This window comes from Amphiura filiformis, chromosome 12 (assembly GCF_039555335.1).
Source record: "Amphiura filiformis chromosome 12, Afil_fr2py, whole genome shotgun sequence".
NCBI classification, from domain to species: Eukaryota; Metazoa; Echinodermata; class Ophiuroidea; order Amphilepidida; family Amphiuridae; genus Amphiura; species Amphiura filiformis.
In genome coordinates, this window is record NC_092639.1 from 50,210,995 (window position 1) to 50,355,173 (window position 144,179).

Sequence of the window (144,179 nt, forward strand, 5' to 3'; positions counted from 1 at the left end):
TACTTTAGAATGGATCTTTAATATATATTTCATGTGAGTATGTTCACTTACTGTCGCTGTACCCACTAATTTAATCATTCTTTACATGACAATATAGAGCCTTTTCTGTATATCCTACAATATGTACCTGAAAGAATTATATCGTCGGAAAAAAAGTTTGGGTATTTTAATGATATATAAGAATTTCATGAGAATACATAAAATTCATACCGTTCTAAGGATTCAAATATCAATCACTGATATATATCTGATCTGAAGTACCAATCACGGGGTCCTCTCGCTATTCCGAAGGTCCGCCATTCCGAAAGTTCGCTTTTCCGAAGGTTCGCTTTTCCGAACGTGTAATTTTACCATTCGTTATTCCGATTGTAAGTAAAGGTTCGCTATTCCGAAAAAAAAACGGTTCTCCATTCCGAAGGTTCTCTATTCCGAAATTCCCAAAACACAAACAGGTTCTCTATTCCGAAAACAGAAAGTTTATAGTTGTATCAGCTCTTAATAGGCGGGAATTGTTAGGCCTTTACCACTACGCCGAAAAGTAGACCCACGTTAAAGGAGTATTTCGTGTTCCTAGCATCCTCTATTTATGTCATTTTTCATTAGATATCTACGAAAAAAACCTATTCCCAAAATTTCAGTTGTTTCCGATTTTGCGTTCGCGAGTTATGCATGATTATGTGTATTACACTGCTCCATAGACAATGCGTTGTAATTTCGTTCTGGTGCACCAGAACGAAATTCAAATTTCACGATATCGTTACGAATTAATCTGCAAGAAATATTTTGCACATAAACATTATGTAACCAGAGGTTTCCAGTGATATAAAAATCTCAACTTTTTTTGAGAAAAGTTGGGGGATGAGGCTGTGGATCACGAAATGCCCCTTTAAGAGTGCTATTAGTTGACCTATCTGGTCCATATTTTGTGTGTTAAAGAAAGGAGACGTGAATTAATAATTCGTGATGCTTCTGGCCAGATGTCAATAAGGCCCGCCGATTATGCGCTGATCAAAGTAAATCCACGGAACGGATCAAAGAAGGAGAATTTTCATAAAATTCTTATTTTACGAACGAAGCTGTCAATTGCCAAAATTTATTCTTAAACCACGTCAACTATTTAAATAGTAATACGAACAAACCGCCCTTCTCCGTGTGTGTATACACACCGCTGAATTAGGTTAGCGCGTGCGATTTGAATCTGCCACGAAATCCAACATGGCGTTTAATACTCTCAACTGGAGACGAGACACACTATAGTAGGCTTCTGAAATATAAATTAGTATTTGTAGGATTTTTTTAGAAGTACAGTATTTATATTAATTTGAGCAGCAGTGCTAAAAGAGTTGCAAAACTCAAAAACAAATTTGGTAAGATGCATGATGACTTATTATCATTTGGTTTTGGCGTCGTCGGTAATTCCTTTGTCGTCTTAACAAGAGGAGGCATATCTGTTGGGGAGTTTTCACCTACGTTGCATAGGTTATCATAACAACATTCTATGTTGTAACCGAACGATTCATAGTAATCCTCTTTGGTGCAGAGGCCGAGATAAGTATCAACAGTTGCACAGCCTCGCGTTATGGTTGCATTAGTGTCAGGGGATGATGGTATAGTTAATGTCTGGAATGAAAGATAAAATACAAATCCGTGTATGGTTACAAAGGAGTATTACTTAAACCTGGCTTCCAAGCTGCACACGTATAATTACATGATTTATGCCCCGATGACGATACGATATTAACAAAATATTGGATCTCCATTCGGATATTTTTAACATGATCACGGCTTCATCATGTGTTGCAACATCAACACGACAACAATTACCGTTTCATGGGAGATTTTAAATTAAGAAAACTTCGCACAGATTCTTAATAAACCATAAACAACCTCAATAAACACTGTGGCCATCAAAGCCACAGCTACAAGTCGTAAATATTCTCAGAAGGCAGAAATGTTAGAGAGATTGCGAAACGGGGTGCGTGGACCGTGCGTTTCAGTTTACGTCGTTCAAAACGGCGTTCTATATTGCTAGTCTCGGTTCCAAGCTGGATTCTGCTCATTCATCACAAAGGAGAACAATGCGGATGGAACAAAGACTAACATATGATCTGGTCAATAGAGGGCGACGCGCTTGAAATTTAACCGGTCATCGGGTCCTATGCCTACTTTACTGCAATACAGCATGCTTTTGATTTTGACTAAAAGACAAGGTTAACATGCTGCTTAAAATAAATCATATTTTAGTGCTTCCCAAATATTATGGTTGCCAAAAACATTTATTTAGGTAGTTTAAGTACACTACTACATTAATATATCATAACTGACTTACAATACAAGTTTCAGACGGGCACGGCAAGGCTATGTCAAAGGCACCTGTACCATCAAAATTATCTCTCCCACACGTGTTACTATCAACTGGCATTCCATCAGGTGTCAACTCTGCCTGACAATAATGACACTTGAAAACACCCGCATCTGCCTCTTCGAAGCTCCGGCTATTGCAGCCATCATCATCATCGCAGCAATAGCTGCAGACTTTAGTGCTTGGAATATTTTGGCAGCCCTGGAAATCACAATTGACACCTGAGCCTGTCGTACATCCTCTGTATATTGCCTCCAAGGTAAACGTATCTAGTGATTGTTTGGTAACATTTGCCTTTGGATTTGATAAATAAAAATCGTTTGTTTGCTTGTTAAAGGAAGTGTCCGGCAATCACATCAGTATGTCTTATATGTTAGAAAAATAATTATCAAGCACGAATCGCGTGGTTTTATTTAAAACAAACTCATATTAACCATAAAAACGAATAAAAACAGCAATCTCTCAACACGCGCCGAAACTTTCTAGAGCAATGACGTCATGGTTATTTGTGCTCATTTGTCGTCAAGCTTCATTGAATTATTAGGACGTCATTGCTCCAGACATTTTCGGCATTATTTAATAGCCTTATTGTGAGGCATCAGAACCAAATGTGTTGGATCTTTGGATCGACCGTCTATGCTGCTTTGATGCCTGTTATTAATGAACCAGCAACTAATTAATGAGTTAAACACTGTTAATGAGAATCAACGCTAAATTTATATTGGTCAATATCAATACGTACTAAGATTAATATGTTATCACAATTAACAATAGTCAATTGATTTCATAAATAATGAGGATCCACCAAGCATCGATGGTCAATGTGGCGGGAGTTTTAAACGTACGGGGCAACTGCCAGGCAATGACGTCACGAGTCAACTCATCTATTGCTGCCCAGAAAACAAAAGTTTGGAGCGATTGCCGAATAGGATGCAACTCAGGTTTAGAACAGTTTGCATTTTTTATCATGTGTTATGTAATCTTTTATATCAAACCATCATCTTTTTCATATTCTACTGTATACAAATGCAACCAGTTCTACTTACATAACAATGGCCATCACATTCAACCATTTCAACTTCCGATGATTGGAAGGGATCCATGCATCCTGATTGGCCTATAATTTGCTGGAAATTTAATCCAGGCTGAGTGAGGTTCTGGTAATGACATTCATGGCATTGGATTGCACTTCCACGACCTGCAGATTGTCAAAAACCCGAACAAATCAAACAAACAGATACAAAATCAAATTTCATATTATTATTTGACTGTTAATTGTACGTTTCAGGAACAGCCATAATATGTTTGAAAATTGTACCAAACAAATGGAAAAAAGCAAACTCTTTACATTACTGTTTTTAATGAGTTGACAATTTGAGGATATTCTCTCATGATGCTTAGGCACCCCGTCAAATGTGGTCTCATGGTGACTCTTTTTATCATACCATTGTGATGCAATTATTGTAATCAAGCATAATGATTAATATTTGCACAATCCTGCTTGGTATTCCTGGTGTGTTCTGCTTGTTTTTTATTCTTGTGTATTTTTGTTAATGTATAATATGTCACCCTGCATTAATTTGGGCATCTTGTCCAGATTTTGTCCTGGGTTTTTGTGTTCCTCCTTGTATTCTTGCATTGTTTATATTTTGTATTTTGCATTTCCTTAATAAAGGTTGATATAACAACATTTTTCATTTAAAGCATTATGCAAATGGCCCGTTAGCGCTATATGATCAAATAAGACGTTGTTCTTTAACATAGAATAATTATTTACACGACCTTCGCTGTGATATTGACGATACATCACAGCAGTATACGCTAAAATGAAATTGTTTCTAAAATGTATTTAGGATAAGAGTCATTTTAATTAAGAAATAAAGGGTAATGCATGATCCTTTACACGAAAATAATGTGTCCGAGGCAGTAAAAGCGTAAATAATGGGTGAGGCGCAGCCGAACCCATAATTTAAACGTTTTTACTGCCGAGGACACATTATTTGCGTGTAAACGATAATGCTGCACCCTTTATTTCTATTCTATTACCACAAAATAGTGTGATTTAAAGAGAAAATATCAAACATTTTGCCCAAATATTTCAAGTTGTTTACCTCAAGGTGGAGCGCATACGCGTAGCCAAAGCGTATGCACATTCCAATAACACAACCTAACATTCCATTCTCCCCTATAAGCAGGTATGCACATACAATAACACACCCTGACATTCCATTCTCCCCTACATAAGCAGGTGTGCTGTGCGCTCTGCTGTGCGCTGTGATGATAGAAGAACATAAAGTTCGTTGCCCTTGACACTTTATCGCTAATTAATGGTCTGTCACGTGACGCGTTTCAACAAATCACAGTGCGCGATTTTGAATAATGGGTCGTGGGGTAATAGAATGCTAATTATTACACAGCCTGATTAGTTTCAATGAAATAGTCTTTTTTTTTAAACCAAAACTTCCTATGTATAAAAGAATATATGAATATTAACTGCACATCATATTTATAGCGATTCGTGATACTCAATCGCGGTACAATCAATTTGGTTTAGAAGTCAGAGTATTCTATATTAATTTCATTTGAATTTAGTGAAAATGAAGACCGACAAAAGCATCGTTTTGTAAGTTATAAGCAACTGTACATAATGTAAACGTATTAGTAAAAATCGAATCGAGTGACAGATGAGATCATCCTTGTTATATCTTGTAGGGTGAGTGATATATTTTTCTTTGTATTGATTGATTGATAGGTGTTCATTTTAGGGACAGTTGTGCTTGCTTTTTTATTTTTGGCGTAAGGATGAATGGACACCTATATAATATAACTATCAACCGTTCCTTTTTATTACATTGACTGTAGAGAGCGAAGTCGTTACCGGCGCTAGACAAAACGCGCAAGGATACTCGCAGGTTATGTAGGGAAGTTTTGTCTGTTTCCGGATTTGATTTGTCTGGATCATCAGAAGAGGAGATAATATGATCATCTTCAAACGAATTTTTCTGTGGAAAAACTATATCCTAATATTATTAACAAATGTTGACTTTCAGATAGCAATTAATCTAGGAGGTTTTCAACAATAATCATTACAGTTTCACCATATGATTACGAACCATTCCAGGCATACTGAATCTGCGATTAAATTCCTTTTGGTTCTCGGATTCATTAACGCAGGTTGGTCCTGCCCGGCAACATTTTATATAAATTAGGTTTAAATGAAAGTCAACGACTGTTTGAATCTCAGTTACAATGCAGCGTGTCGCACTGTTTCTACATGGAGAGCAGTACGTCGTTCTGATATAAACAACAGTGTGTTAATTGTTTAGTTGAATAAAATCAGCAAAAGCAGTCCATCGACAATTTGTCATTATCAATTGAGAGAGTCATGAGAATATTTCTCCAAAATCTTGTATCCTCCACAAAAAAGTTTTTGTCACAGAAGAACTGCACGTGTTTACATTTAGAGAGTGTGAAGAGCGTATACACGGAAGTGGGGTTCTGATTGGCTGAATCAATCGTTTGACAATCATAGCAATAGACCGATAATCTGATTGGCCGATTATGCGTCCAATCGTTGGTCAGCGCAGATATAGGCGCCCTTGAAGTGAACACAAAGCTTCGCGTATGTCGCTCATAAACAGGGCGCTGCCGTTCTTCTCTGAAACCCAGTGTAGTCTTTTTTCAAAATTTAACCCTTAATTCCTCGCTGATGGGCCTGATACCAATATGAGTTAATATCTCCTTCCGCAATAGCTATCACACATGTTACGCTTTTAATAATCTCTCCATTATTATATATTATATTATTACTTGTTCATACTTACCGATAACCGCCGCGATAAGGCACATCATCGAAATCTGCTTTACATCCATTGTTTCAGATTTACAGAAATGTTAAAGACAGCAGCACTATTTCAGACCACTTTGATTCCATACGACGAACGTAATAATAGTCACTTTAATTACTTGTGCCCGAGGGACACTCATTAATATTTACCGGACGGGTGTTCGTGTTCAGTTGCAATGCCCTTTCATTGATTGTTGATTATTGATTGATTCTGTGATTGCTTGCTTGCTTGATTGATTGATTATGTGATTGATTGATTGATTGATTGATTGATTGATTGGTTAACTGAAATAATTGTTTTCAATTGTTTTATCCGTTGAATTCCACACAGTAATTATGTTCTCCAAGCAGAACAAACTTTTTACCCAATTGTCTGAAAACATGTATCATTCCAAACGTATTCCATAAGACGGTATTTATTGCCCAAATCAGTTCACTGTGGTTATGTTTTTCCTACACACTAAAAAATTAACTTGCGTGTAACCCCCGTGGACCTTTCAGCCAGCCATTATTAAAATAATTGAATTTGCATGTTTAGAATTGACCTTGAGGTAATTTATACAAGATTGTTCCTTTCATGTGTTTATTAACGGCTGAATTGATTATAATGGAAAAGTAAATAAAACAATTTGCGATAAAAAAAATGCAATTGTTAAGGTACGAGTTCGTATATAATTATTATTAATTTTGAAAGTTTGTGAATCCGGTGATAGGGTATCAGTACTTTTTTTTTACTTTTCACATCAATCAATCAATCAATCAGTCAATCAATCAATCAATCAATAAAAATAAAAATAAAAAAATAAAGAAAGAAAGAAAGGAATATTTATAAATAAATAAATAAATAAATAAATAAATAAATAAATAAATAAATAAATAATAAATGAATGATTAAATAAATAAATAAATAAATAAATAAATAAATAAATAAATAAATAAATAAATACATAAATAAATAAATAAATAAATAAATTATATAGTAAATAAAATGTAAATAAATCGTAAAATGAGACATTACTAAGTGAAATTGTTTTAAAATGCTAAATATATAAATTAAAACCCGTGGTCATCTAAAAATAACAATATTACTTAAAGTGTCTTAATGAATAGCATATGGTTCTAAGGTCTGTACGTATATAGTTACATACATTTCCTACAGAACATTTAGTTTTGCACAACGATAGTGTTCGTTGCGACAGTGAAAGTGGTCTTTTATGTGCGCCCTACACTGGACAGTCTTATATAAATTTACCCAATCAAGGAAAATGAGGTCAATGTCGACAACATATATAATGTATCGGTTACGGGGGTGGGGTATGAACGTTTGGATAGTATTTTTTAATTAAACTCCTTTTTCATTCACAAGGTTTCTAATTCGATACATTAAGTGCTCTGGTATGAACGTTTCACAAAAATACTATCGAAACGTTCATACTTAAAATAAGTGGTCGTAACCTACATTAACCCGTTTTGACTAGGAAAATGCATTTAATTATTTTACAACTTTGTTTGATTTTATACAGAACTAACAGAGGTATGTTCTTTGTTTATTCATCATTATAGTTGATATGATCAAAGTCAGAAAGTAGTAAATGGAAGTCATTAAATATTATTTTAAAAGAGAAAATCCAAAATAAAAATAAAATAATTAAATATTTAGCAATTCTCTACTTTGGACGCGGGTGGGAAACAGGAAACTAAGAATTAATTGTAAATGGTTTTATATAAAAGCTGAACAATTCGAAAATACAATATTTGGCTATTGTTACGAGCCGTAATGACTCAATGCCAAAGTCACCTTTTCCCAGTTCTCACACGAATCCACAACCACAACGCACTGTTTGATTAAGTTAACAATATCTGAATCTTTAATGAAAAGTAAAATGTGATTGATAATGATTCTATACATGAACAACAAATGCGTATACAGTATACTTCTTGTTGATAGCAAAGTTCTGTCGCACCCAATGTTCTAAACGACTGGTCCTTATCCTTATGCTAGAAGCACTGTTTAGCGAAGTCCACTGTACACTTGAATTATATGTTATATATTTATATATTATATCCTTTTGCGTATAAAATCGTCTCACAAAATTCCCAAAATGGTGCTGCTTTCACCAATCACTCAAATCCTCCGGGAAAACAGACTTTATTTTCTTTCATTGATCAACTTTATTGACATGACAGATGTTTTGTTAATTCCTTGGGGAGGAGGGCACTTTCGTGTACGGAAAATGTTCTTCTTTGCTGTATTAATAGCACACTATAGATATTTAGTAAACAATGATAAAAAGGAAGTATCCAGATACCTAGATGAATTAATAAACAGAGTATATTTAGAATAATATCTGAAGAAATCAATATCCGTTGTCAGAATGCTACAAAAAAAAAAGATTATCAGGAAAAAGGAATAAGTTTATATTAGTCTGATATTAGATAAGAACCTGTTGACCAATTGATGCGGATGACCTGTAACTATAATAAGGAAAATATACTCGGATGAATTAGTAAACAGAACATATAGTAATGTCAGAATAAATCTAGATCCCTTGTCAATACCAAGAAAGATAATCATCTGGAAATAAGAATACAAGTCTGATATTAAGTAAGATAATTCCCTGATATAATCTAATTGATGCGGATGACCAGCGAGGAAGGAACAAGACCTGATAAACAGCTTAATATCCATCCAGTAAACAGAGCTATGCTTATAAGGATTTTATGTGATGATTTTAATAACAAAATAATATGAATAAAAAAATATTTCAACCTAAATATTACACTGTTAAAAAGGTTTTTTTATAAGTTTAAACAACGCAGATTAATGGGTGAATTGAACAGCCAGTTGCTTAAACAACTTGTTTATTAAACAACTTGTTTAAAATAATCTTAAACAATATCGTAAGCAACTGACTGTTCAATTCACCCATTATCTAAGCTTATTAATTTTCGTATTCATTCATGTTCATATTCATATTTTATTTCCATAAAAACAAAACAATACAACAAGACATTAAAAATACAAACACGATATGGAGGAAAAGGCTAGAAGGCCAAAATACGGGATATCTACTTTATAGACATTTGACAATTTCTGCATTCTATATTATACACATGACACCTGGCAGCTATTGCGGATATGACGTCCATGCATTACCCTTTGACCTGATGTTGATTTATCAGATGTTTCCTCCAATAGATCAGAATGTCTCCGATGCTTCGTTTGATCGTCTTTGAACCTGCAATAGCTCGTACCCACGGTACCTCTTCAAACATCCTGTTCCTTCACACCAAACCAAATCAATGCCGATTAGATGCCCTACCTGTACATGATGGAATTTTTGATTTTTGTGAGCTAACTTAAGGAATTGGCCCTAAAGAAACAGTGTCTTAACAGAATACCACATGATACGCGTTTAAGGACTTCGACTGAATTATATGAATGAATCTTCAGTACCGATCGTGATATATATAAACATCTCAAAAAAGTAATTACCCCCCTTTAAATAATGGCCATTATTCAAAAACGGGCTATTGTATTACAAATCTGTAAAATGCGTTGGAAGCAGAATTTATTTTTGCACATTTTGACACCTCATTTATAGCAAGTGTCTATAGACGTCATAGCGTACCTACATTAAGATTAATATAACCCAAGATTTGAAAGTTGCAGTTAATTGTATTGATTTGTATTCAGTATAATGGAAGGAAATCTGTGCAATGATATCTGAGTGTCTTTGCTTTGTTGAAAGTGCAACTTTCAAATCTGGACCTCACTACATTAAATTGACCGGCCGGTGATTTATTGTTTTCCGGGCAATCGTATCAAATGAGGTGTCAAAATGCGCAAAAATTAATTCTGCTTCCACCGCATTTTACAGATTTGTAATACAATAGCCCGTTTTTTTAATAATGGCCAATATTTAAAGGGGGTAATTACTTATTTTGAGATGTTTAGTTATAGTAATCGTATGCAAAGTATGTCCAACTCTGTTGTACCTCAACATTCAGGGAACCTGTTTTATTTTAGCTATTATGTTTATAATCTAACCCTTTGATTATAAAAAAGAGACTAATTGATTAAATCTGGTACTAGGTCGTTAAGGTGATTTAATCTCCCTCAGGAGCGGTTAGATATCGAGTTCTGATTTTGAGTTCTCAAGGGAAAATGAAATTTAATCATTGGATGTATTAAGATGGAGCAGGGCGAGGAATTTGACAAAATTGTTTGCACTTTACGGGTGCATTGCGTTTTCCTTTTATTTTCCAAATAATCAGTATTATTTGTGGGCTTCAACACCATGCACGCTTTCGGATCTGATTAAAATAGATCCGAAACATCGATTAAGATCTAGTACATGTACATCAAATCAATGAGAGATATTTTGCCAAGACCCACCACTGCATCCATGTTCTTCTGATGCTTAAGTGATACTTAGTCCTTCTAGTAATAGACATCACATACAGACTAAATGGTATTGGAAGAAATGATATTGGAACAAATGGCAATAAACTTTCATTTTGTTTCTCGGGATTTATGAAAAGATGGGACCAGATTTGGAATAATTTGAATCTGAATTTAAGTGAAAATGTTAAACCGTTACCAGGTTACCACATAACTATTGAAATAGCATGTGGCCAATTTACACTTATTAGTACCAATGTGTTCCAATATTGACAAAATGAGAAGACAAACAACAAAACAAAATAACGAAATTGCACTCTCATCTGATTCGACTTTATTCTCATGATCTTCAGAATTATTATTTGTCACCAAGCAAAAATACATTGTCGCGATACAAGTAGCACAAAGTGGCCAGGTGTATATAAAATTCAATGTCTCACCAACATCACCAACAAACTGGATGAAAATAGTTTTGAAAAGCTGATTATTTCACATTGGGTTAAATTATATAGGAACAAATCACCCGTTTTCATTTGGTTCCTACATTGCCCAGTACTCTATACATCGAAATGTAAAAGATATGTGCTTTGTTCTTATTCACCACCTAGGGTACAAGCATTGCAATTAATTTTGTTTTATGGTCAAATTGTTGTTTCTTTACGGTTAGCATCACAGCATAAAGACGAATGCTTCCTGTTCCAGTTACACGTTCTCTAGTGGCATATAGTGGCGTATATTATATATATATATTATTTCAATTATTTACACAAAATACAAATAATTCAGCTGCTCATTCAACGAATCAATATTATATCTGCTGATAATGTACTAATTCGCCGTAGAAGTGATGTAATAATCAGATAAACTACCATAGCAATAGGGTAAAACATATTTAAATATATCGCACTTCTTCACTAGTACGTTCATGCTGATCACTCGCACCTGTAAGATTAGAATCTTTGAAAAGAGCGGTATTCAATCTATGATTGCAGACATGCACAGATGATGGGTGCAACTTGCTTGTAGTAGAGCGCGATATATTCAAAAATGGTTTTACCCTATTGCTATGGTATTAATCCGATTAGTACATCACTTCTACAGCGAATAAGCTAAGCACAGGCGGGATATTTGAATCTCTCTAAGCTGCAATCCAGGCAAATTGAAAGATTTTGAAATGTAATCCATCTGGCAACACATTACCTGATCAGGAAATATCGATCCCACAATGCATTGGACTTACTCAATTCAAATTTCTTCAAAAAACTTAAAATAGGCCGTTTATAAAATTATTTGTTATTAATGTTTTTTACAGAAAATAATTAGGAACGCTGAAGCAACGGTGTTATTGTGAAAACAAGAATGATAGTCTTTGTTACACTCTTGTTCCGGCAGTTAACAGTCGCCAAGTATAAGAAGAAAAGTTTAAGATTAATGTTCAAAGGCGTGATTTTGCGCTTAATCTGCAAAGTTTAACGTATGTTAAAAAACTGTCAAACTCGAGCGTATAAAGGTGGTTATTTTTTGTTACGTTAAAAGGCGTTAAACTGTGTAATGTTTAGTGGAATTGTACTTTACCTGTTTAACGATACATCTCGCGCCACGGAATTTTAACCAATTATTGTTTAAAATGACAAAAGCAAATGGCGGCCACGAGTGAATGCTGGTCGTGCTGCTTATGGTCTTCTGAAACTTCGTTCAAATAGGTAGGTTTGAGTCAATCAGGTTGCACCAAACTCGAGATTCGTTTGATAAGTTATGCATAGACATCGTTGAGACATATAAAGGATGGATATTGATGCGTTCATTTGCTAGATTTAACAACGTCATTGGGATTGACATTCTAGCGATACTGTACTGTACTGTTCTACGTGCACGGTACATGTATATCACCAATGTGTGTATCGCGATGTTCAGTTTTGGGCATGACGCACAATAGCTTACAATGTAGACGAGATGCATTGAAGTATCGGTATGCTGGAGACCGTATCGAGTGTGTGAATTTATTAGCGTTGATGTATTGTATTTTAGCATTGTATCGTAATGCATGCGAGAGAAAAGGCTTACTAGATTTTAATTTTTTACTCGGATACATTGCCCGGATACATAGCGGGTTGAACTGATAAAAAAACAAACTTTATGCATGAAATTGTATTTTTGAACGAATCTCACAGTTGACCAAGATCTGATGACTTCAAATCTATCATGAATTATGTTTCAGTATAAAATTTTTTTAAAAAGAAAGAAAGAAAGTCCCAATCATAATTAAATCCAATACAACCATTGATTAAGCAGTTGTATTTCTTAAACAATCCTTAGATAAAATAGACCATATAAATCATTATCTGTTTAGAGTTATTAAGCAAATATTGATTAAAAGACCTTAAACAACCTAGTTGGTTAAGCACTTAAACTTGAAGCTGGTTAAAGTGCTATATGCATTTATTGGTTAAAAGTTTTAACCAACTATTGATTTGAGCCTTAAACAACAAGAAAATTAAGGGCCCTTAACCAATATTTTGACGAGAGGACCACGTAACTAACACGAGTTTAAGATTGATTAAGATTGTTTAAGACTTTTTTAATTGGCGAAATAAGAGTGTAATGAAATTTGAGAAAATTTATTAATTAATTGTTTTGATTAATATATAAACCTCACAGCAACTAATTAAAAACTCACAGCAGATATGCCTAGTATAATGTTATTAAACTAATATCCAAAACAAGACTCATGACCAAAAGAGTGTCATCAAAGAAAAGTATCTGAGGCTGTCGAATTCAACAAACATGCACAAGGACCAGATGAGGAAATGTATTACCAGATTTGCACATTTTCTACACTGGGAAATTACCCAGACTGGTATTTTCCTTCTCCATATTATTCTTTTTGTGTCAATTTGCAAGTGATATGATGAGCAGCGTCGTATGAAAGTTTCGATATGTCTAAATAGACGAATTATGTACAATGTAAAAGCAAACACGCAACGTTTTACAGGAAAGGTTTAAATGTCGGGTTTTATATAAAGGGTATAAGAAGGTTTTGATAACATTCATAAAACAGTTTTGAAACCGTGAAGCAAAATGTTTTCAGAGAATGTTATTTAACTGTTGGACAACATATTTTGCAAAACTGTATGCCCAAAATACTTTGCAAAAACGATTTAAAACGTTTTCAGGTTTTTTATACAAATAGCACGAACGTGTGAAGAAGGTCTCAAACAAATAATGAAGATACTGGTACGATGATGAAAGTGCATAAGTCGGGAAATATCTGCATCGCAATGTTTTGTTTTGATTTTTGGAAGTTGACCTTAAAATTTACGACTTCGTGACGTTATCAGTCGAAATCCACAAAAGATATATCAAAATATATGGTTTTATTTTTTTCTGGGGCTTTTTGAGCATGAATGTAAAATAGCTTCAACAATGGTTCGCTGGTAAATAGTAAAAACAGCCTTGGTCTAAAAAAGGGCGAGATAGTCCTTCGAGAAGGCCCTTTAGCTCGATAAGCCTCGGCGTCAGGTTCGAGAGTTGAATAACATGATGATCTTTCTCTACCGACTATTACAAACATCATATATCCACATATTCGTTATGAATTCATATTGGCGGTATTCATTTTTGATCTACTTTTTCAGGAATCCTGTTTGTTGCTTTTTCCGAAGAAAATTTGAAAAATCGTAAGGTGGGGGATCCCCCGAAGGTGCTCCTGATGGTGGTTCCATGTTCATTGCATCATTTGCGATGATTGGCGTATGAGGTGGTTCAATTGGCTTGGAATCGTCACAGTGCTTGGCTGCCTAACTGCAGGATGAAGAGGAAGAACACAAAATTGTATTCTAAAGTCTGCACAAAAAGTAACTCAGCTGCACGACTTTTACAGAAAAATACCCGAATTTAAAAGTTGCAGTTTACAGCGATCAATGGTTATAATGCCAGCACTGTAACACGTAAAGCCCGCCATTATCTGCGCGCTTACTTCAAATCAATACAAATAACTGCCACTTTTAAATTGGGGGTATTTATTCTTTCAAAACACTGCTGTATTGTCAATATTGATATAAAATTGGATGGTTTGAACCCAATGCACACATTTATTGGTCGAGCTATGAATTTTAAAATATTGGACGAGACGTAGTCGAGTGCAATATTTTAAAACTCATAGCGAGACCAATAAATTTTGCATTGGGTGAAAAACCATCCAATTTTATCATTATTATGTTTTCAGAATCTTTATTAAAAATACAAAATTCAATTTTTTTTTTCGTTTTTTTTTTTTGGGGGAGGGGTCAAAATCGACTGATCTTACATGCCTAGAGCAAAAAAAAATTGAATTTGAATTTTTTTTCGGCCTATTTCCGGACTTTTTTGGCCCTACTTCCGGAATTCCATAAGTTTCCGTAACATTTACATCAATGGGGATCCATTTCACCAAAATTTATGACGATTCGTAGCGCTTCGTAAGTCTCAAAATCCATCGTAACTTTATAACGTATTGTAAAATACATTTCACTAAAATTATTTACTAATAAATCTGCACTTCCCAGAGATTGCCTACCAACACTAGGGGGAAAAAAATTGGAAAAAATCCCTATGTCTCATGAAGTTACGTACTTGTTCCGAGTCGTTCGTAAGTTGCGAAATGATATAATTGAATAATGAGGGTTAAAAATATGGCGTAATAAAGTGTTTATAATGATATTTGATAGGCAATAAACTGATAAGTAAGCATAACTTAAGCTACAAAAAACAGAGTGCAAGCCTGCAGCCAGTGCAAGAGCCAAGGCATCAGTGCACTTGGGTGGACTATATTTGCCGATTTCATAAGCTTATCTAAAACCCTACCGTGTCTGTGCTAACATCATTCACACCTTCAGAGTCTTAAATTAGTTCAAAAACTGATATTTGGCACTTGGCAGGTATAAATCCTCTGGTTTGGTCAGAAAATTTGATAATCTTTGATGTCCGAGCGTGTGAGATTGCCGAATTCTGCAGCTTTTACGTAGTGGTTTAGCACCGGTTTTTACTAGTTTTTTTGTACTTTCCACAGCTATTTCAACAAACCACATTAATTTCTTCATTTCTTACCAGCTGAAACATGCATTTAGTACACCACAACGTTGATTTTCAAGCCTAGAATCATGAAATTAAACATCTCTTTCCGCGTCCGTAGAAAATCAAATTCTCCCGGTTTGACAGCAAAATAAACAAAATCAAGTTCATGAATGAATAGTCTCATTCAGTGCATTTATGTCCGCTAGTCTCACATACGGTCGTTGCTGTTTGCAATACGTTAAAATTGGCGGCAAAATCGGCGATTTTAAAAATCACGGGGGATTGGGATCCAGGTGGCGCTAAAATTGGATTCGAAATGTATCCAATATGCTATTTTTTTGACGTTTTAAACTGTGTGGAGAGGTATAGAAAGCAAGATTCTGAAAACATAATAATGAACAAAATTGGACAAATGGGGTATCAAAATACGCGTAAATAAATCATTCTTTTTATGTTGAAATATTGTGAAAACATTTATTAGTTCTAAATCTATAGGCATATTTATAACAGCTGCGTTCCTTTTTGTGCAGACTTTACACTGCATGGATTATATCATATTATGCTTTGCGAATGAAAGCAATAAGAAAAGGAGCAAAGGAAAAGTATTGGAAACACGGTGATTAAAATTAATACAAAGTACAGTCTGCCGGTTGCGAAAGCCTTAATCGGCCACACAACGGTCTAGATGAATGCGAATACGTTTTGTACACATACCTGTTCAATTTGAACCAGAAACAGTAGCTAAAACAACGCTCAGAATTCACTTTTTTTGTTAAATTCCGCCCTTCCAGATTTCAGACGTAAGTTGAGAAGTTCACAGAAAATTGCATGACGATACGATATTGCGAACGAAACAGAAGCACATTTTACAATCGCTATGGAAAATCTTGACCCACTAAAATTCGGTCTTCATCGGCGACACTGCGAGCGACATGCATGCCAATACATTTTGTACACAAACCTGTTAAATTCGGGCATAGAAACAAGGGCAAAAACAACGCTCGAAGGTCCCTTTTTTAAAATTCTACTCCTCCAGATTTCAGATTTAGGTTGAGACATGTTTTCTAGAAATTCACATAAAATTGCGTGACGATAGGTTTGTGTGATCGAAACAGAGGCATTTTTTACTATCGCTATGGAATATCTCGACCCAGTAATATTCGAACACACGAAGTAAATTTCTAGGGGTTGCGTTAGACTTGTTAACTGGGTCTGGTTAAGTCCCGGAGGTTACATTTACAAAAAAGTGTTAAAATGTTGAAAATGTGTGGCATTGTTGTCTTTTGGATATTTTGTAAGTTATAACAATGATTTCTTTGAAATATTTTTTCAAAATACCCACATCTTCTTGAAAGTGAAAGACGCAAAGCAGCATGTTTATCTCTATTCCCTCCCCTCCATGCCCTCCACTTGTGTGCAAATGAATAGGGAACATACCATGGCAAGGTCCGAAATATATGTTAAAAATTGCACAATAAGGAACAACTTTAATAAGTTGATTTCTCGTGAGTGGTTTGGAGTAGGGGAGATATCTTACACTTCCCCAAATGCATTTCTTCCATTTCCATTTTCTGTACTGATTTCTGTGCCGCATGGGTCGATTTTGACGAAAGATACCTCAGTAAACAGAGCATATGAAGCCCTAAGCGCAAGAAGACTGTAAGTCCATTTGGCCCCTCAACATGTATACACTAAAGTTAAGTATAGTTTCTAAGGGTTTTACAATACATGTTCCAGAGTGAAATCATCATGAAAGGTTGTGAAAGATTTGTCTTGGCCCCTGAACATTACCAAACTATGCGAAACTATACGCAACTTTAGTGTATACATGTTGAGGGGCCAAGTAGACTTACGTTCTTCTTGCGCTCAGGTCTTCATATTAAGATCTTGCAAAATATGTTTATTTCTTGACTAGCGACCCGTGTTCAGCCAATATATTCTGAAGTTGAAAACAAATGTGAATGTCATTTGATGAAATGAGGGGGATGTATCATGTTGCAAAGGATTCTGGGAAGGGTAAAATATCTTCTCTGTGTTTAGAGTTGAATAGAGTCAATGCCAAGATTTACTACTGATTCTTGATAAACATGTTCACTGCATACCAAATACTTTTGAATAATTATACAGGATTTCGAGTAACGGGAGTTTTTGCGAAAGCGACTGAAGCATTTTATTTTTTAATTGATTTTCTTTGAAATTCGACCACCGCTTGGGGTACTAGTATATCTTAGAAGATATTTCACCAATATGAAACCAAATCTAATCTGAAAAATCTACAGAAATTTGATGACATTTAAACCAGAGATGACAAAAAAACACACCAAAAAAAAAACCAAACGAAAACGACCGTGATGGTCTTTACATCGTGTAACGGTTATTCTTAGAGCTTGCCATTAGAATTAAAAAATTCTTCACAATAGGAAATAGCCCAGCAACCGGCAGACACATCATTTCAACCAGATTAAAAGGAGTTTCTGTTTTGCTACAAAAAACTGTGTTAGTAAATTGGCTCACAGTGCTTAGACTTCCTCTATGATTTTATTCTGCCCAGCATTCTGTTTACTAAGCATTATGCAGTTACTGTCCGTTTTTCCTATTCAGTGCACACACAGCGCTCCAATTGATGATTGACCTCTAGCTCACTCACTGTACTGCAGGTATATGCAATAGACTAGTTAGTGGGCTGGTGGGAAAACCCTTCACCCAATAATAGCCATAGAGGCTCACATGTGAATTATAATGTCCATCCTTAACATACTACAATTTGAAGTAAAAAATATCACGAAAAAGATGTTGTCGAGCTGTTTTTCCGAAGAGAGTCTTCCAAAATTTCATAACAGTCGGACGTTTAATTTCAATGGCAAATTGTGCTCAACAGCTGACTCGCGATAGCTCCAACTTCAAACGGGTACCATCGTGTGATCGGTTTGATCAATTTTCGCCATAGAAGCTGTAAATAAACTTAAATTCGTTCCCTCTATGGTCATATAAAAATTACGATCCAGGACTATTCTTTGATAATGTGGGGGCAATTATTATACATTTAGTGGGTTTTGATCCATCGCTATAATTAAAAGTTAATGAACGCGTATTACTTGTTGGGGTGGGGGGGGGGGGTAGACAAAATAATGCACGCGCGCTGATGTTGATGCGTCTAATGCACGAGCCCCGTTAATTAACCTATTTCATACACGAGAAGAAAAAAACACGTTATTGTTGCTGTGCACTCTGCGTACTTTTCTAACCGCCTTTCTGATTGGCTGCTTTGATATAGGAGTGTATGCATCACAACTTCTACAGCGAATTGTCTTTTTTATAAGCAAAATAGTATATATTTACCTTCACTTGACTGACGACTCCTCCACATGCATACCATGATAAAGCCTGCGATGAAGGCCAATACAGGAAATATAGGGATATAGATAACATACCGAGTTTTTTTCTCCTTTTCTGAAAAGAGGAGAAAATGTAAAAGAAAACAAATTAGGGTTGTGAGAGGGTTTGGCAATCTATCCAATACAATTGATGTAACCTTTTCTCGCTCCATTTTGTCTTATGCATAATTGACGTCTCTTAATGGTTTCTTAACTACCACTTCGTTCAGTTTGCGGCAAAGTACTTTTCAAGATTTACCAAATGTGACCGTACACCGCGAATGAGCCGTAAATGTCCTCAATTGTATTCTGAGTTACAGTGTAAAATGGGCATGAAGGTCGTATTCATAGGTACCTCAATTTGGTGCTACGTGTACCTCATTTAATGAGATACACGTAGCACCAAATTGAAATACCTATGAATATGACCTTCATGCCCATTTTACACTGTAACTCAGAATACAATTGAGGATATTTACGGCTCATTCGTGGTGTACGGTCACAAATGAGGTATTGTTGTAGCAGCCATTTTAGGCTTTAAAGCTTTGATTTGCCACAAATTGCCTCTCAATTTCGCTTCATACTGATATAAAAGCAAAATTCTGATATAGTACCGAGTGATACTATAAATCAAAACTTTAAAACTGACAAATTCTCAAAAGCACTGTCAATTTAAAACAATGGAAGTACTTGAAATGAAGAAAAGAACTTCTTATTCACTGTATATATGCATGATTGACGTTTGTAAATAGTTCTTTGTATACCACTTCGTTCAGCTTGCGAAAACACTTTGTTTGATTACGTTTTTATAGTATAGGTTTGATTTTATTTTCAAGATTGGTGTCCATCATTTTGAACACCAGCACTGGGAACAACCGGATAACACTTATTCTCAGCAACGTCAACCAAATGGTCAATACTCTGTGAGTTGCTTGGTTTCAGCTTCGTGATTGACGTTTGTAAATAGTTTCTTGTATACCACTTCGTTCAGCTTGCGAAAACACTTTGTTTAACTCCTTTTGTATTAATTTGATTTGGTTGTGAAGCTTTGTGAGTCCATTTGAACACCGACACTGGGAGCACTCAATCTCAGCAACGTTAACCAAATGGTCAATACTCTTTGGGTTCAGCTGCAAAATAAAGCTCACATAATCATGATTGTTATAACAAAATGAGGAATTACTGAAAAGGGACAATGATGAAGATTACAATTATTGTCACGTTGCTCTTCTTTCTATGGTTTGATTTGCCACAAGTTGCGTCTCAATTTGACTTCATACCGAATTCAAAGGGTAAGTAAACACAAAATGTTTTACAAAAAACGTTTTATTGACGGCTTATATAAAGGGTATAAAACGTTTTATTTTTCCACGTTCTAAAAACATCTTTAATAACTAGATGCAAAACATTTTAACATAATTTTATTAAATAGTTGACAAAATGTTTTGCTAAAATAGTTGCCGAACACATTTAACAATAATATTTTGACAACATTTGTAAAATGTTGTAGTATTCTAGCATATAAAACATTTCAAAAAAAATTTCATGACCTTTTCATTCATTCATTCATTCATTCGTTTATTTCCATAATATATAAAAATATACAACTACATCAAAAATATATCAATTACAATAAAGTACAAAAGAAACACAATATAGCGGAAAAGGCAGGAAGGCCAATAAGGCCTGAGAATTGCCTTTCCCTGACGAAAAACAAAACAAAGATTATGAAATCAACAAAAATAAATAAAAATGACTAACAGACATGACAAATTACAGTGCTCGAGAATGGCCTAATTGTACTTAGAGATAAGATTTTGTTTAAGCTGTTTGCGGAAATGTTTTATGGACTTTGAGTTTTTAATTTTTTTATCTAGAGAGTTCCAAAGCCTGGGCCCGCTCGTTCGAATGGAATGGTCGGAAAAACTCTTTTATTTTTTGTTAACTGGAGATCATTATTTCGTCTTGTCTGATAGTCATGGATGTCAGAACGTTTTGTAAAATACAAATGAATTAGGTAGCTCATGTATGGAATTCTTGTACATAAATACACCGAGTTCAAGAGAATACATATCTCCTATATTTAAAATGTTGTATTTGGCAAATAAAGGTCGGGTATGACTTCTATAATGACTGTTAGAAATTGTTCTTATTGCCCATTTTTGGAGTTTGGTCAGTTTATCTAAGTAAAGTTTACATGTATTCCCCCAGATTAGAATTCCATAATTGAGGTACGGCAAAATAAAAGTATAATATAGGGTAAGTAATATTCAATCAGGAATAAAGTGTTTTAATTTGTTCATGATACCAATATTTCTCGACAAAGTTTTGGAAACGCAGTCAAAATGACATTTCCAGGTGAGGTTTTCATCTATTAAGACACCTAAAAATTTGGTATGTTTCACTCGGTCCAAAAGTGTGTTGTCTAGGACGATGTTTAAATCTTGCTGCACTTTGACTGATGTCATATGAGGCGTTCCTAATAACATATAATTTGTTTTGCTTGCGTTAACTGATAACTTGTTTGCTCTAAACCAGACCCAGGTGTAATGGGAAACTGTCTATATAACCCGACATTTAAATGTTATTAAGAGGCTTTATCCGATAGACTCAGATGGTAGGTGGAAGATGGGGGTCAGCAAATTTTGTTCATATTTTGTCAATCAAACATGTGTCCATGAGTATTTACAGTGGAGGTATTAAAAAATTTTGAGGACCCCCCACTGGGAGATACTGGACCCCCTCAAATTGACCCCCATGGTTGTCTTCTCAGACACAAAAACTTTGAAATGTGCACTAACTTTTGATTAGAGCCACGTAATAACGCGCATCTGCACACATTTTATTTATACTTCACAGTAACAATACACATTTTGTCTCGACATAACAATTAAAAATTCTTTGGACAACATTTGGGTTGTTCCATTTTCAGAGAGGGGTGTAATGGCCTTTTCAGCAATTGTGTAAATGTGAAAAATCCTAATTTTTAAGCAAAGTTTGCAAGATGATTGTGAGAGTTCCTCAATATTTTTGTCAAAGTTATTTACTTGTTGGATAAAGTAGATATAGGTTGAACAATTGAGCAAATAAAAATCGTGGAGACTTTTTCCGTTTTAAAATGAGCACATCTTACTTTATGCTCTTTTTCAGAAAAGTGCAAAATCCTAATTTTGAAGCAAAGTTTGCAAGATGATTGTGAGAGTTCCTCAATATTTTTGTCAAAGTTATTTACTTGTTGGATAAAGGAGATATAGGTTGAACAATTGAGCAAATAAAAATCGCGGAGACTTTTTCCGTTTTAAAATGAGCACATCTTACGTTATGCTCTTTTTCAGAAAAGTGCAAAAGTGCGATATTTTCATGCTAAACTCAGGTACGGTGATTTTCTAAGTTTAAAAATGACAATATTTTTCTTTATTTTTAGCTGTATTAAATAAAGCCTAAATTTTCACTTAAGCTCCAATTTTGTCTATCTTTACAGGTAAGGTTCAGTTTTTATTAACAAATGTTAGAAAGTGATGCTGCTATTTCAACATCGAAACGGGCTCTGTTAGCAGTTATTCGGACGGAGAGGGCCTACTTTTCTTGTGAAATCGAATTTGCTTTATGTTACTGGGGAAATTCGCTTAAATATTAGTATAAATGGCCATTGCCATGACAACTGCCTTCTCTTTGAAATCTCCTAATACATGTAGCTTACAATTAAAGAATCCATGTATATCAATATACTTATAAAGTGTAATACAAACTTTTTTAATGCAACAAATTGCTTAAAATGAAGAAAATGGGGTCAATTTGGGGTCAAACTGCCCAAAATTCAAATATCATAGATTACTGGGGAAATTCGCTTAAATATTAGTATAAATGGCCATTGCCATGGCAATTGCCTTCCCTTTGAAATCTCCTAATACATGTAGCTTAAAATTAAAGAATCCATATATCAATAATATACTCATTAAGTGTAATACAAACTTTTATAATGCAACAAATTGCTCAAAATTTGGGGTCAAACTGCCCAAAATTCAAAGGTCATAGGTCACAGAAAAATGTTGTTGCTGTCATCTGGGATGAGGGAGGCAACAAAAGTTGGTATATTGGGTTTTACCTTGATGATAATGGGGACGAAACGTGGGGGACAAAACCTTCGAGTGGATCACCTGATGCGCGTTGGTACTGATACCGGGGATGAAAGTTGAACACTGTTGTCAGGGCACCCTTTTTAAAGGGTGCCACTTTGAAATTTGAAAAATCATTAAAATGGTGGGGGTTCAAACTTTGTTGGTAAAAAGTGTGCATTGATATAAAGGGTGGGAGTAAAATAAAAGGGTGGGGTTGTTTTACCTTACAATATATTTTTATTGATAGATAAAATAATCCTAGTTTCAAGAATTAATTGCCAAACCTGCAAACCATATTGCAAGATAAAATTCCATTTGATGCATGTTTACATCGGACTAGGCTGACATATTATAAATAACCATAGTCGCAAGCGCCGCACATAGTTCTCTCTTTGCTTCGCATACACCCGTAATGTTAACAAGTTATAGGGACTTAAACAGCGGCATGACGTTGGCTGCAGCTTTTTGAGGGATGTCAGTGTGTACAAATGGCGGATAAAGCATTAAGTGGTGGGGTCCTGACTTTATACATAAAAAGGGTGCCTTGGATAAAAGGGTGCCACAAAATAAAAAGGGTGGGGTCTGACCCTCTGCCAACAGTGCAGTTAGCAGCGACCACATGGCACTGATGATGATATAGGACACTATCATGCAGCAGTTTGAGATTGTGCCTGTGACACTTATCAGTTTCCGTAGGAACATAACAACTAGCCATTTATATTATGTTTTTTTTTGTAAATTTTACCTTATATTGTGGAGATGTCCTAAAAAATTGTACTCCCAAATAGCCAGTATCGGGGATAATATTTTTTTCCCTCACCTTATTTTAACATACCACTGTCACCGTAGGGTCAAAACACATGACTTGGTTGGAGCTCTCCCCTACTGACAGTGTAAAAGTAAAAAAAAGATCAGGAAAGAAAATTTATTATCCCTGATACTGGCTATTCCGGGTAAAATGTTTAGGTCATGTTCACATGATGAGGGAATTTGTCGAAAAGTGTTACCGGGGAAATTTGCTTTAAAATTAGTATAAAAGAAAAACTGCCTTCTCCTTGAATTATCCTAGCTCACAATTAAAGAAGCCTCGTATAATCAGTAATATAAAGTGTAATACAAACTTTTGTAATGCAAGAAATTGCTAAAAATGTAAATACAATAAAATCCATTAAACTATCAAAATTGTATAAAAGTCTGCAGTGCAAAAATCTACATTTTTTACTGGATGTAACGTAGGTTGTGTGGCGTTTTCGTTTTTCCAATTTATATTGTTATGTAAGTTTTAACCTGATGTCTAGCTTTTTCTGTAATTTAAATATGAGGTCTATGGGCCTGGTTCAAAATTTGGGTAAAAAAGGTGCATTGGGTCAGAAATGGTCGTAACTCAACACATGAAGATTTGAGACTACTTCTAACTGCATAAATAGATTGATTGACCCAAAACAACATAGACTAGACACCAGAACCTGGTAAAAAGACCCCAAAATTACAAAGTTATGGCTAAAAATGTGATTTTCAGGGGAAAATGCGGCCATTTTGGATTTTTGCTGTGCACATTCTTTTTTGGAACCCAGGCTTAACATTTTGTAATTTCATGTTGAGATAGGCCTAGGTCAAATAGAACATACAAAAAACCTTATCCCAAAGCAAAACAAAACAAGTCCCATTTATAGCCCACTCCTAGCATTAAGTTCCACCCCAGGTTATTAGGATTTAGTACTTTGGGGTATGGGGCCCTACTAGGCCTAGTTCCTATAGCTTAAGTACTGATGCATGTGAAATGATTAAGAATCAGAATAGGAGCTTGTGATTCATAATACACATGTATATAAATACGAGTTTGTGACATGAGTTAGGGGCTCATATTCAAGGAGCATTATCTACTGGCGATTTTACCCATATGCTGTAAAAGAGAAACACCTACCCCTGTATTTGATTCGCATTCTTAAATGTGGTCCTTAACTCCTCAATGCAATAACTGACTATTGGCTCAAGAGAAGGGACTGCTACAGTGAAAAGATCTTATATTTGATGTTGGTGTTGTATACAGCATCATTATACCAATGTCACATATTGGGAAAATCCATGTTTGTGTTCTATGAAAAGTAAAAAAGTTCCATGATTTTTATTGCATTATATAAATGACCAGAATGTACAGAGGTTCTCTCCGGTAATGAACAATGTGAGAAAGATTGAGGAACTCCTACAATGACGTCACAAAGTAGAGGGATATTTCACTTTTTTCAAAAGTTGTAAATGTGAAATATGGGCCCCACCCCTGTTCATAAATGGAACATCCCAATATAAACATTTGTTGTTTTATATTTTTGATAAAGACAAAGGATGAAAGAAGGTGTGTAGAAAATTTACTTTCATAGATGCTTGTCTTAGGTGCCAAAAATTTGTTCAAAAATGGCATGAAACGGCATTTTACAAGTCAGAGAAATACCTCTTAGGGGGCATATTTTAGGGGGCCCCATATTTCACAGGAGGGGGCATAGCAGATTTTTTTATACTGATTATTATGAACACTTATCCAAACTTATTAAATTGACAAAATATGGTTGAAATTTGCTGACCCCCATCTTCCACCTTTTTCCCGTGGCATCAGTATTTCTCAGAAAATCTCTCTTAAAATGTTTTGAATAAAACCAAAATGGGTTTATAACACATTTATTACGTTTTAAAGTGCCTAATTGTTCGCACAACATCATATCATTAGAAAAGTAATATTATGAGGACGATGAAAATGACTGCTTTTTTGAGAAAATAAAGTCGTTTAAAATTGATATTCCGCAAAAAAACAACTGTAAGCGAGTGCGTTTCTTCGAACGAGACAGATTTGTCTTTGAAACTACAGTGATGTCATGATATGAACACGTCCAGCGTTTTGAGAGACTGGACTGCCAACACTGTCAATGCACGTATTGTGTTGTTTCTATCAGAAAAAAACAACTCTGAATCAAGTACTACAAATTTAATGGTTTTTGCAGATATGAATAATATCAGGCAAATTTTGTCTCTTGTGACGTGTTTATCTCTTTTAAACTTAATTTCAAATCAAAGTGTAAGCAATAGCTGATAAGTTTGTGGCAAAAATTTGGCGTTCAGCAAGAGACGTTTCAAAATTAATTTTCGCTGAAGTTGAGCCATTTCGTGATCTAATGTGGTTTGTGTCGCGTTTTTCATTGCCATTTTTTAGTCGGGTCAAGTTCAAATTACCCGCCATTTTAGATTACGGAAATGTTATATTCGCATATTGGCAGCTTGAATAGCTAGCGTATATAGCGTACTGTAAATTACTTCATAGACACAAAAGGGAGTGTGATTTCAACACGAGTATAACAATAGCAGCAGCAACAATAAGTAGGTTTTTTTGTTGTTCTTTTTTTTTGCTTCGTCGAATTGCCTTCCTAAATTTATTGAGCTGTTAACATAAACATTTATTCATTTATTGGACCTTGACACTTGTCGATTTGTCAAGATCTTTTTAGTGATTGGACTTTGGAGTTTTACGTTTTGTCCAGATTGACTTGCGCCCTTAGAACCTGGACAAGAAGTTTAGGCCTACATCTCTATTCTCTTTCGGTGAAAGTATTTATACACATAGCAACGTTCTTTAAACGGGCAGCAATAAAACCACTTCCGTTCATATAATGACGTCATCAGTCTGTTGCATTGGAAATCAATGTTTCGCTTCGAACGCTGACAAGGGCCGTACTAGCAAGAACATTTGGTCACAACTGGTCTTATTAAAAGAAAAAATAAAAAAGGTGGACCGAGCTATGTGCACCCTTCACTTTGTTGGTAAAAAGTGTGCATTGATATAAAGGGTGGGAGTAAAATAAAAGGGTGGGGTTGTTTTACCTTACAATATATTTTTATTGATAGATAAAATAATCCTAGTTTCCAAGAATTAATTGCCAAACCTGCAAACCATATTGCAAGATAAAATTCCATTTGATGCATGTTTACATCGGACTAGGCTGACATATTATAAATAACCATAGTCGCAAGCGCCGCACATAGTTCTCTCTTTGCTTCGCATACACCCGTAATGTTAACAAGTTATAGGGACTTAAACAGCGGCATGACGTTGGCTGCAGCTTTTTGAGGGATGTCAGTGTGTACAAATGGCGGATAAAGCATTAAGTGGTGGGGTCCTGACTTTATACATAAAAAGGGTGCCTTGGATAAAAGGGTGCCACAAAAATAAAAAGGGTGGGGGTCTGACCCCTCTGCCAACAGTGCAGTTAGCAGCGACCACATGGCACTGATGATGATATAGGACACTATCATGCAGCAGTTTGAGATTGTGCCTGTGACACTTATCAGTTTCCGTAGGAACATAACAAATAGCCATTTATATTATGGTTTTTTTTGTAAATTTTACCTTATATTGTGGAGATGTCCTAAAAAATTGTACTCCCAAATAGCCAGTATCGGGGATAATATTTTTTTCCCTCACCTTATTTTAACATACCACTGTCACCGTAGGGTCAAAACACATGACTTGGTTGGAGCTCTCCCCTACTGACAGTGTAAAAAAAAAAAAAAGATCAGGAAAAGAAAATTTATTATCCCTGATACTGGCTATTCCGGGTAAAATGTTTAGGTCATGTTCACATGATGAGGGAATTTGTCGAAAAGTGTTACCGGGGAAATTTGCTTTAAAATTAGTATAAAAGAAAACTGCCTTCTCCTTGAATTATCCTAGCTCACAATTAAAGAAGCCTCGTATAATCAGTAATATAAAGTGTAATACAAACTTTTGTAATGCAAGAAATTGCTAAAAATGTAAATACAATAAAATCCATTAAACTATCAAAATTGTATAAAAGTCTGCAGTGCAAAAATCTACATTTTTTACTTGATGTAACGTATGTTGTGTGTCGTTTTCGTTTTTCCAATTTATATTGTTATGTAAGTTTTAACCTGATGTCTAGCTTTTTCTGTAATTTAAATATGAGGTCTATGGGCCTGGTTCAAAATTTGGGTAAAAAAGGTGCATTGGGTCAGAAATGGTCGTAACTCAACACATGAAGATTTGAGACTACTTCTAACTGCATAAATAGATTGATTGACCCAAAACAACATAGACTAGACACCAGAACCTGGTAAAAAGACCCCAAAATTACAAAGTTATGGCTAAAAATGTGATTTTCAGGGGAAAATGCGGCCATTTTGGATTTTTGCTGTGCACATTCTTTTTTGGAACCCAGGCTTAACATTTTGTAATTTCATGTTGAGATAGGCCTAGGTCAAATAGAACATACAAAAACCTTATCCCAAAAGCAAAACAAAACAAGTCCCATTTATAGCCCACTCCTAGCATTAAGTTCCACCCCAGGTTATTAGGATTTAGTACTTTGGGGTATGGGGCCCTACTAGGCCTAGTTCCTATAGCTTAAGTACTGATGCATGTGAAATGATTAAGAATCAGAATAGGAGCTTGTGATTCATAATACACATGTATATAAATACGAGTTTGTGACATGAGTTAGGGGCTCATATTCAAGGAGCATTATCTACTGGCGATTTTACCCATATGCTGTAAAAGAGAAACACCTACCCCTGTATTTGATTCGCATTCTTAAATGTGGTCCTTAACTCCTCAATGCAATAACTGACTATTGGCTCAAGAGAAGGGACTGCTACAGTGAAAAGATCTTATATTTGATGTTGGTGTTGTATACAGCATCATTATACCAATGTCACATATTGGGAAAATCCATGTTTGTGTTCTATGAAAAGTAAAAAAGTCTCCATGATTTTTATTGCATTATATAAATGACCAGAATGTACAGAGGTTCTCTCCGGTAATGAACAATGTGAGAAAGATTGAGGAACTCCTACAATGACGTCACAAAGTAGAGGGATATTTCACTTTTTTTCAAAAGTTGTAAAATGTGAAATATGGGCCCCCACCCCTGTTCATAAATGGAACATCCCAATATAAACATTTGTTGTTTTATATATTTTGATAAAGACAAAGGATGAAAGAAGGTGTGTAGAAAAATTTACTTTCATAGATGCTTGTCTTAGGTGCCAAAAATTTGTTCAAAAATGGCATGAAACGGCATTTTACAAGTCAGAGAAATACCTCTTAGGGGGCATATTTTAGGGGCCCCCATATTTCACAGGAGGGGGCATAGCAGATTTTTTTATACTGATTATTATGAACACTTATCCAAACTTATTAAATTGACAAAATATGGTTGAAATTTGCTGACCCCATCTTCCACCTTTTTCCCGTGGCATCAGTATTTCTCAGAAAATCTCTCTTAAAATGTTTTGAATAAAACCAAAATGGGTTTATAACACATTTATTACGTTTTAAAGTGCCTAATTGTTCGCACAACATCATATCATTAGAAAAGTAATATTATGAGGACGATGAAAATGACTGCTTTTTGAGAAAATAAAGTCGTTTAAAATTGATATTCCGCAAAAAAACAACTGTAAGCGAGTGCGTTTCTTCGAACGAGACAGATTTGTCTTTGAAACTACAGTGATGTCATGATATGAACACGTCCAGCGTTTTGAGAGACTGGACTGCCAACACTGTCAATGCACGTATTGTGTTGTTTCTATCAGAAAAAACAACTCTGAATCAAGTACTACAAATTTAATGGTTTTTGCAGTTATGAATAATATCAGGCAAATTTTGTCTCTTGTGACGTGTTTATCTCTTTTAAACTTAATTTCAAATCAAAGTGTAAGCAATAGCTGATAAGTTTGTGGCAAAAATTTGGCGTTCAGCAAGAGACGTTTCAAAATTAATTTTCGCTGAAGTTGAGCCATTTCGTGATCTAATGTGGTTTGTGTCGCGTTTTTCATTGCCATTTTTAGTCGGGTCAAGTTCAAATTACCCGCCATTTTAGATTACGGAAATGTTATATTCGCATATTGGCAGCTTGAATAGCTAGCGTATATAGCGTACTGTAAATTACTTCATAGACACAAAAGGGAGTGTGATTTCAACACGAGTATAACAATAGCAGCAGCAACAATAAGTAGGTTTTTTTGTTGTTCTTTTTTTTTGCTTCGTCGAATTGCCTTCCTAAATTTATTGAGCTGTTAACATAAACATTTATTCATTTATTGGACCTTGACACTTGTCGATTTGTCAAGATCTTTTTAGTGATTGGACTTTGGAGTTTTACGTTTTGTCCAGATTGACTTGCGCCCTTAGAACCTGGACAAGAAGTTTAGGCCTACATCTCTATTCTCTTTCGGTGAAAGTATTTATACACATAGCAACGTTCTTTAAACGGGCAGCAATAAAACCACTTCCGTTCATATAATGACGTCATCAGTCTGTTGCATTGGAAATCAATGTTTCGCTTCGAACGCTGACAAGGGCCGTACTAGCAAGAACATTTGGTCACAACTGGTCTTTTTTTCAGAAAAAATAAAAAAGGTGGACCGAGCTATGTGCACCCTTCACTTTTAGGAGTACTAGACCACTGGTTTTGATTTAATTGTATTCTTTTTTTTAATTAATAATTTCAAATTGAACTAATTAGTATTAATTAAATAATTAACAGAATGAATATTACTTAACTTGATTAATATAAATTATTTGTTAACCCCTTTCATAATACTAATATAGCTCTTAATATTGATCTTCAAACTATAAAACAACTGGCGTTGAACTATACTTTTATTTGTAGTATTAGATCATTCCTATAGACCCCTACAGCATATTATCATGCTTACCCCAATATTATGTGATATTACATGGTATGGGTGTCAAATATCACAGTACACAAGCTAGTACATAATACTGATCTGTGGCTACATGTAGTACCATAGCTACTGACAGATTCAAAGTCTGGGGTCAAGAAGTTCAAGCCAGGTCTGGGCAGTCACAATGTGTCCCACTTACATCTTTTGCCGTGGGAGGGGGTAGTAAAATGGACAAAACTTAAAAAGTTTTAGGAGTAGAACCCCGGTGTTTTTTCATTGTATTTCTTTCTTTTTTCTTCTTCATTTGACACCACTCGGGGGTTATAGCTTCGTGGCGTTTCGAGATATGCCCATTTAAGACCAAATGGTTAGTCCGTTAGTAAGTAAGCTAGTAACATACACTATTATATGCTATGCGGTCCACCAAAAATTGCAACAAGTGTCAACTTGTAATGTAATAAATATTTTCTTTCAATGGAGTTAAACTATATGCCCTTTAAGAATATGTTTGTGTCATATCAATCTGTAAGCGCTCTTTTAGCAAAGTCATAGTTCATTGAATTTACAACCGTATGACAAAACAGGCGAAAATAGTAACTTTTTGCACAAGATTTGCAATTTAAAGAGAATTGACCATTGCTCATTCTAGTGACGCTAGTATATGGACAATATAAGTGTGCTTTTTCATTTAATGACATAAAATTTGAAAAATATTGTAAGGAACACTTGAGGTTTTGACTTTTATAACCTACATTTTGGTCAAAAAATATTCTTGGATAGGCAGTTTTCAACAGATTTCCACATTCGCCTTGCTATAACATTGAATTGCGTTATCTGTTGACCTAGTGACGAGAAGTGTTTTTAGGGGGAAGTGTTAACTTTCGTTTGATATTTTTTTAAATTTGATTGAATAAAGGGAACACTTGAGGTTTCGACAAAAACCAATCAAAAAGGCCCATTTTTCAGCTAGAAGCTCCACAGCTCTTACATTGCTATGCACTCAAGCGTGTTGTGTAAATCAAAGACCGTGCGGAGACATTCACTGCTTTCTTGAGAGCTCTTGGACGAAAGTGTGGGCTCAGGTGTGTCGAGGTGGAAACTTTACGCATGATGGTTTATAAGAGAATCGTTTTCGTACAGATACCTTTCCATATGTTTAACTGAGTTTGAGTCGGGGGCTGGTTAAGATGGGGGTGGGGTGGGGCGGTTGGGGACAGCATTCCGTATTTAAAATCTTTGAGAGAGATTTTTTAGCAGGTCGGTAGTTATTTTCTCTTGAGGCAGAGGGTTAGTTTGCACTCCAGGGCTTCATTTGGCCAAGATCACAACTTCTTTTTTTCAGGAACAGAAGTAATAGTCCAATCTGATTCAGTTAAATCCAAACTGATAGAAGAGAGCAACTTTCTAAACCAGATCTCAGCTTATCAAAGGAGGTCAATATGAAGCCTTCTTTTGGAATAACTGCGCACTTTCATCGTAATTCACAATCTTACTTCATTTAGTGGCTGAATTGTAGTATTGTCACCACACATCGAATATGTCTGGTTTTACAGGCTTGTGATTCCTCAATCAGGTTCGGTACCCCCACCCATTAAAATTGGTTGATTTTGCCCCCCCCCCCAACCCCATCCCACCCTCAATCATTTCCTGGTGCCGCCAGTGAAATGAACCCAAGCTACCTCACTGCTGATGGAGAATAGATACAATGCTCAGGGCCCGGTTATGATCTTATTTAAATTAACTTTACCATTTTCTTTACCATTTCACAGTATCATGTTCAATAGAACTTGGAATGAAAGATAAATCTATGATAAAAGATGATCAGATCTCAGCATCACACCCTGGAGAAACAAATCACGAAATTACCGAAGCGAGAATTACGTCACAAAGATGTTGGTTACCTCCTGAATCCCACCATGACCCATGGATACAAGTTTCCTTTCCTACACGTCAGCTCCTTAGTGGAATCATCATTAAAGGATGCCATGACGATGCAAATATTACGTTTTATGTCATGGTGAACAACATCGATGATGGCGAACTTCTGTATATCAATGAGTCCTCACTGAATTACAACAACACGGGCAGTAGTCATAAGGCAAGTTATAGTTATTATTTATTGAAATAAGTCTATGCATCATAATTACAATGATGATATTCTAGACTTTTACAGTATGTTGAAAAGAGAAACACCTCTCACCCTAAAAATATTCGGTTGGATGCGTGCGTTTTGCAGCCTGTGTGCATGTAAAAGGTCATTAACCGGGGATGGGGTACCTTTGTGTAGTGAAAAGTGGTTCATCCTCCTGAGCATTTTGACACCTTTTAAAATGGAAATTGGTTATCAAATGAGAGAGTGCAGGCAAAACAATCACAAAGTAGGAGTTTTAACCCCTCTTTTTCCACATTTGCAATCATTGTAAGCAAGCATTTTAAATGACCTTATGTATTTATTAACTTGGTCTAGAGGTCTGGGAGTTCATGTAGACATTTCTTTACTAGATTCAATTTTTTTTTTAATGTGGGTTTTAGATCAAAGTCCCTCCCCCTACTCCACAACCACCCGTGGCACATTTAATTTCAAACGTCATTAAAAATAATTTTAAAACATGATATTACATGAGTAATATAGAATAAATTAGCCTCAATTTAAGGCCTACTTGAATCTTCTAAGTGACGAATTACTCAAGAGACAGTGGTTTGAAATCCATGCTGCACATCAAAATGCAACAAAACCACATGTTTTCGGTACCCTAGTATATGACGCAGGACCAAAATGCATACTGTGTCATATTCTTTACATGGGAGAAGGCATTCATGCATTTTGCCCACACCGACGGGAAAACGCTCGTGCAATGATTTACACGTACACATTGATTTTGGTAGCAATATTAGTATGTAAAATCATTTAAACCAAGACATTAAGAAACCACAAAAGTAAATTATTGGAGGGAGAAATTGTTTAAGCTTTTTAAATAAACAATTATATTAATGTTTTTAACAGCTATTTTATGGTATTGCCAATAATTCAACATCACTTGTAATATTTGATGAGGTCGTATTTAGCAGCGTTATTCGAATCGTGCCACGACATTGTACAGACTGTGGTGTGAAATTTGAAATAATGGGATGCGAATCACGTAAGATGTATTTAGTTTTATCATTAGGGTAATCTTGTTCTGTTTATCTACATGTATTACAGAAGTCATTTTATTTAAAATCGTGAAAAATTCATTAAAAGACTACTAGTATATCAATGCTATTTTTAAAAGCATATTTTTTATTGTTATGCAACGGTTTGCCCCGGCGGTTTGCCTGAAGAATTAAAATAACGTTTAGCTTTTTAATGAGTCTGATCATTAAAAAAAATGTTTTTACACATTTAAATCAATCAAAATCTCGGGGGGTGGGTCGATTTGTCAAAAGCAATTAAAATAATGTCGTAAAACGCGTCTATGTTCCATAACAATGATTCACAAACTAATAAAACGTCCCAGGAAGGTAAGAACTTGTGGAATTACATAGATCGGATATTCTTTGCACCGATGCCATCGAGTCTGCTGATAGTAGTCCATACAGGACCAACGCAATATTTGACGGCGTTGATTATGGTGCTAAATTTTGCGTTGGTCCTGTATGGACTAGCTGATAGCTGAAAGGCATTAAGTAGATTATTTCGGGAAGTTTACACACCAAAGACCATGAAGACTGACGACTGTCTTGGTTTATACATGTACATAATTCAAAAATGAATAATTTTAAACATTTTATTTTGTTGTCCTCGCCAATGCATAATGATGCATAATGTAAATACAATATAGTAAATCAGTATACCATGTATACCAGTCAAACGTGAAGATGATGAAGGACAAGGTTGTGTTCAGTTTAAAATTGAATAATAAAGATTGTATTTTGCTGTCCTCGCCAATGCATAATGTATTCAATAAAATAGCAAATAAGTGTATCGGTAAAACATGAAGATGAAGAAGAAGGTTGTATGTGACTTCCTTTGGTGCTCTCAAGCCTCTTAGTTTGGCCACGTATATCAAAGTTAATGTTCACCAAAATATTACATTGTCGAAATTTAAATTACGAGTACTTTTACTTTTATGTTTTCAAATCTATCAGCGCCGCCTGAAGTCAGATTAATTGAAACGAACAGCCCTTCGAATTTAAGCAGATTAGAAGTACGACAACTGAATGGCCAATGGGGCACTATATGTGTCGTCGATGTAGTGACCATTAATTCGAATCTGAAACACACAATGAGATCATTATGTAAACTTCTTGGATTCAGAGGATATCTTTCACACAGCATAGGACTCAAGGAGTCTGACAATTCGGAATCTTTGCCGGTGTTTTTAGGGCTTACTGACGCTACCATTCCTGAAGCATCTTCTATAGAGGATTTTCCAATCAGCAATTGGTCACAGCCTGGATGCGATTCCTCTACAAATATTTACATTTCTTGCTATTCGGGTAATCAATGTTTATATTTATTCTTAATTGCATAAATATTCCATTTTGAAGAACAAGAAATCATCATCATCATCATCATCATCATCATCATCATCATCATCATCATCATCATCATCATCATCATCATCATTATCACTATTGACTTTGATATTTTGAATGATAACTTGAAAAATCTCTTGGCATTAATGGAGCCGTGCGATCCTGGATACTCTCCTACCTCAAAGGACGCAATAGCCAAGTTGGTATAGGTGGTGATTTTTCTAAAACTCAAACAATGGAATTTGGCCTACCCCAGGGATCAGTGGTAGGTCCTGGGATGTTTATCTACTACACATACCCACTTGGAAAAATTATCCAAAAACACAGATTGAACTATCACATATACGCAGATGATACGCAAATATATACAGAATTTAATCCCCGCATATCTGGAGATAGTATAACTGCTCTTTTCAAATTGGAATCATGTATTGCTGAAATCAAGAATTGGATGAATGTAAATAAGCTTAAACTGAATGAAGATAAAACCGAATTCTTTGTTGCTAGCTCTGCATATAATTTGAAATATATATGAACCAACTCTTAACGTATGTGGAACAATTATCAAACCATCTGATTCTGTACGCAACCTTGGAGTTCTTTTTGATTCAACCATGTCTATGTCATCTCAAATATCTGCTGTCTCTCGCTCTTTAAATTATCATCTTCGTAATATAGGACGCATTCGCTGTTATATTGATAAAGATACTTGCAACCATGCTGTCCGCTCACTTGTTATTTCTCGAATTGATTATTGTAACTCTTTATTATATGGAACAACTGTAAAAAAACACAAAAACTACAAAAGATACAAAACAGAGCTGCCAGACTTGTTTTCAAGGCAAACCGTATGGAACACACCACTCCTCTGCTGAAAGAGCTTCACTGGCTTCCAGTAAATGAGCGTATTACCTACAAACTACTCACATTCGCTTATAAAAGTAGACATGAAACAACACCACTGTACATACAAAATCTCCTAAAATCTCACACATTTTCTGATGGTATGTTCCTACGATCACATGCTGATGGCAGTCTGCTTGAATGTAAAAAAACTCACACAACATATGGGAATAATGCCTTCTGTAATTCTGTGCCAGCTCTCTGGAACAAATTACCTGTAAAACTTCGTACTTCACATAGTCTGGCCACTTTTAAATCTAATCTGAAAACATATTTGTTTCCAAACTAAGTTTTTTATTTTTAATTAAGTTGTACATTAAGTGTAGCCTAAGATGTAGTGTAAGTTGTACTTTTTAAGATCATTGTAAAGCGATTTGTTCATACTTATGCTAAGGCGCTATATAAATTCCGTTTATTGTATTGTATTGTATCATTAGCATTAAGTGTAAATTTCTTATTATATCGTTCAAAACAACAGTGTTCAAAACATAGTGATTTTAGCTAGGGGTTGTGGCGACCAGGGCGAAGGATACATAATGGCGCCTCCCAATTCTTGAAACAAGTGAGAGCGGAGTGGGCGAAAATGTGCACAAATAGGGCCTATCACTCTGTGCAATAATTATGGAAATAATAAATACCCCAGGGTGTAAAATTTCCAAATGTCTCGCCAAAAATCGCTTGCCCCTCCCTCTCGGCCCGCCACAAAATCTTTGCCCCCCCCTTGCACATGCCAAATTTTTAGGATCCCAATTTGCAAACCTTAAATGGTCTATATACATGCTATGAGCGCAGCGAGCAGGAAAATTTGCATATTTAAGCGTTTCCGTACGGTTTTCCTAAGCCTTTTTAGAGCGTTTTATTTAAAAGACGACCCAAGAATGTGTGTCAAAAATCGCTTGCCCCCCCTCTCGGCTTGCCAAAAATTGCTTGCCCCCCACCCATTTGCTCGCCAAAAATGTCTTGCCCCCCATTTTACCCTCCCCAGGGCTCATAATTATTGCACAGCCCCTTATTTTGCACATTCTAACATTTGTAGTGCATTTCGATGTAGACTTTACTTAAATTAATGTTCAACCAGGGAAGTTGAATTATGGGAAGGGCGAGTGGAATTGACCTTTTCGGTAAATCCCATAAGCCTTTGCGAGTACACATGTGATGACGTCATTTGACGTCTTGTCGAATTGCAATGCGCAGTAATGATGCTCGATAAATGATGTGCGCATCGGCGCAGATCGGCGTGACATCAAATGACTAGACTGGAGACAAAGTGTGGTTTGATGGCCACTGCAACGATCAGCAACCAAGAAGCGCCGATTATTCAGGAAGCTAAAAAAGAATAACACCAAGGAATACAAGGATAAGTTTAACAAAGCTAGAAAAGAGTATAATCGTACAGAGAAGGTAGCCAGAAAGAGCTATAACAGCAAGTTGAGGAAAGAACTCTCAGATGACAGCCAGCAGCAGCAAGAAATGGTGGAACACTGTTAACACCTTAGCTGGTATGTCCACCACAGTTGTTATACCAGTGCTTAAGGATGGCCGTCAAGGCTACACTACATCAAAAGACAAAGCTGAACATTTTTGCCAAACCTTTGCCGCTAAATGTCAGCTTGCCAGCGCAGACGAATCTGCTTCTGAAGTTCAGTATTCAGCAACGAGCTCAATGGAAAGAAAAGATAGCATTCAAGGTCAAAGATGTTAGGAAGCTTTTCATGAATCTGCAACCAGATAAAGCTACTGGTCCTGACGAAATCCCTGCAAAAGTCCTAAAGGAGTGCAGCGCAGAACTTGCAAGACTACTCAGCCTGTTGTTTGAGCTTTATTTCTCCAAGGGGTTTTTCTCAAGCCAATGGAAGACTGCATATGTCATCCCTATTCACAAGAGAGATTCGAAGTCTAATCCATCTACCCAGCAAACACAAAAACGTTTTCAAAACGTTTTAAACTGGTTATATTTTGGATTTTGGTTTAGATGAAAACGTTTTAATAACATTAAATGTCGGGTTTTACACTACAACAATGTTTTTAAAATGTTTTCAAAATGTTATTGTAAAATATTTTTGCAAACATTTTTGCCAAATATTTTGTCAACACTTAAATAACATTGTATTAGAATGTTTGCAGCAGGTTATCAAATGTTTCTTAATCTTTTAAAACTTTTGTCTTGCATTTGTTTTAAACTACAGCATGTAGTTTTCGTTGTTTAATTGAATAGTTTGTTGTCTGTCCCTGAAATCTGCTCGAAACGTCGGTTGATTTATTGCCTGTTTGGTTTTGTTTGTCTACCATGTGCACAGTGATTTTCATCACTCCAGTGTACTTTTGTACTGTTTTCCTGACACTTCCGTGGGTTCTGGAATTGACAATTTTTGGCCATCGAACTTTGCCTGTTTTTAGGCCTACATTGGTTGTTTGGTTTTTCATGTCTGCTTATGTGCATAGTGATTTTCATCACTTGTTCTAGTGCACCTTTTCTTCTAATGCCTCTTTTGTCCCCACTACGTACTGTATCTAGTTGGTGTACCTTGCTTTTTTTCTTTCCAGTTCTAATAACATTAAATGTCGGGTTATAGGTCATGGAAACGTTTTACAATAATAAACTGGCCTCAAAAAGAAACTTATAATTTATCACAAGGTAATATCTTAAATTCCTCAGTGCATTTTGCTGTTGTGTCAGTTGGACAACTGCTTGGTTACTGACATGTGTTTAGATTAGAATATTAAAGTAATCCTGTGTGCAATTGTTGTTAATTTTTATTTAGAGGATTTTAAGATATGACCTGAAAGAAAAATTATAAGTTTCTTTTTGAGGCCAGTTTATTTTGCATAAGCATCTCATTCATTCATGTGTCTGTCGCTTAAGTTACTGTACTCCTTCACTCTTGTTGTTCCTAAGCTGATGTGAACCACTGATTGGCTCATGTGGCTGTCTTTTATAGTGCCTAGGTACCTAAGTTCTTGGAATGTGTTACTTTGCGTGACTCGACCTTCGCGGATAGTAATCTAAGTTCTCTGATGCCATAATTTGATCGCGCATAAATGCACTACACGGCTAGGACAGAAGTGGACAATTGTAAGAAGATGTATTACAAATGTCCGTTATGTTAGATGCTGTATTTTTATTGAATTTTACTAACATTATATATATTTTGTAGTATCAAATGCTGGGAAGACAACCTCAACAATCATCAAGTTCTTTTCCAATAATTACAGAGCAAGATACTTTTCAGTGGAGAGTTGTAAATAATAATTCCGAACCATCTTATTATGGAAGACTTCAAATACGTAGGAATTCGGAACCATGGGGAGACATCTGTATAGACGAAACAATCCCTATCTACGAGATAAGGGGCATTTGCAAGTCTCTTGGATATCAATCCAACAATCAATTTATATATGCTTGGAAAGGGCAGGGATCTGGCTTTGTCATATGGAGTGAACTCTATCTGCCCGATTATTATGGAAGCTTGTCAAGTGATTTGATTCGTTATAGAGATCTTTCAGGTTCTTGGAGGAATGTACAATGTACAAGAAAAGGTGTAGTCTACATTGCTTGCGTTCCAGGTGAGATTATGAAACAAAACTTGGTGAATAAGTGATTAAACGCTAGAAAAATACTCGATTCACGAAGAATGAAATATTGGGCATCTATATGTGAGGAAGAAGTTACTTAAACCACACACATCCATATTATTGGGGACGGGTATTCCCCGTTTTGAATCCAATGATAAAATGCCTTCTTGTTAATGATTAATTTGTTAATGATTGATCGTTTTTCTACATTATTGTCACTATAAGACATGTTGTACTCTTAATTTTGAGTCAAATTAATAAAAGAAAAACTCTATAGCGCATAGACCGTGAATGCGTGTATCAACGAATCCTGGCATTTCTGAAAAAGTCTAATATGAACATTATAGACCATTGGTCATAGACATTTGTTCAAACACCCCTTACTGTAAATAGATTATCCCATCAAAAGTTTCAAGTCATTAGGAATATTCGCCTGGACCCAGATATCTTGCTGTAAATCGGTCAAAATTGAATAAAAGTAGACAAGGAAAAATATTTCTTCATCGCTTTACTTATAATTTCTGTTAGGTCTGACCGTGTTTAGCAACTTTTCTTTCATGACTTTTTGCCAAAGTAAAAACTTTTCGAAATAAATCATAAAAACCGGGTGTCTAAGTTAATTGGACAGACAGTAATATAAATCTTGCATTTATTCGTATTATACTCAAAAACGGATTTTATTGTAAGAACGTTTTCGTGACTAGCATATAGCGCACGTAGTCATACAGCATGTTTGTGATTGAGCCACATACAGGCTGGGCCCGGGTAAGGTGCTGGGGTAACAATGATATTACTAAAATGAGCGCAAAGGATGGATCTACGATTAGCTTAATTTGTTTCGGCGAAAAGACGCGCATTTTGTTTTTATGACGGATGTATATTAGGGTTATTGTCTCATAAGGACACAATGTCATTTTAGGCAATGTAGTATATAGTAAGGATATTTCAATATGGACACTTTAACGAAAAAATACAAAAACGAGTAGTCTATAGTATCGTCTTTCATAGTTAAAGCTATGCCATCAAAGTTCAAATGTTTTTGTTTACCTTTCAATGATAGGGGATTCAAGGGTAGGGAAGTGGCGTCTTGTTAATGGCACCAACCAATATGGAGGACGAGTAGAACACAGATTTGAAGATGGAGACGATTGGAGGACTACCTGCTATACACCACACGATAAGCGGGGAAGCAGCGACATGTTAGATAATATTTGCTCATATCTGGGATATAAATCTTTGTTATCATACTACTTGAACAATAAATTTGAGAGTCTTACGATGTCATCGTTTCCAATAGCAACACAATCGGCGGGTGTTGATTTTACAAAGCAATGTCGCCCACTGAACATTCGATGTTCTCCAAGTAAGTTGGGGCAGTGTAATTAGTATGTGGTCCTGTGTCACAACCTGGGGTACCTTTGTGTTACATAGTAAAAAAAAAATGAAATGTTTCAAACATTTTACCTACACGTCTCATTTGAAGTGGTTCATCCTCCTGAGCATTTTGACACCTTTTTTTTTTATGGAAATCGGTTAAAAAATGAGAGAGTGCGGGCAAAAACAATCACAAAGTAGGTGGCCCATTCCATGTCAACTCCAGGGATGTGCACCGCAGTACCTCTTCAATGTTTTTCTTTTTCTGTGTGGTGGTAGATATTGATGAGAAAGTAAAATCCCGAAAATGTGAGCTTCATACTCCATTTCGTTTTCCCGTGGCATCAATTTGAAATTTAGAGGGGTCAGCGTAAAAAATGTGTCGCAACGCGAAAGACGATGTTTGGAGGTCCATAAATGTATAAAAGGAACCATTTACAACTTTGAAAAGTATGTATCCTGGGGTACTTATTTGTATAGAATTCAAATCTGGCATCAGAAAACTTGTAACTCCTTTACTTTAAAAGATATAGGGCCCTCAAAATGCAACTTCGTCCATCCGGGACCAACTTTGGGGGTCAAAACTCCAAAAGTAAAAATAATTTTATTGTCCATTTTTTTGGCCAGTCAGAGCCCTTTGGTAGGACATTACTCTTAACCAATATTGATCCTATTAGAATATTTTTAGCTGAGATATTACCCATGCAAAACCCCAATTGTACATTTTTTGTACATTTTGACCCCCCTGAAAACCAATGTCAGGCATTTTGCTCCACCATCAACTTCAGGTATGTTGAAAATATGTCCTTGGACAACATTTCTGAGAGATTTTGGCTTTGGGACTCGATGGCTTCAACACATCAGTAAGGTTTGCATTCTCCATAGAGTTGTACATAAGTCATTATACATGCGAAATCAAAAATGTGTACAACTCTATGGAGAATGCAAACCTTTACTGATGTGTTGAAGCCATCGAGTCCCAAAGCCAATATCTCTCAGAAATGTTGTCCAAGGACATATCTTCAACATACCTGAAGTTGATGGTGGGGCAAAATGTCTGACATTGGTTTTAGTTTAGTCCTTGCCCCTATAATATACATATCTTATTTGTCACCAATGCACTATAATTTTTGAGAAAAATGCTAAAATAGGCACAAAGTTAAACCTGCTCAAAATTCTATGTTAGATTCTTTTGTGTTGTTCTTTTGTGAGAATTCAGTTTAAAATACCCTTCAAGGCCGCATCATTCCACATTTTAGGTGAGATAGCTGGGTCCCCGTCGCGGCTATGGCTGTCATTGAGGAGTAGGAATGCGTGAAATTGGATTCGTCTATAGGCTTATATAATTTGAAATTGCTCAATATTTCAAAATTTGTTCAACATTTAATTAGACAGTGACAGAGAGTCAGGACCGACAAAGGAATAGCAACAGCTAGCAACTATGCTCGTGATTATAATAAAAAATATTAATATTAACGATTACAATAATAATATTGGAACTATTATAATCTAGTCAACTTGACTGAAATTTTTACTTCCAATCCTGAACGCAATATCAGCCCTACTGATCTTCTGGCGGGAAAAGTTCATTGTGAATCGGATGTTGTTGTATCACAGGTCACATTTTGAGTTCAACCTGAGAGGTATCTTCTAGATCGCTGAAGTGTAGGCTAAAGTCACAAATTTTCTGCTTTATAAATGTCAAATTCTGCTTTCTACTGCTTTGTAAATTTTGCAATTTTCAAAATGTTTACTTTGTTTGCAAAAAAATTAATTTTATGATTTTGGCCTGATGTATAGTCCGTATTTTATGGTAAAACATTCTTTATTAAGTTACATTTTGAAGTATCTATGACGTACATTAATGAAGTTATTGGCAAAAGAGTAACATTGTGACGTCGTAGGTCTAATTTTGCCCCCCCTGACGGCGAAAATGAAATTTGCTCTGATTTTGATTAAAATAATCTAAAATTATTTGTCTTGACGCAAGAAATCAGAATAAAAAGTTTAAATTATCTAGGGTGCTTAAGTAACCAGATAACACAACAATTGTCAAGATCAAATGGGTTCAATAGAACTCAATGGGTATTGTCCAATTCTGATGGGTTTCCAAGATAACGAAAGATCCTACATAGCGCAAACTATTATTTTTCTATTAAGACAAATAATTTGAGACTGTTTTCAACAAAATTGGAGCAATTTTTACTTTCACTTCCCGGGGAGCCAAATTAGACATTTTTTATGATGTCACAATATTACCTCTTTACGCATAGTTCCATAACCGTACACCATAACCATACTTTTTATGAATCCTTAAGACTAGTAGAGGAACACATCAGAAAGTCCGAAGAATGTTGCCCCAGTGTAAAGGTTCAACGACCTTTACCCACCAAATAAGGGGGAAGGTTGAAATGCCTCTGCATCTGCCAAATACAGCAAATCTAACATAATTTGCCGATGGTTACGGGATTCTGAATTGTAAATTCTATACTTACATAACGTTATGTAAAATTTATCTGTTCGTGCGTTTTGCATGAGTTTGTTTCGTCTTCCTGATATACAGTTCTTCGCATCCACTGTCTTGACATTGAATTGCGTAAACGATGTTACTTTACTTGTCCTTCGGTTGCTTATCCTTGGGATGGACTAGCGCTTGAGACAGCGTGTTCTTTGGTTTGAAAGACACCGGTACCCATTTGTCTTGAAAGATCAGACAAAGTAACACCTTGATTTATTTTAAAGAAACAAAGAAGACGTATTTGTGTTAAGGCGTGGGGTATGGGCGAACTTGAAGTACAGGTATCTGGAGAAGGGAAGCAACGGGTTACCCCAAATCACAGTGGCAGGTACTGACTGGGCCGCCGAGTGCTAATATATATTTATTTTGGAAGGGTCATGTTTGTTATAAATTTTGGGGCATTTTTCCAAAATTTGATATTTTTGGTGATATTTCAAAAAAGCGACATGCCAAACACAAATCTTTTTGCACATACTTTGTTATTGCTGATACAACTCTTTTCTGCATACCTACGTTACAATTCGTTTTGGTGATTTAGTAATATTATAAATTTTGTGACTGCATTTTGGCGTTTTCGATGCGATTTTAGGCTTACCTTGATTTAACGTTGATATCTGGTCTTGGTCCTTTTATAATTTTACTTTGATCGTCGGCTTTTGTAAATAACAGAATGTAGATTGGCTCTGAATAAGTATCGTAGTCCTCTCGGCGGGTTTTTTCATGATATAATTAGTTTGTATTTGCATGTAACAACCCAAAATCTACCTCTGAATTCAGGGTTCAATGCTGTTATCGGAATAGCCTTGGACTCAAACAAGTGCACGAGTGGCGAGTATGGTTTTATACTTCCCGCATTGATGATTACGTCTGCCCCTAATAATATACTTCTTTGTATATGTTGACTGTAGCTGGTATACAAAGAATTGGTTACATGTCAATGACCATTTGGTTAGTATGACTTCAGGGATAGACCCTTTGTGCGCCTTTCTATTATGCAGAATCTTTACCCGCAGACATGTGCCCGTGTCATGTGCCAATATCGCGAGCTATCGCGTAACGTTAAAGGTTAATATATTTCTTTGACATTGAGTAGACTGTGTGATTCTGTGGCCTAGCGGTCTAAGGCGTTGTCATTTCTTGGGTGCTTTTCTGAGTGTCGCTTGTTCGAAACCGTGTGTCTATTGCTTTTCTTATGCTGCTTTATTTTTCCAACGTTGGGCCTAGAAAAACTAATTTGTAATTTCTTTTTGTATTATTTATTTATTTATTTATTTATTTATTTATTTATTCATTCATTCATTCATTCATTCATTCATTCATTTATTTATTTATTTATTTATTTATTTATTTATTTATTTATTTATTTATTTATTTATTTATTTATTTATTTATTTTATTTATTTATTTATTTATTTATCTATTTATTTATTTATTTATCTATTTATTTATTTATTTATTTATTTATTTAATGACGTTTTGAGGGTCGAGAGAACGGACACATTTATTCATTTATTTATCGATTGATTATTTGATGATTGAGTGAGCAGATGTATCGATTGCTACTTTAGTTGTGGGACTTCTATTTGATTTTGAATGACAACGTACATTAGTATTGATTTTTTTCCGTTGAAGCATTATCAAGAATTAATGTCACAGGTTTCAGTGCAGATAGGAAGTTGGCTTAGTGGTACTATCCGTTGATTCAGAACCGAAAGATGCCGGATTCGATTCCCACCTATGCCTAATTTTTTTAAAGACTTGGAAAATTATTGCAGTAAGTTTATTTGGCGCGATCTCAGTTATTCATTTTCTGATAGCTGTGCCTCTTACAGACACCCTCCTCTGGAATCCAAACCACGGTTTGCTCTTTACACCTCCCTTAAGAATATAAAAATGAGCTGGTATTATAGTCCATGAGTTGTAACTAAATTAATAGGATGCTTTCATATTTCTTTGGTAGATGATACCATACCATTGAGGTTAATCGGCAACGCAACCAAAAGAGCCATCGTGGAAGTCTCCAATGGCATATCTTGGGGTAGAATCTGTACTGAAAGTTGGAATCATAAACATGCAGATATTGTATGTAGACATTTTGGATACGATGGGGCATTGGTGGCCCTCACCATTCCTCATGAAGGCCCAATAGATGAGCAGAAGGAAGTGATTTACAACCCTTCAACGGAATATTGTAGAGACACTCTTGATTCCTGTATTAAACACCCGGTGACTACATATTGTGACTGCAGGAATGACAATGCCGGTGTTACATGCCGTGAGTGAAAACATATTTCCCGAGTTATAAAATCCAAATATAGCCACCCATTGTTATCTGCTAAATGCTGGTCTCGACTTCCCAAAATGCCCACATTTCGTCATTTCCTGGGGCGAAACTCAAATGGTGCTGCAGTACAAGCGTCACTTTCCTCTAGCTATTCAATTTGTTATCACTATAATAAGGCCCATGTGTCACTTAGCCTTGGTCCAAGGCTGGGGCTAAAGTCGCCCATCAGAGGTATACCACCCTACGCCATACATAAATTCGCTAAGCACCATTTTCCTAAAATCAATTTTTTTCAAAAAAAGGAATCTAGTTTGGCGGGGGAGGGCCTCGAACCCATGCCACACCTTGCCGCTTTTATACAGGGTGTCCCAGAATGATCTATACCGGGAAAGATGGAATTTTTTAGGTATGAAGGGCATGTTAAATGTTCATATTGTTTTACATTTTAAGTTTTACATATATTTAGCTTTATCAGATTTTTTAGATTTTAAAAATTGGACGTTTCTAGTAGAAGTTACAGAAGATTGCGTAAAAATGGTGAATTCTAAGTTTTGACAACGCAACCTATTTTGAAAACCTGTAACCTTAAAAATGTGTATAGCGCTAGCTATATTGTTGATAATTGTGTGTTTCTCAGAAAATACGACAATAGGAGCCTATAATACAGTACACAATACATATATCGAGCATTTTCACTTCGGTGCACGTGGTCACCTCACCGGCTTGAAATTCACTCAATATAAGGTAAAAAATAAAGAGGTTTTGTCGTACAAAAGGATATTGTTATTTTCAAAACAGATCACTAATGAACAAATAAGGAGAAATTTCAGAGAAAATAATGAACAAAGTGAGAAACTGAGAAAAAAAATCATTAAATAAAATTTTGAGCAGTAAAATAGATTCAAATTAAGCCACCTTTATGATGTATTGATTTCTGGTGATGACAGTGTTACTTCAATCAATACCAACAAGAAGTCAACTGGCAACCCAAGCAGATCAGTGCATCATCTGGCTGATGAAAAGAGCAGACATTAGCTCTTAAAACGTCCCATACAGTAAGTGTTTCAATTGGACTTGTATAGAAGAAAATGCTGAATTAAAGGTTATAAACATAAGATAATTGCTCAAGAATTTGATTAAATAAATATATGAATAAACAATAAATACGCAATTTATTAATAGAATAGACAAGTTAATAAATAAACAGATATATTAATAAACATTTAAATTCCAACTTATGTTTGCAGATATCATCCTGGAAGAGTGCTCAACAAATAGGAGCAATAATAAAACGTTCATGAAGTGAATTTCTTAAAATTTAATTTATTTATTAAATAATTAATTAAATAAATAATTAACTAAACAAAAAAAATAAATAATTAAACCAACAAACAACCAAACAAATAATAAATAAGTAAATAAATAGATAATAAACAAACAAACAAACAAACAACCAAATAAATAAATAAACCAATATACAAATAAACAAATAAATAAATAATAAATCAATTAATCAATCAATCAATCAATCAATCAATCAATCAATCAATCAATCAATCAATCAATCAAATACCCTATTAATCAGGGCGACCGCAAAAGTGAAACCACTTGGCCGCCATATTGGGGAGGGCAAAAAGCCATAATCAGTGGTCACAATCGTGCGAGCCCGCTATCATATTACGTGCGAGCCCAACATCAAGGGGTGGCACTAAATTCACGGTTGTTCTATTATGCACGCAAACCGAATGACAAATTCCGCTGGTTTGCTAGTTAGAAAATGAGGCCAGTTATCCATCGGTTATGAATAATTCATATTCGACCCCTTAATCATGTACAGTTCATCTTCACTAATCAGACATAAAGTTATTTGGCTCCCAACACGGAATTGTCACTCAGTAGAGGATCACATACATGACTTAAATAGTGGGCCCCGTCGTCCCTATTCATGACACTGGGTCCTCTTCTACGAATCCAGATTGATTCCTTGATGCGTCTTAAATGGGCGTTGCACACCTTGCTAAGAATTTTTGAATTGTCCCAATCTAATACGTGGTTCTGTTGAACTGCATGAGTGATAATTCTACACCCTCTGTGGTCGGGATTCGTCCAACCTAAAGAAGTGATCATCAATCTATATTCTGACGATGCTTTTCAACCATCAAAAGCGAAACCGTCCAATTAGTGAGTAAATTTTGGTTTTTATCTCATGAAAATATATGATTACCGTACAAAAACAACTGTGTATATTCTGGTTGTCCAATAAACTCACGCTGTTTGTTTCTGTACAGTAAGTATGGTAAGTACCACTTTTAAGAACCATATTTTAAAGCTCTTCTCCCATTTTCAAACCTGGTACATTACAAGTTTGTCAAAATTATTTGATATCAGAAGGACATTCTTCGTATTCAGAATGCAATTCGATATGTCTGATGTGCTCTAATGTCCCACAATAAATACTGTCCAAACGTTCATACCCCTTCCCTTAATGTTGTTTGAAAACATAATAAATGATCCCACGAAACAATCGTGTTTCAGTTCTGACAACCACTTGTTGGGGTTTAAGTTGAAGGAATTATCCCTCACACCCCAATGAATTGGATAATAACAGAGCAATGTTGCCATTAATTCAAACATTTTGCCCCACACAAATGACAAATTCAGCCTCCTTAAGGGGTACTACACCCCTCGATAAATTTGTGTCTATTTTTCTCAAAAACTAATAACACAGTGGTAACAAAAGTTATGTATATTATAGGGGCAAGGAATCAATTACTACACTGGAATTTCAGTGACCCAAGACAAGCGGAAATAAGGTACCGCTAGGATGTACCTCGTTTCCTATCATATATACTGAACTGCTTGTCTTGAGTCACTGAAATTTCAGTGTAGTAATTGGATTCCTTGCCCCAATAATATACATAACTTTTGTTACCAGTGTGTAATTATTTTTTGAGAAAAATGCAAAAATAGTCACACACAGTCTTTACCACATGGGTGTAGTACCCCCTTAAATACACCATTTTAGGCAAATTCACTACATTATGAACACCATAATGTAAACCATTATGTCGACTAATTTTTCTGCGTTAAAATCAAATTTTTATACAGTCTATAATTATGCTAAAGCAGAATCCAACACCGGCCAGCAAATAATGCCCATTCTAACCAACAGCATTTTACATTTTGTATCAAGGTGAAAATGATCTGATCAGACTGGCAGACTTGCAGAAACGCCTAATATCAATAAATAACCAATCGGGTAGTTTATTTGCCGTTGAAGTTCAAACTCAACCAACTCATTGGTTCAAGTTGTGTGCAACAGACTTTCAAAGCCATTTTATCTTTGAGCAGCCCGAGTTGTGCGAAACGGATTGTAGTAACTCCAGTGTAACAGATGTAGCAATTCTTCTTCAGGGTGGATTTGGAGGCTACGATCATGCTGTTACCGTAGCGCCGGGAAACTGTTCAAACTTTGGCTTAGTCCAAAGTCATTTCTACCGCAGCAAAAGTAAGTATTGTAATAATCAGATAATGGAAGCGTCCGACTGTCATCCTGCTACTCAAGTATGATGGCACATAGGCACTTAACTTTCGTTTCCCCGGTTGTACAGTTGGTAAAATCTGGTAAAATACCATACCAACATTACCATGTAGTTCTCTCATAAGGATTCGTAAAGTATAGTTTAACCTACAACGGGGACCAATTTCTGATGTACAGTTCTTCTTGTCTTGAGTTATAGGTACAAATGTCAAATGTCAAAATTGACAAAATCAGTCATTATAAGCGTGATAAGTGGCGTGACATGTCTTCACGGGTTAAGGGTTAAGTCAAGACGCGATGGAAGTATGACAGTTTGAAAGAGCAATCATTGGGTGCAATTTACAGACGGTTCGGTTGAACCGGGGACCTATGTATTACTTTATTAACCTTAGGTGTGAAATTTAGGCTTCTAATGTAAGATTTTCTATTTTAACAGGCTTCAAGTTGCCCCGCGAGCTTTTTGGTGGTCAACGTTTTTCCTTTTCAAAGTAACATAATTTGCAAACGAAAGATATTTCCCAACTTTCTAAAGCACATCACATAAAGCTATATGTCATAGTTTTGTCAGAATTCCGGTTTTGATTGCACCATTTTTCAATTCCGACTACAATTTTTGTCAAAATCAACTCGCGAATGAACACATGGATGGATGATTTTGCAAGCCACAATAGAAATATCGACTATTTCTCCTGGTTATATTAGAAATAAAGTACTGGTTGAACATTTGGGCAGTCGCAACATAACATATAGACCCACACGATGTGCCTTACAGAGGTGGGAAATATCTTTCTTCAGCAAACTATATTAGTTTGAAGCGCTAATAATAAATTCCGAAAAAAGCTCGCTGGCGAACTAAAGGCCTACAGAATTAAAAAAAAATTATCACACTAAAAGCTGATTTTAACATGTATCGATCGACTTTTAGTGCGACTATGAATAACAAAAGAACTGGTAACCGTCGTCCTGAGTGTATTGATTACTCATTTAAAATATGATAGATGCATAGAATTGCACACTTGATGACGTCACCGAAGCCACCGCGGTTGTTTCTTCGATATGTCGACGATACATTCTGTGTGCTAAATACCTCACACGTGGAAGTATTCTCCAGTCACATCAATAAGCGGGATAAGAACATTCAATTTACCAGGGAGGAAGAGGAAGACGGGCAACTTCCTTTCCTCGATACTCTAATCGTGCGGGTTAGCGACGGCAGTGTGAAGATTAAAATCGTCAAAAAAATCCCTACGCACACTGACCAATATCTGAATTTTGAGTCGCACCACACTCTGGAACACAAATTAAGTGTGGTCAGAACGCTGATTCACAGAAGTGAAATAGTGACGGATCCTTCGTATAAGGAAGAGGAGGTATCGCACATTAATTCAGCGTTCCGTAGTTGTGGATACAGAGATTGGACCTTCTTACGCGCTTGCGAAAAGAAAGATATATCCATCTCACAAGAAGCTGTGTCCGAGTCCGCGAGTAGGGCCTTCACTGTCACCTTGCCTTACACTGAAGGCATATCTGAACAATTGCGTAGAGCGTCCAATACAGCAGATGTTCCAATTGTATTTAAACCACATCAAACACTGCGTCAGACCTTAGTCTCCCCGAAAGACAAGGTAGATACGTGGAAACAATCGGGAACAGTCTAAAAAATTGCATGTTCAGATTATCACGCCACATACATCGGAGAGTCGGGCAGGAAGTTGGAAAAGAGACTTGTGGAACACAAGTCTAAAGCCTTCATATCGGCTGTACAAGAACATGTAAAGGCGAGCAAAAACACGCACCAAATAGACGGGGACAAGGTAAAAGTACTGTAGAAAGAAACAAAAGAATTTCCGAGGAGGGTCCTGGAAGTTATCCAGATCAAGAAGCAAGGACCTTCATTGAACCGAGACACAGGATTGGAATTATCATGTGCTTCTAATCAATCCAATTGTTAATCTCGTCTTTATTTTTTTTAAATTATTAATTGCTTTATCGTTTCTCTTGATTCAGGTGTAAGTGATGATGTATTTGGAATACACACTTCTATTGTTTCTTACACTGAGAGTTGTGATGGGCGATGTAACCATGATGACCACAAGTCATGCCGATGTGATATCGAATGCCTACAGTTGGGAGATTGTTGTGTAGATTATAACTCTGTTTGTTCTACAGCAGTTTCTGCAAACATAACATCAGAAGATTGGATTCACCCCATATCATACAAGTGCTATTCTAACCTCGCTCTTAGCGGAAATTTCTTATCTTCAGGTCGCGTGTCCCGTCACATGTATGCTCCTCGCAGCGGCCTGCAATTGGTTTCAACTTGTCCATCGTCATGGAAGGAATCTTTCATTATATTCCAATGTGTGAGTCAGACTGACGGCATGCCTGTATTTGACGAGTTTGGTTACAACTATCGCAACATCTTCTGTGCTATTTGCCATTACCGCGAACTCAATATGATACACCCTTGGAAAGAAATACCTTTAGACTCACGGGAATGTTTCCGATCATCCCTTAACATTGGTGGTACATTTTTACGTATATCAGATAATGACGTAGTGATAGGCAATCGCAGTCGGTGGTGTTATGCTGATCCTTGTACCCCGTTGACAAATTCATCCTTAGTCAAGTCGTGCAGATCCTATCTTCATTTACGATGTATTTGTGTAACACGCGGGAGAATCAGAGATTGCCAAATATTTAAAAATCTGCATTGTAGCCGATGCATTGACGACGATTTGCTTGGATTAGAGTTTACCGAGCTACGCATGGACTATGAAAGAGAAATATGCTCTTTGCCTTTGTTGACCGGATCTGTAAGCATGTGGAAATTCAGATCTTACTCTGCAGTAGCAACAACGCCAGCACCAGTCATCCGATGTCTAATGGGTGAATTTCGTGACCCGACAACGCAATTATGCCGTAATGTAACATGTAGACCTGGATTTTCTGTGTCGTATTCTGGACGATGTGTTTTAGATAACGACACCAATTCATTTACAACCAACAACTGGAATTGCACTCAGCAAAAAATGATGATTTTCTTCAAAAGTCAATCATTGGATTATAGTAGTGCCTGTATCAAAGAAAACCTAGCCAATTTAGATGTCGGAAATCAGATTATTCTAGATTCCTCTGATATGGAGTTTGATGACATTGGAATAAAGTGGACAGTATTTGAATTTAGTAGCATATACAGTATTGAGTTCCTGCCGAAGATTAAAGAAAAAATGCAACCGGAATTCATTAAACAAGAGAGGTACTTTTGTGGTGTTACTGACGTACAAGCATTCATATCTTGCGATAAACGCTCCATTAATGCGACACATGCATGCAGAGATAGCTGGTATTCAGGGACTCCGTTTGAATTTTGGGATATCTCAACTAAACAACGACATAATGTGCTGTATTACGTTACCAAAGATATATACATAGTTTCAGAATCAATTATCTACTATGAAAGCTTCGGACTAGAGACTCGGGATCTGCTTCATCAAAGCAAGATGTTACTTGTTTGTGGTTACGAAATGCGTGACTTTCTTGAATGCGTTTTCGTCACACTAAAGAAACACGAATATACTGTCGACATTAACAAGACGGTTTTGGTCTACAAGCAGCAAGACATTAAAAAAAGTGACTTCTTGCAGTTGCCTGATGGAAAGGCACAGGTTTGCATTGATTCAATATCAGATGAGGTTAAGAAGGAAATGCTAAATTCGCTCTTCCTAAAGCCACTTGATATTGTTAGTTTGGTTACCACTTGTTTTTCGCTTTGTGGCTCCCTGGGAACACTTGCTACGTACATGAGATTCAAGCAACTTCGAAATATGTTTGGATATGGAATCATATCACTTGTCGTTGCGCTTTTTATGGCGCAAGTATTTACAGTGTTATCAAGCACTGTTTTCCTTCCGGATACACACTGCGTTATATTTGGCGCTATAACTCATTACTATTGGCTGGCTACGTTCATGTGGACGACCATCTTAGGCGCGATTCTGCTGCAAAAGTTTGCATTGAATATTACGAATACATCTGACGGGGGTTTAAAGACTCGCCTCTTGCAGCAGCTGCTAGGTTGGGGATTACCCCTGCTTATTGTCGCACTGACGGTGATCCTGCATTTTCTGCGAGTGTCTGCCGCCAAGTTTGGGTCCGGTCTACGACAACACTACATGCTGGCTTCGTGTAGGTAATGTGAATCTGCTTGCATTTGGAATGCCAGTATGTCTCTGCCTAGTTACCAATATCATAATTGTCACCTTCGCACTAATTAAGCTTCGTGAAGCCAGGCAGCGATCAAACGTATTGCAACACAAGTCAAAAAATGAAAATGAATGGAGAGAGCTCATACTCTTTGGCAAGGTAAGAACCCCCCCAGACTTGCCGTTTTATTGAAAATCACACACTGAGCAACCAGTTACGAAATGAAGTGAGGACACACTGGGAAATGTAATGCGTTTAAATACCTAATTTGTTCAACTTCGTCTATCATATACACAAAAGAGTAGTAATCTGGTAATATTTGGTGCTGCTTTTGGAACCGTGTTTTAGCGAGCAATTCAGGGTTTGATTTATAACGAACCGGTAAACAATAAACCTTGAACAGACGATTCATCGGTTTGGCGAGCAGGGCGCTCTATCCTTAAAATTTACCTCGTTGGTTCCATACTAAGTCTCATAATAGTGGCAAGAAGTTTGAATACACACAGTTAAACAAGCCACGAACAAATGTCGTCTACGCAATATGTAATAGGATTAATTACCATAGCGATAGCTAAAAACCATTTTTAATGAATTTCCCTGCTCTATAAGTAAACTGCACTCATCAACTGCCATATCTGTGCATAGAAGCAATCATATATTGAATACTATACCAGTCTTTTCCAAGAACGTGTTTCATAGTGTATGTGGTAAATAACGAATAAACATCCTCACTATACACCAATCCGAGAAGCGTTTATTGTATTTGGCCCTCTATTGACGGTAACACAGATGTACCAGAGCGGGATATTTAATTCGTAATTCAATACTTATGATCGTGTATTGAATATCACTGTTGTGTACAATTCCCGGATACAATTCTGTGTAGCACGCAATAAATAATGGGTGGAAGGTGGAACCCCCGACCTCGGGACACCGCAGTTTTACATCGGGGACACCGCAGTAATGGCGAAGTCGGATTGGTGTATAGCTAAGTTGACCTCAATGTTTATCAGCAAAGGCAAGGGGCTGGTATATCTTTATGCTTGAGTAAACCCCATGCAACCACAAGACTTATTGTGATGTGGCGGTAGTTTGTAAAAAATGATGTGTGCGCATACTGCCCGGCACTGACGTCAGAAGTGTACTCATCTATAAAGAAGCTCAAAGATACTAATCGTAAGTACACGGACGTTATAATAATGTAAGAAATCATTATAATAAAGCTACAGCGATGTAATTCAAACGCGAGGTTCATACGCATCGCCCTCAAGCATTGGAGTGACCAGATCTGATGTTAGACTTTTTTCCAGCCGCCTTGTTCTCCTTTGTGACGAATGAGCACAATCAAGTTTGGAACCGAGACTAGCAATATTCAACGCCGTTTGGAACGTCGTATAAACACAAAAGCAAACTCACGGGCCACGCACCACGTATGTAACATCGCAATCTCTCGAATCAATGGTGCGATGCAGTGTTCTAGCGTACGTACGTTTAGTGCAGGGCAATACATTAAAATATTGTTTTCACTTATCGCTATGATAATTAATTCTGTTATATCACTACTTTTACAGCGAATTCTCTGGACTTTTTTTTCTTTATGATTCTAGTTTTCGATTTAATTCAACAGGTTCGTCAACGATAATAATATCAATTTATTTTATTTATTTATTTACTTATTTATTTATTTATTTATTTATTTATTTATTTATTTGTTTATTTATTTATTTATTTATTTATTTATTTATTTATTTGTTTGTTTATTTATTTATTTATTTATTTATTTATTTATTTATTTATTTATTTATTTATTTATTTATTTATTACACTTTTATATCACACTTATAAAGAAGGCATATTGTGCATGCATTATTGTTTTCTATTATTCATAATTGTTCGTAAAATCTGCACAAATATTTTCAGCACAATTCATATCTCACAATGTTTTTCCGAGTAATCCGTCCACGAAATTATGAGCAATTCATTTTAGAAATAACTCGCAGAGGTACTAAGGGGCAGACCTTAAGTTTATTGTATAATAAGGATCATTTTGGGGAATCCCTTTTGCATCAAGTTGATCAGAAACAAACTGAATCATATCTAATTTAGGATTGTTTGGGAACCCCCTCTTCTCTAGAACATTATCTAAATTGCATCATTGGGAAAATCACTTTCATTGTGAAATTTATATGACATCATATTTGAAAGCCCCAGGTAGTGATGTTATGAGAAAGGTTAATGTTATACTTAAGGCTTGGGAATTTCCAAGATTACATCATGCGTGTAAAATATAAATTGGCTATTAATATAATGGGATTTCCAGTGCTTGGTATAAACATATAAACATAATTCGATACAGTTACCAGTGTTGTTGTGGACTAGCTAATGTGCTGACAGCCCATTTCCTTCAAAGAAAGGAAATTGCGAACCAGAAATATTTCATATATTCAATGTACTACTACCTGCCAGTAATGCCTGAGAAGATCTAGTTTACGTCAAAGTACGTACCTCTTCCAAGAAAGGAGTATGCTTAACATTGTTGAAAGAAATGTAGCTCAATGAGAAATCAGATATTAATTTATTGGATTATATAAGTCTCCAATTTTAAGCATAGGCTTAACCGAGCAACTGATATCGCCAAAGAAAGCTTGAAACAGGGTCATGCCAAAATGAAACAATGGTATGATATTGATAAACATGCCAGAAAAAGAGTGTTCAAAGCAGGTAACAAAGTTCTAATACTATTTCCAATTCCAGGACGCACATTACAAGCCAGATATCATGGCCCTTGTGAGGTAGAGTCAAAAGTGGTAGATTAAAATATCAAGACTCCTGTAGATGTAAGAGCAGGCAGTTATGCCGATTAAATATGCTCAAAGAGTATGCTGAAAGAAGTGACAGTGGCATTACAAAACATGTGTGTCAGTAAAAACGTGCTGATAATGTAGACAAAATTCGCCAATGTAGACAGGAGTAAGGATGACTATTCTGATGTCACATTTGACCAGGATAAGGCGCATGAAAGTCGATTCCGAGTTTATCGTTCCCCGTCCGCGTCACTTTTTGGAAACCAAAAATACCCGCGTCAAAAAAGCCAAAATAATTCATTATATTCAAAGTATCAGTGTTTTCACCAGTTTTAGCAATTGGAAACATATATTTTTGTTTGTAATACATGTAAATTTAATAACTTGGAAGCAAAACCAGGCTCTTTTCTAACTTTTCTAGTCCCTACCTTTCGTGAAAATTTCTTTGTCGCATTTATTTCCATTTTGCTTTAAATCAATACACATTTTAGGTCAATAATGAAATCTGAAGAAATAATGAAAAATGAAAAAGTCACCTCAACCTGGAAAAAATGACGATAAACTCGGAATTGACTTTCATGGGCCTAATGAGCTGGAGCACAAAGAGTATAATGTAAAATTGAACAATTCTGATGTGCTTACTAACTTAAGGGATCTGTTTTGAGCGTTTCGACAGTATTTTTTATGGAACATGAGAGCACCTCAGACGTATCGAATTGCATTTTGAATACGAAGCATGTGTTTCTGATATTAAATAAAATTCATTTTTTGAAAACCACGATATAATACAAATTTTATGACAAATTATACAAATTTGATATTTTGGGGTTTTGGGGAAAAAATCCATATCTTCAATACGAAACGTCAAAAATATGTTTGTCTTTATTTTCACCAATTTGATCCAGGTTTCATCAATTCTAGGGCTTTGTTGGGTTGTGATGCTCTTTGCAAGTGCTGCAGATGTTGAAGCCATCTGGTGGATTGCTATTGTGTTTTCTTCACTTCAAGGCGTCTATATATTTGTCTCCTTTGGATTCAGTGAAAAGACTCGTCAGCTGTGGATGGGATAACTTGGTCTCTTAAACATAACAAATGAAATTAATCCAGCCCACGTTGTTTTGACGGAGTAAATTATATGATGCATGGACTTATGTCCTGATAAATATTAGTACATAATTGAGAATAGCCTGAACAAATAGCACAATTAACATATTAATGTTTCTGCACCAACTTCGAAATCGTCAAATCATTTACTGTATGATTTTATGTATTTGGAATGTTCTATTCCAACATTAGTTGAACTAATGTTTTTTGGAATCCAATACGCCTAAAACGATAAACCTATACACCTAATTTATAGTTCTTCTTGGGATGAGTCGAAGGTTAAAATGGGCTAAAACTTTATGGCCCCATCCTGTTTTAATGTGTCTCAAATTGCTCCTTCATCACCTGGAATAAAACAAATATTGTTATACGGTGCTTAGGTCAGGGGTTATAAATAACATTGAATAGGACATATGTCAAAAATTTCATAAACAGATGTCAATATTTAAACATATTCTGATTTCTTCGAAACTGGTCTCAAATCGCTCCCATAAACATTAGCAATATCAAACATAATTATACTTAATTCGCAATATTGGTTCAATTTTTAATGTCATGCCTCCCCCCTTCGCAAATTAATGCAGCCAATGTCCAATATGAATATGTACAGATGTAACCTTTACCCTTAAAATCTACAGTTTTCCTATAGATAGTTCCTACTTTGTTTGCCGAGAGGGGTAATTTGATACAGATTACGATCACAGATTGTTACGATTGAATCGGAGCATTTTGAAAATGTATCCCCTGTGCGAGATATTTGATAGTTGACCTACTGAACTATATAACTCCGGAACTATGCACCGTAGTGCATTGTATGGCAATGGTATTATTCTAGTTTATCATTTGAGGTATCACAAGAACCCGGGGGGCACTCAACACAAATGACCATACGGGTATGCTCCCCGGAAAGACCCCCCTTTTGGGTTTCGCAGCTCCGAAAGACCCCTATATTTGACCAAAATAAAGCTCCGAAAGACCCTTGATTTTGATAATTTCAGCTCTAAAAGACCCCAAAATTGCTCATTCCTCATATTTCTTGTTTTTTTTTTTTTTTCAACCAAAAAGCCAAGAAAGACCCTTGATTTTGACTTTTCGCAGCTCCAAAAGACCCCATTTTACTTGTTCACAGCCCGGTTCGCAGCTCCGAAAGACCCCTTTTACCGGTACGCCGTCAGCTCCCAAAGACCCACCACATCAAAATTCCGGGGGAGCATACCCACCAAAATTTTTTGATGTGCCCCCCGGGCACAAGAATGCCAAAATGTTCCACTAACATGACTAATGTAGCAAGTCAAAATGCTATCTCAAACGAAATCGTCTTTGAAATCATTAAGCTACATGCACATACTTGTATTAATCTATAAAAGTACGTTATAATAATCATGATAATATTGTTAAGTCAACTGCATAAGTTTGCGACTCAGTTTGACGCAGTAAATTAAATTATGCACAACATTTCTGTACCGACTCAGAAATCGTCTTTGAAATCATCAAAGCTACGTGCCCATACTTGTATTAATCTATAAACATACGTTATAATATTGTAAAGTCAACAATATCAGCTTACGACTCGGTTTGACGGGGAAAATTATATTATGCATAATGTAACTGCACCAACTTCGAAATCGTATCTATAAAAGTACGTTATAATAATATTGTAAAGTCGCCTTAATCAGTTTGCGACTCGTTTTGACGGAGTAAATTATATCAAATATTACTGCGCCAACTTCGAAATCGTCTTTGAAATCATTAAGCTACGTGCACATACTTGTATTTATCTATAAACGTACGTTATAATATTGTAAAGTCAACTTAATCAGTTTGCGACTCGGTTTGACTGAATAAATTATATTAAATATTATTGCACCACGAAATAGTCTTTGAAATCTTTAAGCTACGTACAAATACTTGTATTAATCTAAACTGGGCTCAAAAAGAAACTTATAATTTTTCACAAGGTCAGATCTTAAAATCCTGTCCATAAAAATGAACCGAAATTACACACAGGGTTACTTCAATACTCTACTCCAAACACATGGCAGTAACCAAGCAGTTTCATAACTGACACAACAGTATAATGCACTGACACGGGACAGCTTCTTAGACCACATTCACAGGCGAATAATTGGCATCCAGCAAAAGAAATCTGTGAGAATGCGTACATGATTCTTACACAGGTGACAATTTCCAAAAAGTAAGTGAAATAGTGTGGAACGGTGCTGCTTCTGCTTTTTCACACACCTGTACATGTCTTGTTCCACACTATTCCACATACAGATTTCTTGTGCCAATTATTGGGCCGTGAATATGGTCCAGAAGGCTGTTCCATGTCAGTGCATTTTGCTGTTATGTCGGTTGTACACCTGTTTGGTTTCTAAACAGTGTTTTGAGTAGATTATTGGAGTAATTCTATGTGCAACTTTGGTTCATTTTAAGCAGAGGATTTTAAGATATGACCTATGAAAATTATAAGTTTCTTTTTTTTTAGCCCAGTTTATAAACGTACGTTATAATATTGTCAACATAATTAGCTTGCGACTCGGTTTGACGGGGGAAATTATATTTCTAAGCATAATGTTACTGCACCAACTTCGAAATCGTCTTTAAAATCATAATCTACATGTATAATAGTACGTTATAATATTTTAAAGGCAGCTGCATAAGTTTGCGACTCAGTTTGACGGATTAAATTAAATATATGAATATATGAATACAAAAGCCACCCAAGTCCATAATTTGGCCAAATTCAGTTAAGCATGGGAAATTGTTGCTATACATAGGCCTGCCATATGTATGAAAGAACAACTCAAATTCATCCTCTGTGTCTATTGAGCATGTGAAAATAGCATGTATGAAAGAATCACCCAATTCCATGATTTGAGTCTTGTAACACATTGATTGAAATCCAGTATGTATAAAAGTCCACTTGTAACACATTCATTGCTAGAGAGTGACTTTAGAACAAAAAATGGGTTTAATAAAGGAAAGTGTGTGGTTTATATTACATGGCAGAATGCTTATCAACATTATACATACCTGTGTGCTTTATTTTGTATTATCTTACTAGTGGTATTCTCATTCTAACATTGTTGTCTTTGTATATGATTCAAAAACCACCCAAGTCCAAAATTTGAAATGAACCCCACGAAGTCCCTGAAATGCTAATCGTCATACCTAATACAGGTTAATCCACTCATTTGCACGTAAAACTTACCATACTGACCAGGTAAATCTAACTGAAGGAATTAAAATGATACACAGGTTTTTCTCTCAAAATCACTTCCCATGGACTTGGGTGGCTTTTGTATTCATGTATTCATATGTATGTACCGACTCAGAAATCGTCTTTGAAATCTTTAACCTAAACGTACGTTTTAATAAAGACCATCTTAATTCAATAGTTTGTTTCGAAACCCTCGCGCGCATTAATAAATTCCTCTGCTTTTTGGGCGTTATTCCCGCTGGAGTAGAGTAAATTTCATTTGTACCGCTGTTATATTATTTCTATCAAATCCACCACACAATAATCTCACGTCTAACTTGGCCTTTCAATTAACGTTGATTACGGTATGTTCTCTCTGGCTACGTTTGGGGCATTTCTCCATGAAATCAAACAATAACAATAGAAATGATAAGAATTCCATAAAATGCCTTTAAATGATCGCGGATGATGTTCTTGTCTCCGTTAGCACGGAGGATGTTCCTGTCTCTGTAGGGCATTTTACATGGAGTCAAGTATAAGATAAGAATAATATAAGGTATATTCTTTCTCACTCACTCACTCACTCATGAGTGAGTGAGTGAAAGTGAAGTGAGAAAGAATATCCCTTATATTATTCTTATCTTATACTTGAATATGATGTAAAATGCCCTACGGAGACAGGGACATTCTCGGAGACAAGAACAAGCGCGGAGGATGTTCCTGTCTCCGTAGGGCATTTTACATCGAGTCAAGTATAAGATAAGAATAATATAAGGGATATTCTTTCTCACTCACTCACTCACTCATGAGAATAATATAAGGGATATTCTTTCTAAGTAAAACCAAATGATCTCTCGGTTGTATTGAACGTGACGCACCTAACTGATTGTCTCCCATGGTTTTTTTTTAAATTTTTTTAAATTTTTTTATTATTACTTTGAGTCCACGTGAATTCAGGTTCCACCAAGGCCCACACTTCGTGACCTCTGTCTATAGCGTTGGACCTTTGCTGAGAGAAGATGGTTAGGATGTCAGCTGTACTGTGATGAGGTCTAAAGCCACACTGTCTGTCTGATATGAGATGGTGGTGAAAAAAGTACTTCTTAAGTTGCTTGTTTCTGAAATTCTGACCACTGCCTCCATTTTAAAGATATCTTGGCTTTTCTCAGATAAACTTGCTGTTTCTGAGATACACTCAGTTTTTCTCAGATAAACTGAGTTTATCACGTCGAGAGTTAATTTCTCGAAGTTTTCAATTTCAAAACTAAGTTTATATAAGTAAAACTAAGTTTATCAAATTACTGAAACACTAAAACAACCAGTCATATTTGTAAAGGTTGTTTAATGGTACTGCCTGTCCAATTAACTTAGAGACCCGGTTTATATAATTTATTTCGAAAGGTTTTCACTTTGGCAAAAGGTCATGAAAGAAAAGTTGCAAAACACTGTCAGACCAGAATTGGGCCAGGCCACAAGCATGCACAGAAGAAGATTCGAATATCGCGCTGAATTGTTGTAGATGGTCGAGGGACAGCTGGGATCACTGAGTTAATACACTAAGAATAAAATATGCCAATAAGAATAACTGTCTGCATTTTATGAACTGAATTATATTGAACAAAGTGTTTTTGGTGAGGAGTATAATTAATTTACTATTCATCCATTCACTATCCAAAAACACCATACCTACAAATCTGTATGAGATCTTCCAAAATAATGGTACCCAACCTCCACCGGATTATTTTTAAAGTGTTATGAAAAACCTTCAAATTTCAATAGAATTTCAGGTAAACTCTCACTCAATGCTTTGGAAACATAAAGATCCTGTTAGGTCTCTGCAAATGTTAACACTTTTCTTTCATGACTTTCTTTGAAAGTGGGCATTTTTTCAAATAAGTATCAAAAACTGGGTATCTAAGTTAATTGGACAGACAGTAGTAATATGATTCTTACTGATCATACTGTCTGTCTGGACTGGTACATACCAACTATTTTGATACAGCCTGTATACAAGTTCTAAGATACTCAAATTCGTGGACAGAATGCAAGACCATCGCCATTTTTCGGTCTGTTTTACAAAGCTGCTAATTTACAAAGTTAATTTGGATACTTTTATTGGAATATTGTAGCAAATAAAGTTCATCATAATAAATTAATTTAGATAAGTAATTGTATAGTACTGTATATGTGATGTGATCAAGCAAAATCAGTCGGATATAGCCAAATAAAGGAAGTATATCCTTTTGTTTACCATTGTTTTGGAATTTTAATTCAATGTGGTTTTCTGTCAAATGTAGTTTTGCAAATGCTGTTTAGGCTCATAGATTCATATAAGAAATTGAAAATTGAATATGTCAGACATCAGACACTAAGCTACTGAAACTGCACTTGCGATATTTACCTAGCTGGGGGGTTTTCAACCCCCAGCTAGGTACTGTTTTTCTATCCGATTCTTCTTTCTTTCTTTCTTCTTCTGCCAACAAACTTTAAAATGCTACTCCTCCTACACGATACACCCTACAATTACGTAACTTGCACATATGTATCGGCTATATCCAGTGCCCATATTGTCTAAACAGAATTGGGATCAAAGGTCATTAAGGGGGGCATTTCCAGTATTTAACCAAAAACCTTCAAAATGCTTCTTCTGGCACACATTATATAGTACAATGATGTCATTTGCATATATGCATCAGCTATACCACACGCGTATAACGTGCATACATAATTGGGGTCAAAGGTCATTAAAGGGGTAAAATCTTACAATGACATTATCTGGACATCTGTATGGGGTATGGGGCTCAAACTCTGTGACAACAAATCTCATGACCAAGGGAAGATTTTGCAGGGGTCAGGTCAAAGGTCATGCAAAGGTCAAATTTTAGAAATGCATTTCCTGGACATCTGTAAGGGGTACGGATCTCAAACATGGTGACAATAAACTTAATGATCAGGGGAATATGTTGGAAAACTTTAGAAGCGTCAGGTCAAAGGTTATTTGGGGTCAAATCTTATAATTTTATTTTCTGGATATTTGTAAGGGGTATGGGACTCACACTCAGTGACAACAAATCTCATGACCAGGGGAACATTTTGCAGGGGTCAGGTCAAAGGTCATGCAGAGGTCAAATCTTAGAAATGTATTTTCTGGACATCTGTAAAGGGTACGGCTCAAACTTGGTGACAACAAACTTGATGACCAGGGGAACATTTTCGGAACATTTTGCAGGGGTCAGGTCAAAGGTCATCTGTGGTAAGATCTTAGAGTTGCATTTTCTGGACATCTGTAAGGAGTACGGGACTCAAACTCGGTGACAACAAACCTCATGACCAGTGGAACATTTTTGGGACATTTTGCAGGTGTCAGATACCTCCACAACACCAACACGCCCCAGCTAGGTTTGTGGTCTATGACCACCATTTGCCACTAGTGTTATTTATTATTTTCCTTTTATCATTAGATTGTTCAATTTGTAATTACATTTTTTCTGACAACTTTCATTACTCTTCTGATAATCTGTCCTTCCCGGGTGAAAGTGCAAATATGAGCGGAGTAAAGTATTGTTATATTCTAAGATATTATAACCCCATCTATAGTTTAATACATTTGATGTATTTTTGCGGACGAACTAGTACTTTGGTGAAACCTTCCTAATTAATCCCGATTTTATTCTATGGTTACCCAAAACTCCCCGTTTCGTGTACAATTTTGATTAAGTCTGAGAGTACTAAATTAAGAGAGCGTTACATCGATCGCTAATGTGAGGACAGTGTGAGCTCGGTACCTGTGTAAGAGTCTGTTCGTCATGCCGCAAATCCTGAAAGGTGATTGTGAATATGTAATGATATGAATGAGCTAAATGTGACGTAGCTACGAAAAGGCGATGTTATTGGATGTATTTGGTTCATTTGGCGGAGCCATTACGTTGTTGTTGTGCAGACGTCACGCTCTGCGAACGGTACAAAAAGGTGACTGATAGATATATATTATGGCTCTTGGCAGCAGACAGATTGCGCTGTCCTCTGACCCTGACTGTTTGTCACGTAGACAGACCGTGACCTGGGAAACACGTACAAAGCAGGAGATGCAACTGTGCCACAGGTTTTGTCTTCGGAATCGGTATAGGGAATTTGTGCAGAGTGCCGCTAGCCTGATTGCTATACCACCAGCAGGCTGGGTTTTTTTTTCAATATTTCTTTGGGAATACATCGATTTTTGGAAGCGTCAAATTGCAGAATGGGAGGCCTAATGAGAAAAATACTATCTATTTAATGATATCGAAAATTCATTAAAATTGAGAAAAATCGGGAGGATGATGCTGTTGATCGGGTAACGGACCTTTAAGACTAAGGGGAATAAATCAAAGGTTTGCTGATATCCTATAAACGAAAGTCCATGCATTAGAAGGCTCGCCTCCTTTCCTCCCTGTCAACGTAAGTGTGAAATGATGACCGATATTTTGACCCGGCGAACTTGTTTTTATTGCAATCACACTTTGTGAACCCTCGCCTAACGAAAGGATTTTTGTTTATAGAACGAAATCAAGCTGGTTTGTTCCCTAACATTTGTCAGTGGCGAAGATTTCTCTTTGTATTGGGGTGAGGTGAATGGTGTAAAATCCGTGAAGTAATGTTGGAGCTTCTTCGAAAATTATTGTACCGGGATGTGCCACACAGACTTTCGGATGCTTACTTTCTACTGTTTGCTGTTTTTATAACCCATCAGTATATCAAAAGCAAATTAGTCCAACTTGGGTGATTCATATGGAAAGGTTTCTATATTATACAAAAACGATTCTCTTATAAACCTTCATGCGCACAGGTTCCACCTCGATACACCTGAGCACACATTTTCGTCCAAGAACTTCCAAGCAGAGAACAAGCAGTGAATGACTCCACCACAGTCTTTGATTACACTACATGTTTGAGTGCATAGCAATTCATTCATTCATTCATTCATTCATTCATTCATTCATTCATTCATTCATTCATTCATTCATTCATTCATTCATTCATTCATAAAAAGTTTATCAAAATATTGTCATCACAGTATAAAAACCGAATTGCAACAATTTTACATACAAATTCAACAACATAATAATAATCATATTCACGATACGAGAAAATTACGAAAAATATCAAAACAGCATTGACCAGTACATAGGCCCCATACATTCATACAGACCCAAACACACACCCAAGCACCCCTACGCACATTTATTTATTTATTTATTTTATTCATATTTATCCAGGGTAGCCCAATTCAGCCGATAGCTGGTCTTACATGGGGCCCTGCAATACATTTACATGACATTAAAAGGCAACAATTTTCAACATGCAATTTATATAAAATATACAACTATTAGTTACAAAATTAAAATACAGAAATATATACAATTTTCAAAGTAGAATAGAAATACATCATTAACAAGTACATGCTCAATTTTTTTAAGACTTGAATCTTTGCTTGAAAATCTGCACATTTATAGAACTTCTTACATCATTACTCAGTTTATTCCAAACCTCAACCCCACTGTATGAAAAAGATGATTTAAAGTACCCAGTGTCATAACCATTTGTGCAAGGCGGTAGAGCCAATAAATTGGACGCAGCTTGTCTGGTGTTCACATTATGTTTTTCATGTACATAAGAAAACCTGTTGATAAGGTACTGTGGTGATATATCGTTAAGACATTTAAACATTAACAGTGATTTGAAATACATTGCACGATTTGGAAGTGATTCCCAACCTAATATAGGAAACATTATATCAGAAGACGTAAGGTAGTTGGCACGCAATATTATTCTAGCACATCGCTTTTGTAAAACACATAATTTACGTACATCTTCATTGAAGCGACCAAACCAAACTACACTGCAATAGTCGAACTGCGGTTGGATAAGAGCCTTATATAAAACATTAAGAGTGCGAACGTCAAGGAATGTTTTAGACGTCTCAAGAGTCCTATTTTACAAAACAATTTCTGTATGACTGAATTAACATGATCGTGCCAAAGTAATTTAGAATCTATCTTTACACCAAGACATTTGGCACTATGAACTCTTACAAGTTGACAATCATCAATGGAAACTGCAAAAGCAGAGCATTTATCATTACGTAACTTAGGCTCACTACCAATGAGCATAATATTTGTCTTATCAGTATTAAGAAACAATTTGTTTACATTTAACCATGCCTTAATTGCAGAAAGATCGTCAGTGAGCTTTTTAGAAATAATATCAGTATCAGTACCACTGACAGACAGAGTGGTATCGTCTGCGTACATAGATATTTTCCCATGTGATATTACATTTGGCATATCATTGATAAAAATCAAAAATAATAATGGGCCCAATATACTGCCCTGCGGAACACCAACTTTTATTTCAAGAGAATCAGAGACAATACCCTTAAAAGTAACTCTTTGCTTTCTACAAGATAAATACGATGCAAACCATTTAACTGTATCTTCAGATGCCCCAATATAATGGAGCTTTCTAAGCAAAATATCATGATTTACGGTGTCGAACGCTTTTCTAAGGTCGATAAAGGCAACACCAGTCAATTCACCGCTGTTGATGCTCGTCAGCCAATCGTCAACCATGTCAACAAGAGCAGTCTCGGTAGAATGACCAGGACGAAAACCTGATTGATGAACATTTAAGATACCATTTCGATTTAAAAAGAGTAAACATGATTATGCATAGCCCTTTCAATGATCTTACTTATTACAGGTAGGATGGAAATTGGCCTGTAATTATTGGTGTTATCAAGGTCACCTCCTTTATGCAAAGGGATCACTTTGGCTTCTTTCCACAAAGTAGGAAATATCCCCTTTGACAAAGAAAGATTCATTATATAAGTTAAACTTTTAACAATGACAGGACGAGCCAGTTTCAGGATCTTGCAACTGACATCATCCAGACCTACCGCCTTTTTAATGCTCATGGAGCGAATTTCTTTGTCAACAAAATCATAAGGAATACATGGTATATTAAGAACAGGTTTGTCATTAAGATCTTCACATGTATGTAACACATTAACATCATTAATATTATTAACATTGATTACATTTCTTTCATCACTTTCATTAAGTAGATTTGTTGCAACACTTGCAAAATGGCTGTTGAACACATTTGATATATCAATGTCAGATATAACTACATTATCTCCAAACCCAACAGCTGATGGTGTTGGGGAAACTTTGGATGGAATAACTTTTTTAAGTGTTTGCCAGAGCTTACCAGAATCATTACAACTCTCATCTATTAGACCCTTATAATAATTACATTTAGCTGATCTTATCATACTAGTAACTTGATTACGAACAAGTTTATAGGCTTTCCAATCATTTACACTATTAGAACGAGTTGCAATGCGATGGAGGCTATCCCTATGATGCATACACTGCTTTATTTCTCTACCTAACCAAGGCGATGGAGTTGATTTAACACGCTTGGTCTTTTTAGGTAAATGACAGTTTACAACATCAAATAACATCGAATTCCACATATTTACAGCATCATCAACATTGTCAATTTTTTCAATATCACTCCATGGCAGTTCGGAGAGATCATTAATGAAACTTTGATCATCAACATTTTAAAACAACGATAATCAATGGTTTTATGTTGACCCTTACTTGGCTTGGATTTTCTTATGGCATAGATTAAATAGTGATCACTAATCGATGTTTGAATCACACCACTTTCAGTAAAAAGCTCATCTTTTGATGTAAAAAACAAATCAATAATCGTCTTGCTGTGAGATGTCACACGAGTTGGAAGATTTATCAATTGCTGCAACTGATACAAATCACACACAAATTTTAAATCTCTAACTTGGGCATATTTTTACTACTAACATCATTTGCAACATCATTTTCCACGTGTTCAAACATAGTGGAACAGGCAACATTTTCATGAACATTGGTCATATCAGAGTTAGACATATCAATATGTGACACAAAGGTATTATTAACACTACAATTTTCATACATATTTTTATTAACATAATCATTATTGCAAACAAAATTAAAAACAGTTTCATCAGCAGATCTGAAATTATTACTACCAGTAGAAACATCAAGCATATTCATACTGACATCATTTGCAACAACATTGTCAGACATAGTGGAACAAATAACATTTTCATTAACATTCGTTGTTACATCAGAGTTGGACATATCAATATGTGACACAAAGGTATCATTAACACAATTGGAGCATGAACAAGAATGTTCGGCACCCTTAACATGGCCATTAAATCAATCCCATGAACTAATTCTGCAATACTGAGATTTGTGGCCAAGACGGTTACAAGTATGACATCTTATTCTTTGCTTATGATAACAAGTGTCCTTATTATGGTTTGAGAGTCCACAATAATTATTATAACAACCTGAGTACGAGTCACGATCACGCGATTCAAGTTTCCGACTTGAATGAGAATGCAATTTAGGCTTGTCCTTGTCATGCCTATGTTGATTGTGACGCGAAAAGTTCATTTGTCTACGATTCCTTGCTTGATAGTGTTCGGTGGTGATTATGATTAATGTTGCGCGATCGCGAGGTACCGGACCTTGAATTGACCCTACTTGGATTTGTTTTCCTCTTGGTGACTGTTGAATACTTTTCCTTTGCCAAAGCTAGTTCCGGGATGGATTCAGCAAAAGTTTGTGACATATTTTCGAAGCCACGTTGGTTTAGATGCAAGCCGTCTTTTAACTGCGACGTGTCTGCTGTACCGTCTCTGTATGTCATCTTCACACTTACATCGACGAATCCAAAGTCCAAACGTTTGGACAGATTCTTCAGATCTTCGTTCAACATTTGGATGCTTATGTTGAGCTTTGTATCGTCACGTGGACACACAGCTGATATATGAACTCTAGTTGCTGGAGCTTCAATCTGGATGTAGGTGATTGCTGCTTCCATAGATGATACAATGTCTTTTGTGGGAATTTTGCTTGATATATCATTGGTGCCACAATGGATGACAACATCTTTGAAATTGCTCAGATCAGTGCGACGATTTAATGCTTGAGAAACATCAAGTATTTTAGCGCCACTGATAGATTTGATTTCTGCATTTTCAAATGTTTCATTATCAAAATCTCTTAGCATAGAGTCACCAATGATCAACGTGCCTGAGGGTTCAGCTTCAGGTGTGTCATCTTGATGGACACTTTCAGGTTCAATCTGGACATTTTTGATCTCAGATAGCTCATGTTTCAGATTGTCAAGTTCGCTTTTCAAGTTTTCATTTTCTTTGCAAAGTGATTCTTGCTTCTTTAGCATAGATTGTTGTTCAGAATGCATGGTTTTCACTTGATGTTGAAGACCACAAACAGATTGTTTTAGTGTTTTCATGAGAGAGTGAAAGTCTTTGCAGACAACACATATCCACTTAGTAGACTTAGCGGGTTGCTTTTTAAGGGATGTACAGACAATGTGATAAGAGTCAGTACAAATAGCACATATGCAACTGGGCTCATCAGGATCATTTACGCTACACTGGGGATTTGCACATCTGCAGTTCACATCAACTGGAGCGAGAATAGTATTTGTAAGCAAAGTAGGCCTACTACTATTAACTTCAGGTTTCAATGTTGTACTGGAATCAGGAATGTCAGCCATTAGTAAAGAGCTTGCAGCACCATTTACTAACATGTTTGGTGTTGATAATATTGATGAAATCTTTGATTGGCTCTTTGTCTTTGGTTTTACAGAGGGGAAGCGTTTTTCATTACATTTAGGGCACAGTGATAAATCACCCTGGCACAATTTGACTTTCGAACCAGTGGCTTTACAATCTTCACAAGCTGGCATGATGATCACCGTCGCTAAGGGTTCTTGAGATGGTGGTTAATGTGATTGTTTATCACACCTCACGAATTGGTGATTACCGGAGCGGAGACCAGCGACTGGACGAAAAATCAATAAGGCAACTGATGGAAATTAGGTGATGATGAAGGCGCTGAATTCGGCGTACTTTATATACAAGTATGCTAGATGATGAAAAATGTTCTTACCGGATTTAACCAGACATTGAGTTCAAATCCAATTTAAAAACCCATACATGAGAACCGGAACCTTAGATGACTATGTTCATGAGTTCAAAACAACAATTTCAGCGTAGATTATGGTAAAATCCTTGTAACTTTGTTAGCGAAATCGAGAGGAAAACAAAAGTACGTCTTTACACTTCGGTGTTTCTAGTTCTTACACATCCCACCCACACACTCGTATGAACGCACCCCCACCACACCCCCCACACACATCTACATACTCACACCCTCATCACACACACAAACAAAACACACACTGAACACACCCTTAAAGGCCCACACTCACTCCAACACTACCCACGCACCCAACACACACCCTACACTTGAATCCAAGCCAAAATAATAAATAGAATTCGGCAACTACATAAAAAAGGATATTGCACTTGATATAATAATATAATTTAAAAACACTCCTAAAAATCAGGCAAGCTTATGTCATAAGACAAAATTGCACAAACAGAGGACTTGGCTCCTTTTTGTTCCACAAATCAGTCATATACAAGATTGGGCTCTTCCTACAACGATCAGTTCTACACCTGGGTATGGTCACTTTGTTGGAATTCCTCAAATTTCTTCGATGAACATTGCCTCGGGAAGGAGGGACCCCACTACTGAGTTCATGAGTGACTTAAAGAAATTCAAATATAATCGATCTCTTCTGACACATAATGCATTGATACCACAGATCTCAAGAGCTTCAAAATAAGATGTGTACTGCTTCCCCATGATGATCTTGCAGGTTCTTCTCTGAATTCTTTCCAAATCGGCACTTCGAGCAACCGTGAGATTAGGGTGCCAAACGGGAGCCGCATACTCTGCCAGCAGTCTTACAAAACCAGAGAAGATCATCACGGGGTAAGTTGAAATGCTTCAATAACTTGGGCATATAAAGTCTATCATTAGCCTTCTTAAGCATATCAGACACTTGAATGTCCCATTTCAGATTGGAACTGATTTTGACACCAAGAATTTCGGCGGATTCAACACCTTGAAGGGGAACATTAGAAATGGTAAGAGGAGCCTCATCAAGGGGCTTCCTCATAAAAGACACTTTCATTGTAGCACACTTATTTGGGTTTAATTGCATGTGATTATTTTTTAGCCCATTGCTCAAACTTGTCAAGATGATCCTGCAGCACTGAAGTTTGTGCACGCGATCTAGGTTCTATAATTGATAGATCATCAACATATTTCAATGTTACCAATGGGGTATCAATAGCCGCGTCATTTACGACGTCGACGAAACTGAGCGGGCCAATGCGAGTACCCTGAGGCACGCCACCATTCAATATTTTCCAGTCACTAGCTTGTCCGCGATAGCGTACACATTGTTCCCTACCATCCAAAAAGCTAGCAATCCAGGTAACGACAGATGGGCGAACTCCTAAGGTAATTAACTTGTTCATGAGGATGTTGTGGTCCACTAGGTCAAATCCTTTACTGAAATCTGTAATAGCAATGGTATCTGTGTGTCCATGGTTATTTGTTTCGGGTTAATCTGCGTTCATATGCAATGCTGTGGAGCTTCCAGCTGAAAAATGGGCCTATTTGATTGGTTTTTGTCGAAACCTCAAGTGTTCCCTTCATCCAATCAGATTTTTTTGTATCAAACGAAAGCTAACACTTCCCTCTAAAAACACGTTTCGTCACTAGGTCAACAGATAACGCAATTCAATGTTATGGAAAATATGTTGAAAACTACCTATCCAAGCACATTTTTTGACAAAAATGTAGGTTTAAAAAGTCAAAACCTCACGTTTTCCTTACAATAATTTTCAAATTCTCTTTAAATTGCAAATCTTGTGCAAAAAGTTTAGTTTCGCCTGTTTTGTCATACAGTTGTAAATTCAATGACTATGAATTTTAAAAAAGAGCGCTTACAAATTGATATGTTTGGGGAACTTCTGCCTCAATGCACTCAATTCGGCGTATTGGTCTCCACTGAAAATTCATCTACCGATATACCACAAATTACTGAAAAGGTACCCTAAAACCATGAAAACCGTAGCTCATCCCCGTGCGCCTTAAAAGTTTAATAATCTCAATTAAACAATCATAGTGAAAAATTTGACTTCAAGTTGCGTAGTATTTTTTGTACCCAAATTTTCAAAGGTCGTTAAAAGAATGTACAGATGTATTGAGGTTAAAGAATTGTGCCCTGATAGATGAACATGTGGATCCTAGTGATGGATCCACGACTGACACTGCTCCTTATTACAAGGGGTATAGCTGTACTGATACTAAAATGATAGCTGCAACCAGGTTTATTACTCCCCAGATAGTAGCAACCGTGTTTAAGGTCCGAGCGACATTTGAAGCATGTAGTGCATCCGCCATATCTCTGTCTTTCAAGTTATCACAAACCTTTGAAAATTAAGAAAGAGAAAAACACAGTCGAACATAGGCTTATTATGCAAAAAAACCTATAAAAAAACGAATAATATAATAACCTTTCTGGTCGTTACATAAAACTTACAAATTAATAATCGCATCTGCACGTGAAAGATACATAACACCTCTGGAATTATGTTAAATTAATCATGTTAACCCGTGGTTTGTGTGCTATCGGAAGGGAAAGAAGAAACGAAAAAGGAGAGAAAATGAGGAGAAAAGTCACTTGGCACCCCCGGGATTCGAGCCTGGGACCCCTCGCATGCCACGCAGAAGATCCCCAGCATGTAGCCACAGTGACGTTGGCCCGGCCAACGATTCCTTGTGTGTATATGACTTGGGCTGATTGCGTCATCAAGTCAAGTGGAATGCATACACGCAGAGTGGTTTTAATAGTGAGCTTTAGTGAGACCTAGTTGGGTAAGGGTTAAGGAGGCATAGGTCTAGGAAAAACATGCATATTAATATGGTAAAGTTAAGGGTACATGCCCATGAGTTTCATTCAGGGGCGTGTTTGTAAAACGGCACAGCGCATTAGTAAAAAGAATACAAAATACTAAAATTTTCACAGGGGTTCGAACCACTGCCAATTTCACTGAATGCTAAAGATGCCTATGCTGTGCCACGGTGACTGTGGTTAACATTCGGCGATTTTCAAAGATATACATATCAACACGTTTCTAGTGTATTGAAAATCATTTTGATTTTGATTTTGGTAGGAATACGGTCATAGAAAGACATATGACTCTACTTGTCTGTTTGTTTTTCATTTAATACAAATTAATTTTGATGAATTGAACTGGTACAACTCTTAGCACTCGTGATAAACGACGATTAATTTAGTAATAATAAAATGAAAACGCTGGGTCATTCACGACGTCATTTGTAATTTATGTCAAAACCTGGGGAGGACCACACACATCCGTGCTGCATGTATACGTGCTCAATCGATACTCAATGATCCAGACAATAGCGTTTGAATATACCGCCCTGCTTGACACATCTTGTCACTTGCGGGAAGATATACTATAGGCCTACCCTAATAGCTTACAATAGATACCCCACCGTAAATAGCTCTGTTCGTTATCTCGCTGTGCTAGTTTATACACGCAGCGTACGGACCTTTGAACCATATTTTGTTCAAAAATGATAGGGAGGGACTGTTTTCAGCTAAAATGTTGGTTATCAGCAGATGCTTAATGATACCGGGAAGTGTTGCAGAAAGGTAAGCGTACTCTTTATTTATTCAAAATATGTATATCAATAAATTTAAATTTGAAATCCAAAAAGTAAATGTCAGGTCAAAATTCTCACCTTAGAATCATTGTGAAATAAAATCAAACCAAATTTAGGCTCCGCAAACAACGTCCAATTATTCCCATTGGTGTTTGCTACACGTGCATATAATAAATTATGATTTGGGGCTAATTTGAGAAGAGTTAATGCCTCGAGTTTCAAAATACACCGAGTGATGTTTTTTTTGATCAAAAACATCGACAATTCAAGACTCTGTAAAAACAAATCAAGAATTTTCTGGGATAATTGCAACTAAGTGCAATGAAAGTTATGATCTAAGCTACCAGATGCATCATTAATTTCCTGACTATGATATTTAGTTGTGGGAAAAGATTACTTTAATGTTTTGGCGGGATTATTTCCCGCCAAAAATTTCAACCAAAAAGAGCATGTAGCCTTAAATCAGTACTTTTTACAAATGGGGTCATGTTTAAAAAAAAGTGAGACATGTGGGACTTTTTAAACTTTCTGCTTTCTTTAAGTGAACTTTATTTTTTGGCATACTTATTAACATGGATCTTTATTCTTTCTCTTTTCTTATACTTTGGAGTATTTGTGACCCAATCAGATCAGAACTTTTGAAAATTAGTTATTACTCACTTGCTCAGTACCTACACTTACTGATGTTGAATCCTCCGGTCCCTTGAATACTTGGTTTCAAAGTTATAATCCTTTTATATGTCGATTTTCTGATGTTTTAATTGTTTTTTGTCCTCGCTTTTTGATTATATATCAGTTTTATTATTGCCGACTATTGGACCAGATCTGGTTGTATTTGATCAAGTATAAAAGGCAAAAGAAGAAACAAAAAGTAAGGAAGAAGGAGGTAATAGAAAATTCCAAAAAACAAACAAAAACAAACAAACGAAAAAGATTAAAGAAAAAGATAAAAGCAAAAGATAATAACAGGATGTGAAAGTACTTGAAAAACAAGACGGATCTGAAATGAAGAGCCGATTAAAACTTTTTATTTACTGTATAAGCATGATTGACGTTTCTAAACGGTTTCTTAAATACCACTTCTATCAGTGTGCGGCTAAGTGCTTTTCGAGATATAAATTTCAGCAGACAGAAAAATAAGGAAAATAGTAAGAATTTGGGATGGTATTTCATTCATTTATATAATATGACTGCCTTGATCAATTTTACCAAATGAAGTTTCCTGTTAAAGCTTACAAAATGCTTTCAAAGCAATGATGAATTGTTTTGGCAGCCACGTTACTTCACCCTATATAATAAATTAATTTGCTACATGTTGCGTCTCAATTTTGCTTTATTAATTATTTATTGTTTTATTTATTTATTAAAAGGAAACTTATAATACAGTATTACCGAGTGATAAAATAATTGAAACTCTTAAAACTGATAAATTTCCAAAAGCACTGTCAATTTAAACAAATTAACGAAGAACAGATTTTATCTACTTTTCACTGTATTATACATGATTGACGTTTGTAAAAGGTTTCCAGGATACCACTTCGTTTAGCTTGCGAAATCACTTTGTTTAATTGCATTTAATTGTATCGATTTGATTTGATTTTCAAGATTGGTGCCCATTTGAACACATAACACTCAATAACGGCAACGTTAACCGAGTGGTCAATACTCTCTGGGTTGCTGTTTTCAGCTCTTTATGCCTAATTAATAGTTTGTAGTTCTTGTTTACCGCTTTGTTCAGTTTGCGAAAACACTTTGTTTCATTGCTTTTGTATTTTGATATGATTGTGAAGCTTTGTGAGTCCATTTGAATACCGGGACTGGTGAACAATTGGATAACACTCAATCTTGGTAGCGTCAACCAAATGGTCAATACTCTCTGTGTTGCTTGTTTTAATTTACAAAACAAAGCTCACATAATGATGATTGTTTTAACAATAAGGAATTATTAAAAGGGACAATGATGAAGATTTCAATTATTTTAACGTTGCTCTTCTCTCTATGGTTTGATTTGCCACAAGTTGCGTCTCAATTTGATTTCATACCTAATTCAAAGGGTAAGTACCCAGCAAACACAGCATGTTTTGCAGGAAACGTTTTATTGTCGGGTATAAAACGTTTTAATATTAATAATATTTGATAACCAGATGCAAAACATTTTAACATACTATTATTAAAGAGTTGACAAAATGTTTTGCCAAATGTGTTGCTAAAATGTTAAACGATAAAATTTTGACAACATTTTTGAAATGTTGCAGTGGTTTTTTATGTAATAATTAATAAATTAAACGTTTCAAAAACGTTTTCATGACCTCTGTATAACTAGACATTCAAGTGTTGTTAAAACGTTGTAAATTAAACGTTTTAAGAATATTTATAACGTTTTAAGAATATTTTTGTGTTTTGACTGAGTTTGAGTCAGGGGCTGGGAAGATGCGGGGGGGGCATCATTCCGTATTGCATTTAAAATCTTTGCAAAATTTTAGACATACTATTTTTAGTAGGTCGGCAGTTATTTTCCAGTTAATCAATTTAATAGTTCAATCTGCTTCAGTCTAATCCAATCTGATAGAACAGAATCTAAACCAGAGCTCAACTTGTCAAAGGAGGTCAATATAAATCCTTCTTGTGGGATAACTGCGTACTTTGATCGTAATTCACAATCTTACATCCACAGTGCCTGAATTGTAGCATTATCACCACACATCGAATATGTCTGGTCTTTGCAGTTTCAAAATCAGTGAAATGTCCATTAAAAATTATCGACAATCGGCTGTGGTCCCTCATTCAGATTCGGTGCACCCTCTCAATAAAATGACTCAAGCTACGGGATTGAGAATACTGGGGGATTGAGAATAGATGCGATCCTCAGGGCCCGGTTAGGATCTTGTTTAAGTAACATCAGTATTTTCTTCACCATTTCACAGTATCATGTTCAATAGAACTTGGAATGAAAGATAAATCTATGATAAAAGATGATCAGATCTCAGCATCACACCCTGGAGAAACAAATCACGAAATAACCGAAGCGAGAATTACGTCAGAAAGATGTTGGTTACCTCCTGAATCTCACCCTGACCCATGGATACAAGTTTCCTTTCCTACACGTCAGCTCCTTAGTGGAATCATCATTAAAGGATGCCATGACGATGCAAATATTACGTTTTATGTCATGGTGAACGACATCGATGATGTCGTACTCCGGTATATCAATGAGTCCTCATCGAATTACAGCAGCACGGGCAAAAGTCATAAAGTAAGTTATAGTTAGTATAGTAGTTATAAACGTCTACAATATGTTGAAAAAACCCTCTCATGGGGCCAGAAAATGATTCGGCAGTATAGGTTCGTTTTGCAGCGCGCCGTGCATGTAAAATGCACAGTGCACTGGGGAATGCATTTTGCATGATTTTACAGGCACAGACAGAAAACCGCACGTGCGATGTTTTACCCGTACACATTACTGTCCAATAGAGGGACCATTAATTGTGATAGCAATATTGTAACTAAAGGCTTTAAGGGTGGACGAGGTATTGTTGGTCGAAGCAACCTAAAAATCTATTGGCATTATCTGGATCAATATATTATTGAAAATTAACACCTTGATGTTTTGCAAAAGTTCATTCTACAAATCGTATACTTTGCAAACTTGCTTAATTTATTGTAGTTAATGAGTTATGTACGTTTTACAAAAGTGTTGTTGTTTCAGCCCTCTTTACAACGTAACTCAAGAACCGCAGCACCTATAAAAGTATAACTGTGATATATTAATTCTTCTACACGCTCGCTATGAATTGAGCAATGCAGTTTTTGCCAAAGCTCACTACCATTCGTAAGATGCGATGAACTACCAAATCACAACAGTTTAAAATAATTAATAACCTTAAGGGCATACTACACCCATATATTGGTTTGATTGGTCTAAAAAAAAAAATTTTTTCATTTATAGCTAGGAGATATATGAACGGAAAATGTGAAATAAAAAAAAGAAGAAAAAAAAGAAGAAAAAAAATGCTTTTACACATTGTAGTAAGTCATTTTAGCCCTATATATTTTTTGTTTACTGTGTATCCTAGTAACTCAGATCTGTGTTTCATAACAAACTATAATTTATTCTTTTCAACATGTTCAAGTAGGGTACATGAATAGAATACATTAAATCCTTTGTTATACTCTCTATAGAAAATCTATAGTGGTGCATGCAAAATATATAACACTGAATAAATTAAATAAACACTTACACAATGGATGAATAGTCATTAGTCAATTTAATTATATAATGTGTTGTTAGGAGAAGAAAAGGCTATTAGGTCACCGTATGTCAGGTTATAGGTCAATTGGTTCAGGACTTCAGGTCAAATTTAAGCATCAATTTTGAATACACATGTAAGAGTCTGTGATATCATAATGAGGAATAATTTTGATATTCTGTCTTTAACTGGATATATATCGAGAAGTGCAAGGTGGATATACTAATATACCTTGGGATGTAAATGGTGAGTACAATTTAGAATGCCTAGTTGACATGGATTTCACAAATAAATATAAAATAGTTACCAAAATCACAAAATCTAAGCTTACGGAAAACTACCCAATATGGTGGTATAGGTGACAAGAAATACAATTTTTTTCAACATTGCTGCAGTATGGTTGTGGTAACCTGTTACCTGGGGCTTAATTATGTTTCAGTGAAATAATGTCGCAAGTTAAAAATACAAAATATAGCTCAACATTGAAAATAGAAGCATTTTAACCAGTTCCTTTTTTGATAGTTGTGGAGCACCAAGTTCATGAAGTCATAAAAGAAATCAGGAACCACTTATTCCCATTTTACATATCAACTTTATTTCCCTAGCGTGTTAGCAACACATATCCACAATTTTAACGAAATCCGTTGATAGTAAGCTTTCCAAAATGAAGTGAATTTAAATCATCAGTGATGTACCACCTTTTGGCTTCTACTTTTAAAAGCATGTAAGCTACGTTGATACCGATGCCACCAATAAAACGAGAAGATTTGCCCTTCATTTTGCATACCACTTTGTCCAATTTTTTTTTGTAATTTCTTCACAAAATGCAAAAAAATGCAAAAAAAATCAATGGGTGTAGTACCCCCTTAAAGAAATCATTCATTTTAGAAACCACAAAAGTAGATTATTGGAGGGGTAATTCTTAAAGGTTTTCAAATCAATAATATGATATTATCAATTGAGGATTTCAAATAAATAAGATAATCATTAATTTTTGTTAACAGCTATTTTATGGTATTGCCAATAATTCAACATCACTTGTGATGTTTGATGAGGTCGTATTTAGCAGCGTTATTCGAATCCTGCCACGACATTGTATAGACTGTGGTGTGAAATTTGAAATAATGGGATGCGAATCACGTAAGATGCATTTTTTTATCATAAAAATCTGTTTGTCTACAATGGAGCTCTGGTATTTCGATATTTAAAAAGGAATTCTCGTTAATATGTTAATGAGCTTTAATGGTAGCACACCTCATGCAGTGAGTGCTTTTAGATGAGAAATGTAAAAAAAATCCCCCGTTCTGCATACATGTCGCGAAAAGTTGTAAGGGGCTGTCATTTTCTTCGGTAGGAGGGGGGTCATGAATATACTGGGGGTCGTATAATTTTTTTACATCCAAAATAGGGTTATAGAATTATTAAGGGCTGGTGACCCAAATTTTTCGCGCGCTGGTGAACTTCAGAACTTTAATGTGCTCCGCGCACTTTCTTCACAATAAAGTTTTTGCACACTCCGCGCCTTAGTTCCGGCAATGAATAATTTGTCGTCAGACTGTGTATGCGAAAGGGGGGGGCATAACAAATTTCGACCCGAGATAGGGGGGTCGTAACATATTTTAGCCCGCGATAGGGGGGTCATAAAAAAAATTGACTCCGGTCACCGACATATTCATGCCCCCCTGCCGAAGAAAATGACAGCCCCCTAAACGAGAATGACCAAATGGGCTCCCTGTAAATGACTACCGAATACGAATATGTGATGCGATCAAGCAAAATCAGTCGGAACTCGGAGATATTAAATTTTCAGTTTCTTATAGAATAGTAATTTGCAAAGCTGCATTTTGAAGAAAACCGCATTGAAATTGTACTAGTTCCAAAGATATGAGCAATAATTAAAGAGTTTCCAAGACAGCTGGAAACAAAAGGAAATATATCCTTTGCTTGGCTATATCTCAAAATCAATATTTCCGAGGTCCGACTGATTTTGCTTGATCACATCACATAATGACCATCTGAGTAACAAACATTAGAGGCATGAGAATTCCAACAATGGACAGCTGGAAGCGAGGATCTGGAATACTCCATCAGACTCTAAACCGGACATTATTTTTATTGGTGAAACCGTGCTGGATTCTTCAGTGACTGATGATAGTCACTTCATCTCACTAAATGACCATTCATGTATGCGAAGAGACAGAACTGATAACCGTGGATGGGGTGGCTGTCTGATTTACCATCGAAATGCCCCCCCATAGTTATGGAAACCAACCTAGAGCCCACGAAGCATGATCGATGCTCTTCACTATCCTGACCAAGAGTGGCACAGTAGATCTATCCTTACCAAGAGTTGCCAGTAGACCTTATCACTGATGCCGAGGGGAAAGCAGCCTTCAACCTATGCTGTGCTCATGACCTTACCTAAATTGTTGACAAGCCAACCCACAAACTTGGAAACCGCCTGGATCTCATAATCACTGATGCACCAAACAATTTACTCCAATCAGCATCGACCACCACATTGGCTCATCAGACCATTACCTCGTCCAGACCATGTTGAAAGCTTCTCCACTCTGAAAATCCTCCTTCACGACGTGTCTGGCTCTACAAGCAAGCAAATGGGATGCCTTAAGAAATGAGCTGGCTGGTGCGCCCTAGTACCGCATTATCACCAAATATGACCCCGAAGGGATTGCAGTAATGTCACCAACACAATCACATACGCCATGCACCGATTTATACCACAGAAATCTGCACCCTCATTTGTTGACCATCATGCGTGGTGAAATAAATGTTGCGAAAAGGCTCTAGAGAGAAAGAACAAAACATGGAGAAGATGGAAAGCTCTGCAGTCTACTGAAGCTCGCCTTGATAATAACAGAGCAAGGAATGAGTACATACCAGTACTGCAATATCCCGGAGGGCCTGCTCTCTTCACAAAGCTAGGAAAAGAGGAACGATGACAGACGAGCTCCAAACCGATTCGAAATCTTGGTGGTGGACGGACAGTACCCCGACTGATGAAAAAGAGTGGAAAATCTGAAATCCCTGTCTTGAAATCTGAAGGCCAGACTTCCATCACTGCTAAGGAAAAGGCGGAGTACTTTGCCTCCTTCTTCAGTGACCAGTCAACCATTACTGAAACTGAAAGTAGCAAGCTATTCCCTCACCTTCCTTCGAGGACAACCATCAGATGCTCCAGTGTGATTTTCTGGCCTATGAAAGTAAGAAAAGAGCTAACCACACTGGATATCAACAAAAGATCTGGGCCCGATGTGCTGCTGAACTGGCCACTCCTCTTACACGGCTCGTCTAGTTCTGTTTTAACAGTAGACACATGTCAGCCCAATGAAAAGTGGCTGATGTGGTCCCATGAAAGGGGACAGAAACTCTCTGCTCTTGGCTTCTCTGGAAAGCTGGAAAGCATAATTAGTTGACTATCTCTCGAACCGCTCCACGACAGTTATAATAAATGGAAAATCGTCCAGTCTGAAGTGGATCAATGCTGGTGTCCCACACGGACTCCTGTTTATAATAGTCATTGATGACATCTCTCAGAGGCTGACAAATACTTCCATCTTGCATGCTGACGATGTTACAATGATATGTTTTATCGAGTCTAGAGAAAACAGACAAGCTGCTGCTGCATCTCTCAACAAAAACCTACTAGATATCGAAACATGGGCCTCTACATGGAACGTATCATGCCAATCCATCACGGTTTCCAACCACAGAGATTCTAGGTAGTCATTCTAGCCTCCACAGTAGCCCAGCGCACTGGTCTCCTCCGCCGTGCTGCACACTACCTGGTGCCTGCTCAGAGAGCCATTATTTATAAGAGTATGGTCAGATCTAAGATGGAGTATGCTAACACGACATGGCATGGAGCAACTCATACATCACTGTCAAAACTAGATACAGTTCAGAGGCGTGCATGCCATCCGCATCATAGATCTCCCTAAGAACCTTCCTCTCTTCAAATTCTGCCTTTTGCCCACCGTACAACATTTGGTACGTCTACTTCGTTCCATCGAATGTTCTTTTGGAATGCTCCTGAGTTACTATGCCAACTACTTCCTGACCAGCTCCAGACTGACCCTCGTCTTCGCCGCTCTTCGCACGACCTCGCAGTTCAAATTCCAAGTCCTAACCTTGTTTAATAGTCATGAGCGGTCCTTCATTCCATCTACAGCCCGCACATGGAATGCACTCCCGCCTCACATTCCAGGAATTATGAAACGGACCAGCTTCAAAAAGGAGGTTAACAGCTGTCTAGGCGCCAACCCGTCAGCTTTATTGTAACGATACCAGCTGTTAATGCCTTGATATGTTTTGACATAAAAATAAAGTGTGTCAACACCTTCAAAGTTTTATTTATGAATTTACCAATTCTGAGTACAAAACCACATTTTCTCCAGTAAATAAGATTGCCAAAGGTTTCATTGGGTTTCAGTTGCTTGTACCCCGCTCTTTGTCGTTGCTATGGGTAGACAGATGACAAAATGGTATTCTAGAAACTTCATGACTAAGAAAGCTGCACTCATCACCTGTCATGCCTGTGTATGTGTGCCATTTATTGTGTGCCATATGTGCAACCATAGATTGAATACAATACACACCACTCTTCGCCATACATACATTCTCCCAGCCACATTTCCCTAACATAATATGAAATTTAAAAAATAAAAATAAAGGAAATTTATTTCGGCAAAGGCACCGGCGGGGCTCGAACCCACGCTACACTGAGCCGCTATTATTTAGGCCTATACAGTATCGACATATCACCAGCGGCTTAGACCGCTCGGCCACAAAGACTTGTTGGTATCATCGTGAAAATTTAAACTTCATTACTTCAACATACCACGTGACAAGCAAAGACAGAAAACGTACCATATTTTGGAATTTTATTTGTTTAAAAACATTAATGTGTATTAATAGCGCTCAATTGTTGATAACTGCGTGTTCTATATACAGAAATCCGTCAATAAATGAGCATATACATGCACAATAGTTTTTTCATACATTATATGCAGTTAATATTCATATTTTCTTTATTGAAACTCTTGGCGTTTGGCGAATAGAGGAATAAATACAATACTAATCTTTTCAAAGACACTAATCGTACAAGTGTGAGTGAAACGTACAGGTGACGTAATAAATCGGATTAACTACGATAGCAATCAATGAATACAATTTTGGCTATATCGCCCTGCACTACAAGCAGGTTGCACTCATCACCTGTGTATGTCTGCAATCATAGATTGAATACAATACCGCTTTCAAAGATACTTATCTTACAGTGATCAGAATGATATGGTTCAATGCATAGGTACCGCGTGAACGTTGTAGTGCAGGGCGATATTGTCAAAAATTGTATTCATCCATTGCTATGGTAGTTAATCCGATTATTATGTCAATTCGACACAGAAGTGACGCAATAATCGGATTAACAACCATAGCAATAGATGAATACAATTTTTGAATAGATCGCCCTGCACTACAAGTAGATTGCACTAATCACCTCTATATGTCAGCAAACATATATTGAATACAATAAACCTCTTTTCAAAGATACTAATCTATACAGGTGCGAGTGATGAGCATGAGTATTCAATAGAATTACGTTCCAGGTCTTTATCCCTGTTCTTTGACATCTATGGTGCAATGCATAGGTACCGCGTGAACGTTGTAGTGCATGGCGATATATTCAAAATTGTATTCATCTATTGCTATGGTAGTTAATCGGATTAATTATGTCACTTCTACGGCGAATAGAATTACGATCCCGGTATATGTGCCTATTCTTTGATGTATGGTGCGTATACAGCGTACGTCTAGTGCAGGGTAATTAATCCTGTTACATCACTACTTCTACAGCGAATTGTCTTTTATAAGCAAGGCACAGACAAATAGTGTATATTTTTACCTTCGTGTTCCTCCTGACTCTTCTCCATATATACGAGGATGACGATTACGATAGAGGCCAATATAAGAAATAAGGAGATACAGATTACATATCCCTTCATATTTATTTTTGAGACATTAGTGTCTGAAAGAGAACAAAAATAAGAGAAAACAAATTAGGGCTGTAAAGGAATTGACAATCTATCCAATACAATTGATGATCGTTTGTAACATTTTCTCGCTTTATTTCGACTTATATGGATATCTGGTATTTCGCTTTTTAAAAAGGAATTTTCGTTAATATATAAATGGTAGCGCACTTAATTCATTCAGTGAGTGTTTTTGGATGAGAAATGTAAAAAAGATAACACTATTTGTCTATAGTCAGGGATAAAAGCAAAACAAACAAACATACATATGATAATAACCCCATACACCACTACTTCAACTAATCTTGCCCACTGTTCCAATGGAACAGTCCATAACTCACCTCATGAAAATATTCTTACTCATCACTCATCTACTCATAAACATTCAATATTTGTATAATATTTGTTCAAAAATATCACATATTTTAAAATCCGAATGGCTTCAAAAATCACGTATTGACAGGCCAAGATTCACATTGTAGAAATATTGTGAAATAAAATCAAATCAGATTTAGGCTCCGCAAACAACGCGTAATTATTCCCGTTTTGCACACGCGTACCGCGTATGATTTTAGCTAAATTGAGGAGAGTTATGAGCTCGAGTTTCAAAATACAAAATTTCTTTGCTACAGTTAATTCCCAATTTTTATATTTCCTGCTTGGCTTGTGATATTCCGTTTGCGTGTCTAATTCTGTTCTTATTATTTTAGCTTCCTTCTTGTGTATGAATTATTTTTACATGGTTTATTTATTTATTTATTTATTTATTTATTTATTTATTTATTTATTTATTTATTTATTTATTTATTTATTTATTTATTTATTTATTTATTTATTTATTTATTTATTTATTTATTTATTTATTTATTTATTTATTTATTTATTTATTTATTCTTTATTTTGGCTTCCTTCCTTCCTCCCATATCCTTACGATTTCACCATCTTGGTAATCTCGTCACCATCTCGTTTCCATCACGTACCCTAGACCACAAACCCGTAACCCATCATAGTAGCCTACCTACCTCGAAATGTCCACACGGTTTCGTGAAACCTACTTTACCCCGATATGTTAACACCTACCTTAGTGGTTGCAAACACTGAAATTTAACCAGCGTGTCATTAAATATACGGTTTATCATGCAAGTTATTGTTACAATATTATGATGGATAACTACCCCTGGCGATTAATAGTAATAGCGCCATCTATGGGCGATAGTAATAGTATGAAGTAAGGCATGCTGGGAAGTGTTGTTGTTATGGACCAGCCATCTTGACTGAATAGAAAGTTAATATTTGAGAAACTTACAACTCTTTTGTGGACTTATTTATTGCTAAAGACTTTAAAGAAACATGGTGTCATCAGCGGAAACGATTCCACAACTCCAGCAACCAGAAATTGCGTCGCTATAGGTACGCTAAAGTGACTTTCGGGACATTTTCTTACCGTCGTGTTTGTGAACTTTTGCGCACATGTGGACAACACATGAACGACTCGCGACTGGCGAATTCAGTTCTCGCATCGCAAATTAGATTACGGACTACGGTAAACTATAGCGTTTTAAAGCTTGGTTCCGAATAAATATGATAATACGTCAAAGCTACTGAGTGTGTAAATTCACAATTAAGGACTCATACGGGTGATTAAACAGTCATTTATAGTGTTTCCAACTCCAAGTGCAACAATTGGGTATTTTATTGCACTGACTTGCTGTAGTGACAATTTTTATATGACAAAATCCATAAATAATTCATGAATTATGTTGAGTATGTACATGATTAGCCTAGGCTTACGTATTGACGAGTAAAATTGCATGTACAGTCAAAAAAATTTTGTAATGAATTGTTTACAGGTGGTGTAACAAATTTATGTTGTAGGCTAATTGTTGTCATACTAAAAATACATAAAAATCACTAGTGTCGAGTCGTCATGATCAGTAGTATAGACTACTACAGTAAGTACATGTAGGTACCCGGTACTAATAATAATAGTCAGTGGTAGTACTTCATTTTCATAATAGTCTACAATCATTACTGTCAATATTTGTTGAGTACAAAATAATACAGTCACAATTGTGTGTTTTAGTGTACACTGTGTTAGCTTTACCAGATTTGTACCCTCATTTTGCTATTGCGTTCTGTATTTTGCACATTATTACTGCCAGCAAGCACCATGCCTGATCAGCCTGAGCCTGACAGTGGTGCTGCAGCTGGTGCTGGGGGTGGCAATAATGGTGGCGGTGCTACCCAGAAAGTACGCACTAGTGTGCCTCTGCCCAAAAATTTAGATGTAAAGGGCAATCTCAAAAAGAACTGGGAAACGTTCAGACAAGTCTGGGAAAGCTATGAGATAATAACAGGTCTTGATAAACAGTTGGACAAAATTCGTGTGGCTCATTTTATTACAGCCATAGGGTCAGATGCGTTAGAAGTACACAATGGTCTTCCATTCCAAAATGAACAGGACAAAAAATCAATGACTGTCATTTTGGACTTGTGGGAAAAATACTGCATTGGTAAACAAAATGTAATTTACGAACGATTCAAGTTCAACAACTGCATGCAGCAGGACAGTACATTTGACAATTTCTATGTGAAGCTTCGTAACCTTGCAGCCACATGTAGTTTTGGGAACTTGTGTGATGATCTTATTCGTGACAGAATAGTTTGCGGTGTTACTGACACCAAAGTCAGGAAACGGCTTTTACAGGAGCCAGAGTTGACACTAAATAAGTGTCTTGACATTTGTCGTGCTGCAGAGGCAACCACAGCTCACATGAAAGATATGTCAAATGAACATCAGGCTACACACTCGATCAATGCAGTGGGTAGAAAGAAAATGTTCACACCAAAAAAAGTAATGATAGAGTGTATATTTTGTGGGACTGAACATGAAAGGAGTAAATTCAAATGCCCATCGTTTGGGAAAACATGTAAAGCATGTAAACGTCCAAATCACTTTGCTGGCACTTCAAAATGTAAAGTAAACCAGCAGAAAAAACATGCTTATGCCCATGAAATAACCTTAGAAAATGAAAGTGTAACTTCAGAGGAAGAATGTCTTGGACTAGAAATAGAAGGTGATGTTTCTGATCAGGTAACCATAGTCAATGAGGTTCCATGTAATTCAGTTTCTACAGGTAAACAACCCAGATTTGCAAAAAAGATACTCACAGTTATGGAACTAGTTGGGAGCCCCTCATCTAGGGTGACGATGCAGGTTGATTCCGGTGCCGGATGCAATGTACTCCCTGAGAGATTTCTCCCAGCTGGATACATGATTGTGAAATGTGAAAGTAGGTTGACAATGTACAACAAAGCGTACATGGAAGTTGAAGGTACAGTGAAAATTCATGTGATCAACCTGAAGAACAAAAAGAAATATCTTGTCCCATTTCATGTTGTAAAAGGGCAAGAATCAATGTTGCCATTGTTAGGTTCTAGTACAAGTCAACAAATGAAGTTAATTACTGTTCAGTATGAAAACATAGAGTTCCCTACAAATGAAGTTCACTCAAGTGAACATGTGTACAGTCAAAGTGAATCACACTCAGTGAAAAAACAATTAGTTGAAATGCATGAAGTGACACATACAGGAGATGTGAAGTCAGAGATCTTCCAAACTTACAATGATGTATTTGAAGGTGTTGGGTGCATGCCTGGAGTAGTACATCTACAAGTTGACGAGAGGGTAGATCCTGTTGTTATGCTCCCCAAGAAGAGTGCCAATTGCACTCAAACAAAAATTGAGGATGAGCTTGATAGACTAGAGGGTCTAAATATAATTGAGAAAGTTAAAGGACCTTCAGATTGGGTTTCCAGTTTGGTAAATGTAGTCAAACCTAGTGGGAAGCTTAGGGTATGTATTGACCCACAGCACTTAAACAAAGCATTAAAACGGGAACACTACCCACTCCCCATCATTGAGGATGTACTACCCCAGTTGTCCCAAGTGAAAGTGTTCAGCAAAGCTGATTGTAAGGAAGGTTTTCTCCAGTGCGAGTTGGATGAAAGTTCATCACTCCTCACCGCGTTTCAGACACCGTGGGGTCGGTATCGTTACAAGAGGTTGCCTTTCGGGCTGGCACCTTCACCAGAACTATTCCAGGCCCGACTGGATCAGTGCCTAGAAGGTTTAAGCGGCATCTATACTATTGCGGATGACATCCTGATCAGGGCAAGGGGAAACCCTTGAGGGCGCCTATCATGATCATGATGAGAACATGAAGAAATTTCTTGAACGATGCAGAGAAATGAACATTAAGTTAAACCGTGACAAGTTTGAGTACAAAAGTGAACAAGTCAAGTTCATTGGCCATCTGCTTACACAGTCTGGAGTTAAACCGGACCCAAGCAAAGTAATCGCGGTACAAAATATGGAGCCACCTACAGATGTAGCAGGAGTGCAAAGATTTGTTGGTATGATCAAATACTTAGCAAAATTTCTGCCAGGCCTATCAGAGATCAGTGAACCATTGAGAAAGTTGACACACAAGGGAGTAGAATGGCAGTGGGCCAGCGAACAATCACAAGCGTTTGAATGCATCAAGGAGCGTGTGACAACTGCCCCTATACTCAGATACTTTGACCCTAACACAGACACTGAGGGACAGGGAGACGCTTCAGAGAAAGGCTTAGGATTTGCCTTGCTCCAAGATGGTCAGCCCGTCTCGTACGCAAGTCGAGCACTGACGCCAGCCGAAACGCGATATTCACAGATTGAAAAGGAGCTACTCGCGCAGGTTTTCGGTTTGGAGCGTAACCACCAATACTGTTATGGTCGCAAGATAACTTTGTGGACAGACCATAAACCCCTTGTCAATATTGTACACAAACCACTGATTGCAGCACCAAAGCGATTACAGAATCTGCTGCTCCGTCTCAAACAGTATGATGTGGAAATCCGTTATAAGCCGGGCACAGAGATGTATCTTGCAGACACGTTATCGCGTGCTTTCCTCAAAGACAGTACCAGATCGTCAGTTGAAGAGGAAACAGAGAGCATACACATGATTGATACAGTATCAATCACAAAGAACACACACACGGAGACAAAGAATGCAACTGCCAATGACGACTCTCTGCAGATAGTGATACAATACATTTTGAATGGGTGGCCAGACCACAAGCACCAAGTATCACGAGAAGCGCATGCATATTATAATGTTAGAGATGAGTTGTCATACGAAGATGGTATCATTTTTCGCGGAATGCAAATCGTCATCCCTAGAGCTGCGCGACAGAGGATTCGCGAGAAGCTACACAGCTCTCATAATGGACTCCAGAGTACACTTCGCAGGGCTAGAGACACTGTATATTGGCCAGGTATGTCAAATGATCTCAAAGACTACCTGGGTAACTGTGACATTTGTAACTCTTACCAGTCACAACAGCAGAAAGAGCCGCTGATCAACCACAAACTACCCGATCGTCCTTGGGAAAAGATTGGAATCGACTTGTTTTCCATTGACGACCAGGATTACTTATGCACAGTAGACTATTTCTCAGATTATTTTGAGATCGATCGCTTGCCTCACAAGAAAGATGCAAAGACAATAATCAAACGCATGAAGCATCTTTTCTCTGGTCATGGCATAGCCGATACTGTGTTCTCAGACAATGGACCACCCTTTAATTCACAAGACTTTGCAAACTTTGCTGATGAATACGAATTTGTTCACAAGACCAGTTCACCTGAGTTCCCACAAAGTAATGGCAAAGTGGAAAGCGCAGTAAAAATCGCAAAGAGACTCATCCAAAAAACCAGCAAGAGCAATCAAGATCTAGACTTAGCTCTACTAGAGTGGAGAAATACTCCGACAGAGGGTTTGCACAGTTCTCCAGCACAAAGACTGTTTGGACGACGTACACGGACACTTGTACCCACAGCAAAAGAACTGCTCAAACCTAAAATTCAGACAAAAGTGAAACAACAGAAAGAAAGAAAACAAGCAAAGCAGAAACATCAGTTTGATCAACACGCAAAATCTCTTGCACCATTAAAGACAGGAGACATTGTGCGAATGAAACCAAGACAGAACAGCACCGATAAGCGTTGGGTGAAAGCAAAAGTATAAGCACAGGTTGACATCAGGTCGTACAGTATCATAACAGAGGATGGACGCATTTACAGGCGCAATAGAAAGCATTTGAAACTAACTCGCGAAATGCATTCATGCCAGAGGACATTCCATCAATAGACCCAGTTGTAAGGGTACAAGCGCGAGACTGTAATACATCCCCTGAACACAATCACGCAACTGATCCCGGTGATCAAAATTGTGAACAACTAAAACAGCCAGCAACGGTTCATGTACAAGAAAAGCAAACCGCTGTGGAAGAACAGACACAAATGCAGACAGACAACGTGAGACGCAGTACTCGTGTCAGAAATGAACCACAGTACATGAAAGACTATGTAAAAACATAAAGGACTCATACATGTGTACATATTGACAGTGACAATTTGTTTATTGTTCAGAGACAAGTTTTATGCCTGACATGACATGCAATCATTCCAAGGTCAAAGTTTTGGACCAAGCAAAAGTGCACAAAAAACAGTATGCAGTCATGTCAGCTATTATAGTGAAGTATTTTTGGTGTTGAAAGGTGTTTTAAAGATTTTCCTAAAAGGATAAGTTACTTTTGTTTTGTTTGTATTTTAAAGGAAAAAAAATGTTCAAAGGTCAAAATTTTGGACCCAGCTGATTTGCACAGAAAACAGCCATTTCAGCTATTATAGTTGAAGTAGTATTTTGTATTCAAAAGTGTTGAAGAAATTATCCCCAAAGGATAAAGTTAGTTTTCTCTCTATGAAAGGAAAGGTGTTACAATATTATGATGGATAACTACCCCTGGCGATTAATAGTAATAGCGCCATCTATGGGCGATAGTAATAGTATGAAGTAAGGCATGCTGGGAAGTGTTGTTGTTATGGACCAGCCATCTTGACTGAATAGAAAGTTAATATTTGAGAAACTTTCATCTCTTTTGTGGACTTATTTATTGCTAAAGACTTTAAAGAAACAGTTATATGATAGTAATATTTCAAGTCCACATGATTTATGTATTTGAGAAAGAAATCCTAGGAAATTCCAAGGTTCAGACCGTATGGTTAAGAAATGTATCATACGTTAGGCCAAAAATAAAGGTTTGTCTCAAAGCTCACGAGTGGTTTGAAATTTTATTCCGACTTTTTATGGTATTTTGAGAAAAAATCTGATTTTCACCGAATTTTTCCGGAAAAACATTAACATAGAGCATGAAAGCCTACATAGTTTCTTTTTCTTTCTGTTTCATATTTTTCAACTCTTTTTTGAAGCAATCGATTCCCCTTTAACAATTTTTTGCAATGTTTTATGCCAAAACAATTACTTTATGCATTGTCAACAAAAGAGCTTGCAGTACTTCCTTTCAATCTAATGGTATGTTTCTTGACTTGAATTTTTCATATTAAATAAAAGTATCAAGAATTGACAAACAAGTGATTTTGAAAATGTGACATGTATCTTACATTGTGACAACATGAATTGTCTTACATTTAATTGTTTTACTGCTTTTAACCAGTAAATGGTTTAATAACCCTTAGTAACGTAAGTTACCCATAGAAAACACATGTCTCTTATTGAAATTGATGTAAAAATCAAGAAGGACTTCCTTTGATTTATATAAAGGAGTAGAGATACTTTATTATTGCCGATTTCTCAATTCCAAGTACTTGCCGATTTATTAGACTGTCCCACAGTCTCTGTTCTATCTCAGTGTAAATAATTAGAGCTAAAACCACCTTCTCATTGACTCCACAGAATAATATCAACACACCACTAAGCCCTAACTGCCAGCAACGTAGTTATAGTGCTCCTGGAGCACTGTGTGTCGACGAAAACTCAATTAATCTAACTGACCAACTTGTTTATTTTTTATTATAGCTCTCCGAATCCAAGACTTTTACAGTTTGAATAGAGACGTCCCTTCCAAATAATTATCAAGCTATGTAACGTGACTGTTGCGTCAATTATGATAGCCCCGCCCCATTGTCTTGAATTCAAATATGGTAGCCACATAACATGCATGACCCAGTTCTATTGTCATTTTGCGCGCGCGTTGTTTATGATCAATAGACTATCAATGAAAACCACTTCAAATATCGCCTTGCTTGCTGAGCTCTACATTGATTGGTCAGGCTAAGTAGCCGCTTACACAAACGGCAAGACAGTGAGACCAGTGACGTGATATATTGAAAACTCGTCTGACCCATGATCGGTAAAAGTGAATTCCCACAAAATGCTGGGAACTGGAAGGCAACTTGCCTACAGATTGGTAGGGTCCACGTATCGGGTTTATTTAATGTTATATTATCTACATTACCAGCCGTTCTCCATGGACCCGAGGGAGGGTCTACCGACCCTTTAGCTTCTTTCTTTCTTTGTTTCTTCCTATTTTGTTCCCAACGAATATTTGTTGCTTTGCTTAACTCTTTCTTACATTTCCCTTTTAGCTTCTTCTTTTTTCTTTTTTTTAAATCTTTTTTACTACATTTTGTTCCCATTTTTAGCTTGTGATTTCCCGAATTATAACATGAATTATTTATTTATTTAATAATTTATTTATTTATTATTTTTTTCATTATTTTACATTCCTGCTTCCTCCCGTATCCTTACTCTTTTAATCATCTTGGTAATTTCGTAACCTCATCCCGTACCCTAAACCACAACCCTGTACCCGTAACCCATTCATAGTTACCTTTTTCTCTTTCTTTCCGTATATGCATTGCGTCCACTGGTTCTGGCAAGGAAGTTGGCAACACTGTTGTCACAATGTTGTCACGACGGCTGCGTTTGAAATAAATTAGATACTCACGTGAAAACATTTTCTACGGAAAATATTATAGGCTAATAAGTTTTCTCAGTTAATTTATCAAATATTTCGTTATATTTAATATCTCGTTCAGTTTGAATTCGTTCATAAATTTGGAACTGTCTGTTTACTCGTTTTTGGTCAAACATATTCATATTTTGATCAAAAAGATTCATACAATATTTATTTAATTTCGTCCAAATCTTAATTTCGTTCAATGCAGGGGTTATCAACTTAATATGTGACCGTACAGCACGAATGAGCCGTAAATGTCCTCAATTGTATTCTGAGTTACAGTGTAAAATGGGCATGAAGGTCATATTCATAGGTACCTCAATTGGGTGCTACGTGTACCTCATTTAATGAGATATACGTAGCACCAAATTGAAATACCTATGGATATGACCTTCATGCCCATTTTACACTGTAACTCAGAATACAATTGAGGACATTTACGGCTCATTCGTGCTGTACGGTCACATATGTCAATTTATTTCGTCTTTGAACAAATCTTTTCATATTCAGGTCATTTAATTTCGTCTTTAACATAAAGCATGTAGGAGAAGTTGGCCTAAATATATTTTTTTCTTTCTGCCTTTTTTTTCTATTTATATATATTTCATATTTCTTTCTTTTCTTTTACTTTTTTTTTGTTTCCTTCTCATATCTATATCATCATAATTATCATATCATTAATGTGCCATTCAATGACTGGATGGGACCTTGGACAATTGTGATAACTTTGTTTGAACATGCTCTAATTGTAAAACCATGCAAAAAGTTAGGATCTTGAAAACAAGTTTCTCTTGTTATTTATATAAACAAAGTAACTAACCCCCTTAAATAATGGCCATTATTCAAAAAGGGGCTGTTGTATTTCAAATCTGTAAAAACAATACAACACCGGTCAATTTAATGTAGTGAGGTCCAGATTTGAAAGTTGCACTTACAAATTTTTACAATACAAAAACACTCAGATATCATTACACAGATTTCCTTCCATTACACTGAATGCAAAATCAATAGAATTTACTGCTACTTTCAAATCTTGGGCTACATTGATTTAAATGTACGCTGTGACGTCAATATTTAGTCAATTGCTACAAATACAATCACCCGTATTTTGAATAATGGTCATTAAAGGAAGGTTAGTTACTTTTTTTTGAGATGTTTATAAACTTTGCATCATTCATAGACCATATTTGATCTTAAATGAAGGCCTACAATGCATTATTATAACATGTGGAGGACGATTTGCTTTGATCAAAACACGAAAAGTAATGAACAAAGACTAATATTTGTGCAAGTACTGTCCATGCAACAGGTAAGACGATTTCAATGCGCTCTAGGACGAAATCAAATGACCCCTGAATGAATTTAAGGGGTCGAGGAATTTTTGGTCAAATTGCTAAGAAATGGGAGGAAATTTTGAAAAAGAAGAAGAAGAAAAAAAGAGCGTGACCCAAAATGCAACATTAAATGGAAAAGCCTATCTTTCTCCTTCCTTTACACCATAAAATTTGTACATGTTATAAATATTTCTAGGCTAAAAACCTCATAATAAACATGGCAGACTACTCCAATTTCTGGCCAAATTTTTGAAATATGTTCTCATCCGTTAATCCTGAATGTCCGCAACTAATTTGTTTTTATAATATGATTAAAGGAAGATGCGGGAAAATGCAATCGAACAAAATTTATTGTTTTTATCATTTTATACTGAAACTTATGAAAATATGAAACAACAAACTTGTATCTGATTAGTCATATTGACGCTTATTTGGCAAACATTATTATATGTGATGCGATCAAGCAAAATCAGTCGGAACTGGAAAATATTAAATCTTCAGTGATATGATAGTAAAAAGCATATACAAAGCTGGATTTTGCAGATAATCCCATTGAAATTGAACAACCAGTTCCGGAGATATGAGCAATTGAAGACCTGAGCGCAAGAAGACTGTAAGTCCACTTGGCCCCTCAACATGTATACACTAAAGTTTCGTATAGTTTGGTAATGTTTTATACATGTTCTTTCACAACCTTTTATGATGTTTTCACCCTGGAACATGTATTGAACATTATAAAACCCTAAGAAACTATAGGCCTACGTAACTTTTGTGTATACATGTTGAGGGGCCAAGTGGACTTACGGTCTTCTTGCGCTCAGGTCTTCAATTACAGACTTTCCAAAACAAGAGGAAACAAAAGGAAATATTTCCTTTGTTTGGCTGTATCTCAAAATCAATATTTCCGAGTTCCGACTGATTTTGCTTGATTGCATCACATATGACGTCATGTTTTGATTCCGTAGTTACATTGCAATGCTTTTTGAACAGTTTCAAAAACATTCTCTATGTATGATATCCCAGCATACAACTGAAAACTTACCTTTAATGTTAAACAAAAGGTTGCTGTATTGCTACATACAAACTTGTGTGGCTTGTTCCTTATCGTGCAATTCAGTCCGTGTTATAAATACAACTGTGACTACTCTTGAAGTTCACATCCACGATACTAATTTGTTTACGGAAATGAGTTATCAGACCAACTTTGAGTGAATTCAGGACAAAGTCGGGACGGTTTAGTACTTTACTTATGGTACTTTAGAAAGATCATTTGCATGGTTGTGGTTTGATCAAAACCTCGCAAAATGTACGAGTATAATTATTGTACATTTTAAAAGTTATACTGTTATAACCTTCTTAGTTAGTTTTTAGTTAAGGACATAAGGCGACGAAAAAGAACCTGTCCTACGGGCGGACGGACCTTTCAAGTAGGGTCGATCGGTTGGGCCCTTTTTTGTTGTTGCTGTTTTATTGTTTATTTGTTTTGTTTATGTTTTGTTTTTTTTTTTTTTTTTTTTTTTTTTCTTTCTAGGGGCGGAAATTACCCTAAAACTGACAAATCTGAAACAAAATTTGAAGATATTTGCAAACATATTTTCAGCCAAAATTAATAAATTTTGGCCCCAAAACTGATTTTACATGACTTAAGCAAAAAAGTTTTACGTCGCCTAATGTATAATTTCCATTAAATTTCAATTTTAAATAAAGAATTTGAGCTCAGGCGAACACTAAAATTTCAATTTTGTTATTAATTTTAAGGTAGATAAAAGAAAAGAGAAACACCACTGGCTATTTTGGCTATTTAACCCCATGAGAACTACCTGCCGATTGGCCAAAAAGAAGTTTTCATTATCAATCGAACCAATCAACAACATTGTTAGAATAATTTCACCGCAGAAAAAGCTCCATTCTGATTGGTGATTAAAGTAAAGATATCATGTAATTGAGGCAATGTAGATCGGCAGGTAGTGCTCATGGGGTTAACTTACTGGGGAACTTTAAGTCTGTACATGACATTATGTGAAACTTTCACTTGTTGAACTAACAAACACAACGAATTTGGCTGATTCCATTCCGTTTGGAATATGTGCACGTAAACATTATAGAAATATGCCAACACTTTAAGTTTCAGACATATTTTAATATGTCTGAACCTGAAGTTAAGCCATTTTGTATAAATAAGATAGTACATTATTGCTTTAACCATAGAAATGATAAAACACATGAAAAAATAATAGTTTATTTAATTATTTACATAACTGGCTAAAATACATCATAAATTCACATACAGAGCATGTCATAAAATAAAAATTATAAAAGATTGTCCCGGTAGGCTATAGGAGCCAGGAGCGCGAACACTATCACCCGAGGGGTGTGACCCCTCCAACCCATCGAGACAAGTGAACTCAATCATAAGTATTGCATATTTATAGTAATTAACATATAACACATTACACATATTTCATCTACAATAACATAAAATTTAGGAGTCCATATAAATATGATGATTTTAGTGTTTATTCGTCATCGACTTTATCATTATTTTTGTTTATTCCGTTCATATTATTGCATTTCCTGCCTGTATATAAATGTCAATCAGTATTATGTTTTTCGACGTGTATTAACTTTCCTGCTGCATATTCTGCTTACTTTCAATACTACAGTAACAATAACAAATCCATTTTTTTTTGACTCGCGATATAATACAAATTTTATGACAAATTATTAAATTTAATATCTTTTAAATTTGTGATATTTAACAGTACTCGAAGTAAACTATCTAAATCTAATGATCATGATGATATGTACTTAATGTATGTAGCTGGGATAAAAAGCCGACGATCAATTGAACATTTTGACCGTTCATATTTGAAGATATACATTTTTTCTCAATTTTTCGTCGGCTTTTCATCCCAGCTAACATACACTTTAAGTACATACCATAAGTTTACTTCGAGCACTGTTAAATATCAAAAATATCAATTAATCATTTGCCATAAAATGTGTATTATATCGCGAATTTCACAAAATCAACATTATTTGATATCAGAAGGACATTCTTCGTATTATATATGTCTGATGTGTCTGATAAACCGGCGGTTTAACGAGTCTAGTCCTAAGGACGACGTACCCCCTTAAATAATGGCCATTATTCAAAAAGGGGCTATTGTATTTCAAATCTGTAAAATGCGTAGGAAGCAGAATATATTTCTACGTATTTTGACACCTCATTTGATACGATAGCCCAGAAAACAATACAACACCGGTCAATTTAATGTAGTGAGGTCCAGATTTGAAAGTTGCACTTACAATTTTTTACAATACAAAAACACTCAGATATCATTGCACAGATTTCCTTCCATTACACTGAATGCAAAATCAATAGAATTTACTGCAACTTTCAAATCTTGGGCTACATTGATTTAAATTTACGCTGTGACGTCAATATTTAGTCAATTGCTACAAATGAGGTGTCAGAATGTGCAGAGATAAATTCAGATTTGTAATAATGGTCATTATTTAAAGGAGTGTTTCGTGATCCGAGCATCCTCTTTTTATGACATTTTTCAGTACATTTCCACAAAAAAAGCCTATTCCCAAAATTTCAGTTGATTCCGATATTGCGTTTGCGAGTTATGCATGATTATGTGTATTACACTGCTCCATAGACAATGCGTTGTAATTTCGTTCTGGTGCACCAGAACGAAATTCAAATTTCACGATATCTTTGCAAAACGAATTAATCTGCAAGAAATATTTTGTACATAAACATTATGTAGCCAGAGGTTTCTAGTGATATAAAAATCTCAACTTTTTTTGAGAAAAGTGGGGGGATGAGGCTGTGGATCACGAAATGCCCCTTTAAGGGGGTTAGTTACTTTTTTGAGATGTTTATAAACTTTGCATCATTCATGGACCATATATTTGATCTTAAATGAAGGCCTACAATGCATTATTATAACATGTGGAGGACGAATTGCTTTGATCAAAACACGAAAAGTAATGAACAAAGACTAATATTTGTGCAAGTACATGCATCAGGTAAGACGATTTCAATGCGCTCTAGGACGAAATCAAAATGAATTGCTAAGAAATGGGAGGAAATTTTGAAAAAGAAGAAGAAGAAGAAGAAAAAAAGAGCGTGACCCAAAATGCAACATTAAATGGAAAAGCCTATCTTTCTCCTTCCTTTACACCATAAAATGTGTACATGTTATAAATATTTCTAGGCTAAAAACCTCATAATAAACATGGCAGACTACTCCAATTTCTGGCTAAATTTTTTAAATATGTTCTAAATCCTGAATGTTCGCAACTAATTTGTTTTTATTATTATGATTAAAGGAAGATGCGGGAAAATGCAATCGAACAAAATTGATGTTTTTTATCATTTTTACTGAAACAACAAACTTGTATCTGATTAGTCACGTTGACGCTTATTTGACAAACATTTTAATTATAATCGTTATGAATATGGCAGACGGCCGAATCCGGATTCGGCTTTTGGTAAATTCATTTTACACATGCATTACATTTGAATTCGAGAACAAGGGATCAATGCTATACCTATAGAGGGCAGCATATCGATTTTTTAACGGTTGCCGTCGGTGACCGTACTGTGATGCACCGTCAACTAACCCTGTATGCCGCCCTCTTTTGATTACTTATTATGCTGTTATCATCTGGTCTCCGTTAAAAAATTGATATGCTGCCCTCTATCATGTACAGCATTGATCCCTTGTTCTCTAATTCAAATGTAATGCATTCGTAAAATAAATTTACCAAAAGACGAATCTGGATTCGGCCGTCTGCCGTATTCATAACGATATGACGTCATGTTTTGATTCCGTAGTTACATTGCAATGCTTTTTGAACAGTTTCAAAAAACATTCTCTATGTATGATATCCCAGCATACAACTGAAAACTTACCTTTAATGTTAAACGAATTTTCGTTGCGAAAAGTTTGCTGTATTGCTACATACAAACTTGTGTGGCTTGTTCCTTATCGTGCAATTCAGTCCGTGTTATAAATACAACTGTGATTCTTGAAGTTCACATCCATGATACTAATTTGTTTACGGAAATGAGTTATCCGACCAACTTTGAGTGAATTCAGGACAAAGTCGGGACGGTTTAGTACTTTACTTATGGTACTTTAGAAAGATCATTTGCATGGTTGTGGTTTGATCAAAACCTCGCAAAATGTACGAGTATAATTATTGTACATTTTAAAAGTTATACTTTTATAACCTTCTTAGTTAGTTTTTAGTTAAGGACATAAGACGACGAAAAAGAGCTTGTCCTACGGGCGGACGGACCTTTCAAGTAGGGTCGATCGGTTGGGCCCTTTTTTGTGGTTGCTGTTTTATTGTTTATTTGTTTTGTTTATGTTATTTTGTTTTTGTTTGTTTGTTTTTTTCTTTCTAGGGGCAGAAATTACCCTAAAACTGACAAATCTGAAACAAAATTTGAAGATATTTGCAAACATATTTTCAGCCAAAATTAATAAATGTTGGCCCCAAAACTGATTTTACATGACTTAAGCAAAAAAGTTTTACGTCGCCTAATGTATAATTTCCATTAAATTTCAATTTTAAATAAAGAATTTGAGCTCAGGCGAACACTAAAATTTCAATTTTGTTATTAATTTTTAAGGTAGATAAAAGAAAAGAGAAACACCACTGGCTATTTTGGCTATTTAACCCCATGAGAACTACCTGCCGATTGGCCAAAAAGAAGTTTTCATTATCAATCGAACCAATCAACAACATTGTTAGAATAATTTCACCCCAAAAAAAAAAAATTGGGGTGATTATTTGCAAAGCTCCATTCTGATTGTTGATTAAAGTAAAGATATCATGTAATTGAGGCAATGTAGATCGGCAGGTAGTGCTCATGGGGTTATCTTACTGGGGAACTTTAAGTCTGTACATGACATTATGTGAAACTTTCTTTTGTTGAACTAACAAACACAACGAATTTGGCTGATTCCATTCCGGCATAGGTGTAAGTTTGGATTATGTGTAAACATTATAGAAATATACCAAAACTTTAAGTTTCAGACATATTTTAATATGTCTGAACCTGAAGTTAAGCCATTTTGTATAAATAAGATCGTACACTATTGCTTTAACCATAGAAATGATAAAACACATGAAAAAAATAATAGTTTATTTAATTATTTACATAACTGGCTAAAATACATCATAAATACACATACAGAGCATGTCATTAAATAAAAATTATAAAAGATTGTCCCGGTAGGCTATAGGAGCCAGGAGCGCGAACACTATCACCCGAGGGGTGTGACCCCTCCAACCCACCGAGACAAGTGAACTCAATCATAAATATTGCATATTTATAGTAATTAACATATAACACATTACACATATTTCATCTACAATAACATAACATTTAGGAGTCCATATAAATATGATGATTTTAGTGTTTATTCGTCATCGACTTTATCATTATTTTTGTTTATTCCGTTCATATTATTGCATTTCCTGCCTGTACAGCCTGTCTCAAAAAAAAATTGTGCAAGTGAAAAGCGCCCTCTTTGGCAATTGGAAAATACCGTTGTGACAAGATGCTTACATCAACGTCACGGGCGCAGTCTTAGCTCTCAAATGCCGTTTGTTCTGTTCAATTTGCTTGTTCCAGTTTCGAGATATATTTATTTAACCACGAAAGGGTAAAATCACAATTGTGCCACTTTTACTAGGGAAGAGAGCTGTACATGTAAATCAATAATAGCTGATGTTGATGCGTCTAATGCACTCCCCTTTCGGGGCGCATGCATTAGACGCATCAACATCAGCGCGTGCGTGCATATTTTGTCTAATATCTCTCCCAACAAGTAATATGCGTTCATTAACCTATAACATGTATAAGTGCGCAATATTTGTTTGCCTTTTAACATGTCTGAAGTGACTAAGAGAACAGTATTTACCATGATAAAATCATTGACATGCACGTACATGTATTTAATTTTTACAGCAGAATGTGAAATATTTATTTATCTTTTAATCTCTTTTATTTAGAGAATCATCATTCCTGCATCATGATAAACAGTAAAAACAGTCAGAAAATTTTTGTATTGGGTAATTGATGCATTCTTTTGATTTTACGAAGGAACTCTTGATAAATTTGATGCTATCACTGTTACATATTAAGCCCTCTTCCGTAGTACATGTAGTAAAAGTGGCACAATTGTGATTTTACCCTTTCGTCTTTAACTAAACATACCTCGAGATTAAAACAAGCAAATTGAACAGAACAAACGGCATTTGAGAGCTGAGACAACGCCCTTGACGTTGATGTAAGCATCATGTCACAACGGTATTTTCTAATTGCCAGAGAGGGCGCTTTTCACTTGCACAAATTTTTTTGAGACAGGCTGTATATAAATGTCAATCAGTATTATGTTTTTCGACGTGTATTAACTTTCCTGCTGCGTATTCTGCTTACTTTCAATGCGATTGCATGACTTCTTGTTTTAGTCATAGTTGGGTTTGATTTACACTTTTTCATGACATTTGCATCATCTGTATATACAGACTGTACATGTTGAAAATATTTATGACCTCCAAAGGTCAAAATTTCACGGTCAAAGGTCAAACTTTAAGACTGGCATTTCCGGCCCCGGAAAGAAAAAAATAAAAGAGATCATGGCAACAATGTTATATGCAGTGGAAGCAATAACATCTTGGCTAACAGAAAACTTTTCTTGCTCAAACACTATCCTCAATTAACTAAATCGTCCAGAAAACGAGTTGACATTTTCGCGCATATATCGAGCTTGCATTGCGTAAAATCGACTTTCATGATTAGCAATAATATTGCATTTTTGCTTTACAGAAAAATATAAAAGGGGTCATGGCTTTTAAGCTGTGATATGCTGTAGAATCACTACATTTTTGCAGAATAATATTGCCTCCTTTCCAGTTCTATAGTTATTTAAGACTCGGGGTGGGGCTGATGGGGCAGCCGTTTTTCGGCAATTTTCCTATTATATTGGATTTTCTAAATTAACCTTGGATGATATCTTTGGTGAAATAAACCAATGCTGCTATTACCCCGATTATGCGATATATACAACAATAACTACAATAACAATAACAAAACCATTTTTTTTGACTCGCGATATAATACAAATTTTATGACAAATTATTAAATTTAATATCTTTTAAATTTGTGATATTTAACAGTACTCGAAGTAAACTATCTAAATTTAATGATCATGATGATATGTACTTAATGTATATGTAGCTGGGATGAAAAGCCGACGATCAATTGAACATTTTGACCGTTCATATTTGAAGATATACATTTTTTCTCAATTTTTCGTCGGCTTTTCATCCCAGCTAACATACACTTTAAGTACATACCATAAGTTTACTTCGAGGACTGTTAAATATCAAAAATATCAATTAATCATTTGCCATCAAATGTGTATTATATCGCGAATTTCACAAAATCAACATTATTTCAATTATTTGATATCAGACGGACATTCTTCGTATTCTATAGGCCTATGTCTGATGTGCTCTCATGTCCCACAACATTGATCAATTTCAAAGTGCGGCCCTTTAGCCCACCTTTCTACGAGCGAACCGCAAGTGTGATTCATATGCTACAAGACCTAGAATGAGATTCCCCCGCCACTAGACGACTACTCAACCAGGGCACTATGTTTTTCAAAATCCACCATGGACTAGTGAACATCCCCTTCCCGACTGTAGTTATACCATCATCTCGTCGTGGAAGAGCAACCAACACCTTGAGTTCCCAATCCATTCAGTCGAGAGTAAACAATTACAGATACTCCTTATTTGTTCACACCATCCCAATCTGGAACAGACTACAACACACCGACATCGCTTGGTAAATAATTACATTGTACAGCAGAGACTCTAAAATTAATACCCGGGATCGATACACATGTATGTGCTATGCACGATTTGATATAAAGACGATAAATCTTTGGATACCGGGGTAGAAAATGATGAATATGTCCCGTAATTTTTTATTCTAATGAAGCCGATTTCAAGGCTTGCACTTGAATATATGTGTTGAAAGAATAAGATAGTCGTTAGCTTGCGTATTGAGAAAGAACCGTGCGTATTGAGCTCAAAAACTGACAAAAATTCTGATTTTATATGTGCCGAACTATAGCGCAGCGTAGGCCACTGCAATGGTGGAGGCAGTCTAAAAGCAGATGACGTCATGACGTATACCATGCTCACTGACATCTACAGAGGTCAGTCACCAGGCTATTGTCAATAGCCTTAGTCGGATGTCCCTCGGCTCATTATGCGTCTCAAGACTATTAAACAGGTCGGAACAAAATGGCCATGCGTGGCTGTGGATTCAACCTACCATGGCGATTTCTGCCATGAAGAAATCGGGGCGATGACACTGTGTACCACAACCAGTCATTGCAGCAACAACATTCAGCCCATTCCAGACCCTGGCACTACCAGCACTCAGGGATATGGCTACTGCAACAACCCATCAAACCTTATAACCTGCCGGTCTTCGGTTTTTACTTGCACATTGTAAATGTTTGAGCACCTTCTGCCACGCATGCACGGCACAATCCTCCTAGAAGAAGCCTAGCTTACTTCAGGAGTGCACGAACTCAAGACTCAAGACCTTAGAAAAGCAGTTGAGTATTCCTTTCTTTGCTTTGGTGGTACTTTTTGATTGCCTTTATTTTCAAATAGCTTGTTCTGCCCCTTAATCATATCAAAGGTTAAAAAAATTTCAGAATATATCGCCCTACACTACCAGCAGTTTGCACTCATCACCTGTGTAGGGCCTATGTGTGAAAACATAGATTGAATACAATTCAAAGATACTAATCGTACAGGTGCGCGTGATCAGCATGATAAATTATGAATATTCTATAGAATTACGATCCAGGACTTTATCCCTGTTCTTTGACATCTATGGTTCAATACAGAGGTACCACGTGAACGTACTAGTGCAGGGCGATATATCCAATAAGAGTTTTAATCGGTTGCTATGGTAGTTAATCCTGTTACATCATCACTTATACGGCGAATTGGTGCAATAAATATCCATATGCAAATTTTACTAACAGGAGGCTCAAATGTATATAACTTAACATCCGGGCCAATGACGGTTGTATTACCTTAGTCCGTCGGTGAGCACAAGTTCTCACCGCCAAGTTCAAGATTTGTTGAGCTCGGGGGTCCTTCTCAACGGAATGTAATTATAATGTTTGTTCCAAGTGGCGGCGTTTTATCTAATCTTTCATAAATCCTGTTTGATGCGACAAGTTTTTCCGATGAAAGTTTGAAAAATCGTAAGGTGGAGGAGGATCTAAAGGTGGTGGAGGCCCCGAAGGTGCTCCCGATGGAGAATGCAATGATGGTATTGTTGGTGATACCGTTGGTTGTTCAGGTGGCCATGGTGGTTGCATGTTTAGGGCGTCATTTGCGATGATTGACGTATGAGCTGGTTCAAATTGGCTTGGAATCGTCACAGTATTAGGTGTCTGTCTTGCTGTGTGAAGAAAATATAAAATTGTATTAATATCATATTTTGGCTTCAAACACTGAAATAAAATGAGTTATAAAGTGCATGGATTAGTATTACATTATGCGAAAGAAAGCTGCAAGGGAATATTTAAATGGGAAAATACTTGATGTAAAATTTAACACACTTTTCAAAAGTATAAGTATATCGTATACAGATATAAGCATAAGTAATTTAGAGTTTCTACTCTGCTATAAAATAATTAATTGGCTCAAAGTGTTCAATATCTGATTCATATTTCATAGACATTATAACTCTTCTTCTGTTATCATAATATGACCTGCATTCAAATTTGTCTTCTTTTTCCTGAAATACTTGAATTATTGGTTTAAACAATTTTTGTTTTTATTCATTTAGAAAGAAATAAGATACTGAATAAAAACGCAGTTTGGATTTAGGACAAATAATTGGATTTACATGGCAATTGCTGAATTGATAGGCAATCCAAAGAGTGTACAACACATCACTAAATAGGCATCTCCTGTACCGTCGAGGAAAAAACCTGTTTTTCAAAAAGGAAAAACGGCATTAAGGCCTGGTATTGGATTGTCCATGAGAAATGAGCATGATCCGACTTTTTATGAAGGTTTACTAAGCTTTCAAAAATGTGTTGTATTTCAGAAATACCAAAACTATTTTTGAAGTATTCAATTACCATCGCTGTACTTTCAAGGAAAACATCGTAAAATTGCTTCAACTTCAAGTAAAAATGTTACAAATTGTTCTCTATGTCTCTGTAATTGTGACATAGAGAACAATTTCATGTCATGTCATGTCATGTCATGTCATGTCATGTTATGTTATGGTTTGAATGATTTTAACTGTTGTTAGTTTTCACATTTCTGTCTGCATGAGTTTGGTTTTCAAAAATCTTATGTTGGTTATGTTATTTTTAACACAATTGTCTATTATAAATAAGGCATTAGGATAGACTTAATACTAGTAGTACTTATTGTTACTTACATGTTCTCTGACGATTCTTACGCATACAGGCGCAGATGAAGATTACGATGAAGGCCACGGGAAATATTGGGATGAAGATAACATATCGAGACATATTAATAGTTGAGAAATTTGCTGAAAGAAAGAAAGCAAGAGGAAAAAATAATATGTTTGTGTAACCGTCTGACAATATACAAAACAGGTGTTGTTGTTGTTGTTGTTATTGTTGTTGTTATTGTTTTGCATAATTGATCAGAGTATTAAGTATAGTTCTTTTTTTTCAAGAAATTAACCCTAAATAATTATGTAGATTAAAATTAGAAAAATGCTAAACACAATAAACTTCTATTATATTCTATGTGCTACATGTACCGAGTCCCAGCTAGCTAGTCCTTGTAGCAAATTAGCTTTGCATAATTGGGAGTATGTAATTTGCATCCTTGGCCTCGCTTTCAGTTTTCAACTTCGCTAACTAATTAGAGTCAGCAGAGTCAACCGCCGACAACGGCAACGAAGTGGTCAATTATACGAAAAAGGTGGATATGTCTCTTCAAAGCAATGCCAAATAAGAGGATAATACACGACGAACAAATCGTCCACACAAGCATAAATTTATACCCAAACACCCCTAGTGGGGGGGTGAGGGAGGGGTTAACGACCCCACACTAAAGAACAAACCCACCCACCCCGCAAACATTTGCTTAAATGCATTATACATGCATCCCCAATTTGTTTTATTATCTCTACATTTGCATTGTTTTAGTTTCCCCAACTACATAACGATGGTTTTTGACAATACTGCTGGTGTTACGTACTATTTTGCCAACTATATAAAGGAGCGGGCATTATTTACGCCAGGGGGAAGGGGGAATGTGATTTTCGTATGTGAGCAAGAGGGGGGAATCCGATTTTTTGCTTGGAAAACGGGGAATGTGAAATTTTAAATGCAGAAATGTCATAAAACAAGAGGAAATGCGGATTTTTTGAACAAAAGTGAAGAGGGGAGGTGAAATTTGTTGTTGGAAAAAATGAAATCCACCACTCCCCTGGCGTAAACAGTGACCGGTCCCTAATTGTCATACTATAATGATACTCTACTACCACTGGACCAAGTTAAATATGTACGAACAACATAATGAATTTCTAAATAATAATGTTATAACACGTAGTCTAGTATCGTAACGGTAGTGATAAATTTTCAGTATAAGCTTACAATGGAGAGCGAAGAAAAGAAAACACTTGCATTATTTATGACACTATGGCCATGGGTCACGATAACAATTTCAAGTGATACTGAATATTCCTATACTATATTATACATATTTACACAACAAAAGCTTACCTTAAGAAGACAATGTATCCATGATAAAATCAGAGTGTACATTGGTGACAAAAATGGTGGATCATTGATTTTTCACATTATTTCTCCTTCAAATTAGCCTCTTATGCAGACCTAGGTGACCTTGGTTATTTCGTACACAAGTCATTGTTAATTGCAAATTGTATAAGGGAGGGAATCGAATTGATGCGTAGAAGTAATATTACCATGGAAACCGTAATTTGTTCCACGAGTTGCCCAGTGACATATGTTTTCCTTTTCCCTTTAAGATTGTATTATTATAATGTATACATCAGTTCATCAGTCTGGCCAAAGGCTATATAATTCTTATGTTAATACCGCAACTACTATCATCAAATGCCTAATTGTTCGATTGTAATGTAGTCGTACTGAAATTCTCAAGATTTGTGATCTGTGACAAGCTAGATGCTATATGAATGTGGTCTTTCATCGTATAAAATGCTGAATATAAGTATGACGTTATTACTGTATACGGTTTCCAATCAATCCGAGTGTTGTAGTTTTTGCTTTGTTTTGTTTTTTGTTTGTTTGTTTGATTTTTTGTTTTTTGTTTTTTTATGAATTCGGTTAATATTTTAATAACATTTAAATATCGGCTATATAAAGGTCATTAAAACATGTTATATGAAAAATACCATGTCAATATTTTAAACACTGTTGTCAAAATGTTATTGTAAAAGATTTTTTGGCCAACATTATTGCAAAATATTCATATGGAAAGGTTTCTATACAAAACGATTCTCTTATAAACCATCATGTGCACAGTTTCCACCTCGATACACATGAGCACACATTTTCCTCCGAGAGCCTCCAAGCAGAGAACAACAAGCAGTTAATGTCTCCACCACAGTATTTGATTACACTACACGGTTGAGTGCATAGCAATGTGAGAGCTGTACAGTTTCTAGCTGAAAAATGGGCCTCTTTGATTGGTTTTTGTCGAAACCTCAAGTGTTCCCTTCATCCAATAAGAATTTTTTTTTTTTCAAACGAAAGCTAACATTTCCCCCTAAAAACACTTTTTAGTCACTAGGTCAACAGATTACGCAATTCAATGTTATAGCAAAGCGAATGTGGTAAATGATGCGTAGACAAAAGAGTGATGGAAGAAAAACTACCTATCCAAGCACATTTTTGGACCAAAATGTAGGTTTTAAAAGTCAAAACCTCAAGTGTTCCTTACAATATTTGTCAAATTTTATGTCATACTTATATTGTCCATACGCTAGAGTCACTAGAATGAGCAATGGCCAATTTTCTTTAAATTGCAAATATTGTGCAAAAAGTTTTCAAAAGAGCGCTTACAAATTGATATGTTGTCAACACCTAAATAATATTATGTTACAATGTTTTGCAGCAAGTTTTCAAAATGCTTTGAATGATATTGAACCTTTTATCTAAAACATTTTGATATTATTTAATTTCAAAAGTAATAACAATATTACTGTGGTGTTCGTTCTAACCTTGAATATGTAACATGCTACGTTTTTAAAAGTTTGCTAAAAGTATATAATAAGCCATCACTTAAATGTGCTCGTCAATGTCCGTAGGTAGCATAATTATAATGGAACGACTTTAACATGATTGTATTCTTACTGTTTTGAGACATCTGTGATGGAACGAACACGAGCGGTCAGGCTTTTTATACACATAAAATCACTCAAATTGACGAAAGACGAAGAAGCATGATTACTGGATCCATACATACAAGGAGTCCCATAAAAAGGTTACATGTAGAAAATGAACCGTATTTTGCTACGGTACATGCAACAAAACACTGTCATTCTTTCAGATATTCTGTATTCATCCTTCTTGTAATAGTCTGTTAAGTTTCAATGCCATATCTTAACTTATGAGCGCCAGATGACAAGGGTGTCAAGAGTGACTAACCATCAAAATATCGGACAACGAAATTGAACACAAACATGTATATGTTTTGATATTTTTTCTTATTAGCCTACTTTTTATTTTTCTCTTATTTCTTTTTTAATCTTTTAACTTATTGCTCTAAAGAACCATATTGACAACTTAAATATTGCACATCTTAGAGCTTCTAAGGGAAGATGGTCATTAGAGAGGAAAACCTTTTGCATGCTGTATCTCCTGCCATCAACATAATGAAATTAATTTACATTCAGGTTTTGTTTGGGCATTGTTGAGATAAAATTGCTGCTGTGTGTATAAGAAGAGTGTCATTTTTCTGACTGAACTCTCAAATAAAAACTGAAAAGTTTAATTCTATTTTCAACAGAATAAAATAAGCCTACTGAGTCTGCCATGCTATGGCTGGACCTACTCAAATGACCCGCCAAATGCACCGTGCGGACTGTGGGTATATGTGCATGCAGTGAATCTCGTGTTGCATTATGTCACGTAAACATGCTACACAGCTTACGCAAGAATGCGTGGAATGCGGGCTAAATACGCAAGTTGTGAACTGACATTCACAGTGCTATTAGTAGAGGGTACATAGATTATATCATGAAAAGGCCATTATAAATATATGTTAACATTAACTTAATCTACATGTAACCTTTATTTGGGACACCCCGTACATGGTAACCATTTATTATACTATTCTTGTACATATTACATAGTGTACTCGAATGGAATGAAATAAATTCAAACAAAAAGTCAAAAACTATGTCACAGAGACAAACATACATTAAATGTATGTGGTAAGGTAAGATCGTTTGAAACTTTAAAAAGAGCCCGACCTAGACATTTTCACTAAGCTTTAATGCCACTTATCTATCTTTTTTACCATGTTGCTAAAACAAATCAAAATAATGATATTCTGAAACATGAGTTGAAAACCCATCTTTGAATGCAACTTAAACATTTCAAACTACATTAGTACTTACATTAGAGTCATATCAGATACGATATATAATAAATAGCAATTACATCAGAAGTACTAATAGTGCACATTCGGTATTCTTTGTAAATATGCGCTTCTTTGTGAAAAACATCTGGCCGTTAAGTGGGCTTTCCTCCGAAGTACTTAATGGACACATGCAACGCTTTGACACGATAATCTTTGCTTGCTTAACTCATTCAACTAGTCGTGGAAATTTAATAGTGCAATTTTCCTAAAATACGGTCAAACGTAAGGTCTTATCACTTGGGGATTTTAATTCAATTTAATTTAGTTATATCATGTGTATATTGAATATGAACTTGATTCATTCAGCCATGCTTAAAGGAAGGTATTTTTGAAGACCCAGTCCGCGGGCTTCACCTGAATTCAAAACGGTGAACTAAATAGAATCGTGTTGTAGGTGCGCAGTCCTGGATAAACTGCAGTAGAATCTCTACCATGTCCCCGGCTTCAATATTTCTAATCGACAAGTGTGAAGTCTTTTTAATATGTCTAATTCCAAAGTCGATCTATCTCAACAAATCTTGGCAGCAACGGAATAAAAAAAACGATATCGAAAAAGGGCTTACAACCTGATGGAGTCAGATAACATCGACGATTGCATGTGTCGCGCTTGGAATTCAATATGGTCACATTGGTACTTCACCTACTTCGGTGTTGATTTAATCATGGCGAGCTACAGACAAATCCAACGAGCCAAGTGATGGTCAGAATTCTTTCGTCACCTCTGCACCAAACAAGAGTTGTTACTGCCCAATTGGGTGGACCTCCTCCCATAGACCTTAGTACCAATTTTTCCAGGGCAAAATGCAGGGAAAAGTGTAACAAAAAAAATTACACACACATTACACAGAACAAACAAACAACACAGGATTACACAGAAAAACAACAACACAGGATTACACAGAAAAAACAACAGCACAGGATTACACAGAAAAACATCCTTGTATTTTTAATTCACCCCAATCCAAATTACACGGAAAAATTCCCCTGCATTTCAACTTATCCAAAAAAAAAATGCAGGGGAAAAAATTCCCCTGCATTTTTTTTTAACCTCTTCATCAAAATCAAAAAATTTTTGATTAAAAAAAAAATATTTTATTAAAAAATCTTATAATAAAAAAATGGAATCGTTTAAAAATTATCGAAAAAGAAATTACGCTTGAGTCAAAAGTTGAAAACAAGCATTTGTTTGTATTTTACAAGGATCAGTGGATTCAGCTTAGTCATAAGAAAAATCCAGACAAATTTTTTGGTTATTCTACGATGATTAATCGATATGATGGAATTTTGTGTACTGAACTTGGACTGTGTAATCCGGTTAAATATTCGAAAGAGCTATATTTGAGACACAAAGAATCATATATAAAGGCTTCTAAAAAATATTATGCTAAAAAGAAAGCGGAAAAAATCAATTTAGAAAAATAAATATTTTGGTTTAAAAAGATTATAAATAAAGAATAAAGCTAGAATAAATATTTTGGTTTAAAAAAAGAATATAATAAAGAATAAAGCTAGAATGATTATTCGTAAAATTTCAACCGCGAAAGAATTTCGCGAATACGCTAGAAAAAACGGATATCGAGGATACTCTAAACTGAAAAAGGAAGAGTTGAGAAAATTAATCAGCAAGCCTCCCCCGGATTACAAGGCGATCGAGGAAGCAAAAAATGAAGAAAGACGACAAAGAGGAGAGTACACCAAAAAGGAATTAAACACGCTCGCAAAAAATGCCGGTCTCCGAGAATATTCAAAACTGGCCAAACCCCAGCTCGTAGAATTGTTGGCTGACCCTTATGCTTTTGAGAACATGACGGCAACTAGGCTGAAAACACTGGCGAAAGAAAAGGGTGTGAACGGCTACCAGTATCTGAATAGAAACGAGCTCATTCGCTCGTTAAATTCTTCGCGATTTTACAGGATAAAGCTAGAGGTTACACTCCACAAAAACACCAGGGCTTTTGTGGAGCTGAAACAGTACACGTTAAACTTAACCGGTTGACCGCGAGAAAATATAAAAACAACCTACGAGTTCCGACGGACAGCTCCGCCAATATTGTTCGGGATCTTTTTCAAAAACTAGAAATGATGGAATGGTTGGCAAATAGGGAATCGATGACTCCTACGTAAGAATTGTTTCAATCGAGCCTGGTAATGCTCCCGTCAACTTCGATCATAATGTCGTAGGAGTTGCGGACAACTCCGCTCCTCAAGTTTTTTCTCATTGGACGGACTCTACAGAATGGGACAGTTCGGAATTTCGACCGGGCAGATGTATGGCAACTGTGTTTCTTCGAAAGTTTAAACCTATTTTGAATAAGCGTAGAAACACACCCAATCCGTTGCTTACTTACGAAGGTCTTTGGAAATTAGCCAGACCCGACGATCCTGTACCCGATGAGAATTTAGAATGGCCCCTGTCGTGGACGCATGCCGAAGTTTGGTTAAAAAAATTCCGTATCCCGGGTCTAGTGATTGACGCTGGAGGTAAAGTTCGATGCAGGTACGATCCACCACCACACCATGTAAATATGCATATCAATTGCGCTAAATTTTATATTCTCCTTCATAATAAGCACGTCTGGATTGTGAATAAAAACGTTCAGGAGTTTGGACAAAATACTCGGAAAGCAACCCGAAACCCAACTTCCTCGCCCGCAAAATTCGATGAAACTTTCCGATAAATGGCCCCGACCCCGCGAGAATAAAGAAAAACTTTACTTCGTCGATGATGTGAATGAAATTTTGAACATCGAGCTTGACGGTACTGGTCAAATTATTGCCATTACTGGAGAAGAGCCCGAAGACTTCATCAGAGAATTGGTTCAAGACCACAATATCGAGCCAGGCAATTTGACTTGCAGAAATGGTGTCGTGGACGGGTTCTCTATCAACCATCTCAAAGATTCCAAGGTTACCGTTCGAGTGAAACGGGCGATTCCCGGTGATATAGTTGGCGATCAGCCGGACGATAGAAGATCCTGGTCAGAGGATCGTCACATCGCCGTTATGAATTGGATTAAGAAGCTGTCGGATGAAATAACTCCCAAATTTGGACTCTCGCGTTACAACGAACAAACCTTAGCGTTGTTTAACCAATTCAGGAGGGGTCCAAGATGCGGATTAATTCGCCCTCGGTTGAAGGGGTTATGTTTATCTGGAATAGACGTAGTCCGAGCTTACACTCACTTCATTCAAAATATCGAGACAATTCCGGTATTTTCCACGTTTGATCGCCTCGACTTTCAACCAAAATCCGAAGACATTCGCGATGAGATGTTTTACCTGGTGCGTGTCGACGAGCCTGATCTGATCCTCTTCCCGCAGAATGAAGACCTTGTACCCGGATCAGTACTGCGATACGCCGATTCTTGCGGTATCCAGTACACTGTCGTAGGACGCCTAGTACCTCACAGGGTTATCAAGGTTGATCCCGCCGGTGTAATTGACGAAATGTACGAGAGTAATCTTCAAGACGAAGATAAAAAGTACGTAGCCAACCTTGTGTACGGTCTAACGGCTAGGAAAAATAACAAGGCGGCATTTGGTCAGTTGTTTCAAGATGAAGAAGAAGCAAACGCGTACGGAGAAGATCGTTTAAATATCGAGATTGCTCCGGGTCTTCATCTCGTCGTCGACGAATTCATTCGTGAACTTTCGGAAGGATATCGACCGGTTGCCGCTCTCATTCTAAATGGTATGAGAGTTCTCCTTCACAGGATCGTGTCTGCGTTGGGAGACTCCGTCGTTGGCGTGAGAACGGACTGTGTGTTCACGACTCTAACGAAAGAAGATGCGAGGCAAAGATTAACCCCATTGTTTACTTTTGGCAGCCGGATTGGTAACTTAAGATTTGTCGAAGACCCGATTCTTCTACCGGAAGGAGAACTCAATATCGTTGAAGTCCCTGAGTTCTTGCTTGAAAAATCCAAACCTCAAACTCGAATTCTTATGAAGGATGAATATGATGACGACGAAGCCAAAAGAATAATTGAACGGCGGACCGAAACCATTTTTGACGAGGATGAGGAGTGTGAAATCGAACGTCCTTGCGAAGGAACTCCAGAGCCCCTACTGGTTACTGGCAAATACCCGGGATGTGGCAAAAGCAGACTAGCCCTGCATTGGGGGAACAAGAGAGATGACATGCTGGTTGTATGTCCCACGAATGTTCTGTGTGATTCTGTTTTGCAGCAAGGTTACACCGCCATAACCATGCACAAACTACTGGGTCGTAAACCGAGGGATTCTGAGGAAAAAAACTACGCCAAGTTTGATGTGTCAAAATACAAAGTTGTTCTGTTTGAAGAGGTCTACTTTTACCCCGTCTTTCAGCTTGAGTGGATTCACGATTTTATGATTTTCAATCCGGACAAAATTTTCATCGCTAACGGTGACCCAGCTCAGAATGAACCAGTGGGTCAAAAACTCGGTGTTGACTTTGATGCTTACTATGATCAAATAATGCTGCGAGTGTTTCCTCGAAGACTCGATCTTCAAATTCCAAAACGGTACGCCCCGAAAGATCGTAAAAGAATGACGAGGCTTTATGACGAACTGCTTCGGGCGCAAGATGATTCGTTTGCTATTGCTAAGAAATACCTCCCATCTGTCCAATGGACCACGTTGCCATCGCTCGCTGCGAAGTACCCTCACGTTGCCTTTACCAACGAATCGGTCGACCGAGTGAACCATTGGGCTCAGACCAAATTGAACAACACCCTCGAATGGCGAGTTGGAGATCTAGCCATCGGAAAAATTTGGAAGAAGATTGGCAAGCATAAGATCAGTTCCAATTCGGAATACAAAGTCATGGCAATTACTCAAAGTCAGATGACCGTGAAGGGACGTGACGGAGTCCTTAGAACTGTGAAAAAAGATCAAGTGTCCAAACTCTTCAAGAGACCTTGGTGCAGAACTGGTCACTCCGTTCAGGGTCAGACTGTCGGTAACAAACTTTACATTCATGATTCTGACAGCCATTTTGCTACCGCGAGATGGATGCGAACGGCCATTACTAGATGCAAAACTTTGGATATTGTCTTGGTCGTGTTTCAGAATCCGTGCTATATGGCATTGAAGACGATTCAGCAGAGGATATCTAATCATAAGATAGCGGACAAAAGGAAGGGTAGGTTGTTTAATACAAAAGATTATGTTACCGAATGCTGCGCTCGGGGAAAAGTTAAGGCGCAGGGCTACAGCTGCGCCGTGTGTCTCGAGCCGCTAGACCTCGACTGGAGCATCGACAGAATTGACAATTCCCGAGCTCATTTCAAAGACAACTGCCAGATCTCGTGTCGCAGTTGTCAAAACGCATCAGGTCATCGCTAAAGATAAAGAAAATGGAGCCGATACTTCTTGCTACCAAAAAGAAACCACAGCCTCGCAGCAGATGACCAAGCGTGCGATTAAACCAAAAGAATACGCTCCCACCGGCGGACCTCCAGGCACCTACCAAGGCGACCTAGTATTCTTCGAGGACATATCCAGAGTGAACCGCGGCCACAAGAGTATCCTGACCGTGATTAGCGCAAACTCTAGGTTCGTGTACGCCGAGCCTCTCAAGAAAAAATCCGACACACCCGATGCCATGCGGCGTATCATTAATAACGCCAAGTCCAGAGAGTCGATCAAAACCCTATGGACCGATCCGGGAACGGAATTTACCTCGAAAAAATTTCAGGATCTGATGAAGGCCTCCAACATTCAACATCAATTCTCTGGCGCTAAAAATCACGCCCCTCTTGGCCGAATCGATCGTTTCCATCTCACGCTTCGCACAATATTTGAACGCTGGTTTCTCCACACCGGAAAAAACAATTGGGTCGACTCTTTACCCCAAATCATCGAATCTTACAACAAGCGTGTGAACAGCGCCATAGGAATAGCCCCAGCCAACACAACCCCGATCACATTGAGCAAGTTCGTCTAGAAGACAAGGCAAGAGCGATGAGAGTTGCCAATCGCGTGGATAAACTTAATCTAACTCCTGGCACCGACGTTAGACACATCGTTAACAGAGTAGGTTTCACGAAAGGCAGTGCGCCAAAATGGTCTTCGACCGTGCACGAAATTCAAGAGAGAATGGGTGTTGATAGGTTCATAATCAAAGGTCTGCAAGGAACGTACAAGGATTACGAACTTCAGGCCATTTCACCGTTGACCGGGTCGGACCAGGCGAAGCGAAGCATGCAGAGCACGCGGAGTCGAGAAAAGAAAGACAAACCCAACGAGTGGAACGAAGGATCCACCGCGAAGGCATTGAACCGCGTGCTCCGTCACCAAGACGGCACAGACCCCGTAAAAAATAAATCGGATAAAAAATTTGATTTAAGAAAAAATCCCGGCTAATAAAAAAATAAAAAACAGTTTAAGAAAATCCTAATTAATAAAAAAGCGAACAAAATGGTGAAACAATCAAGCATAACGAAGCAAGAATTTGAAAAATTGTATGAAGAGCAAAAATTGCCAGATATTTTGAAATGGGTTGAACTAGAAGAAGGTGGAATTTATGAAGTTACCAAGTTTGAGTTTATAGAGACTAGAATCGGAAAATCCGGTGTCATCACCCTTAGCGATAACAACCGGGTTTGGAGTCCTTCACTTCTAACCAAAACGCTAGAAAACTTGGTCCTAGATAAATTCTCCACTCTTCATGTTAAACCTACGGGTCTAAAAATGAGTAAAACGTCGGAGAACATGTACCACAGTTTTGAACATGTTGTAAAGCCTGCCATTCATGACGAAGACTCAGACTAGTCGTACAGTCTACCGTAACCAACAAAAAAAATCTCCTTTAGACATTCAGTCTAAAGGAGATTTTTTATTGTTACAAAAATGAAGTGTACGAGTAAATATAAGCGTTGTTTTTGCAAATTGTGTAAAAAGAAAACTCGTCTCCAAAACAGAACAAAAACCGATCTGTCTATACGGTACTGAATTTAATCAGTTGTTTAAAGAACCCACGCGAGTGCAAAGCATACCAAAATGTGAAAATTGTAACTCAAAATACATGGTGGGTGACGTGTGCTATGATTGTGGTTTTGAAAACGACACACCTCTTAACGTGAACTCACCACGAGTTGACATTGATCAAATTCGACAACCAATAAAATACTGCGAAACCAAGATCAACCAGTTTGAAGAATACATCGAAGTCTACAGTGGAAATGTTACGAGTACTTCTGAGATTTTGATCGACGAGTTTGTTACAAAAATGAAGTGTACGAGTAAATATAAGCGTTGTTTTTGCAAATTGTGTAAAAAGAAAACTCGTCTCCGAAAACAGAACAAAAACCGATCTGTCTATACGGTACTGAATTTAATCAGTTGTTTAAAGAACCCGCGCGAGTGCAAAGCATACCAAAATGTGAAAATTGTAACTCAAAATACAGTGAAAATGTTACGAGTACTTCTGAGATTTTGATCGACGAGTTTGTTAAAAAATTTAAAAAATAAAAATTGTTCGAGTCCCTGAGTAAAAAAGACTTGTTAAAAGTCTTGAGATCAGACCAGTTTTTTCAAACGCCGTTCACAAGATTTACTACAAAGTTACGGGTAATTTCCCCGTTGATTTTTGTCATGATCGCATTAATTTGTTATGCGATCTTGATAATATACTGAAAATTTATCTACAAAATAAACCCAAGAGAAATAATTTTAACATCCACTACACTCTTTTTTACTTACTCAAGCGAAGAAATTATTCGTAACTCTCGATGATTTTCCAGAGATTAGAGGCTCAGCTCCCACCCAAATACTTTTATCCAAAGTATTTGATAGCGACCACACCGGTTCCGAGCAATCCCAGTCCGATCAAAGCTAACTCCCCATTTTGGATCGATTTTGTTTGATCTTCGTCGAGATACTCTCCATCATAAAGTTGTGGTTCGGGTGGAAAAGAATCCATCAAAATTCCCGTTAAATTATAATACTGTCTCATCGCGTCATCGACGTCCGAAAAGGTTCTCTCCGCGTGACCCTGTTTTTTTAATTGATCGTTAATGTAATCTATTCTTGAAAGACGCGCTAGATTCCAAGAATCTCGGTCGTGCTGAAGTTTTTCGAGAGCGAGATCGTGTCTTTGCGTTCTTCCGAACTACTAAGAGAGTTGAACAGATAATTGCTTCCTGAAAATGCCAAAGCGTTAACCATGGCTCCACCAACCATGAATGCGATCGACGCCATTTTTCTCTTTATTTTTACAAAAAAAAAAAACCCTCTTAGCACTATCTGTGTGCTAACAGGGTTTTTTTAATACACCTAACTACTATAAACGGCATGACTAAGTTATAATTTCATCCGGAAGAATTCCCCGATTTATGATATAATCTCTGAGCATCGTAGCCGAATAGACGCTCAAAGTCAACTTTCCAATATCCTTTACATCAAGCTGCGAGAGATTAGCTGGCTTTATTTTCATGAAATTGTTCATAACGAATGAGTTAGCCCATACACCGAGACTTATCATTACAGCGTGATACGCGCCGTTTACGATCATTTTTACGTTTGGATTGGTTTCTGCCATCTTCTTTATTGTAACTAAAAATTGTTAAAAGGATCACCTTTTGGTTGACGGTTGTCCGCTGTGGTCATTGTGGGTGGGTTTTTAGTCGTAAACATTTTGTCTGTGGTAGACATTTTGTCCGTGGTAGAATATTTATATGTTACTATCCCCCCAACGAAGGTAACCGCTCCAACAAGAACTGAACTTAACAACCAGTTTGATGCGGTTACTTTTTCTAGAGGTGTGCATAACGTTTCGTCTACGGTAGGCAAGTTTTCTTGTGTTATTTCTTTTGCTTCATAGGCTTTTAATTTTGCTAATTTTTCTTTGTTTTTTAGGGCTAATGCCTTTCCAGCAGCAACCCTCTTCGGATCTTTGACTTTTGCTTGACTCACTTTTGCTATAACCTTTGTCGGCTTCGCAGATGTTGCTGTCACTGTTGACATTTCCACCTTGGACAGTGGTTTGGTTTCTTGATCACTCATCTTTTATTATTAAAAAAATCTAAGCACCATCTGAGCACCATCTAAGCACCATCTGAGCACCATCTGAGCACCATCTGAGCACCATCTAAGCACCATCTGAGCAAAGTTGTTCAGATATCTAAGCACTATCTAAGCACCATCTAAGCAAATTTGCTCAGATATCTGAGCACCATCTGAGCAAGTGCTATAAATAAAAAAATCAAGAGAACCTCTTGATTTTTTTAGTTTTTAGGAGTTGGGGAGTCGTCCGTCGTACACTCCGTTTCTGGAGGAGGGTCAACTTTTTTAATACTGTTGCTAGTTAACAGAATAGCCTCCAACGGAGCTAGCATATGTTCAAAACTATGATACAATCCACTGGTCCATTTGTTTAAAGCTAAATCGATAAAGGGTCCTTCGTTCAGAGACTCTCCCAAAGCATCGCGATCGGTAATTACAAAATTTTTTGGAAGAAAAAGTCCAATCAAATTTATATAAGTGGTGACAAGGTACTTTTTCATCGATTTGGTCACTATCCCACCCATGTGAGCCTCGTATCTGCCGTAGAGTCTCGTCAGACTCTTTTGATCAAGCCTATCAATCTCAGCGGAGGTTATATTGTTTCCCAAATACTCTTTGCTTTTTCCTGTCTCTACTACACCGATCAACTGTTCCCGTAGTTGTTCCGTTTTGGTAAAGTCCGTGTTTACAGGTTCCTCCTGTGTAGTTGTACAGTCTACCTTAGGCAGAATATCTACCATAGACATCGTTTTGTTCAAAGTAGACAAAACACCCATATTCATCGCCTCGTTAACTATATCTTCAACTTCAGTCATGATTTTCTTTATTTGATTATAAAATTCATGTTAACGAGCTTTTTTAATCTGTACTCAAATCCTCTGGGTGGACATAAAAAGATTTAATTTTGAATATTGATTTTTTCTAGTTTTTTATTTAATGCCTCCCTCTTTTCTTTGGGAACTACTTTGTTCTCTTTCATGATGGTGGTAAAATCATCTTCATCTTTACAATAGAAGGTGGACAGCCATTTGATCTGTCTTCTAATAGTTTTGGGAACTGCCACGTAAGCTTGAGTGAGCATCCAAAGAGAGCAGTTGTCGTGTCTGCCAGAACAAGCGAGTTTTGTTAAAACGCTTCTTTTTTGTCGATTCCTTCTTCGGTTATGCTATCGTCGATCAAAAACAGAACCTGGGAGTCATCCATTTTCCGACAATTTCCCAAAATACCTTGATCGATAATTGAAATTGATCGTCTTTGTCAGGAAACCATTCTTCTGGATCGATCATAAATACTTGGTAAGGATTATCAAAAATCCACCGCCTACCTCGGTAAGTCGAATTATTAACCCAGTTCGGACAGATAATCACTATGTAAGCAAAAAATCCACGATATTCGTTTTCTAATAGATTTAAAACATGCTCGGTTTTGCCGGACATGGTTTCGCCCGAGATTATCGCCGAGTGCGCGTGTTTTGGAAACATCTTTTATTTTTTAGTTTTTTACGCTCTGCATTCTTCCGGCTTCGATATTTACCTGCGCATCCTGTATGTAGTACACGTAAGCGTTCAACGCTCCTGCAGCCTCGGCTTCTTTTTCGATTTCGATTTGAATACTCTGACTAGCTCCCTCAATTCTCCTGCCAGATCCATGCAACGTGTCATCATCCGTGGTTCTCATGTCCAACCAGAGCCCATACTTGGTCGTGAGATAATCTGGTAAAATCACATCGGCCAATCCCGCTTCCTTGATTGTGTGTGGAACGGTTCTGTGTTTTCCATCCGCAAAGTGCTTTTGAATTTCTTCAAAATGGTGGTGAGGTAACATTCCGCTCGCATACAGCTGGTTTGGGTTCCCGTCTAGAGTGGCTGAGACTTTTTTGATTTTTGGGTTGTATAATTTCTCGGAATCTCGAGCATAATCGGCTCCTCCATCCGCGGGATCTACGAAAAGAATCAAAATGCCTTTCATGGACTTTGCTCGTGGTGCCAGGACAATATTCCAGACGGTGTTTGATTTGTCCAGCGACTCCTTGCTGTGTCTGATAACTCTATCATACATAACCACGCTTTTTCCATCGTACATGTTTTTGATCATCATCGCCGTCTCTTGTGAGCTTACCACATCAAACTCCAGGTGAATGTTAGAAATGGAGTAACTGGCAGCTGTGTCTGTGGAAACTATCACTTTCCCATAGTTGTTAAAAGTTAGTTCGTAAGAGAGTCTGTCTTTTAACTCGAACTGGAAAAATGGGTTGTGGGAACTCAGCATTTCAAAGTCCAACGGGATGCAGAACATGTTGTCAAAAGCCTTGTCCACGGCAATATCCTTGGCGTCGACACCTTTGTCACCGGCATCTATTCTGTGCTTACGCCCTGCTCCAGATTGAATACCCTGATAGACGGCATTTGATCGCTCCTTGGTTGTTTTCCAAAGATCTTGATAGCACAGGAAAACGTCAGCATCGTTTAGGATGTATATGCTCTGTCCTTCCAATTTGACCTCAATTTTTGACACTATCGCTCTGCCGAGATTATTTACGATCGTTCGATTAACATCTTGGTTTCCACCAGCCGCAGAATGCAAATCAACATTGAATGAAAGTCTGCTAGTTCCAGGGACTATGACATCATTTTTTCCAAGGTCTGGGAACCTCACTGTAAGGATTCCACCCTGATCGATAGTACTTGGAACGTGTGTGTTTCGAATGCTGCGTCGAATACCATTGATTCCTCGTGCATTACGAAGTTGTCGGTATGGGTCCAATTTGTATCCGTATTCAGTTGCCATCTTTCTTTTTATTATTACAAAGTTCATTCAAAAAAAGTGTAAAATAAAAAACAAAATGGCAACAGATGGATTTGAAAATCCGACGTACGAGGGCGATTTTGATGCTGATGAAGAAACCCCTCTATTATCTCAGGATGTCTACGCTGATCCCCTCAACAATACCTATAATGAAGTTTGGGAGGGGGTGGTTAACAAAGCTCCCATAGCAACGGGTGAAGATCATAACATGGAAATGAATACATTTTATGAGTATATAGCAAGAAAATCAAATTTTGCAATTGGTCCCAATGACCTAGATATAGAAATTTTTAACAAAAGCGGCGCAACCTTGGAAAAAGATCCGCGTTCAAAAGAAGTTTACGTCGACTATGAAGGAGAAAAAATATATATTACCCGTGATAAAGGTAGAAAGTATTACGCGCTAAGTACAATTGAAAAAAATGCAAACTCCTCAAAAATAGATGGAAAATATTTTGTCACACATGTTCTTGGAGTGACAAAATATGGTGAAGGTGGAAATACTTCAATGACGAGCGCTGTCAAGGCTGCCGCTATTAATGTCCGTAAAAATACACCCGCTTCAACGGAAAATATTGAGATGCAAAATTTACCATCAACCGCTGATCAAGTGCGTGAATCAGTTGAATACCTAACGGAAACACAGACGGAAGAAATTGGAGTTGGTACGGATTTAGATTTACAACAGCATGTGCGAGCTCTTGAGCGGGCTGATAGCTTTCTAAAAAGACTGACAGGTCAGATTAGAGTAGCTCAAATGAAAATATCAGAGTATGAAGAGGATCTCAAACAATTGAAAAACGAAAAAAGATTGAGAGAACTAAGAGACGAAAACACCAATGAAATTGATGAGGGAATCGAAAATCTTGAAGAAAGAATAAATCTTCAAAAAGATCTTTTGAATGGATTTGAGCCCAGTGTCAGATCAGAATTTAATCAAATCCGGGAAATAACCTACAAGATTCTCTATGAAAACAAAACACTTGGTGAAAAACTTAAAATTTTGTTCGTTGAGAAAGGTGTTACCATCGTATCGTTGATTACAGCAATCGGTATGACAATTGCAACTATCGTTGAGGGAATACTCTTAGCCACCAAATCAGCAATTTCAGCCGTCACTCCTGCACCTAAGCCTGTGCCTCCAAAACCAGGTCCAGGACCAGGACCAGACCCTGGTCCAAAGCCACCGGAGCCTCCAAAGCCGAAAACGTGGACCGATTGGATTAAGGATCAGCTCAAGAAAATAGCCAATCTCCTTTTGAAACTTGGAGACAAAGCCCTGATAGCGCTTCCGGGAGTCATCGGAGCCGTGGTGAATTTCTGTCTGAAAGCAGCGGGAAGCGTCGCCGGATTTTTAGCCGATCATCTGTGGATCTTTGCTCTCGCAGTTGGAGGAATTTTGTACAAAACTGTAACAGAGGCATACGAGAAAAAAAAAAGTAATACGACGAGCAAAAAAATAACTCTTAGCATTTATTTTTGCTAAGGATTATTTTTTTACTTAAGCCACCAAATTTTTGCCGCGAGACAAGTCATCCACACAAACGTGAATGCTAGTTCAACTCTCATATTGTGAGCGGCTTTCTCTCTCTCTTCTATCAGTTTCTCCCTTTCACTTGCTTCTTCGGCTGGTGGGACATCCATCTTTTTATTTTAACGAAAATATACGATGGCTGATCCAATAACGGCTGCTCCCAAAATTAAAGAAAGTTTTTTCTCATCATGCATTAGTGGGAAGTCTTCAGTTAAGAGCGGATTTTCAACCTCCTCTACCATAAGTGAACTTTCAACCCCTTCAGCCAAAGATGGGCTTTTAACCGTTTCAAACAACTGACTCTCCTCAGGAGCACTGTCTTCAACATTCGGTCGAAAGTCGGTGTTTACGCTTGAGTTTAGCCCTATCTGCATGTCATCCGTGGCGATTTGAATAAAATTGTTGTATCCGTTCACGGATCCCACGAGGATTTCCATATTGCTCGGAAGCAAGTAAAGTCCATGACCCACGACAAAATCCAATTTGCTTTGAGCGTACTGAAGAGTTTTTGGTATCTGTCGATCGAGTCCGGAAGATCCACGACCGAGTTGATCGCATCCTCGACGTTTGCTAGAAATTGTTTCTGAGCGTCGAACGCCTTGCCGGAACGCAGGATGCCGGATCTGGCTTGAGCTTGGGATCCGAGAATTGCCCACGTGTAAGTCCTGATGGAGTCGTTGATTCTCGAAACTCCCGCACGTGTGAAACCCTCGTTCCAAGTGTCTGCTACGAAACTTCCGATAGCAGCCATGGCATCTCCTTTTCTGATACTTTTGTCGGTTATATCCGGATCGTGATCGAACAGCTGTTCAATGTATAGAATTTTGTCAGTCTGCTTGTCCACGCCTCCGAAGCTGTCCGCATCAAAGTGAACTTTCCAGTCTATCGACTGACTGTAGTTTCCTCCGTTGATAAGCTTCGACCATTTTTTGGTGGTCACGAATTTCCAGTCGTAAAATTGTTTGTTGAAGAAGTAACTGCCCATTCCGTTGGAAAGATCGAACTTTTGTCTCCAGTTAGCTCTCGTGGACACTCCAAATTCGTTGCAAATTCTTTCGTAAGCGTGGGTGTCGATCCCGTTGTTCAGAGGATTGAAGGATTCCTCCGAGGGTAGTGGACAGGACATTTCCGACAGGATTCTTCTGATCTGATAATATGCGTGAAATCTGAACACGGATCGAATCATCGGATCTTTGTGACTGAGAAGTTCTTTGGACACCCGCATCCTGACGTGGCGCACCAGACCGCAAAGTTCAGCGGGTTTCGCCAAAATTGCATCTGGTTGGAGAGCCAGTCATCGTACACCTCTTTTTCCGTGACTCTCAGAAGTTTGTACTTTTGCCACAAACTGGGAAATCTTACGTAAAATTTTCCTTTTTTGTTGACTTGTCCTCCAGTTCTCATTTTATTGAAAGATAAAAGAAAAATGTTTGTCACAATTACTGGTGAAGGTCCCTACAGACTGAGTCAACCTATAGAAAACACAAACGGAAATCTGAAAATCGGAATCAAGAGTATCAGCGGACGAGTTGGTTGGTACAACATCAAGAAAGAACTGGATTGGAGGTACACACTTGAAGGAGGATCTCCTCAGAACCTATAATTATCCCTCCAGGATTGTGGAATTTTGAATCCCTGACCAAATGGTTCACCGACGAAATTGTCGGACTGGAATTTGCACTCAACGAAGAAACGGGAAAGATCGTTATGACTATTCCAGAGAACTATGAAATCTGGTTTCCCAAGCAAGTGCTGAATCTATTGGGAATTGATAACTCTGATTGGCTAAGAGCTGGAGAACACGAAGGAGATCGCGCGATCGAGTTCTTACCCCGAAGGATCGAGATTTACCTTCGACAGCTAAATATTTCGAAAAATCTTTATTGTAACGACAAAGATGGTATTTTAAGGGGTTCACAATTACTCGGTTTATCCCTCTCTTAAACAATCCTTTCGGTGAATATTTTTCCTTAAATTATAACAAACCTGATTTGATAGCATTGACACAGTCGAGCATTCATGAGCTGGATTTTGACTTCAGAGTAGTTTGGAGATGGGGCGCGAAAAAAATGGATAACCATGAGCAGCCTATGGATTTACGATTATTGATAAAATAAAAGAAAAAATGAGTATTCGTGGACCACGATTTAAAACTAAGCCACCCTCGGACAACACCGTCCAGGATCTTTCAACCTACGTCAGAAAGACTGGGGCAAGAATGACTGGAAGGATTAATATGGGAGGAAAAAAAATAACAAATTTTGGTGAAGCAACAGATCCTGAAGACGCTGTCACAAAGGCGGAAGTCGGAAGACTTACGAGTTATCTAAACGGCATAAAGTTGAACACAGCCGGAGGATTCATGACGGGTCCTCTAGACATGGGTGAGGAAAAAATAACCAACGTGGGAACAGCGACGGATGATAAGGACGTTGTAACCAAAAAATACGTGGACAATTTAGTTCGACATGAGCACGACACAAGTTTGCACGTTCTAGGCAGATTCATGGTGTGGATGAACGAAGACGGGACGCACTACGTTTCGATTAGAGCTAAGAAGAATATAGATCTGGATGAGAACAAGCTAATAGAGATCAAAGATGGACAAAACACCACGTTCAACGCAAAACCGATGCAAATAGGAATCACCGGGGCTAATTTTACAATGCTACCCAATCCTGGCAAGGATCTGAGAATTATGCGACTAAGTAGACCACTGCAATTTTATTTCAATGAACCACATTCCATCAATCAACCCTGGAACCTTTCCTTTTCGGCAAAACAAGATCATGCTATGTCCACAGTCCTTATGGAATTTCAAACCGGCAGGAATATCAAGCGGATAACCATCTTATGGAATGCTAACTCCGTGAGTTTCAGGATAACGAACGGTGTCTCAGAAAATATCTTTTCTACGTCAGTTACCATCGACTCGAATGTCCTCAATCATTTTCGATAGAGTACGTCTCTAATAATTTATGTTTTTGGGTTAATGGCGAACGTAGGGAGATGTACAATATATCCCCTCTAGCAAATTTGATCGGAATCACCATAGACATTGATCAGCTGGGAATTCTCAGTTTTTACGAAAAGAACCTCAGCAAACAGGAGATCATCCAGCACTTCGTGCAACACCACGTTTTAAACTTTACGGGTGATGAAGTTCTAATTGACTAATTAAATAAAAGGATGAAGAAACCTACAGCACCGCAAATGTACCCTGATCTTCCACAGGGAGAGGACCGACAGGACCAGGGAGTCCAATTTCGACTAAGTAAGATATCCGAAATCCGCAACTCCCTCGAAAAGGAAGTTGACCAAAGAGATCAACTAAGGAGAAAATACAAAACAGTATGGAATGTGTTTTACAACACGGCTCAAGTAGCAGGACTCGTCGCAGTTGGAAGCGGAACGGGAGCTGTCGGGACTCTGGCCACAGGTGTTGGAGCTTTCGTAAGCATTCCTCTCGGAGGAATAGCAATTTTGGAGGTGTCCTTAGTGGAGCATGCGTGGCTCTCGGAAAAGCAACCATGAAGAAGGTCGAGAAGCACGAAAGCGTCAAAAGAACCGCAGAGTCCAGTTTGAACACCGTGAACGATCTGGTGTCTAGAGCTCTTGAAGATGGGGTTGTGAGCAATGAGGATTTCCATCACATTCTGCGGGAAATGGAGAACTATAGGGGACATAAAGCTGGGATCAAACACAGAACCAGAGCATCTTTGATAGAGTTGAATGCTGAAAGAGAGAAAGAGATCAGAGAGGAAGCTGAGAAGGTTGGAGAGGAGCGGGGAAAAAAAGAAACGATGGAAGTCCTCCGAGATACTCTGAAGCCGTAAACAACATTCTGCCTAAAATAGAATTTAAGTTTGTTTTGTATCAATAAAAACGAAAGGGAAATTCCATATTTAACGGATGACAACTTGGTTGAGAACCTAAAAGCGTATGGAGAGTATCGAAACGAAATGTGGAATGATAAAGGAAAACCACACGGCGTTTGGAGATGGTATCATAACAAAGAAAAAAAAAATGAAAGCTGAGATAGTGTTTGATAACAACATTCCCACGTATTTAACAAGTTGGCACAAAGACGGATTAGTAGAAGCAGAAGGTAAATACCATGAAGATGGTGTACCAGGTTTTACTCTTTTCGCTCATAAAGAATGGTGGAAATCTTGGACTGAGTGTGACCCCTTGATTGTTGTATTAACTGCATTTGTAATACCCTACTGGACTACAACCATTTTGAAATGGGTGTGGTAAACTACGACAAAAAAAACCTCTTGTGATTAATAATCACAAGAGGTTTTTTTATTTCTGTACTCATTCTGCTTCTTTAGCATCGTTGCAGGCTTTCAAAATTTCTGTCATACGCTTGGCTTCCATCCTGATTCTTCTCTCGGGAGAATCCAAAAGAGCGCTCGTAAGAATCCAAAATGCTACGATCATCTTTATTTTAATAAAAAATGGCTGATTCGATTTATTTTGAGCTCGCTGATGATGAAATATTCCAACAACTGGAAGACTCTTCCAAAGGAGATTTTTATATGTGGAATGGTACTAGTCTCGAAAACCTGTTTGTTGCTGCTAGCGGTTACAACGGAAACAAAGTAAGAATCCAGGCAATCAACCTTTTGATGTGTTACATTGGGTGGTATAAGGATAGATACAGGATGAGATTGTGTTTAAGACCACCTTGGATTTTTCCTGAAAGGACAGAGGAGTTCGAGGTTTTGAAAAAGACTCTTGAGTTTGTTACGAATGAACCACCGATTGAAAAAAAAAGATATGACTATGTTAAAAATTATCAAGACAAATTTGGTCTTGTGGATAATTTTTGTGAAATAATATATTAAAAGTAAAAATCAAAAAATTTTTGATTTTGATGAAGAGGTTAAAAAAAAATGCAGGGGGATTTTTTCCCCTGCATTTTTTTTTGGATAAGTTGAAATGCAGGGGAATTTTTCCGTGTAATTTGGATTGGGGTGAATTAAAAATACAAGGATGTTTTTCTGTGTAATCCTGTGCTGTTGTTTTTTCTGTGTAATCCTGTGTTGTTGTTTTTTCTGTGTAATCCTGTGTTGTTTGTTTGTTCTGTGTAATGTGTGTGTAATTTTTTTTGTTACACTTTTCCCTGCATTTTGCCCTGGAAAAATTGGTACTTAGGTCTATGGGAGGAGGGGTGGATTAAAGCCGCTTAAAATTGATGTTATATTGTATTGTGTTGTAAACTTCCATCACTCTTTTGTCTACGCATCATTTCACAAAGGTGAGAATGGACCCAAGGGGACCCAGCTATGGCTTCCATTGAGGTGTAGGAATGCGTGAAATTGGGTTCGTCTATACTACATTAAATCATATAGTGCCAATATATTGGAAATTGAAGAAGATACCGAAGTAGATAGATGGTATAAAATGTCGGTGGTTGTTATGGTAACACTCTTCTCATAAACCTTTTAATCATAAAATGGTTTAAAAAAACGTATGTGACCCGGCAGCACAAATGACCCGTAAATTCCCTAAATTGTATTCTGAGTTGCGATGTAAAATGTGTACGAAGGTCGTATTCATCGGTAACTTAAGCTGGCCCGACATCCGTCTAATTTTGATAGTCAAAAACTAATCAATAATCCTATTGTTGAAGTGGATAATAAGCTTCTACCTTAGATGGCTATATAACTTTTAATTGTTTGCTTTTGCTAAATCCTGTTCAAGTGGTGGGTTACCAGGCATTGTATTTTGTACAGGTATTCATAACCAACAATTAACAATGAGAGAACTTTCTTAAACCTCGTTGACTTGGGGATGATTTGAAATGACCGCCAATTATGACTGTTTGATATTTATTGCCAGCAATGTGGAAAAAGAGACACATGTAAAAACGTAAAAAGCTATAATTTTGTTGACGGAGCAAAGTTTAACAAACCATAACCCCGCTTCTGGATATCGTTTGAAGTCAAATGATATACCATATTTAAGTTTATGATGTTTATTTTTTAAACACGAAATAAAACAAAATTGACCGGGGGAGGAATTTACGGCTCATTCGCCGTGGACGGTCACATATTATGATTAGGATGATTGTTAGATCAAATTTTATTGTTAGTATTATGATTTTATAGCAACTTTAATTCTGCAAAAAAGTCAAGAAGGAGATAATTGTTATTATTATTCTGCAATAGATTCAACTAGAAAAGCCAACAAAATTAGAAGTATCGTGTTTCCAAAATGCATTGGACATTGCTTAATTCCACTTTTTAATGTATCAGCTCTTAAACATGTCAAAGGTTTTCAGCTAAACACGAAGTGTGTGGTTATAATATTAAAGCCATATTATAACATTTGCTATTGAGGACGCCCTCACTGATTTTTTAAAATTCATTTTTTACATGATTATATTGTACTTTATTAAACCAATATACCCTGCAAAAATCAAGACTCTAGGTGCTGTAGTTTTGTCAAAATCCGAGATTTTGAATAAAGCGCCGGAACCGGCGTCTTATTATTACGATGGAATTATTAGTCGAACGCATACACGATGTTCATAACACACAGTACGTCACTGCGTGCGAGATGGTGATCTACACAACAAAGGGTCGTACCATAACATGACCGAAGCAGTGGTACGTAATTGGCGACATACGCGCTGATAGTAAATTCCAATTTTCTTTGCTTTGCCATAGTTGTTCGGCTCAAAAATAAACGGGGATATATCTGACAGTAAGAACTAACATTTTATGGCAATGAAATGCTAATCTATTTTGTATGATAATGTTATAATATTGCTTTAATAACCACCATCATGACACCCACTTTTTCCGAACAGAAAAAGGTGGACAACACTGAAGTGTTGCGTAAATAAAACATAAATAACACACAAATGTAATTTATTCTGCAGGGGCTTAAAATTCCTTCAACTTTACCCCAAGACACAGCTGCATACAGGGTGTCCCATAAAAAATTACCGAGTGAATAAAATTGAACGTAAGTCGAGAACTAAACATTAGAATCAAAAGATTAACAATGTAGCGCATAGCTTATTTTACTGTGCATCACATACGAAAATTTTATTTTATTTGCTTGAGTGGTTATGAAGAAATTAATAATTACATAATGCGCGCATCATTGCAGTTCATTCCAAGTTTGATCAACAGGCGTTTTTCTCATACTCGCTCACCGCTTCCTAAAGTTTGTGTATCTCATTATATTTAGTCCACATTATCTATTTTATAATCCGACAGTATTATGTTATTCATGCTTTCACTGAAGATGAATAACATTTTGTCCGAGAAAACTTTGATTTCTGCAATTTTCTGCAACTTTAATTCTTTAGGCTGTGCAAATATGTTAATATTTTAACTTTCCAAAGAACATTTGAGCCATGATGACAATGAACAAGTGCTTATATCTTTACGTGTGGTTTTCGATACCATGCAATATTAATGTTGAAGTTTTTAAAGATTTAAACTTTGCATTACAATTTCTTGGAAATATTCCAAAAGCCAGATGGAATTCATTATGCATCATCTTACATGCATGCAGCTTTCATTTTCAATATCGCGTAAATTTTCAAATTTAAACACATCCTAATTAAATGTTTTGCAAGAAACAGATTATTTAAAAAGAACGAAAAGGATTTCACGGTACAAAATATGAAGCCCATTGACAGTTAACCACTATATAATAATTGTGCATTGTGTCGAATGATCTTTCTTTCTAACTTGGAATGAAGTGAATTGACGCATGCGTTATGTAATCGCTCATTTCTTCGCAATCAGTCAACCGATTCCAGTAAAATTAGCGTATAAGATGCAGAATAAAATGGGCTACACACTAATTTTTAGATTTTTGGATTTTGATGTCCATTTCTCGACTTACGTCCAGATTAATTTGCCCGGTATTTTTTTATGGGACACCCTGTATAGACTTTGTCTAAGTGATAAAAGTAGTCGTGCATGAGTAGAAATCTCATTATAGCAATACATTGTAACATATTGCGTCTGATATAAAGTTTAGTCACGTATCGGCTGAAGAAAGCATTCAATATGATAAACTTTGACCAACATTAAAGGCCCATTCAGTGATTTGCTCATCCGGACGATCGTAAAAATCATCAAAATTCAGATTTTGGTACCTTTGTAATTGGCATAGATGTGCTAACATAGCCTGCTAGTGGTTCAGTCGAAAGCCGTGTAATTTAGACAAAATAAAGCATTTGCATGATTCTGGACTTTTGATACTGACAGTACAAAAAGTCCGACTCGAGATCGAAAGAAGCTCACTCTCCACGTACCAACACGCGTTGCGTATTGTTTCTACTACTTATTACAGCAGTAGCTACTATTTTAAACAAAATACACAATTTTAACTGTTTTTCATATTTGAATTGACCGTTAGTTTGCCTCGGTGACCTTTAATTGCTTATTTTGTTTTCTACTACAAAATTGTAGCTTAAAAGCGTCTGTTTTAAATCAATTTAGACTCTACTTCCCCGTGTTAGAAACACTGGACTAGGAAGTTTTTCCAGTCGATTGGTGGCGCACTGTACGAAAATCTCGATTTTCTCAGAGTTGAAGTAGAAAACCTTTCTAAAACTTCTGTTTTTGACTAATTTGTCGATGTATTCAGGGAAAAGTGGTTTAATGAAATTCTGTAGACTTATTCTTTATTTCTAAGCAACTCTGACAAATTTCCATTTTTTAAATGTTCCTGTGAAATCACTGAAAGGGCCTTTAAGGTGAAGCAATTCTGATTTTTTTTGGTGACAAATGGCACGCTGCGATTCAAAGATTTTGCATGTCCAATGCAGTAAATGAGGTTGGACCACTTCTTCCGTTCCTCCACTATTGGAACTTTTGTGATTTATCCAAAGCTGTACACCTCCGGGCACACCTATTTCATGATTCTATTGATCGCTCCATTTCAATTCAGGCGACGACACACGAGCTGGGTCTTCATTGTATCTTCCTTTATTATATTAATATATGCTTGACACGCACTTAAGGGCGTACTACACCCATATATTGGTTTGATTGGTCTAAAAAAATATTTTTTCATTTATAACTAGGCGATATATGCACGGATCATGTGAAATAAAAAAAATATGAAAGAACGTCGTTAAAGTGTCATTTTTCACCTATTTGTCTTAAAGTTGACTGGTTGGTAAGGACGCTTATACGATCCACGTAGTCTTCTTCACAACCGGTTTCTGCCGTTTCTAACATTCATCGATATTCACATATACAGTACGTATTAGACTCGCTACCGGTCCAAAATACGACCTGCCTATGTATATTTAGGGCTGACACGTCAATTTGTATTACCAATAGGAAATACACAGGTCAGACATTTGAGAAAAATTCTTTAAGATTTGGTAAAAAAGTTGGTAGCCGCCTCATTATGCTACCTAATCAAAAATGTTGTTGAAATAAAAATAAGGATCAAATGCGTTTTAGTGTCAAAAAAGGCAAAATTACCGTCAAACTTTCGCCGAATTCTGCACCCTTGCGAAGCCCTCGGGCGGGTGCACAGTTAAATCGGGAATAAAAATATCCGACCTTTGCGATCAAAAACAACAAATTACAACATTGGACCATGTTTGGACATACTATAGGCAAAAACCACTATTGCCAAATAATATAGAATAGAACATTTGACATCAACTTGACAAACTAATGAAGAAAATGTGCTCCATAAACATTAAGTAAGTGCGCAAAACAATTCCTATTCAAATGCGTGTATAAAACTGAACAGGGCCGGACGGCTACAAGACTGCCGCAGAAGTTCAAAGTTCTCGTGTTGCCAGATTCAAACATGAGCATGTATGCCTAGCACCGTCTCTTGGTAAAATCCCTGATAAAATCAAGAAATGTATGTTGTGCCTCTTCCCCTCCCCGTGAAGTGGCGTCATGGGGGGGATCATGGGCGTAGCTAGGAATTTTTAAGGGGAGGGGCAAAGGAGTGAAACAAAATAGGCTCAAAAGTACAAAAAAGACCCTAGTAAAATTCTTCAGGGCGACCGCATCCAAGGGTGGGGGGCGGACCTGAGTCCCTGGCCTCTCACTCGCAAAATGGCGGACAAACATGGCGGCGGCTCGTATACAGCACAGTGCAACGGCCGTGCGTATATTCGAGACTGGAATTATGTAGGGGCCTACGGCACTGGACGTATGAGAAATTTGCTCAATTCCGCAATTTAAGACATTTTAACAATTCCACAATTTTAGACATTTTAAATGGTAGGCCCTAATAAAGTGAGTAGAAAAAGTGAACATATTAAATAATAGTAGACCTATTAGGGCCTATACCCCGGGGTATATTAATACTTGGCTTTTGCAATAATATAGGCCTACGTGCCAAAACTTGCGGCTTGCCCCTTCTCGGCCTGCCTAAAACTGAATACCGGCTGCCATGTAGGCCTAGGTGGAGGGGTATAATGTTTTGGTATGTCGATAGAGGGGTTGGCATGTCAAAGTGGGGAGGGCAAAGATTTGTTGGCATGGGGAAAGCAATTCACCGCCCCAGATGGCGAGTTGCGATAATATAAACTGAATCAGCGGTGTAAAGCACGAGTATAGGCCTACAATTCCGCAATTTAATGATAGGCGTACATTTTAAAGGTAACACGGAAAAATAAAAGTAGCCCGGGGTCATAACACTACTAAAATATTCAATAAGCATGATAAGGGGCTCACTGGGGATTTCCAAATGGTGTAGGCCTACCAACTGAAATTTCTTACCTCTTGCATTCCCCTTCCCTTCCCCGGCCATAATCGCCTTTGTTGTCCCTGTTTGTTGTTATAGTATTAGTGGTTTAGCCAAACGCCGAGTACTAAAGACAAAATCTCATCCCGAGAAAAAAATCATCAGACATTTTACACGAATCTGATTACTAGCTAAGCCTATGATAGGCCACCTACATCAATTGGCCTACTGCTGATAGGATCCTATGCCAAATTTATACATTTCAAAAATACCAAATGACAATTTAAATGACTTACCGGGGTATCCTTCACTTTTAGACATTATAAACAATTTTAATTTTTCACACTTTGCTGGGATTACATGAAAGGCCTTTAAAATTGTATAGATGGGAATGTCTAAATGCGAGCGTAGGGCCTACGTAGCGTGCCGGATAACGAGCAGGAAAATTTTCATGATTTTGACTGCGTAATACTGTAGCCTACCCGTGACGTGACTTCCAAAAGTGCGTGTTATTCAAAAATCAGTCGTGTCCCATTTAATATATGTGCACCAAATATCGCTTTCCCCCCGTCGATCTGCTCAATTTTCCCAAATTCCTTTCCCCCGGCCCGTCTTGGCTTGTCCAATTTTTTTTCCTACTCCATGGCTCCGTATTGGGATTGCCCCATACGCCAGAATTTGAGCTTAAAAATACCTAAATATATACATGCATAAAACACGGCAACTGGTTATGACGCAATAGATCGTGGCCGTGATGTAGTCAAAATTCGCGTGTCAAAATTCGGATACCGTGGCGAGTGCAGAATTCTATGGAATATATTTGCTTTTTTTTGCCTTGGATAGCGACAATGATAGGTAAGACTCAAAAAATATTAATCCACTTAAAATATTATATCACTGTATCAATTTTGGAGTTCCTAGCTGAAATGGATTAGAAAATAACGACAAAATAGTTACCAAAATCGGCAAATCTTAAACTTACGAGTCTTATTGAATATGGTGGGTATAGGTTACGAGAAATGCAATTTTTTCAACATTGCTGTAGTATGGTTGTGGTAACCTGTTACCTATGGCTTAATTAAGTTTCAGTGAAATAATGTCGCTAGTTACAAATACAAAATATAGCTCAACATTGAAAATAGAAGCATTTTAACCACTTCGTTTTTGATAGACGTGGAGCACTGAAAATCACCAAGTTCATGAAGCCATCAGGAACCACTTATTCCCATTTTACATATCAACATTATTTCTCTAATGTGTTGGCAACACGTATCCAAAATTTTAACGAAATCCGTTGATAGCAAGCTTTCCAAAATGAAGTGAATTTAAAGCATGAGTGATGTACCTCCTTTTGGCTTCTATCTTCAAAAGCATGTAAGCTACATTCATACCGATGCCACCAATATAACGAGAAGATTTGCCCCTTCATTTTGCATACCACTTTGTCCAATTTTTTTTTCTCATTTCTTCACAAAATGCAAAAAACCCGCAAAAAATGTGATGGGTGTAGTACCCCCTTAACATGCTTAATGTAAAACGTCCGGAACATATATAAGTTATATCCTTTTGAAAATCAAAGATTGGAAATAGCATTATTACTGTACTTGCTGCTTTCAGGACCCGATAGCATCGGACTTTTCACAATTAGATTACAAATAAATCTCACAACTTGATGGATCAATTACATTTAATAGTAAAATATTATGGCTCATATCATATTTTGTCGGGTTCATCACATAGTGGAGTGCGTTTTGGAGAAAAACGAGTTTGAAAAGAATGCTGATTAATAACATGGTTGTGTTGTTGCACTAATTTTGAATTCACTGTATGAACACTGTCCATAAGTTTTCAAAGCACAATCTTGTACTATTTTTACTTCACACTAAATGATCACAAGGTTATAGGCCTACGTCAGTATGCGAAACGGAACATGCCGTAAACATAGTATAAATTGCAGCACAAATTCTCTTGGCGGCTTACATTAATTCGAGAAATTATGGTGTATAGGGGTTATAATAGGGTTTTTTTCTACATTATTTTATCAAAATGTTTTATTGGGCTTAAGTTATTTATCGTGCTTAAACATGCTAAAAGAAGATTCGCATGGCAATTCTGGTCAAGGTGTAATCAGTATGAAGCTTACCAACCCGGTAAGACCCCTATGGGCGAACCCTACCCCTATCCTGATACGCTATAAGCAGCTACTGACTTTTTACTTGTTTGTTACACTGTAAAATATTGCCGTTATTTTACGGTACTTTCCCGTAAACGTTACGTTTATTTACCATAACATTGAATTACTACTTCACGGAGAATTGGCATGTTAGTACCGTTAGCTTGTATTTGTTTATTTTTTGTGAGTGTAAATTGTTGCATCATCCAATGTTTTAAATGGTAAATAGCCGTATTGTCCTGACAGATTGTGTTTAAATGCTATTTCGTATAATGTACAGTGTAAAGTTACGGCAACAACGGTAATTTTAACGGTTAAATGTTGACAACTGGGAAAACATACGTGTATTCTACCGTATTTTATACAGGATTATGGGCATTCTACCGTACTTTTACGGTAATATACCATAGATAGGCCTATACTAATTATACGGTGGAAATACTTGTAAATTCGTCGTTTTTATGGCAGAATGCTGGCAACTATAGTTACCATGTATTTTACAGTAAAAATTAGTCAAATTTTTACAGTGTAGGTAAAAATAGTCACTTCGTTTTGATATTTAATACCGCGCATGAAAACAAAACAATGGATGAAAACAAGAATAATATAATACATAAAACATCATAACAATTAACATCAAATAACGTCCAAAATTAACATGATTAGGCAAAGCAAAATTAATACAGTTACTGATTGAAAGCAATATTGAACAAATGTTGTTTAAACAGTTTCTTGAAAAATCAATTGAAATGGCGGGTTTGATTATGTTCATGTAATGCGCTCCATAGTTTTGTTCCATAACAAGAAAACGATCTGTCTGCAAAGGTTGAATTCTTGGTCTTGTGCTCAATGAGTATGAAAGAGGCATGACTATATTTGGAATTTTTGAAGGTCCTTCAGTAATTCTTGTTTGTCGTGTTGCGGAAGGAAACTACTTTTAGCGGCATTCAACATCTGTAAAAGAACATCAGAAAACAACAACCAAAATAAAAACAATAGTCAACACAATAGTGAAATCTGTCTGACTTTGTAGCGTACTTTATAGAGTAGAGTATGCAAAAATGTGTTCAAATAATGGTCTGGGGAAATGGCAATTCTGCCAATCGATATTGATGACTCAACACAAGCAACCCAGGCTGACATTTGTAATAATGCACTCACAAGAGCAGCTCCTATGAGTTTTCGCACGGGTAACCGAGACAATGGAATTAGTTCCATGTCCAGGTAGGGGACTTCATCCTTGAACGGGATTTGAACCTGGCAACCCTGGGTATCTTAGTCGCAGTGTTGGTTAATGTCAGAATATCATCGTTGTGCTAGCAAACACAGACCATTTTGGACAGCATTCGCTTAAGGTTAGAAAAGGTTGCCACAAAACGTTTAAATGTCGGGTTATAAACTGCGCCCAGAAAGTATTCTTACATTAGAAACAAAATCATAATTTTAAAACTAAACCATATTTGGGTAAATTTATTTTTTAATAGATATTTTGTCAACACTTAGATAACAATATGTTAGAATATTTGCAGTAAGGTAACAAAAAATGTTTTTGAATGTTATGAAAATGTTTTATACCCTTTACAGTAATCCCGCACATTATGACATCCCATTGAATCCCATGTGACCTCCAGAAGTAAAGTCACAAGCATTTGATCAGACGAAGGTTCAGTTTTTAAAAAAAGGTTTTTGCAAAAATATTTGACAATAACATTTTAAAAATATTGTTGTTGTGTGTTTTCATAAGACGAGTCTTTAAAGTAATAACAATTGAAAAACAGATGTAAATTGTTAACAAAATCAGTTTTTTTTTTTACTTAGACATGTGGACTAATCCACTTTTCCGGGACACTGACTTCCGGTTGTGTGTAGTCTCATTGCTAGTTTTCAAAAGTGGTTCATATACGTGACTTAGGAAATAAGTGCCTTCTACTCTATTCATGATCTTTATCCCCCTCATACTGGTCACCATCGCTTCCCGTACTTCTCTAAACTTTCTGACATGCTCCCTGTCAAGTAAGTATCTTGGGTCCTGCCAACTGACCACGTGATTTGCCCTTGCAACATGATCAGATATGGGTGATTTAGGGAGGGGTCATTAGTTACGCCGGGAAGGATTAAAGGATAGAGAACATGAATTTTTATTATTAGCTGCAGGGGGGAACACGAACGTCCTTTTTCAGCAAAGACCCCTTTTTCATGATTTTTAACATGATTTCTAAATTGTCGATTCGCGCGCATTTCTTCGTGCAAACTTCGGCCAAAACTTTTTCAGTGAATGTCCCTTTCTTCATGTTCTTAAGTCTAGCGAGGATGGAAGTTAACTTATAGCCTACTTATAGTATACTTTTCGGTAGGGTCAGCATTCAGTTTTTTCGTCTCTCAGCATTTCATGAACCTTCTCTTTATAATTTACTTTGTCTAAGACTACAGTTGACCTACCCTTGTTTGCGCCCATAATCAAGTTAGAATCATCTTTCTTGAGGGTAGTAATGGCAAAGAGGACAAAGGAGGATAAAGACCATGAATAGATAAGAGGAAGGCACTTATTTCCTAAGTCACGTATATGACCCACTTTTGAAGACTGGAAATGAGACCACACACAACCGGAGGTCATTTTCCTAGGAAAGTGAATCAGATGCTCACACTTTGGTTGTTGTTTTTTTTGTTTTTGTTTTTTTATCCGTAACTTGACTTCATTGTTTTTTTATGTTTCTGTGTTTGTTTGTTTTTTCATTTTTACAAGAAATCACACAAAAAGAGAATTACATTGCAATCACACACACACAAAAATCACAAAAGATCACCTTTTACCAAAAAATAAACCCACACAAAAAAAACACCAATGATACCATCCAGTAAGAATGCTCACCCCTGATGAAGTCCTCCGATGAGACGGACGAAATATTAAGTAAGTAAAAACTTGCTAGTTTTGTCAAGATCACTCTATTCACCAAATGTAAACACTTTTAGCAGATACGAATCGTTTTAAAAACTAAGAATTTCTGACAATGCTTTAGTGGGTTACTTGTATGGAGGTAATATAACATTTTGTGCACTCTCTAAACATGCTAAATGAAAAAGAGTGAAAAACTCAATCCCCAGTGATTCACTTATAAAACCACTCAAAAATAGTGAAATGTGTGTCTATTAAAACTTTCAAACCACACCAATAAGAGTGAAAAACACTCTAAAATAGTGAATTTCAACACGTTCAAGGAGTTAAATGAAGGAGAGCACATTTTTAGAGTTGTCCTTCATTTAACTCATTGAAAGAGTTCAAATTCACTCTTTTTAGATTTGTTTTAATGTTCAAAAACACATTTCACTCTTTTTGAGTGGTTTACAAGTGAATCTCAATCTTTTACATTTAGAGAATATGTCTTCTAATTCTGACGATACTTAGTCACCACGTTTAGTTACGTCCAATAGCGCTATCGGTAGCTGTCGGTGTCCCTGTATATAAAGTATCGATGGCTCTTTCCACCGATAGTACTATAGGACTACACGTGGTATTAGTAGATTAGGGGCCTACATGTATGGATATTGTGATGTGCCCTGAGTAATTTAATTTAATTATTTAGCTTTGTTTACAAGCTGAAAGTATTTCAAACCCCCTTGTACTTGCAAGAGTTGGTGTGGAAAGTCATTTTGGGATTCCCCCAAATTATTGTAAACAAAGTCAGATGTATATTTGGAACTTGGAAATCCCCAGTTCAGTGTATTGCACCATCGGAAAAAACCCAGGAAGTGATGTAATGAGAAAGGTTAATGTGTAGCCTATACTTAATCTTGGGAAATCCCAAGCTTGCATCATCTGTGAAGATGTGAATGAAGTGATGGTTTATTTTAAAATAGATGATGGGTTTTGCATGAGTGCTGGTATAAAAGCTGGAGGCTTGAGTTTGGACTTTACAGAATGTCATGGGAGATTGTAAAACTCCACATGTGTGTGTTGGTCTTTGTGCTTCAAAAAAGAAGTACATGTTAACCAGTTTACATAGCCAATAATTGAGCTATTTTTAATACAGCGACGAATGAGATTTCGAGTACACAAATGTGCTCTTCCTCATCACAGGATTAAAGTTCTTCTGTCGAATTGCCGGAGTTTGCTGGGTTTATGAAAACCACACATCTGTCAAATACAGCGGAGCAGTGTTAAAGAAGCCTGTTCCCTAGAGAAAGAGCGATTGGTGAAAGAAACACTATTTTTGGAGAAAGCAGCGCAAGGAGATAAAAATATTTAAAAAAGCAGCGCAAGGAGATATATTTTTGGAGAAAGCAGCGCAAGAAGATAAGTGATTAGAGAAAGCAGCATCATTTTCATGTGGGGATTTCATACGCAAGGATATTTATAAACGCAAGTATACAATGGACTTCGCTGATTTTCGCAGGACAAGTGAATAAGGATATATACATCAGTCGTTCAGAGCATTGCAAGAACTCTAGGATCACCAACAAGAAGACCGCTGGTTAAGTACTGATAGAATAAAACTCTGATTGTGTGATTTCATTGTATATGCAATTGTTGTTATATGTACCAATCATACTTTGTTTTCAATTAAAGACTAAGATTTTGTTAGCTTAATCAAACAGTGTATTTGTGTTGCGCATTCGTGTGACTTCGGGTAAAAGGTAATTTTGGCCTTGAGTCAGTACGACTCGTAACAATATAACTTACTGTTTTGTGTATGTCTTCTTCTGACATACCGAAGAACCGACGACCGATATTTAATTCATCATCCATTGTGTTGTTAAATAAAAGTGGATCATCGGTACTAAGCGAAAAATTCAAGTCGTCTTTATTGAACCTATAAAGGTGAAAATGTAAATGTAATAAATTAGTGCACCTATGGATCTGTGTGCGTCAATGTCCTTCAAAATCGTTTATTTTTGAGAACTAAGCTGTATGGCACTGTTTTGGTAGATTTTTATTTCAAAAGGGCCCGTTCTAAGGTAACGCTCTTTAAAAATGACAGGTCACAACAACACCAACATACCCATAATATACCCCTCCCACAAGGTCAGTATAGTATAGTCGATATACACACACACAACCCACACAAAGCCAGAATCACCTACTGTCAAGTGACTCAGTGTGCCTATTGGTGGATGTATTTTCAATAAAAATGTGCTCCATAGTGCAGTTACTGTTCATTTTCCTATACACAATCCACATTACTCTCACCATTGACGCGTGACCTTTACAAACAGTGTATGTTAGAGGTATATGCCATTGCCTAGTTAACGTCATTGTGTGAAAAATAACCGGCCAATATTGTTTGTACTCTCTGAAATTCTAGAAAATATAGTTTTGTAACATGTCCTAAATTACACGGAAAAACAGTGGCATGATCGACGGGAATTACGCACACTGAGAAATGTTTATGTCCTAAATGTTTAGCTAATTTAAATATTTGGAAATATTCGCACTTTGGTGTTTTAGTAAGGAAGGCATGCCTGCAAAATACCCTGTGTAAATCGAATGCAACTCTTAGTTGCATTCCTATTTTCCACTAGGTCTCACACAGCTCTTATGATGCTATGCACTCGACTGTGTAGTATAACACACACTGCGTACTAGGCTAGACTCGCTGTGCTGGAAATATCTGTGGAAACTGTGCGTAGATGTATTTTAAGAGAATCGTTTTTGTAGTCAAATCGTTTCATATGCACCCAAACCCTTTCACCTCTACCACACTATATTTGTACATACCTGACTGCTGGATGCTTGGTAAAATCTGGATCAATTGACCCTGTCATTTTACCCGAGGTAGGACAGACCTCTATGTGCACGCCACTTGATTGGACTAACTGGGCATAGAAATGCAAACGAGAACATTATCAACTACAGATAATAAAATAATACACACTAATACTATAGGGCTTATTGATGATTTAAATGTTTCAGCATTGCTTAATTAGTCCTAACCGGATAGGGATTATCAGTTGTTTCCACTCTCAGCAACATTCATGTAGAGTTTGTCTTCCCTCCAATGGACCAAAGACCCCCATGGCTCATTTAATTAATTCAAAATGTACAAAGGAAAGAGTGCAAGGCTGAATTTAATATCCATATAATCATGTAAGTTAAAGGTAAAAGGTAAAGATTCATGCCTGTATTTTACAGGCCGGAGTGTTCATGTTCATCTCTCTTTTGAGTCACTTAGGGCCAGACTCGTCCGTGAATGATGTAGTTGTTGTTGTTGGGGTGGGGGTGGGGGGTGGGGGGGGGGGCAAATCTTCCCGCACGAGTCTGTTTGACTTCCCAGCATAAGCATATACCCATTTATACACATTGGTGGAGAGACCCAACAGAGGTTAAAGAACCTTGTCTAAGGGCACAACACGCTAGCACCACAGCGGAGGTTCGAGCCCGCATGAACCTGTACCACTCGCCCATTGTGTGGTAAATTTCAATACTTCGATTCAATTGGACGAGAGCGAATACATAATTATAATAATTGCCGTATTGCACAGTTCGGAGTTAAGGACTGAGTAATACGGGCTAGTTGAAGATTAGCACATGTTATCATAGATCTCTATTACCTTATAAATTTGTTCATCTTTCACCGCAGCATAACCATGACCTATCCGCTCTACCTTCATTTGTTCAATAGCTTCTCTGATATTCTCTGGAGGTCCAAATTCACCGGCGTGGGCAGTCCTGTGTATACCGCACTTGTAAGCCTCCTGGGTTGGTAAACGAAAGAGATTTTAATATCGTTTGGTATTGTTGTTAGAACCATAATAGGCTTTAATTGTTATGTTAGGTATTGTGGCATTTAATTGAAGTAATATTATTAATATTACCCAAATCCAAAACTGTCGGCAAGGTGTACCAATTCAATAGATTGACCCGGAGATTGATAAATACAACCTTATGGAACTTGAGGATGGGATGGCAAACGACGGTCGACCTCCAGGGCCCTGCTGGTCCAGAACAGGTCGACTAGTTTCTGCCCACATACCTGGTATGCAGCTATGTGTCTTTGGTCCATTGGTACAGCTTCATTAGCTGCAAGATCTATTCCTGCTACTAGCTTATCTTGGAATTCCTGTGCAAGACGTACGCAATCCATTGACCACTCTGCAATTAAACAATTTAAATATTCCAATGTAAGTTCATACGTGCTGGTGATAAACAAT

At 36.8% G+C, this 144,179-nt stretch overlaps 3 protein-coding genes and 1 long non-coding RNA gene across 4 annotated transcripts in view; all 4 read right to left on the bottom strand.

Annotated features, from left to right (window-relative positions):
* Positions 1-1,294: 1,294 nt before the first annotated feature.
* LOC140166350 (uncharacterized) lies at positions 1,295-6,296 on the bottom strand. Its single transcript, XM_072189794.1, has 4 exons — positions 6,187-6,296; positions 3,409-3,560; positions 2,330-2,656; positions 1,295-1,620 (listed from the first exon to the last, which is right to left on the bottom strand). The coding sequence occupies exons 1-4, from the start codon at positions 6,233-6,235 to the stop codon at positions 1,312-1,314; spliced, it is 837 nt and encodes a 278-aa protein (XP_072045895.1). The 5' UTR covers positions 6,236-6,296; the 3' UTR covers positions 1,295-1,311.
* Positions 6,297-13,820: 7,524 nt separating this feature from the next.
* On the bottom strand, positions 13,821-100,257 carry LOC140166352 (uncharacterized). The gene is made up of 5 exons (XM_072189796.1): positions 100,007-100,257; positions 93,614-93,702; positions 84,748-84,870; positions 19,006-19,116; positions 13,821-14,415 (listed from the first exon to the last, which is right to left on the bottom strand). The coding sequence occupies exons 2-5, from the start codon at positions 93,639-93,641 to the stop codon at positions 14,339-14,341; spliced, it is 339 nt and encodes a 112-aa protein (XP_072045897.1). The 5' UTR covers positions 93,642-93,702; positions 100,007-100,257; the 3' UTR covers positions 13,821-14,338.
* A 2,717-nt stretch (positions 100,258-102,974) lies between these two features.
* Positions 102,975-108,263, bottom strand: LOC140166354 (uncharacterized). Its single transcript, XR_011860851.1, has 3 exons — positions 107,928-108,263; positions 106,607-106,720; positions 102,975-105,610 (listed from the first exon to the last, which is right to left on the bottom strand). It is a non-coding gene; the product is annotated as an uncharacterized lncRNA (long non-coding RNA).
* A 29,310-nt stretch (positions 108,264-137,573) lies between these two features.
* LOC140166886 (adenosine deaminase-like) overlaps positions 137,574-144,179 on the bottom strand; it is a 14,152-nt gene continuing 7,546 nt past the window's right edge. Inside the window, exons 7-11 of the mRNA XM_072190373.1 lie at positions 144,002-144,120; positions 143,580-143,723; positions 142,747-142,844; positions 141,712-141,841; positions 137,574-137,987 (exon numbers count right to left, since the gene is read on the bottom strand). Of these exons, the coding sequence (XP_072046474.1) occupies positions 137,904-137,987; positions 141,712-141,841; positions 142,747-142,844; positions 143,580-143,723; positions 144,002-144,120 (575 nt within the window). The 3' untranslated portion in view covers positions 137,574-137,903. The remainder of the gene's footprint in view (positions 137,988-141,711; positions 141,842-142,746; positions 142,845-143,579; positions 143,724-144,001; positions 144,121-144,179) is intronic.

Bases quoted from the DNA above. Each gene is read 5' to 3' on its own strand.
- LOC140166352 (XM_072189796.1), bottom strand. From the start codon at position 93,641: ATGCATATACGGAAAGAAAGAGAAAAAG. The intron at 19,117-84,747 runs GTAAAAATATAC...TCCTCTTTTCAG, and splicing joins GAGTCAGGAGGAACACGAAG to AAAAGGAGAAAAAAACTCGG. The intron at 14,416-19,005 runs GTAAATATATAC...TTCATCCTGCAG, and splicing joins GAGTCGTCAGTCAAGTGAAG to TTAGGCAGCCAAGCACTGTG.
- LOC140166350 (XM_072189794.1), bottom strand. From the start codon at position 6,235: ATGGATGTAAAGCAGATTTCGATGATGTGCCTTATCGCGGCGGTTATC. The intron at 3,561-6,186 runs GTAAGTATGAAC...GACAATCTGCAG, and splicing joins CCTTATCGCGGCGGTTATCG to GTCGTGGAAGTGCAATCCAA. The intron at 1,621-2,329 runs GTAAGTCAGTTA...CTTTCATTCCAG, and splicing joins GCCCGTCTGAAACTTGTATT to ACATTAACTATACCATCATC.